The 144,179-nt window shown below is 35.3% G+C and overlaps 3 protein-coding genes across 8 annotated transcripts; 2 read left to right on the top strand and 1 right to left on the bottom strand.

Annotated features, from left to right (window-relative positions):
• Positions 1 to 34,808: 34,808 nt before the first annotated feature.
• Positions 34,809 to 88,913, bottom strand: Parpbp (PARP1 binding protein). Of its 3 annotated transcripts, XM_047549340.1 has the most exons (11): positions 88,832 to 88,913; positions 84,662 to 84,817; positions 73,802 to 74,035; positions 67,685 to 67,789; positions 59,303 to 59,473; positions 56,861 to 57,015; positions 50,854 to 51,037; positions 47,896 to 48,074; positions 44,706 to 44,787; positions 37,322 to 37,457; positions 34,809 to 36,845 (listed from the first exon to the last, which is right to left on the bottom strand). In XM_047549340.1, the coding sequence occupies exons 1-11, from the start codon at positions 88,865 to 88,867 to the stop codon at positions 36,505 to 36,507; spliced, it is 1,779 nt and encodes a 592-aa protein (XP_047405296.1). In that variant the 5' UTR covers positions 88,868 to 88,913; the 3' UTR covers positions 34,809 to 36,504. The 3 variants fall into 3 exon arrangements, with proteins under 3 accessions (XP_047405296.1, XP_047405297.1, XP_047405298.1); XM_047549341.1 differs by lacking the exons at positions 34,809 to 36,845; positions 37,322 to 37,457; positions 44,706 to 44,787; positions 47,896 to 48,074; positions 50,854 to 51,037 and adding an exon at positions 55,714 to 55,952; XM_047549342.1 differs by lacking the exons at positions 34,809 to 36,845; positions 37,322 to 37,457; positions 44,706 to 44,787; positions 47,896 to 48,074; positions 50,854 to 51,037 and having other exon boundaries at positions 56,886 to 57,015; positions 59,303 to 59,372.
• Pmch (pro-melanin concentrating hormone) lies at positions 34,982 to 36,293 on the top strand. Its single transcript, XM_047549343.1, has 3 exons — positions 34,982 to 35,248; positions 35,605 to 35,803; positions 36,090 to 36,293. Exons 1-3 carry the CDS (start codon positions 35,000 to 35,002, stop codon positions 36,137 to 36,139), a joined length of 498 nt encoding a protein of 165 aa, XP_047405299.1. The 5' UTR covers positions 34,982 to 34,999; the 3' UTR covers positions 36,140 to 36,293.
• A 71-nt stretch (positions 88,914 to 88,984) lies between the features above and the next one.
• On the top strand, positions 88,985 to 128,447 carry Nup37 (nucleoporin 37). Of its 4 annotated transcripts, XM_047549852.1 has the most exons (12): positions 88,985 to 89,055; positions 89,244 to 89,474; positions 90,139 to 90,245; positions 90,663 to 90,883; positions 100,786 to 100,910; positions 102,376 to 102,448; positions 104,189 to 104,283; positions 118,855 to 118,945; positions 124,077 to 124,258; positions 124,714 to 124,764; positions 126,670 to 126,763; positions 127,249 to 128,447. In XM_047549852.1, exons 4-12 carry the CDS (start codon positions 90,728 to 90,730, stop codon positions 127,360 to 127,362), a joined length of 981 nt encoding a protein of 326 aa, XP_047405808.1. In that variant the 5' UTR covers positions 88,985 to 89,055; positions 89,244 to 89,474; positions 90,139 to 90,245; positions 90,663 to 90,727; the 3' UTR covers positions 127,363 to 128,447. The 4 variants fall into 4 exon arrangements, with proteins under 4 accessions (XP_047405808.1, XP_047405811.1, XP_047405809.1 ...); XM_047549855.1 differs by lacking the exon at positions 90,139 to 90,245 and having other exon boundaries at positions 127,249 to 128,446; XM_047549853.1 differs by lacking the exon at positions 90,139 to 90,245 and having other exon boundaries at positions 88,995 to 89,055; positions 89,244 to 89,331; positions 127,249 to 128,446.
• Positions 128,448 to 144,179: the final 15,732 nt, after the last annotated feature.

Below are 144,179 nucleotides of genomic sequence, written 5' to 3'. Positions count from 1 at the left end.
GTGATATCATATGGCTGTAATTCCAGCTACTTGGGAGGCTGAAGCAGAAGGGTCACAAGTTCAAGGCCAGCCTGGGCAGTTTAGCTAGACCCTGTCTCCAAACAAAAATTTTAAAAGGATTGGGGGTATAGCTCAGTGACAGAGCCCTTGTATAGCAAGACAGGGAGGGACCTGAGTTTGATGCCCAGTACTGGAAAGGAAAACTAAAACTAAAATAAAATAAACTAAAATAAAATGAAATAGAGATAAAGAAGAAAGAGATGCACTCAGAAAAGAATTGACTAATGTGTAAATAGGAATAAAAGTGAGTGAATTCAGGGATTTGGGGGATTTACAGGGAAGGAGACAGCAACTGTTTTTCAATTCCAGTGGTAAAATGTACGCACAACTGAGCAACAAATGCCGTTAAAACTCAGCCTTGAGGCAAGGATCAAATCAAGGATATGGCCAGCACATTCATTTAAATGTGCTGAATAGATTAAGGCAACCCAGAGAAATGTTGTGATTTACTTAATAAATCTTTTAGGTTTATGAAATAATTTACAGTAAAGAGATTTAGGGTGGGCGTCTACATCAGCTTAACAGTGGAGCAGTATCTACAAAAAAAGCTCCATAATTCACACCCATAATCCAGACTCCAAGGACAGCCATCAGAACCTTCAACAAATGGATAGTTAGGTAAAGTATAGCAACCGGAAAGAGAAGGGGTGGTATTTTATACAGTATAAACTGCAAAGGAAATAATTTTATCAAAGAAATTAAAATGAACTCCTTAAGAGAAACTTTCTCTTGTTTCCAACTGCACCTAATTCAATGCTTAGACTAGTTAATTGGTCAACAAACATTTGCTAATTGCAAGAATAAATGAAAGGGGCCAGGTACAGTGGCACACACCTGTAATCCCACGGCTCAGAAGGCTGAGAAAGGAGGGTCGCAAGTTCAAGGTCAGCCTCAGCAACCTAGTAAGGCCCTAAGCAATAGTGAGACCCTGCCTTAAAATAAAAAAATCCAAAGGGCTGGTGGGCTGAGATTGTGGCTCAGTGGCAGAGCGCTTCCCTAGCATGTGTGAGGCACTGGATTCGATCCCCAGCACCACATAAAAATGAACAAATAAAATAAAAGTATCGTGTCCACCTACGACTAAAAAAATATTTTTTAAAAAGGGCTGGCGATGTGGCTCACTTCCTGGTTCTAAACAAACAAACAAGCAAGCAAACATAAAATGTAAAGCCAGAAACCAGAAGAATATGGGTCCTTTCTCTGCTTGCCTTTCCTGGTCCTATTAGGCTGAGGGAGTGGGGAAAACACTTGCACAGTATCTCAAAGAAAACAGAATTCCACCAATAGTAAGAAGGTAGAAAAGACCTTTATTTTAGAAGTTTATATAGGACCTTGCAGGGGATCTTTGGCCCCAGACACTCACAAGCATTAATTTCTCTTTGCCTCCCCAGTTTATTTCTCCCAGACTAGTCCAGACCTCTCTTGAAACCCACAAATTTCTGTATTCCCAGTCCTTGTTTTTCAGCACATGATGCTAATCCCCTTTATTTACTGAGCAGACTGGAACCATCCAACAAAAGCATTCCAATCAAATCTTCATGTCAGCCCCTACTTTGTGAAGAATATTGGGACCTTCTAGTACCCCCACCACAGATAAGGACGGGACCTCATCTTGAAGGCAGCGTTTCTGGATTCATATTGTTTGGCAAAGAGGCTATGTCTGCTCCTTCCATTCATTTACAATGTCTGTTCTTGGTAGAACTGGAAATTATTGCTTTGGTCCCATTGTCCCCTGCCTTGCCCCTCCCCAACCTCTCCTCCTTCAGACCAAGAGCTCTCCCAAGATCCTGAGGTAAATATTTCCAGATGTAGAAAATTCTCAATTTGCTGGCTCTGCTTGCTAGATGAAAAGCATCCACAGTACATGTGCACTACTATTATGTATTGCATAGGAAAAAAACCAAAGGCATTCAGCCTTAGTTAAAACCATTCTACAAACTGGGGCAAAGCAGGAACTGCATTTCAGGACTCTTGACCCTCATCAACTCAGCAGATATCTCTGGACACATTCACTTTCTGGATGAGCACCTTTATTCTGAGATCTCAAGACGTATCCCAGTTCTTCTGAAACTGTGGGAACATTTAAAAAATAATATTTAGAAAATAACATTTAGAAAATAATATTTCTAAATGATTTAGAAAATAATATTTTCTCTACCATAATGTTTACTCTATATATTAATCCAGGTAACGACTTCTCACATTTATCCTATGTATAGATATTGGTGTGAAATGAATTTAAGCTTTCAATTCAGGTTTGCAGAAATCCAGAGTTCTCCTAAGACTTCTGTTCTAATGATCTCTTCTGCTCAGCTCTACACGGTCAATCCAGAAGTAAAATTCAGTCTCTTCATTAATTTTAATAGAAAAGTCCCTAGTCACACAAAATACACATTTTTCTGAATATATGGGGATCACAGAGCAAACATCATAAGACCCTATAGCAATTATCCTTCTTTCTTCAAAGTCATTTCCTGTCATCCTCCACTGGAGAGTCTTCTGTTTTCCCTCAACCTACACAGCTTCCAACTCCATGTCTTCCCATAAACTCCCTCCTGTTTTTCCTCCCTCCCTTTCCAGAAAACCCAGACCCTCAAGGTTTCATTTTTTACCTCCAAGGTATTTTTCTAGAAAAATACTATTTCATTCACAGCAGGAATTCTGATGTGAGCTATTTATAGTAGATTAAAATCTATGTTAATTACTGAAGAGAGTTTGGTAATTGATTCTAGTCTCTAGTAGTTGATTCTAGTCTTGCCTTCATTTGTTTTTCAAATGAGAAAACAGGCTTAGACATCATAAGCACCTTGCTCACTTGAGCTCTTAGAACAGAAGATTCAGAATCACATGGGAGGTTTGAGGTATAATATAAAATATTTTAAATATATATATATTTTATATATATGTAATTATATATAAATATATATATTAAAATTATATATATAAGTTATATATATAATTATAATATATATATATTAGTTGCAGATTGACACAACACCTTAATTTCATTTAGTTATCCTTATGTGGTGCTGAAGATCGAACCCAGTGCCTCACAAAAGCTAGGCCAATGCTCTATCACTGAGCCACAACCCCAACCCGGTTTGGGCTATTTTTAATGTTGAATTTGGAAGTAGATCAAATGATCTACTAAATAAGCTCCCCAAATAATTTTTAGCTCCATAAAACCACGGTCTTAGATGTATAACTTGGGGCCTAGGGAAAGGCAAAACACAAAAGATGTTACAAATTTAATTTAAACCCAAACTCTAAGAATGACAGCTTGGATTCACACAACTCCTGAAAAGACTTTGGACAACTTTGACCCAGGATAAAGTAAATACTGGTGTCATTTTGGCGGAAAGAACACCAGACTAGGAGTCAAGGCTAATTGTGTGACCTTGAGCAAGTTGCTTAACATTTCTGGACCTCAGGATTCTGGGGGAAAATACGACTTTCCCTTCTTAACTCCAAGGACTATTTGAAGGATAAAATGAGGTCATGTATGTGAAAACACTTGTGGGAGGAGGGGAAAATAAATAGCTCTCTACAACTGCTAGGTATTATTTCAAAGTCCTACTTGGGCCTGGAAAATATCAATCTTCTGCATGTTACCAGTTTGCTAGGAAGGCAGCCTGTGGAGTTTTTCAAGAAGCCTGTAGGATCCAAGTTAAGCAGCTCATTGCTCAGACTGAGTAGCCAGAGAGGGGAATTCTTGATTCAGAGCAGCATCTGCTTGTGATTAAGGTTTCAGAGGCATGTGCCTAAACTGAACAGAATTTGTCATAGCAGCAGTCCCAATTGTAAAACAGATCCCATCCTTTTAAAGTGGATATGAAAGGTAAACATGAAAGCATTGTTCTGTAATTGCATGAAACAGAGCAGCACTTGTTTAACATACTCCACAATGCACACACACACAAGCACACACAAAGAGAAACAACGGGCAGAGCCATCTATAAAAGAAAGAAGTCCCTGCGTAGCAACCACCACCCCACACTCAGAAGAGCTCCCTTGTACTCTGTTCATTGCAAAATATATTTGCAGAGTGGGCCTCTCTGGCATCCACTCCTGCCTGACATGTTCTTCCTTTAAAGTTCAAGTTTGTTCAGTTTGGATTCTTGAGGGGAAAGAGGAAAAAAAAAAAAAGAAAGAAAACAGAACAAAGCAAAAATTCATATCCAAAACTCACTATCACTTCTATCTGTTTCGGAGATCAGACAAGAATTAAATTAAGCATGTTTATTGTAGCCCAAAAGTCATAATAGAACTGGAACAAAAACCAAAGATCTAGTCATTGTGGAGCAGAGTGATCCCAGGACTTCCAGGTGGGCCATATGAATGAGAGGTTCTGAGTGTTCAGTGGGTGGAGGTAAAATGAGATCCAGAGGTTCTTAAGAGGGTGATTTCAGTTCATTTTATATCTACCAAAGGTGGGTACAGGAGGTATTTAGGTTGAAATTAGGGAGGGATCTGTTTAAAATGCAAAGAAAAAGGTCAGACTAGAAGTTTAAGGTAGGTCAGAATTTACTGATGAAACTGTAAAATTTTAGTCAAAGGCATAAATGATAAACATGATGTTCTGCACCAGGAGAAAATTACTGTTCTTTGTGGGAAACATTCAGAAGATGACCAGAGAATCAGCAATTTGAACAGCCTGGTTGTTGTCAATTCCATCCTTCTAGAAGCCTTGAAACAAAAGCAGGGAGAGTTGTGATTATGTATGCATACAGTAGTGACCAAAAAGAGAAAAGAGAAGCCAAAGTGACTGTGTGGTAGGTGAACCTAAGGACACCCTAGCACAAGAAAGTTGCTCCAGAAGATCAGAGCACTGGGCCTGTGGGGCCAGCCACAGAGGCCAAGGGAGAACAGACTGGATGAACCATAGGCAATTCTATTTGGTTAGAAGTTTCCGTGCTTTCCATCATAAAATGAACAGTCACCTTGTAAGTTAGATCACCATAAACCACTCAGATGCATCTGATAGTGACTTCTGCTTTAGGGCAGTCAACAGAATAAGAATATAAAATGGTGAGATGAGCTTAGAAATGTCCCTTAACCTAAACTAGTAGTGCAACATCCTGAGTTCTAGGCCCAGTTTTGTCAATTCTTGGCCAAGGTGGAATTTTAGGGAAAGGACTTTAACTTGTCTATGTATCTTCTGGAAGCCTGCAGTTGGGGGACAGTGAGTGACCCTGAAGAGAGAAGGAAAGATGGTCTCCAAGCTCCTTCCAGCTATAGCAGTCTGTGATTCCAGTTAGTATATAAAATAATTGAAGAAGTCTGGAAGGTTATTCATCAAAACACTACCAGAGGCTACCTCTGGGGCATGGGACTGGGGCAGAGGTAGACAGTTGGAAAGAAAACAATCTGAGGGCAGTTTCAATGAGGAAAAGTACAAAGCAGAAGGGATTTTTAAATGGAACATTAACCATGAAAAGCTCCAGTCAGATATAGAATAATACAGTCTAGAAGGTCAGTTATCAAAACATTACTGGTAGTCCAGAGTCTGAACATGGAGTAAAAGGAGAGAAGAGTGAGTCAACAGCAGTGTGATTTTATCTCCCCTCTTTTTCTCTCACCCTTTGATGGGAAAGCCCATGGTAGAGCCACTGGAGGATACTCCATTCCATCTAACTCCTCTTTGTCCCCTGAGAACCACTCCTCCATGGTCAGTGACAGAGTAAGGAAAGTTGGAAGGAGGCTGTCCCTCAGTTTCCTGTGCAATATACCATCTGATTTTCTAGCATGATATGAGGAAAAGAAGAGCTTATCTTCTGCCCTATGTGGATCAAGCTACTTTCCCTGGAGGGTTCAGAGTCATCATCATGGTTTCTTATATCAACCTGGCTCTCCTCTGTGTCACCATCAGCTGTGGAGTCTACAAGTCTGTTACCAAAAAAAGGTCAAAATAAGACCAGGTCATCAAACTCCATTTTCAAATTTTCTATAATTATGAGAGTGATTCCATCAGCAGGACCCTAAAACCCAACATTTGTCTGTTTCTGATGGAAGACCTGGCTATCCATGTGTTTGATGAACTTGGTTGATACAATTCCAATGGAATGGCTCTTCTGATCTTTGCTGACCCATAAGTTTCCAGCATTCCAAAGAAAAGTACAAAACCCAGATTGATTTACTATACTTCATCACATGGGATCAGACTAAGTCAACTATTGAAGGACCCAAGCAAAACTTTCTAGCATTCAAAAAAAAAAAAGGCAGAATAAAAGCATTTGGAAATTCAAGCATTTGAAATTTTAACACTGTACTTTAAAACATGAAGGAATATATTGTGTCCACTTCCAAACCTTTAAAAGGTGATTTTTTTTTCCTCATCTTGCTTCTCCGTTCTTTCAGTACCAAATTTCATAATGGATAGATTGAACAGGAGTTGAGATTTTAGAAACCAAAAGGAAAAAAAAAAAGAAAGAAAGAAAGAAAGAAATGCAAAAAAAAAAGGAAAAGGAAAACTTCAAATTAATAGGATAAGCAAGAATCTCTAAGTGGGGGATGAATCTTTTGCTTATGGCATGAAAAACCAAAGGGTGAAAAAAAACACCGTTCTTTCTCTAAGGCCTAAGGACTGATCTCAAACCAGATTCCCACCATAGATTTGTCTTCTTATTTAAATTATAAGGAATTATTATTATTTTACTACATAAAAATTATTCAGGAATAGGAGTAGGATAATGGCTACCCAGTTATCATTCTCATAACCCTTCACTATAGATTACTTTTACTCTCCTTTGATCTCAACTCTCTGACATTATGTGAGCAATTATTCTAGTCATCATATCTTCCTCCATCCTACAGATCAAAATAGGCTCTAATCCTGTTAGTAACTCAGGTGACACTGGTAACCCCTGAATCCTAAGGCATCATCTGATAAAAGAGATGGGAAACAGAAAATAGCGTCACGGAGGGTCCACTACTCTTTTCCATGTTTCTCGTTAGAAAATAAAAATCTCCACCATTGGAGAAAGTTTACTTTCGTTTCCTCTGGACATGAGTTCTGGGCTTGAGTGTGAGAAAGGTGCTCCCTGTCCTTTTCCCTGCCCATCTCCCTCTAAGTCCTGCAGACACAGTGAATGTCTATAACTTCTGTAAAATCAATACTAGTGGTTGCCTTGGGTAAATGGGAGAAGTTCACTGAAAGTTATTTTAATGCATATGTTAGTAAATAATTATAGTAAAGTGAGTCATAATTTGGAAAAGATCCTAAATGTGATTAATAGAGGAGAATTTCTGAATTCTATGTCTCTGTAAAGAAAAAAATTGCCTAAAAGACTTCTGTTCTGCTACATTTTAAAACCACTTGAAAATTGGTTTAAATGCTACTATCCCATAAACTACAAAGAAAGAAGTTTTGTATGTGGCCTAACTATTGCCTCTTGTCACCAGAAATCACGGGATGGGGCCAGTGCCTCGTTAGTTTCTACTGTAATTGAGTAATCTCCTCGAAAACACAGGTCTCCAAGTTTTTATGATATAAAAATAAGTAAAAAGATTGAGTACGTTTTCTAAATAAATACCACGTTCACAGACTCTTTGTGCTGTTGATGCTCCTAGGTCTAGTCTGAAACTTCACTGCCTTGGAGGCCAAAAAGTGAGAACAAGAAGCAAAGACAAAGGCAGCTTTCTGCTCTATACCAACACTAAATCTGAGCCCCCAACATATGTTACTGGTTGAAAGAAGCTATAACTTAGGAACATTAGTCCCTTAGTTTATCAAATTCAGAACAAAAATAAATGTTCTGTTAACTGTGAACATATCATGACGCTCACATAGCTGAACATTGTCCTTATCTAACTTTGTTTTCATTTTTACAGAGACACAGAACCCACAGAAGCAGAAACGAATGGGTTTTGTATAACCCTGGCCTTTTCCTAGAGCCTAATTATTTGTTCTCAGAAACTCAAACCACTTCACTATACCCAAGCAGGCCAGAAAGTTTGCAGGTAGAGTGAGCCAAAGAGTCTGGTTTGGTTATAGAAGCCAAAACACGAATCGACCCATTTGAGCTGACTAGACACATAGGCAAAAGAAAAGATCAAATTTATATACATGCATGTACGTGCTGGTCTGCGTAGTGTTGTGCGTATGGTCACTGGGGCTGACAGAGAGAATGACAAGAGTATTTTCACTGGCTTGTCTTTTCCTTGGCTCATTTCTACTCTTGGAGGCAGAGCAGCAGGGCTGGGTCCTGACTGACTTTAATTTGCCTACCTCATTTTTGACAATCAGGAATAGAAATTGTAGTACTCTTTGTTATTTCTGCAGTGAATGCAACCCTTTTGAGGTTCCCTACCCCCACTTAAAGCATCCTTCTTCTAAACTCACAAATGTTTCCAAGATTCTGTGCAGTATTTGCCGTAAAGAGAGAAGATTATTATTAATTTACTCAACAGATGCTTGACCTTCCTAGCATTTACATTGAACTCTACTAGGTACTGTGGGGGCAGGGGGAAACGAATGAAAAGAAGCACAACACATAAAATTTTTAATTCTAATGGCAAGATAAGAAAATGTTTGTTAATAATGTAATGTCCCCTTCAACAAAGTACAGTTCTCTCTTGCTTTGTCTCCATATGTATAGATTTAGATACAGCTATATGTATATGTACAGACATAGTTACATAACTCCTAGCTATACATAAGGATTTTTTTTTCTGTATCCCATATAGAAATGTTTGCACATGCAGATCTGTACCTGGACAAAATGGTGACATGGGGTCTCCACTTTCAGGGCTTCCCTGTGTGCTTATATGTTTTCTTTTCCTTCAAGGTCCATTTTGCTCATGATTACCCTGATATCCAAGGATCCTTCACCCAGAAGTTCATGATGGACCTTCCGCACTCCACTTTCCTAAGTGAGCTGCTCTCTGACAATGGCTATTCAGAAACACCCATTTTGCTGAAGGCTTAAGAAGTGCTGGTCAATTACCAGCAGGCAGCATGGTGTGTTGGCCATAAGCACTGGTCCTGGACTGAGTTGGACAATTGTGTGGAATCCTGGCTCAGACACTTGCCAGTTCTGTGATCTCCAGCAGCTTACTTAACTTCTCCATGTTTTAGTTTCCTCTTAGGTCAGATTAGGTAAAGGGGAATGGTAGCTTAAATCATAACTCATCTAACTTACGAAGCTTTCTTATGGTCAGTCTCACCGTGATTTTACATACCACAATGAAAGAAAAGAATGCTCTAAATCATACGTGTAAGATGCTGTTGATGGTAAAATATATCCCAATTGCAGAGTGTTAATATATGAAAAAATGTGCATTTGAAAAGTGTTTAAATACCAGAGTACCAACTTCATAAGGATTGTATATCACAAAGATTTTCTAAGAATTATATATTATGTCACACGTGTATATATGTATAATATTACAAATATTACAGAAGATAACTAATTTAGAATGCTAAGGAAAATGCCAGGCACAAATTAAGTTCTTAATTATCAGCAAATATTATTAATGTGTTACTCCTTTCCTGTAATAGATTTCATTTTAACAAAAGATTCTTTAAACAATGCATTAACATATAGACTAACACTGTGGTTGAGGGGGTTGGAGGATTATTACCAACAGAAACACACCTTCTGGTGGCTTGGATTTTATGATGACCTCATTCAGGTTATATATCTTGAAAGTAACCTGTAAGATTGTTCCAACTCAAGACCCTAGTGGCATAAATCTGGGATCAAAACCTTTGACATTCTTTAGATACACTTTCCCCTATATAAACAAACTTGTTAATGACTTTACTAATTGGTTGAAGGCACAAAATATAATACCAAATTTATAAACAACACAACACAAATTACTTTCCCTGACTTACCAGCTTTCTTCTGCTCTTTAAACCTGAAAATTTACTTCACTTATGACTATCTCAGGTTTATGTCACCTGTGATTACTTAACGCTCAGAACACAAAGACAAAACAGGAAAGAATACTATTTCACCACCAGAAAACATAGTCATCTTTCAGATGAGTGAATTAAAGAACAAGAATATTTTAGCAAGCACTTTGAATGACATAAGTGCCCTATCTTTAGAAATCTAATTCTGTCACCTTCATATTAAATTCAACACAGAAAATCTAGGGGCATTCATCCAAGAGTTGAATATGATGTACATAACAAATGTAATTCCCATAAATATGCTGTGAAGCCTCATTCCCTTTTTTTTTTTTTGCGGTGCTGGGGATTGAACCCAGGGCCTTAGCGCTTGCGAGGCAGGCACTCTACCAACTGAGCTATCTCCCCAGCCCAGCCTCATTCCTTTATCAGTCCTCAGTTTAGTCTGCAGCTTGAAAACTTGTTTATGCCAGCATGCCTGTCTGTCTGCTAAGTACTATACTAACTCTGTTGAAGACTTGACTACAAGCCCCACAGTTGACAATATGTTGCCACAATTGCATAACTTCACAAAAGCTTTCATCTAGATCTTGCCAAAAAATTTAGACTGTGTCTATTTACAAGCAAGTCAACCATTTTCAGGCAGGAAGTCTTTTGCATCTCTCATATGAATAATATACTGTGATCTAAATTGGTTAAGAAGATTGACTAAAACCTTTTATATACACTTGTCAAAGAAAGGTTGATCAACTCTTTAAGATTCACGGTCTATATTACTCTCACTAATATCCACCTGCTCTGGCAGAATTTAGGGTTAGCACGTGCCAGAAGACAGTTATTCCAGTTTGCAACCCTGATGCTGGAATAATCATACTGACCCTTCCCTTAACACTCCCATCTACTGTCCTACCCTTTCAGGAACTCATTTGGAGTATTCATTAACATCTAGGCTCCCCTAATAAATAATATATTTCCGAGAAGACAGAAACTATGCCTTGTTCATCTTGGCACATTCCTTTACCCATCCTTCTTCCTCTCCACAATACTTTATACATGGTGGAGCTGAAAATTTGTTAAATTAAATATGTCTCCAAATATGTTAGTCAGTTTTCCATTACTATAACAAACATGCAGATAATCAACTATAATCAACTTATAAAGAGAAAAGATTGGGGTGGGGGGAAGGGACAAAATAACAGAATGAATCAAACAACATTACCCTAAGTAAATTGATGATTACACAAATGGTACGCCTTTACTCCATGTACAAACAGAGAAACAACATGTATCCCATTTGTTTACAATTAAAAAAAAAAAAAAAGAAAGAAAAGATTTGTTTTGGTTCACAATTTGGGAGGGTTAAGCCCATGAGCAGATAACCCCATTACTATTGGGCTTGTCGTTAGCCAGCACCTCATAGCAGTAGGATGTGGCAAAGCAACCTCATTAGAAGGAAGCAACAGAGAGGAAGAGGAAGAAGTCAGGGTCCCACTACCCCTTTCAAGGGCACATCCCCATTGACCTAAGGACATCCCACTAGGCCCCACTTCCCATAGGTTCCACTACCTCCCAGGAGTGCTGCAAGCTGGTGACCTAGCCTTTAACAACATGGATCTTTTGGAGACACTTATCCACACTGCAGTTCCTCCTCTGGTCCCCAAAATTTCATTTCCATCTCAAAATGCAAAATGTAGTCCATCCATCCTAGAGAGTCCCAAAGTTTTAACTATTTTCATCATCATTAAAAGTTCAAGTCCAAAGTCTCTCCTGAGATGCCAGGCAAACTCAACTAAAAAAAAAAGTCAAAAAGATAGTTACATACTGTCAAGATACAATGGTGGAATAAAAGAGAGAAACGGGAAAATAGCAAGGAGGGGTAAGACAGAAATCCAGCAAGGCAAACATTAAAATCTGTAGTTCCATGTTTGACACTGGGGTACACTGTGGCAGGATGTGGGCCCCGGAGGGCTTGGACAGCCCTGCCCATATGACTTTGCTGGTTGCAGCCCACATGCATACGCTCTCTAGCTGGCTTTGCATACTGCCTACAGCTTCCCTTGGCAGGTGTTCTGTGTTCCCAGGACTTCTCTCCTTTTGGGTTCTCCGCTGCAGCTTTGACTTCACTCACCCAGTCAAGGTCAACTTTTAGGGACTTCTATCCCATAACACAGTGCCCAGCCCCTCAGGATTTCCTTTGAAATCTTGGTCGCGGCCTCAGTGACCCAGTAACTCTTGTATTCTTCATTCCTGCAAAACCAGCATCACATGGGTGCCACAAGTGCAAACTGTACCTGCACCAGCTTTAACCAAGGCTACAAGAGCCTCTGAGTCTTCTGCAGGCTGCATACAGGAAACTAATCTTCACGGCATCTGGACATGCAGGGTGCCCTGGGGGCTCTTCTATCAAATCAAAGTCTTTGACCCAAATTTGCATTTCTACATCTTTGACCCTATGATAGATAAGATGGCCTTGCAGATTCTTTAAATACTCTGAGGCATCCTTCCTATTGTCAAAGTGCAAAATACTTAGCTTCTTTTTAATGGTATTAATAAGCACATGCTCCTTAGTCACACCTTTACATGGGCTCCTTTTCTTACCGAGCTCCAAATCTTTTGAATCTCCCTGCTCTGCTTCTCTTTGTTCCTGATTCTCATTATAAATTTGACAAAAAGCAACCAGTAGTAATACCTATGCTGCTGCCTGAATGCTTTTCTGTCTTGAAATCTCCTCTGCCAGATAAACTAGTCCATCACCTTTAAGCTCAGCTTCCCCCAAAGTCAGCTTCCCCCAAAGGATATGGATGAATTTTTTTTTCCTTTTTTTTTGTACCAGAGATTGAATCCAGCAACACTTTACCACTGAGCTACTTCCCCAGTCTTATTTCTTCTTTTTCTTTTTCTTTTTGTCAGGGGCCAGGGTGTCACTAAGTTGCTGAGGTTGACCTTTCACTTGCAATCTTCCTGCCTCAGCCTCCCAAGTAGCAAGGGTAAATCAGTGTACACTACCATGAGTGGCTCTGGGGCCAAATCCTTTGACACAGTGCAACACAGATGGCCTCTTGTCTAACTTTCAATAGAATGCTCATTTCCATCTGAAATCTCATCAGCATAGACTTTTTGTCCACATTCCTATCATCATTCTGATCTTCTAAACTCTCACTGAAATTGTCCTTCAAGTTCCATTATAGCATTCAAGGCTTTCTCTAACCCATTTCTCCCAACTTTTTAAAACTCCTCCTGCAAACCAGTTCCAAAGACCCTTCCACATCAAAAGTCACCCCACTTCTCAGTATGAACTTCCTGTTAAGTTCTCTATCACTATAAAAATATGTCATAAAACCAAAGGGTTATTTTGGTTCACAATTTTGGAAATTTCAGTCCATGACTGGTTGGCCCCATTGGTTTTGGGACTATGGCAAGGAGACTTACCATGGAAGTAACAAGTAGAGAGCAAATACCACTCAACTCATACCAGGATGCAAAAGAGAAAGGAAAAAGGGCAAGGGTTCCATGATCCCCTTCAAGGGCAGGTGCTCAGTGACCTAAAGACCTCTCACTAGAGCCACCACTTAACACGTTTTGCCACTTCCCAACAGCTCCATGAGTTAGGGACCTTTGGGGGTCACTTTGTAGCACCCACCTTCTAAAAATCAATTGTACTTGAAGAAAAGCACATACATACATAAATTTAAAGGCCCTGAAATTCATGGTCTAGAAAGACTGAGCAATGATTCTTCTTTTACATTTCTAGTTTTGAAGCCTTGGGTAGAGAAGAGAACATACCAATTAGAACTACAACCAATTTAACACAGATTTCATTAACTGATACTTTTTTTTCTTGATACCCACCTATGAGAGAGAAAAGTCTTCTATAAGTATTGTAAACATAATCTATTTTCTATGATAAAATGGGCCTAGGAACGGTACTCAGAACACTTCCTAGAGGACCAGTTCTCCAAGGAGAGAGTTATATCTCCAAGAAATTATGGAGCAGTGTACTTCCTATGGGTAAAACTCAACTTAATAAGCTAAATTAGAGAAATAATCTAGAAGTTAATACTGGGACCAAGGAACTTGAAGGAACCTAGAGATCATCCAATGATTCTAGTCAACTCCTTCATTTTACAAATAAAAAATTTAAGCCCCAGACTAAAAGTAGGATTTGACCAAATTTACAAAACTCGGAGGCAGAACTGCAGAAAACCCAGGTATCTGAATTCTTTAAAATATTGGTATTTGGCTGAAATTTTAATGTAGATTTTACCAGAATGCCAATTTTTAAATTTGTCTCCAGTGCATTTTACATATGGGGAAACAACCCTTTGAAGAGAATGAGGCCACTTTCCTTTCCTTCTCTCCAGTCCCACAACCTTTGTCAAGACTGAGAAAGAGAGAGGACCTCAAACACATCTTGCTACTGGGTTTTTTTTCTGCTTTTTTCCCCAGAAGTTGTATATACCTGCAGCTTCCCTTTCTTACTAACATTGCCTCCTTATTACTCATATAATTTGACTTTGCTTTTTCTGCTTTATGAAAATTACTCTTAATTGGCTCCAAAGACTCCTACTTGTCAAAATCAATGACTTTTTCCATTTCTCATTCTGCATAGCCTCTCTAAGGCAGGAGACTCTGCCAATCATTACCATTATTAAAATTCTTTACTTGTTTGACTTCTGTAATTCTATCATATTCTGGTTCTCTTCCTTGCCCTTCATTTCCTTTCTTTCCTGTCCCCTTCACCATCTTCTCCCCACCTTTCATCACCTACATATAAGGGTATCCACAGCCCACATATCTTAGATATTTGCTCTTCTATTTTTTTTTTTTTTTTTTGGAGGTATTCGGGATTGAACCCAGGAACTCATGCATGCTAGGCGAGCACTATTCCACTGAGTTACATCCCCAGCCCTTCTAACATTTCTAAGCCCTTTGGTGATATTATCAACCTCCTCAACTTCAATTTGTTACTTATGTATAAATCATTCCTAAGTTTTTATTACTAATTAATGTAATGTAATGAACATGTCTTTGTAACTACAGAAAAAACCCACACTCCTTTACCTGGTCTTGCAAACGGGTTGCACTCCACATTTTATGTTATAATTCCCACTACTCTCCTATATTAACAGTATCTAAGTTCAGCAAACAGGTCTTCTGGTGGACCCCTGTATCTGGCTGCATTTTCCATTCCTCAGTGTATCAGTGCCTCACCCTGAAACACCCTGCTCACTCTTCTCTAAACTTATATAGCCTTCAAAGGCTGACCATCTCACATTTTCCATGAATACTCAGATCATTCCCACCAGGAAATGATGGTTTCCTTGTTTGGAACTCACTGTCCCTGCCACTTAGTAGGCCTTTAACACTCAGGTTTATTTCATATCCTCAACCATTGGCTCATTCCTAAGTATAAGACTCTACAAAGTATTGGTTGTCAATAATAGTTCAGATAAATATTCAGAATTGTTTTATACTTTCAAGTTACTAAAGAATGTTCTACTCCTATAGTTCCACTGCTAATTATAGGAGTTGCATCATTATTGGTTCAGAAAATAGCTCTAAGAAATCTCCAAATTTTGAAAAGTTAACTAGATGTTTATATTCTAAGAAACAGACTTGATTCCCGTAGTTTTAAGGCACAAACATAAAGAAGGAATTAGATATTGATGTCATCAGAGCATAATATTTCAAATAATATTTTATTTTTCAAAAATGCAAAAAAGAAAAATTTCGAGTAACAGCAAATATCATTAACCACATTTTACTGGCATGTGACTCATAGAGTTCATGTGAATTAGCTCAAATTTCATAGTAATGTGATTCCACGTAAGAGCAGAAACAATCACTTTAGAGGACAGTGAACACTTGATATAATTCAACGAACATCACTGGCTAAATCTATTCACAGTTAAAAGAATCAGTTAGTTTGATAAGAATGTAAATGATTTGTGGAAATACTTGTGTTATTTACTAACTGGAAGCTTGTCAACTTAGTCACTTCTATTCTCTGGCATATCGCTCTCTAAATGAATACTTAATTAAATTCTCCATATCTCTGGATGCTCTGAGATCCTGAATCATTCTAAAATCCTTTGAGATTGCTTGCTTCACAGCTTCAGCAGGCCTCTGACTCTTTGCCCCTGAAGGCTGTCTTCCACATCTGCCTAGTGTGAGGCTTGACCTCATTTTGCTCTGCAGTATTTGATCAGTGATCAACTGTAAATGAGGCAAGATGCTCTATTAGGTATGTTTAGAAATGAACGAAAGTATTCTAAATTATTTCCAAATGAATTCTGTTTCTGTTTTTGTTCTAAAATGTTTTCATTGTTGTTTATTGCTGGTCTGTATGATCTCTGACTCTCTCTCTCTCTCTCTCTCTCTCTCTCTCTCTCTCTATATATATATATATATATATACACACACACACACACATACATATATTTTCCTACATTGTATACCTATACCTCTGCCTGGAATATATTCCCCTGTGCCAAATATAATAAAACCCACTCAATAAATAGTCATTAAATTGAATTCTTATCCCTGGAACAAATAAATTTTATCCAAGGAGGATAGGGTCTAAATTATTGGGCTCTCTTTGAAGTGGAAAATATGTTTCAGAAGTCAACTAGGTAAAGAACTAGTTGTTCTCCTGGGATGACTTTTGAAATGAAAGCTGACCACAAGGGAAATCACTATGACAGGCCTTAACTCTGTTGGATTTAATCACCTATGAAAGATCTTCCCTGTTGTGAACATCAGGAGGCTTATAAATTGGATGCAGGCTACTCAATAGCTTACAAAATTCAGCTCTCTCCAGAAGAATTGGAAAGAATGGTTTTATAAGTCCTATAGTAAGAGGGGCTGCCACAGTAAAATAGCAGCAATTGGGGCTGGGCAGTCCCCCTTTCCCATGCAGATTCCCCAGTAAGTGTTTTTGTTTCTTGGTTTTGTTAAAATGAGATCCAACTTATGGTTTCATAATTTCCCCATCAATAGCCCTGAAATGAAGTTACTACAGCCCTTAAACTGGAAAGACTCCACTAGCTGCATATGAATCTTTGTACAAGATTCAAACCAAACTGAATGTTTGAGGGTTTGGGTTGTTTTGAGTTTTCTAAACTTCAAGCTTAAATTTTCATGAACCTTATTGCACTTCCTGATCTCTTCTGGGAGAGAGAGTGGAAAAATTGACCACTTTGGTGCCAGTATTAGAAGCAGCCCTCCAAGTGTTATAACTAACTGCGTGGAGAGAAGATCGATGTAGGTAGGAATATGGTAAGATCATCCAACTCTGGTACTATTATTAAAAATTATCTCTGAAACTTCCTCTTGAATACTACTCTCCTGATACCTGTCATTAATCAAAACACCTACTGGCAAAACCAGAGGGCTGTCATTAGAAAAAGAGAGAAAAAGTCAATCAATGGCAGCTTCAGAGTTTCACACTGATGGTCCTTGTCAAGAGGGCTTTTCAAGGAAGATGGACACACTAAAATCAAGGATGAAAAGGGCAATTTTAGTCAAAGCATCACTAGCATTGTCTCCTGCTTCAAAGAAGCTGTGGATAACTTGCTCACATAGAAATCCACATGGCAGCCAAATATGAAGTCAGATGCATCTGAAATTGTTTAGTATGAACTTTTGCTTAATAAATATAATATTGATGCCACCAGAGCCTCTCTCTTAGGAAATGTAAAGGAATCATTTAAGAGCAAGCCAAATTCTAAATGATGTTCATATAAGCCTTACTGAACATCCTTATCTTGGAAATACTGGGACCTATGCATCTTAAGTTTTTCCAAAATGAATCCTCATAAACATCCTAAAAACTCAAGTGAGCCAGTGCATTGAGATGAACTATACCTTTATTCAATTCTTTGGAAATATTATCTTGAGTAGTGATAACTATCCATAACCACTTTCTAGATGGGATTATGTTTGTTCAAACAAAACTGGCCATAGGTCATTCATCAGGTGTGGGGAGTTCTAGGGTCATGACGAAAGGGAAATTGCTAGACAAAACAGGAATATTGAAAATCAAGGAAATAGCTCAAATTAGGCACTTGTACAGAGGGAAGGAAATATCAATCTGGAGCTGTGGAATCAGCAGGAATCCGTGCAGAATGGCCAGGGAAAAAATAAACTATAAGAGTTATAAATCAATTTTTAAACAACTATTCCTATAACAAAACATATTTCCTATATGAATTCTGATATAATTGAAATAGTAGAGGTACATTATTTTGAGTTCTGCAGCAATGTTTAATACAGAAAATTCAGAATAAAAATAAGAGAAAATATGTATATTTAATTACCTATAATTAATCCTACTACCAGAAATGACACTATTGATATTTTAGTGTATAATTTTTGAGACACCCAAGCACAGATAAATACTTGTTTTAAAAATATATCCTAAGATGGTTTTGTATTTTTATCAAGTATATTTTAAAAATCTTTCCATGAACACTAATATACATCTACATCATCATTTTCAATAACCTCATAGCACCCTCTACCACAATTTATTTAACCAATTCCTTATTTAAGTTCATTTACATAGTACCTTATCAAAAAAGCATTTTTGAACAGACCTTTTGACATTTTCTGATTATCCCCTTTGAAAAGACTTATAGATTCAGATTACTTGGTAAAGTCTATGTATTGGTACAAATTTCCAAATTACCTTCCCAAAAGGTTATGTAAATATATACTTGCACTAACAGTAAGAGTCCTTATTTATGCACATTTTCACTAACCCTAGGTTTTACTCTAAGTCAATGCCAATCTAATAACCACACTATAAGAACTTAGCAGAGTTTTACTTACATTTATCATTTTGATGTCTTATCTTTGTAATTTTATTGTTTTGCAATTAGATTTAAATATTTACAAAGTATATTCTATAATAATACACTTTTGTGATTATGTTTAAATCTTATCTAATTATTTATGTTTTCTTCTAGTCCTTTTATGGTTTGGTTTTCCATAATTTAAATATTTAATTATATTTGGACTGCATTTTCCTATAATGACAAGTGGAATTTTAACTTTATTTTTTCTCTAATGGTAGACAATTATATAAACAAAATTTTGTTTTCTCTAGAGATATTCCCAGTATACAGGCCTCAGGTGTCCCCAAGACTACCCGTAGACTCAATGGTTCACTAGGACTCTGAACTTAAATGTTGTTATACTCTTGATTGTGGTGTATCATAGCAAAGGGTTACAGTACGTATGTCTGTGTGTACACACACACACACACACACACACACACACACACACACAAGCATATATATAAAATCATACGCCACATAATGCAGGGACGCATTCTGAGAAATGTGTCATTAGGCAATTTAATCATTGTGCAAACATAATAGAGCATAATATATACCTAAGTTGTCTGGTGCACCTATTTAAAATTTTTTTTTAACTTTTTTTTTGAAAAGTAAGAACAAACACACATTATCCTAGTCCTACCCAGAGTCAGAATCATCAGTATCGCTGTCTTCATCTCACACCTTATCCCACTGGGGGTCTTCAGGGCAGTGACACACATGGAGCTGTCCTCTCCTATGATAACAGTGCTTTCTTTTGGAGTCCCTCTTGAAGGACTGTTTTGTTTTGTTTTTGTACAAGGAAGGAGTACACAGTAAAGTAATAAAAAAGTAGACACCTAAACCAATCACAGTCATTTATTATCAAATATCACAAACTGCACACAGTTGCATGTGCCATACTTTTACACAACTGGCAGCACGGTTTTGTTTAGACCAATACATAACAAACAGCTCAGCAATGAACTGTGCTATGACATTAAAGTGGCTATGATGTCACTAGGAAATAGCAATTTTTCAGCTTCATTATAATTCTATGGGAACACTGACATATAGCAATTCATCATTGATCAAAAATGTCATTATATGTGTTTTAGTCAGCTTTCTTTGCTGCTGTGATTAAATGATCTGACTAGAACAATTTTAAAAGAGGAAAAGTTTATTTGGGGGCTCACAGTTTTAGAGGTCTTAGTCCATAGAAGGCCGGCTCCACTCCTCTGGGCTAGAGGTGAGGCAGAATGTCATGGTGGAAGAGTGTGGCAGAGAGAAGCAGCTCACATCATCAGGAAGCAGAGAGAGAGAGAGACTCCACTCAACAGATACAAATATATACCCAAAGCCATACCCCAATTCCCACCTCCTCCAGCCACACCCCAATTCCCACCTCTTCCAGCCACACCCCAATTCCCACCTCCTCCAGCCACACCCCAATTCCCACCTCCTCCAGCCATACCCCAATTCCCACCTCCTCCAGCCACACCCCAATTCCCACCTCCTCCAGCCACACCTGCCACTTCAGTTACCACTTGGTTCATCCCTTTCAGAGGAATAAATTGCTGATTGGATTAAGACTCTCACAACCCAATCATTTCTCCTCTGAACCTTCTTGCACTGTCTCACATGTGAGATTTTGGGGGACACCTCACATCCCAACCATAACAATATGGCACATGACTGAATATATACACAGGAGGAAGGGAAGGGAAGAAGTCTTCATAGCAACCTGTATCAAACCCTTAGTCACGCATTTGCTAGAATTTGTCAAGAACGATGATGACTAATGGGATAAAAATAGGCATAAAAGTCTATTTCCTGACAATAGTAGAAATATTTGTGCTAATTATTATATTAGTATTAGTTTCCAACAATATGCTCTTTTTCATGTTATTCCTAATTCAAGAAAATTTTCAAGAACATGTGGAATTTAACCAAACGCTTTTGGTCATCAGTCAAGATAATCAGATCTAAAATATTCAAAAAAATGCAGGCTAATGATTTGGTATCAAGCAAAACCAATCCTCAATGACAAAGAACAATAACAACTTACAACATGCAAAACCTCAGGAAATACTGTTCTCATGAGCTGCTAAGAGTCTACCATAGAATTTTTGTCTTACAACCAAAATGATTAGAAAGACATCAGCAAAAGGCAAAGTGCTATAAGGCAAATACTGTACATTAAATATAATTACTCTTACAGTTAAGACTAAAAGTGCTAAAAGGGAAAAAGTGTGGAGTGATGATACTCTCAGATAAGAGTCAACTTTTGTACAAACACAAAAAGGAGCATGAACAAACAAAAACCATTTTCAATTCTTCTCAGTTACTACCTTGATGGTAGTAGTAGATTAATATTTTTAAATTTTTATATACATAATTTAAATAAAATATATAAGTAATTATGAGATATTCTAATATAGCCTGTAAACTTAAACTATTAGTGAGGATAAAGAAGACAAAGATATAATACAAGAGACATTAAATTAAAAATCCCAGGTGCAGAATTTGAACTAGAAACATCAGTATGAATTCATTAGATATTTAATTCAATGTTGATTTTATTACTTTATCCACTGACAAGATCTAGAAAAAATAACTACCCCAGTATCACTGAGCATCTCTACTATCAAAACTATGCTTATGAAATTCCAATTTTTACTTTTAAGACTTTTGAGGAAATGGCAGTTTCCAGGTCTAGGGCAAGGAAGGTACAAGAATGAACTGGAAATGTCAGGTTATACCTTATACCAGAAAGCAAGAAAGCTATTAAAAGACAGGAGCCCCAATAAGGACGTTCCCAGTGGCCAAAAATGAGATCATTTAAACTCCGGGATGGATCATTTCAACTGATTGAAATACAGCAAGTATGCTTAAATCTATAAGTTTATCTTGCCATCCACAAAAAAGTAATCAATCACCTTTGGAAAATGAGAGAAACCCATTCCTTATTTTGAATACTAAAACGAAGGAAAAGAATTAAGTATTCATCCTACATTTCTGTATGAACTCTACCACCAGGCAACAAAATATCAAATAAGGGGAAGTATTTCTTCGGAAAGTATTCCAAATAATAAATGAAAAAACAAATGAGAAAACTAGAATATCATAATCTTAACTCCTAATTAATTGAGCATCAACAGCTGATAACACAAATAATTATGTGTCTCCAGATGAAGAAAAGTGCTCACTTAAATTCTCATCAAAGGGTTAAAATATAAGGTACCATTATTAATTCTCTGGATAGTACTACCAATTTGTATGAAATAAGAAGGAAAAATAAATAGATTGAACTTCACTATGAGCAAATAATTAGTAAAAGCCTGACTGTGAGAAATTCTACATGTCAAATATTTTTTTTAAACAGCAAATTATAAGAAAGAAAAGGATGGAAGGGGTATATATATATATATATATATATATATGTATTAAAAGAGACAAGGGGAAAATGTCGGGAAGTGATATTGGTCAAATTATACTGATATATTGTGTACATGGATGAATATGTAATGACAAATCCCATCAATATGTACAACTATAAGGCACCAATAAAAAATGTGGGAAAAAAAGAGACTAAATTATGGCATCTAGGCATATACTCTTGAGTAATGAAAGTACTTAGGAATTCAAAGAACTAATTATTATGAAACTAATAATAGTGGTTTCTTTTGAAAGTATAAATGGGATTTGAGATGGAAACTGGGCAACAGGGGCTTTGCATCACTGTAACCAAAATACCCAACAAGAACAACTTAGAGGGCGGAACTCTATAGAGGCATAAGAGGGGTGGGAGGGGAGGAAAAAAAATAACAGAATGAATCAAAAACTATTACCCTAGGTACATGTATGATTACACAAATGGTATGCCTCTACTTCATGTACAAACAGAGAAACAAGATGTATCCCATTTGTTTACAATAAAAATGAATTAAAAAAAAAGAAAAAATGAGCATTTTTCTGTGATAAAAAAAAAGAACAACTTAGAGGAGGGAAAAATTATTTGGCTCACAGTTCAAAGGTTCAATCTATGGTTGACCAAGTGCATTGTTCTGGGCCTAAGGTGAGGCAGCACATCATGGTAGAGAGGGCATGACAGAGAGAAGCTGCTTGGTTCATGAAAGCCAGGAAGCAGAGAGAAGAGAGGAAGAGTGGGGAGGGGAGGAGAGGAGACAGGAAGGGTCTGCAGGGCAGGTGAACCACCTCTTTCAGCCATACCCCACCTGCCTAGGTGGACTGATTAGGTGACAGTTCTCATAATCTATTCATTTCACCTCTGAGAATTCCTGCATGAACACAGGAGTTCTTGAGGAACACTTCATATCCAAACCTTAGCATGGGGTATATGAAAAAGATCTGTTTCTTCTCCTGGGTAGTAGTTATTTTTTTAAAATTCATCAAGACATACATTTTTTCCTATATTTGTGTGTTGTTCTACAATAACACATCAAAATTCTCATTAAATTATTTGCTATTTACATATATTTTATTAGTCAGATATGAATTGCTTTATTAAAATAGGTACTTAGCAAATGTTGCTGTCATGTTTTAGAGTGAGGCAACTGAACTATAAAGAAATAATTCTAGTTTGCATGATGACATTCTTCATCAAATAGCATTAATCATCCAAGACACTATTACATTAATAAGAAAACCACATAGTGGACTTCTACTAAAGATATGTCTGTCTGATTCATTCAAGTAAGTTTTGTTTAGTAGCTACTATGTGCCTGATTTTCCTTTTATGACTGAATGATACCTCAGGTCACAGGGAATATTTGACTAGCTATGATTAAATAATATTTACCAAAAATTCTTCATTAATTTAACCCATAGAAAGTGCATTTCTCTAGCTTTTCATAGAATTACATTTAGCTCACATCCATGAAAGCTGACTCTTCAGTAATTTCCCAACAAGCTCCCTCTTAAAACTGCAGGTATTTTTTCCATCTGCCCACTGTTCACCAGTGGTAATAGCTGCTAGGCAGAGGGGAAGACTGTTAGCTTCCAACACAATTTCTACACCCCCAGTTTTTCTTTCTAATAGAACTCCAATTATTTGGTACCCACTGGCTTCCCTTGCAATAAGGCATAATTGTATGAAAGTAGGCAGAAGCCACATTGTGGGGCTTTCAGAAAAGGATTTTAGAACCTGCTAACTGAATTGACATGTGACTTCTCTCCCCCACCTTCCATCTCCATCCAACCAGGAACCTGGGATGGAGTTGCAGTAACCACCATGTGACTTTGACAAAGGAATCCAGTATATAGGTGTGGCCAGAAAAAGGAAAGAGGGAACCTAGTGCCTAGTAACATTGTGGAGCCACCACACTGGCCCTGTACTGATTATTTCCAGACTCCTATTTGCATAAGAAAACTAAATCCCAATTTTTTAAGTGCCTTTATTGTGAACTTCTGTTACTCAGCTATTAACTGATACAATAATCACTCTGATTATCAGTGTCAGTGTCCAACAATAAAAAGCACACACAGATACAGCATTTGATAAAAGTGTGCATGAAGTTACATATATGAACAAAAAGAAATAATTCTCAGAGATGAAATTATACTTCATAGAACATTTTGTAGTAAAGAGAACTGCTAGGACTTAACAGCTCTTGATGATGTGAAGAGAGAAATGAAATTAAAATGAACAATGGTCAAGGGCCAATCTTTGTGGTTTATCTCTACAATTTTCCATGGAATGCCATTGACAACATCAGCAGCAACAGTACTTTAAATATTTATTAGACGTCTGTATAACTTAAAATTATAGACAGGGAAGTACTGTTTGAATGAATCTGGTAGCATGATCCTGCGTCCTAGGGAACATTCATACATGTATGTGTCACCACATATCTTCAAGACAGAGGCTGCCATCAAGAAGAAAAACATAGTTTTTGGCAACTACAGGACACATCGTTTCTTTCCATCATTGGCAAGACCTTGGCTGGAATTCTTTTGGATCAGTTACTGCTCAATGATGGCAACTGTGTACTCCCAGAATAACTGTGGCTTTAAACCACAGGGCAACTGACATAATCTTTGCTCTATGTCAGAAACAAGAAAAATACAGAAAATAGCCTGAACATTACTAAATTTATTGACTGCACTAAAATTTTGATGGTGTCTGTAGACCTCAACTATAAATTACTCTCTAGCTTTCTGTGCCTATGATTTTTCAGTATCTAAGTGGGTTGGACTGTGTTCATTAATTAGTCAATTAATCAGCATTATTTTAAACAGCTACTATATACCCACCTCTAGAGATTCTTGTTCTTCGTAGATTATCTATTTAATGACTGTTTCTCCCTTTATAATATATCCTCTGTACAGAAATGCTTGAGGATATCTTATCCACCTCTGAATTCCCAGTGCCTCATCTATGTTATTAGATGCACAATAAACATTTGTTGAATGAAAGGTATGAAAGAATTATAAGACACAATTCCTTCTATTTCCCCACTAGGGAGACAAAAGAAAACAATTATACCATATTATCTAGATTAATCTTTATAATTTTCCCTGTTTCCTGCAATTAAGACAATGTTCTGTATCTACTCTGCCCAAAATGGTAGCCTCTAGCCACATGTGGCAACTGAGTATTTGAAATGTGACAAGTACAACTATACCACCCTACTTCATTGCCATCTCATTCTACGCTGCTCTGATTAGTTTTTATTTTTAACATTCACTTAAGAATTTCTTGAGGTTTGAAGTAGAGAATGGGGAGTCCTAATATTTGTTTTGCCATTAGTACTACCCAAAAAATGTATACAACCAAAAGAAATCCAGGAAAGATGATCATTATGTTATTTGCATGGGAATTTCACTTTTCTAAGTCATATTTAAAGAAAGAAGAGAGCTTACCATCTTTAGCTGTGTAGAAAACTAGTCACATTGAAGTATGCAGTATTAAGTTGGAATTACAAAATCAAACATTTAGAATAAAAAATTAATAGAAATACCTTCATAATAATGTTAACAAGGAGACCATCTTCCATCCAAAGTAGCACTATATTGCTAACTGGATAGTTACACTGCAGGATATTCTTTCAATTACTCCATGTATGTTTATTGAAAGCTTACTATGCACCAAACATAATTATAGCATTAGAGACACAGTAATGAATGAAGAGAAAACTTCCTGTCTTCATGGAGCTTATACTTTGGTGAATAGAAACAACCAAAAAAACCAAAACCAAACAAAAACAAAAAACAAACCCCAAAACAAAGATACAAGTAAAATACAATGTCAGGTCCTATGGAGAAAAATTAATTAGGGGAGGGGATAAGGATGCACAGTGACGGAAAAGGCTGGCCAGGGAAGGCCTCACTGAAAAGATGATATCTGAGACAAAACAGAGGTAAGGAGGAAAGTCAGACTTGGAGGTAAAGGAGAAAGTTTCAGGCAAAGAAACAGCAAAATCAAAGAACTGGCATGTCCAAGGAATAGCAAACAGGTCAATGTGCTCGGAACTGAGAAGGAAGTGGAGAAATGGAGAAGAGATCAGAGAAGGACCAGATTGAGAAGAGGCTTGGAGACTACTGTAAGGATCTTAATGTAATCCTAAGGATAATGGGAAACCTTTGGATGGTTTTTAATGGGCAAGCGGGAAGATAGGACTCATGTTTTCAAAGACTCACTCTAATTGCTAAATTTAAAAAGATACTGTTAAGGGTGAATGGCAGTGGGAAGAAGTGGGGAGAGGATCAGGACAAAACAGAAAACACTCTCCTGCCCTCAATTAGCTTTGCATTCTAATTTGACATTCCATAACCAGAGCAGATACTATTCAATCTTACAAAGGACTTTTCTTAATTCAGATATTTACTTATACAACACTATGACTTCTTAAAAGTTGATCTCATCAATATCTGCAACAACCAGAAACAATTGTGGGACATATGTCAAGTATAATCAGCAAAAGCAAAATGAGAGACAGAAAAAGGGATCCTGTTTCTACTTACCTAAATCTCTAAAGAGGGAGCAGATATCCCCACAATCTAGCCTAGTAATTCATGTTTCACAAAAAGGTATTGAGACTAATAATAAACTATTCCATCACCAAAAGGAGGTCAACTTAACACAGGCTGTAAAGATTCAAGATTTCTCTTCTGTGATTCATCTGTCATCCACAAATCCCTAGCTTTCTTGGAAATGTTAATGGCCAAGAGAAATCTCGCGGCAATTATTTTAAAACAGCAGCAAGAGCTTTAAGAAAGGCTACATTTGAGGTGAATAAAAGCACAGACTTCTGGGACAAGAATGTCAGAGTTAAACCTCACCACTACCACATACTAGATGTATGACCTTAAACAAACGATTCAGTCTCTACCTCATAGATCTGTGCTGAAAATGAAGTTGGGTAAGGCATGGGGTGTCCTTAGGATGCAGCCTGGCCCATAGGAAATGCTCACTAGGTGTTGCTTTACCAGTGTAATGATATTTATTGACCACATCTCCTGGGAGCTAACCTGAGTGCTTACACATCAATCCTGACACAGCTTTCTGAAGTAGGTGTTATTGGTGTCTGTGTTTCATAGAAGAGGAAAGAAGCAGAGGGGTGAAGTAGCACAGTCATGTCCACATAAGTGGCAAATCTGAGTTCCAAACTCAGGTACGCTGGCTCCCTAGTGCTTCTCTTAAATGATGCTGTCTTCTGCCTCGCACACGCTAGCCGTTGATCATATCTCCTTATACATATGGTAGGCCCCAAGGTGCCCCTCCCCCAAAGAATTCACCTTGAATCCCTGAAACCTGTCAGAGAATTAGCTTACTTGGAAAAGGGAACTTTGTAAAAGTTAAGGATCTTGAGATAGGGAGATAATGCTGGATTATCCTAGTGGGCCCTCAATGCTATCACATGACCTTATAAGAGAGAAGCAGAGGGAAATTATGGGCAGAAACAGAGAAGACAACCATTAAAGACAGAGTGGAAGAAGATGTAGCCACAAACCAATAAATGCCACAGGTCACCAGAAGCTGGAAGAAACAAGGAAAGACTCTCCCCTAGAGCCTCAACAGGGAGAACAACCCTGTCTACACATTGGTTTTAGTTTTCTGGCTTCCAGAACCTTAATAAAATTTCTGTTGCTTTAAGCTGCCAAGTTTAAGGTAACTTATCACAGACCTAAGAAATTAATAAATACTTCACCATAATCTAGAACCTGTGACATCTGTTCTTTTGGTTAACAAGAAAAAATCACTCATACATTTATAACATATTTATTTAAAGTTTACTGTGTGCCCAACTGTTCTGGGTATGGGGGAGAAGAGGGTAAACAAAATCCCTGCCCCCAGGGACATTGGGGAGATGGACAACACACATGTAAACGAATCAGATAAACTTAGAAGCATGCTGAAGAAAATAAAGAATGAAATGGGATAGGGAGGCCCAGAAAGGGGGTTCCTTCAGCTCGTGGGGTAAAGGAAGCGCTCTGAGGTACCCGTGGGCACCTCACGAAGATGAACAGCAAATGTCAAACAAATGACGGGAGGAAGATGCTCCTGATAGAGGGCACAGCAGGGAAGAGGTCTACAGCCAAAAATGATTGTGGCACATGATATGAACAGAAAAGTCAATATAGTTAGAGAGTGAAGAAAGAGGGGAGAGAGTAGTAAGAAACATACTTAGTAAGGAAGGCCGGGGCAGGCCATGTAAGACTTTTGTGTCAGTTATCCATTGCTACAATAATACTTTCATGAGATGGCTTGCACTATACTTTTTCCTTCCTGTAACAAACACACTGAAAACTTCAGAAGGCATACAAACAAATGCTTATGATTTATGCTTTTGAGGTCAGCTGGGGGCCAGTTACACAGCTCTGCTGACCTCAACTGGACTTGCTCTAGGGTCTCATGATTGACAGGATGCCCGCTTGCTGAGGATGGCCTCAACTATGGCTGCTGGTGTAACGTGGCTCTCCTCCATGTGGCTCTTTCCAGCAGGCTGGCAGGAAAATGTCATGGTGACGACAGAGACTCAAAAGGGAATACCCAAAGTGAAAGACCTTTTCAACTTCTCCTTGTGCGCTATCTGATAATTTCTCACTAGTTTAGTCCAGCTGGGACCAGATTCAAAGAGTGGGCAGGCACTACCCTTACATGGCATGGACACAGGGAACCATGAAGCAAAGTCATCAAGTCAAGAGTCTGCAAGTAGGATTGGGGTTGTGGTTCAGCAGTAGAGCACTCCCCTGGAATGTGTGAGACACTGTGTTCCATCCTCAGTACCACATAAAAATAAATAAATAAAGAGTATTGTGTCCATCTTAAAAAAAAAAAAAAAAACTTTTAGAAGAGTCTGCAAATATGTAGGGTTTTGATAAACTAATTAATATGCAATTATCTTTAAATAGGATGGTAATGTATTACAAATGTAGGAATTTGGAAAAGAGGATTTATTTGGCTACAGTACTCAGAGAAAACTCAGAGAAGAGTCTTGGAGGAGATTTTAGATTTAGACGGAGGGACAGACAAGAGGAGGGAGTTTTAAGAGCAGGAATATCATGAAAAAAGTTATGACGACAGTGAACAGCATGCACCTACGTGGAATGAAAACTGGCATGCATGCTGGTATTGAGATGCTTTAATCTGATCCAATCTCTATCACCAACAGAATATGCAGTCAAATAAATGACTCACACTTCCATCTACATTTCAAACTGTTTTTAGAGTATAGAGTTCTCAATATAATAAGTAGGAATGTCTGAGGCTACAGACACCATGAGAGTACAAATTTAAGATTCCTAACTTGTGCGACATGAAAACTTGATGCAATATTTACCATAAATAATGGTAAAGAAACCTGAAATTGTGAATCAATGTATACATATAACAATCCTTGTTGGTAACCCAATGTTGAAAGCTACCATCAGGTTGTTATTCTGGAAGAATGCTTTCAAATGACTCCAAAATTGCTAAGAATCAAAACAAAATCCAAGAATCATCTTTGCAAGGCAACTAGTAATATAGCCATGAAAATAATCTCAAGAATGTTCATATGACTCTTAGTGTCACTTATATCTTGATTTGGGTCAATAGTTGTTAAAGTAATTCTCAAGATTATTAGCGCCTAAAGCTCTAAAAATTAAGGACATAAAATTCACTAGAACTGTCTCTTCATTTGGCTTCTTAAACCCTTTTATTAATCTGTTTACATGACAATTAATGCAACATAACTTCCAATAATGAGACTCAGGGAACCAGTCAGACCACTAGGACTCTTAGAGATGAATTCAAATCCTTATAAAATTAATTAAAAGAGGAAACCAAATGTAATGTAAATATTTAAATTAATTAATCTATATTTAACAGCTGTAACAGTGGAACAAAGCTGGAGGACATCAATGTTCCTGCCCAACTCGTCTCAGATGCACTGGCTCTTTCCACAAGTCCCACTCTACCATCCTGCAAGTCTGCTGCACTGAGTATCATGAGAAGATACCCTACTCAACCCCACTGAAGGAGCAAAATGCGAGGGCTTTACTACCTCCACCACTCTCAGTGGGGCCCCAAGTCTACAGCCTCTTAACACTTTCACAACCCCGAGTGGTGTGCTGGAAACCTTCAGTCTCTCTGAACCCTCAAAGGAAATACAGACTCAAGCTGATTATTAACAGTCGCCATATTGTACCAGAGAGCTCTTCTTTATGCCTAACTAAAATTTTGAATCCTTTGACCAATCTCTCTCCAATCTTTCTTCCTTGGCAACTGACTTCTTTGGTTATCAGGGAAATACAAGCAAAAACACAATGGGATATCACTATTCATCTATCAAAATGGATAGAATTAAGACTGTCAATATCAAATGTTGTTCTAACATATTCTCAACTGAAATATAAAATGGTACAACCACTTTGGAGAATAATTTGGCAATTCCTTATAAAATCAAACACACATCTAACTTATTACCCAGCAATACCATTCCTAGGTATTTACCTAAGAAAAATTTTAAAAAACCGTACAAGAACGTACATAGCAGGCTTATTCATAATTGTTCAAAACTGGATATAATTCAAGAGTCCATCAAGAGGAAACTGGAGAAGCCAAATGTGGGATATTCATATAATGGTAATAAAAAGGAAGAACTACTGACTCACACAACATCAAAGATGTATGTCAAATACGCTGAGAGGGAACTTGCATAAAAGACTACTCTCTGTGTGATTCCACAAAGATCAAAACCAATTCATGGTAGAAAAAAATCTGAAATGTGATTGCCTGAGAGGAGAGGACTATAGTGAGGGATAGTGGGAAGATCATGATATAGAAAAACCATGAAGAGGCAAGACTTAATTTATTAGGGTGATGGCAATATCCTACATTTTAAAAGAAGTTTAGATTAACAGAATATATATTTCTCAAATATAGATATGATTTATGTATTTCATTTTCTATAAATTTTCTCTCAAAAGAAAAAAAGTATAAGCAAACATTAGATTCCAGTTAATGATACATATGCTGAAGTATTTAATGGAATATGTACTGATACATGAAATATACTTTGAAAGGCATTAAAAGAATAAGATGGTAAATGATAAGAGAAAAAATAAAAGAATGCAAGTAAAATGTTTATGGTAGAATCTAGGTGGAAGTACATGGGTTCACTAAAGAAATCTGAGAAAAAATTTCAACTTTTCTTTCATCTTTTGATAACACAAGTGAACAATCTTGGCTTTTACACTCATAAAATTAGCCACTGAGAAAGTCAGCATTCTCAGTAAACCAATGACCAACTGACATTTGATTTATTGTAAATTTCCTAGCAACACAGAAAGGATATGTTAATTGGAAGAAAGAGAAGTTCAATAAAGTGATTTATAAATACATGGTATTAGTAGTAGCTTTCAGAAAATGAAGATCACATCTGATATAGACCCTGTGCCTTCCCAAGGTTTTCTGAACCACCCCTTTCCATCTGGCAATAGTTTTTCTTCTTCAAAGTTCCCTTCTACCACTTGGGGACATTTCATTTTCAGCATCAATGAAAAAGAAATCTACTATGCTCCACTGCACATCAGAGTAACCAAGGTTAAAAAAAATTATCATTAAAAAAATTGGAAACCATATCCATAATTAAATGGTTATGGGAGAACCTCATAATGTTCAAGAGGCTATGACAGTTTAAGCAAAGTAAAGGAAAACATTAACTAACTTCTCTAAACCATCAAAATGGTTTGGATTCGGTCCCAATTTTGGTTAAGATCAGCCAAACCAATTTGACCAGTGGAAACCTAAAACAAAATACAGAATTGTTAATATTTATACACTTTCAGAACAGCAGCTAAGACAAAACGGTTACCATTAACAAGCATTTCTGTAGATTAAATAGGAACCTCTAGAGCAGGTTTTCAGCCCTGGGAAACAAACCAGGGCCCAACCAGCAACATTAGAAAGATAATGAATGGAACTCTAAGAGCAAAGAAATGGAGGGATGTCAGTCTCTTGTTTATAAATATGCTCAGAAACCATTTGCCTAAAAGATTTAGGTAGCCTCCAAGTGAATCAGCAGCTGTCTACCTCTGATAAAATACACTGAAGTAAAATGGACAAAACTATAGAATAATATATATATTCCTAAAACAAACTAAAAGATACAGAGAATTGAATGTTTCTAGAGTCACTAAAGAAAGTAAATCATTAAAAAACAAACTCCCAGAAAGTAAACACAAAGCCCAAACAGTACAATAGAGAATAAATCTTCATATTCAATTGATTTATGTAGTATAATCTTAATGTCAAATCTAGACAAAGTCAATTTTAAAAGGGTAAATTACAGATCAGTCTCACATATGATAATAAATGCAAAATGTACTAAATCAAATATTGCCAGATTGAATATAATTAAAAGTTTTGTTTCAAAACCACATGGTTAGTTTAACACTGGAGAAATCTACCAGTTTAATTTATTAAAGACTGAAGGAGAAAATGATATGATCGTCTCAACAATATATTCAGAAAAGGCATTTAATAAGATTGAAAACCAATGCATAATTTAAAAAAACTATTTGTATTCCAGAAATAGAACATCCTTCTTCTTATAAAAAGTGTCTGTAAGAAGCCTTTGCAAACATCATGCTCAATGGTGAGACAATAAAATCATGCTGTCAATTCATGAACACTGCAGAGTTATCTCCATTCCCAACACATACTGCAGGTTTTGGTCGTGTATATGAACATGTGCACACATGCAAACACACACACACACACACACACACACACACACACACACACAAAATATAGACAAACTTACAAGGAAGAAATAGAATGCCATTGTTTTATTTATCAATATTGTCTTCAAAGAAAATACTGAAGTATCTAAATATTTATAAACTATGAAGAGTTTAGAAAGTTTTTTTTCTATATCAGATCACTAATATAAAAGCCAACTGCATTTGTCCATACCAGCAATAATGTTAGAAAAAGTAGTTTTAAAAAAGATTAAATAATTCTCAATTCCTCTCCAAAATGAATCTATAAAACCAGTGAAATTACCTTGAAGTCCCAGCAAATTTTCTCACAGAACTTGAAAAGCTGATTTTAGAGGATATATAAGGAAAAGAAATGTCCAAAAGTAGCCAAGGAACTATTGTTGAAGAAAAAAATGGTGGGTGAGTAGAAGGCTGAGAAAACTTACCTTCACAGATATTAAAAATATAAAGTTATATTAGTTAAAATTATAAGCTGATAGTTGAATATGGAGTTCAGAAAGGAACACACACATACAAAGAAACTTGTACTGCATAGGTGCAATGTAGCTCCGCAGGGAAACGATGAATCAATCAGGAAATATGTGAGGATATTGGAAAAGTAAAATTCTACTTCTAAGATCATATACAAAATTCCAGATGAATTAAGAATTTAAGTGTAAAAATCAAAACACTTTAACTTTTAAAAGAAAATATGTGGAAATATGCTAATCATCTCAGAGTTGGGAAAGATTTGTAAAAAAACAACACATTAAAAAACTACTAATCATAAAGAAAAATATTATTAAACATTAAAAATTAATGGTTGGTTCACCAAAAAGTACCATAAAGAGGTTGAGAAGACAAAACCTAAGAGTTGGCTATTTGTACCACAGATAGCCAACAAAGAATTAACAACTGAAATAATAAACAACTCCCATAAATCAATTATAAAAAGACAACCCAATAGAAAATGGACAGAGAGAAAAGGTATTTTACATTAAGTGGAAAGATAAATGGCTCAAAGACATATGGAAAGATACTCCACCACTTTGGTTGTTAGGGAAACAAAGAAGGGCAGGGAGATAACCAAGCATTAGCTAAGACATGGAGGAATGGGAAATCGAAGATCCTGCTGCTGGGGACATAGAACGATTGCTACTAATCTGGAAAACATTTTGGCATTAGTAAAACTGAATCTATGCATAATCCAGTGTCCAAAAATCCCAAACTTTGGAATATACCCTATAAATACATATATACCAGAAAACATATATGCAAATACATTCTTTTACTTACTAGAATCAAAATTAGACATTAATTCTGAAATGTGATTAAAAATCCTATAACATCCAAAATTCCTACTCATGGAGCACACAATATTCTTTTCCAGGACATCTTATTCATTTACTGCTAAATCCACTAATAAATATCAGCATTATCCTTTTGTAAACACAGAGACAAAACAGATCTGACAGGTCAGTTTTAGATGAAGCATGAATGGCTTTTTGTTCACACTGACAAGTTTATGTCCTTTAAACACCAAAGACTATATCAAGTATTTATCAAAGAAAATCCTTTCTGAAGATTATTTCAGTTTAATCAGGATTAAAAGGAAATAAAACTTTTATCCTTATCATTCTTGAGTGAAGTAACTTGAGTTTTAATATCTTAATCAGAAAATACACTGAAGGAAACAATATTTGAAAGAACCTGATGTCCTGTGGTCTTCCTTAATAACTGCCCATTTTCAAGAGACTATAATCTACTCCACAGAAAGCCTTCTACCAAGGATCTTAATCAGATTCTGAGAAAAGTCACACTCAAAATAAACAATATGCCACTAGATCCAAAACAATGTAGGTATTAGCTGCTATACAAAAGTTTAGCCCCCATCTGATGAGTCATTTCTAAACTGATGAAAGTGTAAGTCTTTGAAGTGCTTTCTATTCAACCTGGAAAATATATAAAGGTAGGATATTTAGCAAGCAGGTTGACTGCGAAAATTTTCATTTTATACATCCTTGTTTGACTTTATGCTCACATCAAACTAAGAATGACAAAAATGAGTCTCTCTTCCTATATATTAGTATTAACTTTTTCTCTGTTTTCTCACGGTATTCTACTTTCAGCTTCCAAGTCCATAAGAAATTTAGAAGATGACATGGTGTTTAACACATTTCGGATGGGAAAAGCCTTTCAGAAGGAAGATACTGCAGAAAGATCAGTTGTTGCCCCTTCTCTGGAACAGTATAAAAATGATGACAGCAGCTTCATGAATGAGGAGGAAAGCAAAACTTCAAAGGTGAGTGGCAATGTGACTTGTCTTTTATTGTAAAAGAAATGTAAATTATTTTTAAAAAATCTTCTGAAAAGAAAAATAGGCATTTTTATTTAATAAGCAGAAATATATGCAAATAGTGACAATATGCATTAGGTAGGATAACTAATGACATTTCATATAAAACAAGGTGGCTTTCTCATCCCAGAGAATACCTCTTATCCAGAAGTTTTTCTCCCCACTAAACTTGTATCTGAGGTATTCTTAAGGAATCAAAACCAGTGCAGAACATCTTTAAATTGATTAATAAGGGCATTAAAAAATAGTATCACTGCTCCATTCTGAAGAAGACAGCTAAAACAGAAATTTTCTCTTCACAGAACACAGGCTCCAAACATAATTTTGTGAGTCACGGTATGCCACTGAATCTGGCTATAAAGCCTTATCTTGCATTAAAAGGATCTGTAGCTTTTCCAGCTGAGAATGGAGTTCAGAATACTGAATCAACACAAGAAAAGAGAGAAATTGGGGATGAAGAAAACTCAGCTAAATTTCCAATAGGAAGGAGAGATTTTGACAGTGAGTAGTCTTTTAAAATTCAATTTTTACATCTTAATACCATAAAAAGACCTCTGAGTTTAACTGAATGTGGATCTAATCATAACAAAATCAAATAAGACTGAGGTTCAATTCCAGTTAATATTAAGTGACTATCAAAAATGGGGGAATAAAAAAATGTAGGTATTATAATTTTGGTTTACTCAGAATTAGTTACAGTAGATCCATTCTTATCATTTTTTTTTCCTTAATTTTGTGTGGTGATTGCAGTCCTTTGAGTAATTTAAACTTTTTTTTCTTCCTTCAGTGCTCAGGTGTATGCTGGGGAGAGTCTACCGACCTTGTTGGCAAGTCTGACACCTGTTGGTTCACATCATCTTTTGGGAAGAAAACAAAACCATTTCATTGCCAGTGGAAAGAAAACCCTTAATATTATTATAACCTGTATATTACTTTAAATGTCTGCTTTAAAAGAAAATAATGTTAAGACATACCAATAATCTAAATGATGTGCTTTTTCCGTGTATTAAACTTTGTGAAAATTCTGCATAATTTTGACTCAGTAGTGTTTTTAAACAGTGCTTAACACACGAGCCTTACATACACTTCAAAGAAAAATACAAAAGCATCTTAATTCACACCTGGGTCTTTTATAAACTAAGTATATGACTTTGGTGAACAGCTTTGCATATGCATAAATCGAAAGTTCATAAAAGACACAATCATAGTCTAAAAAATTGAGTTAACTTTGTCTGGCCAGTAATCAATTTGGCCTTGGCAGTACACTTATTGCCTTTTGCTACTCTGGCTAGTTTGCCATCCAATTTATTCTGTGAACCGTTTGATGTTTTAGGTTTCTTAACATTTTTATGTTGAGGAGGTTCATTTCTGTTATCATGGAGAATATTTTCACCATCCAAATCCACCTGTTTCCTTTTTGAACTTTCATTTCCTGTCTGACCACTTGATTTTCTTGATACTTTGTCATTTTTACTTCCATCCAGATGAACATTCCCAGAACTTGTTGCAATTGTTGATCTTCCAACAGATGAATTTGTGCCCTCTGTTATGCAAGATGAAAAGGGGAAAGAAATCATATAATAATTCATATTATTACTTGTGACAATTTTAAAATAAACTTTAAAATGGGTAGAGAATATTCAAAACTCAATGACTTAAAATAAAATAATACTAACCAATTAAACAATTAACATATATAGCTACATTATAACATTAATTTTTATTTTATCATACCACCTCACATCCCTTCCAATAAATATTTATTTGAATATATGACATTTAATATTTAAGCAAATGATATGAATTTTAAAATACATTTAGTTAAATCAAACTGGAACCTACTCCTTTCCATACATTTGTACTTAGATTTTTAAACTCTTAAATAAACTCAGGCCTTAAAAAACATAAGCCTTTGCATTTCACAGCACTTTGCAAAAATAATCTGGGTTTACCTAAATTAAAACCAATAGGCATACTAGAATCAAATTATTATTTATTTGCTCAAATAAGGTCAATTACCAGCAAGGTTGTTTTCCATATGAAGAAAACACAAAGGCTTTGATGCAGAATTCATGTTACTCCATTTATCCTTGCATATCATGTAGTCATCTTTATAAGTACAAGCAAACTGTGATCTAATTAAGGTTTGCTTCATCTAATAATAGAAAAAAGAAGAAAATACGCAATTTATACTTTATTTTACTTTTTATCTAGATAAATACACATTATATAATGGTTGATGTATAAAAAATTTCGCTTAAAATTCTATTATTGATTGGAAAGTTTTGACCTTTTATGTTTCATAGTTTGCAAACTCACTCTTTGCCATGGTTGGCATTTTTGTTCTTTCAGCAATACTAGCTTTATGTATAATTCTGACTTTTTTTGGTAATACTTATTAAAAAAATCAACTTCAGACTCTAGAGTTTTTTGTTACACATTCCTGTGTCTGGGCTGCTTTGGAGGGTGAATTTTATTATAAGTGAAAAGAATACACATATACATAATCATACAAAATGTTGGTTTTACATTCTAAGAAATAGAGCACAACTCTTTTGGAAAAACAGCATATGGCATTCAACAAAGTAAAGAAATTGGGGAAGGGAGAAACGCTAAAATAAAAAAAAAAAGAAGAGGTCAAAAGAAGCAGAACAGAAAAAAAGCAAAAGAAATGGCATTGGAAAGTCATTATTTCTTGTTTAAAATCTGCCTGTTTAGGAAAACAAGAAAGATGATCTAAATGATCTAAAGATGATCATTCTAAGATTTAACCAAGTATTTTAACCATCAAAAATTCAAAATATATTCTTGTATCTATCTTCAGACATAAAATAGAAAGGTCTAACTTTCTTCATAATTAGGAAAAAATCAGAAAGATATGATTAAGAATTAACTTTAAAATTAAGAAATTTTAAGAATTAAAAGTAAAATTTAAGAATTAAAAAGGATATAGCAAAGAAAGTAGTTTCAGAAATGTGTTCTGCAAACATAAAAACACTGAAACGCTTTAGGGATAGGAATTAACTTCAGAACAAAGTAGCCTTATCTATAACACAAATTTTAAAAATTAAGCTTTTCTGTAACCATTTAGTTATAATGGGGAGATTTCTCCAAATAATTAGAAGTCACTTCAAATCCTATAAACACTTCAAAGTATAATATATGCTCAATATTATTTGTTGAAATTACTATAAAGCAGACTTATAATTGAGCAATTTTGCATATTATATTCAGTAATTTATAGAATTTATATAATCAAAGAGATCAGTGTATCAGTCTACTCAGATGTTGCAAAGATAATGGCAGTAAAACCCACTGACTGTGGTGTAAGAAATTAGAACAGTCTTCTGTTCAGTTGCTTCATAAAGGCAAATTTTGTTAGGATGATACATTTTCTATCTTTCTGACTAGTTGGGTTTGGGAGACCCTCTTTTCCCCAGATCACTAAAAATTATGTTTCATGTGCTTTAATGAGGCATCAGACAAATGGAGTTTGTTGCGATCTTCCATTTAACCACAAAAAAATTCACAAAATTGCAAGGAAAAAAAAGTACACAATCAAAAAACTATGTTTTTTTAAAAAAGCAAACTAGAGTTGGCTGTTGATAACAAAGAGGAATATGAATGTGACTCCTGTGATATCATTCCCACCACAAGGTTTCCTATAATACAACAGAAAGTTTTAGATAGCTCTCTCTGGACTTAACCCTATAAATACAGAATTAAAACAATTTATAAAGCTATCTAAAGAAATTTTATTTAAAAAACAAACTCTACATTATATTACATCATATCATGGCTGTAATAACATTACTTGGAACTTTTATTTCTATCTCCAAGACCAGAACTAATCATGGACCTTATCTTTTCACATATTTTTTCCATTTCACCAGTTATTGCTTTATAGAGAATTATAAACTATTGCTTATAAAGAGTTACAAAGAGTATGGGAAGACCATACAGGCAAAGAGATGCTAAGTGACTGTCTTAGATCACTCCTTCAGGACCTACAGAGTGAAGGCACCTACAGGTAGCTTCTTCCCACTACAAAATCTTCATCAGCACCACCCATAAAACACTCTAAATAAAAATACAATAATTATGTTATTTATTACAGACAACTGATACCCTCTCATTATGACTAGCTAGATTTCCTCTCTTCAGGTTTCCTATAAAGCAATGCTAGATCCCTTAGTAACCACAGTTATGAGGCAGTGGATTCTTAAAGTACAAACAGGTTGAAATGAAAAAAAAAAAATTAACCACTTTACTTATGATGACAAATAGCATTTTAAATACAGCAAGATATGAGAAGGAAACACAATAGCTCTATTGTAGTCTTGGAATAATTGTGTCCAAATAAATAACTGAGAGTAGTTATATTAACGGTTTCTTTTTTCATTTCATAAAAAATTATATACAGATTTACTTTTCTCTGTCCTGTACAAAGATCTTGTTTTTTTTTTAAATCAGTTACTGTTTATTAAGTTCCAACTTAGGTGGTAAGAACACAGTATACAAAAGAGATAACTAGAATGGCTCCTATTAAGTTCCAGCTATGTAACAGGCACACAGTATACAAAGGAGGTAAATAGAATGGCTTCTACAATCACAAAGACATTCTATTTATAAAATTTGCTGTTGACACACAGCTGGAAGGAATAACAAACTGGATAACAGACTCAAGATTGAAAAGGTTTCAGAAGGCTAGAACCATAAAGAGAAAATAATAAGATGAAAATGGATGGGGATAAACAAAGTCCTATATTTAGTTTAAAAATATCAATTACAAATGTACAGGACGAGGAGAACCTGACTTGAAAACAACATAGGAGAAAGACCTAGACGTTTTACCTGATCATGAACTTGACTGAAGTCAACAATGTGATGTCTAGCTAATAAAGCAGCAGAGAAAGACAAGATGTGAGAGGGCAGGGACGAGCACCTGATTTGCAGTCAAAAGGCCCACTTTCTAACTTTGGCCCTATTACTTATTAGATAGATAGTCCTGGATAAGCCACTATACCTCTCGCCTTTCCACACATAAAGAAAATAACATTTACCTCACAGAATTGCCAGAATTACATGAAGTAAAAAACATGGGCAGACTATATAACTCTAGAGATATAATGTAGATACTGTATAGTTATTATTGTAGTAACATATATGAAATAGGTATTCCTATAAAATAAGCTTTGTTCAATTACATCTCCCAGGTCCAGGCTAATTCTAAAATGAACCTAAGAATGCAGCTAAAAAAAAAAAGAACTTATAATCAGTTTTTTCATTTTCATTTTTAAAACAATGCAAGCTACAATGGCCTGTATTTACAACTTAAAAGAGATTGCTTTTTCTTTGTTCATAAAAGTTGAATTTTTCTGCACAAGATTAGTGGCTACATAGAATTGAGATTACTTCCTGTTGCAAATCTTCCAAATCTCTCTGTGTATTTGATTTGGAATCACAAATAAGCAAAACAATTCCCTCTTGAAAGTGCTTTTGAAGTACTAAACAACTAAGAATAATGTCTAGATTCATACATGGCTGTTAAAATCATTTTATGTTCAAGTCACATGAGAGAAACGGATTGAAAGTTTTCCTTTGTAGAATGATTTCCCCCTTTGGAAAGATTTCTATCCACAGTAAAATTGCAATGAACTTCAAACTTGCCAAGAATTGGAAAAGTCTTTTTGCCACAAGCTCTTTTTAAATTAAAATTATTAGTAAGTTCCCAGTTTGAGGAAAATAGTACTTCACATAGGAAAGCCTGACTCCAGTTAAATTAAGATGAATAAGTCAAAACACAGAAAAGTCACGGCCATTCTGAGTTAGCTGCAGTATTAAGAAAATGGAAGTTCTAAGCTGCTATGCAACCATACCAACACATATATGCACAAGTTTGAAAATGGAAATTATTCCCAACATGCCTATTAACTAACATAAATATTCAAATTTATCTTTTGATTCTTATATGATCACATTTTCAAAAGCAGAGATTTGGCACCTTTGATGGCATATGAATCTGTACATACTTCAAATAATTCATTCTACATCAGTTAAATTTCGTTTACTTTGATAAATAGCAGAAAGAAATGTTTGACCTCAGAAGTAACATTATCTTTTTATGACCCTTCATTATAATTATGCTGCCTCTATTTACTCTTTGGGGATAGCATAAACCTTGAAGTCTGACACCTGAATATAAATCCCTGCTCTCTTAACTACTAGTACAGAAAACAATGTCTTCTAGAGTTGAGGAAGGATCATCTGGGATTAGCAACACAAAATGTCCCATGACACTCAGTGGATATTCAATAAATCCCAACCTCATTAATTCAGCCAAAACAAATTCAATTTTAGTCTAATACAAACATTCCCTCTTCTTTCTAATAAATGATGCTGCTCAATCCCTTAAAGTCTTCTCTTAATGTCACCTCTTCAAGGAGACCTTTATTTATCATCCTACATAAAATCAGAACACATGCAAAGGGAATACTCTCCTTAGTCCTCTCCCCATGCACTTGTAACCTTCTAACATACCATATAATCTTCTTGTTTGGTTTGATTATTGTCTGCTTTCCTCAGCTAAAATATAAACTCCATAAAGACAAAAACCCTTAGAGTTTGGCAATTGGTGGGCCACTCTGGTTCTCCCCTCTCCACAGAGAGGAGGCCACAAGGCCTCAGACATGCCCACCAGGAGACCAGATCTCCCTCTTAGATCCTGTTCCAGGTTCCTGGAATCCATGGGCACTAGCTGGCATTGGCCTCTTCCTCCAGGTTCAAGGGACGACAGTTATGGCAAGGGTGATGGGGGGCAGGGTATCCTCACAAGCCTCCTGATGGAATGCCCCTCCAAGTAGGAAACAAAGCTGGGTTTGAAGCGAGTGTAGGAGTAGGCCAAGGCTAGGGCCTTCCCTTTACATTCCTACACCTCAGCTGTACACGTGTGGAGAAGCTTTGTCCACTGTAGCAGGGTGTCTGCCTTGTTCACTGATGTGCCATGTCCAGTGCCTAGCATAAAGTCTGGTACACAGGAGGCACTGAGGGCTGGCTGAATGAATTTCATGCACGAAGAAGTAAAATTAAGGTTATAACAAGGGTATGCGAGAAGATGTGAGGGAACAAAAAACACGAGTAAGCCAAAGTTCGGAGGTAGAAAGTGATGCACAGAACAGACTCCATCCTCTTCAACAGAGACAAAAGCAAACACACCTTAACTCACATTCATCCTCTGGACCTGTCCCTCCCCAAGGCTTGTGGGGGGCTTGGCCTCTGGTCTGGGAGTCTGGGGGTTTCAGTCTGTCTTTCAGAGGTCCTCACACCCTTCTCTTTGACCTCCCTCCCCATTTCATTTTCAAATGTCTTAAAAAAGGAGAGCAGCCATGTGTCTGAGGCAGGTCCCACTCCTCAAGCGGAGTCTCCTTTTCCAAGTAAGACACATGATTTTAGTCCCCACCTCCCACAGCTACAAAATTAAGCATATGTGTCCTGGGTAAAAAGCCTTTCAAAACACCTCAAAGTTTGTTGGTTGGTTCCCTTCTCCTTCAGCACTGTTCCTTTATGTGGGCCAAAGTCAATCCTCAGCTCCTATCCAACACCATCAAATAACACCAGGGGAGAAAACAGCCATCAAACTGCTCATCTCACAAAGACTTTATCCTCTCCAGATTTTTAGTGTACTTCTTTGCTTACATAGCCCTGCTATGTCCTTAAAAATGTGTTTATGTGATGATCATACAACAAATACTTACATAACAAAGAACTGACAAAGTAATTATAGAAAAACAACAAAATTCAATGATGTATTCCACAGACATTAAGTACTAACAACTACTAATAACCAACAGAAAGGCAATACTTAGTAATAAATAAATGGGTTTCAGGTACATAGATGAAACAGATTATAATTAAAAGCTTTGTCTGGGCGTGTAATCCCAGAGACTCAGGAGGCTAAAGCAGGAGGATCATAAGTTTGAGGCCAGTCTTGCCAATTTAGCAAGATCCTCAGCAACTTAGTGAGACCCTGTCTCAAAATAAAAGGCTGGGGATATGGCTTAAGGGTAAAGCATTCCTGAATTCAATTCCCAGTACCAAAAAAAAAAAAAGCTTTGCTAATTGGATCATTAAGGGCAAACAAATTACAGTTCTCTTTTGAGTTGTATCAAGATGAATAATTATTTAAGGATAATTATAAATTTTATATAAAACTGTTTAAAAAATTAATGATTATCAGTCTACAATAGTCTAACACATAATAGATACTCAATAAAAATGTGTTGAATAAATGAATGAATTAAAACTAAGTTTCTTTTTAAAAACAAAGACCAAGGGCTGGAGTTGTGGCTCAATGGTAGAGTGCTTGCCTGGCGTGTCTGAGGCCCTGGGTTCAATACTTAACACCACTTATAAGTAAATAAAATAAAATATCCATTGCCAACTAAAAATATACATATATATTTTTAAAAAGGCAAAGAAAATATTAAATGCTTCAAGAAACACATTATTAACTACTTATAGGCACAAATGTTTTGTATGAGAATGGGAAAACTTGGCTCAAAACTAAATAAAAATATAAAAAGTTGCTCTAGTCAAGAACAATGTAAAATATTCTTCCCATGTTGATTTACAATTATTTATATTCTGCCATTATATCTCCACTCAGGTACAATTTTAAATTACATAGTAGTGTAGTTGGACCTGGAGAGTCTTCCAAAGGCCCATGTGTTAAAGTCTTGTTCCTCAGCTTGGCAATACTGGGAGTAGTGAAACTTGAAGAAATGGGGCCTAGTGCACAGTCTTCAGATCACTGGGGACATGCCCTTGAAGGGGACAATAGGACCCAAGCTCCTTCTTCTTCCTTCCTCTCTCTTTCCTCCTCGGCCATGCAGTGAGTGGTTTTGTTCTGCCACAGGCTCCCTGTCATTGCCATCCATCACCACAGGCTACAAGCAACAGGGCCAATCAGTCATGGACTGGATCTCTGAAATTATGAGACAAGTAAGCGTTTTCTCTTTATAAGTTGATTATTGCAGGTATTTGTTATAGTGATGGAAAGCTAGCACACACAGTGTCTTAAGATTCCATTTAAGATATTAGAAATGCAAATGAGAAGCCCATGTCTTATTTATTTTCCCATTCATCCATTCAACATACTTATTCAATATTTGTGATAACAACTGCTTATTTCTTTTCTTCTTGTAGGTCTAGTGAATTAAATAGCCAAAACAGATTAGTCAAGACTGTATAAAAGGAAAATTTCTATAAGTCAACTCTCATTTCTCATTTTCCATTTCATTCTTATTGGGTCATATGCAATGTACATTTAAATATAGCTTTAAATATTTATTTGTTCTAAAAACAACAATATTTATCATTTTCATGACAGTACATTAAATTGTACCTTAACTTTTTTATCTTGCATTGACTTGTGTATTCGTTCTCTTAGGGGTTTCACCAAAGAGTTATTCACTTGTGTGGGAGATCTATGTAAAAAAAAAAAAAAAAAAGGCAAAAACTTATTGCTATGATTTCAATGTTTATGTCCCTCCAAAACTCATGTTGACACTTAATTCCCAATGCAAGAGAGGTGAGAGGTGAGACCTACAGAAGGTGATTAGGTCATGAGGGCTCTGCCTTCACAAAGGGGATTAATGCCCTTATCACAAGGTGTAAACAAGTCCGTATGGCCCCTTTTGCCCTTCCACCTTTACATGAAGATGCAGTAAGAAGGTCCTATCGGCAAGGAATAGGCCCTCACCTGTGAACACCAATGAATGTGCTGGCAACTTGAACTTGGATTTCCAGTCTCCAGAATGATGAGAAATAAATGTTATTTACAAATCATCCAATGTAAGCTATCTTGTTATAGAGTACAAATGAACAAAGACACTTATAAACCAACGTAATTTACAAACTAGTTTTCCCCCACTGCTCTACCTAAAAGTGGCTAAAGGATAGAGAACAGCTGAAGTTATATGTTTATAATACTTTATATAAGTACCCACATCCCTATTTGAGAATCCTAATAATAATTTGCTTAATTAATTCAATAACTAAATATTTCTTGAACTTCTGCATTTATTTCTAAGACACTATACTATGCCTTAAAGGATAGAATGCCACCCTTTCAGGATAAAAGTTGATTCATTCATTGACTCTATGTTCAGGCATTATAAGATCTAACTAAGGGGGGCTGGGGACATAGCTCAGTTGGTAGAGTGCTTGCCTTGCAAGCACAAGGCCCTGGGTTCGATCCCCAGCACCACAAAAAAAAAAAAAAAAAAAAAAAAAAAAAAAAAAAAAAAAAAAAAAAAAAAAAAAAAAAAGATCTAACTAAGGAAAATAAGATATCTACATAAGTAAAATTCAAAAGAGTAAGGAAATGCAAAAAAGAAAAACATGGGAATTAGAAGGTCAGAGAAGGCAAAATGGAGGAGATTCTGGAGTCTGCTCAGGTCAACCTGTATTCCTCAATAAATTAAAACCTTTTTAGCTTAACAGAGTCAGAGACTGAACCTCTTTGACTCAAAAGATGGTTAGAGTAAAAGATAGTTTACCCTAAGAAAGAACAGTAATAACCTTATGCTGACAAATTTATAAACTACATACACTACGTAATTTTATCATTTTGTTGCAGATGATTAAAATTTTGCCTTTCTATGGACTGCCTGCACAATGACAACTAAAAACCTAATGTGGAATTCCCTACATGTAATTCGAATGTGTTTGGCCACAGATTAAAGTACAGGAAAATCTCTTTTTAAAGTGGACTCAGGAATTTGATTTAAACAAATTCTACAAATATAAAATTTTCTCTAAGAAAATATCATTTAATCCAAGAGAATATTAAAATCATCTATACTTCTACATATAAAGCAAATTTGTTAAATAGAAAAAAGTTTAAAAAGAGAGAAAAAAAGAAAGAAAGGAAGGAAGGAAGGCAGGCTCATTGTCTTTATTCTACTTTCTGAGATTCCAGCACAAAGTGTCAATAAAACATTCCTAAGAGAAATTTCCATTATCAGGATAATATGTGGGCATTTTTAAGTAAAATGTGGAAGAATGATATTGTGCTCAGATAGAACTGTCAAGGAAAGATAGTAAGGAAGATGAGATGTAAAGAATTAGATGAAACACTGAATGAAAAACCAGTAAGAAATCACTCTCTAAGGAAAAAAAAGGATGCCGAGGCATGGGAGAGAGCCCCTGGAGCAATCATGAATGGATATGAGCAATTTCAGACCTAAAAACAGATCTCTAAAAAGTAGCTCCAATAGAAAAAAAAGAAAAAAAGAATTATTGTTATCTACAAATGACCCTCAAAACCTCATTGATACCAAAATAACTAATACTTCTTAAGCAAAAATATATTTCAGACTCAATAATTTTAATAGCGGTGATGAAAATCAAATGAAAAAAAAAACATCTACAGTCTTATAACCCCCCAAAAAAAACCAGAAATGATCAAACAGTAGGATGAGTCTGTGAAATTTTTCTACAATGCACTAAGTACAATTTAAAATGGCTGTTCTACAATCATTAAAATTCCTAAAAATCTATGTTCACTTAATTAAGAATTCACCCACCTATTGAGTAACTGACTTAACTGCTGTTAAAACTGGAGTACCTAGTATGGATGGAAACATATTCCCCCCCAGAAACGGATATGTTGAAACCTTAACCCCCAGACACAATGGATTTGAAAATACAGCTTTTAGGAGATAATTATAGTTAAATGAGATCATACAGGTAAGGTATGAACTGACAGGTAAAGTCCTAATCTGTGGCCTCACAAGAAGAGGAAGAGAGCAATCTCTCTGTACAGGCACCAAGGAAAGGTGACGTGAGAACACAGCAAGAAGGCAATCACCTGCAGCCCAAGAAGACAGCCCTCACCAGAACCGGATGGCTATAGCGTCCGATCTCACACTTCCACCCAAAAAGAAGGCAAGTTTCTGATATTTAAGCCACCAGTCTACGGCTGTCTCTGTCAGAGAAGACTAAGATGCCATCAAGGTCTTACATGCTAATTTAGCATATTTTTCTTAAGGTGAGAACAACCAGAAAATGTCAATTCCAATGTGCACATGCCTTCTCCTAATTGCAGGTTGAACAGCAGTCATTGGAGCACAGGCCTCAGGCTTTGGAGAAAGAAACCTTTGCTACTTGTTAACTTAGCTCTCTTGGGCATATTAATCTGTCTCAAGTCTCTCATTCTTCACTTACTAAGTGGAAATACTACTAAAAAGAGTGGTGAGGGCTGAGATAATTTAAACAAAAGCACTTAGCCAAGTTCCTGACACATAGTAAAGCAAACATGTTCTCAAATCAAAAAAACGAGAATAAAAAGCAACATTGAAACCGAAAACACCTGCAGTACTCTCACAAAATAATACCTTTTTAATACATAGCCTCTTTGCATTTAAATGTTCACTCTCCCTTTAACTTTTGTTTTCTTTCTTCATACTTGTTTGTAGTTCCCAACCTTCCTACTGTAAGCATATATTTCTTTTATAATCAATGAGTGATTTTTTTTTTCAAAAATTCTCTAGAATTAATATTTATACATATATAACTTCCACAGTACTTACCTAAAAAGTGTAAGAATAGAAGTTGCATTACAATGAATCGTGCTTCCATCACCATATAAAACTTCTGCTTTGTTTCTGGTAGGAACACAAGCTGCTTCTTCATCCAAAAGAACTAGTAAAGTTTTCACGGTATCTCTGCCACAGTACACAGTGTCGTGGTTTATGGCATGAGTTTTGGGCTAGAACAAAAAGCAATTCTAAGTACATGTGAAAATCACCCCAGCTAGGTGAGTCAGCCACACCTTTCCATTTCACGTACCCTCTTCTTCCTCTGCTGTTGAAGCAACAAAACATAAGCTATAAGAAGTGGCTGTAAGACGTGAATGCTTCTCTTCCAAGCCATGCCATTATCCATTTTATCAATTTGTAAATGCACTAAAAAATATTCTCACCAAAGGAAGACTTTAGGATCTGATCAAAGTAACATTTGAATCAGAAAAATCTAGTTACTCTCTAACTATATAATCTCAGCCCTAGGTGGTGCATCTTCTCTCTCATTCCAAAGGGCGATATAAGGTTCTGGAGATCTGAATACTAACCCTCATAGATGACTGTTAAGATCTAATCAAAAGAAAAGTGAAAAACCAGTTGACATGCATTCATGCAATCATCATTATTTAGTTATAGTATATTCCAAGCATTATGCCTGAAGCTAAAGTTACAAAGGTGAAACTCACTACCTTCAAAGAACCCGCAGTATTGGGCATATTGATGAGGTAAGTAAGTGATCAACACATTGCATTACAGAATGCTAACTGATATTTCTAATAAGTATATGCACAATGGTGTGGAAGCATACAAAACTAAGTGGTCAGTGGGAAGTCAAGGATGGTGTTGAGGGAGAGAAGAGCAGTGGGAACAAGCATTAGCACTCTCAGAGACCAGGGAGAATGACAAGGTTGGGGGATAAGGTACAGGGAGGAAGTAATATAAGATGAGCCTTGAAAAGCTTCGTGTATCATGCAAAGAAGTTATAAATCAGTCTGTTACACAGGTAAAATCTCTTGCTTTATTAAGCAAGCAAGTACAGTAACACTACTTAGATTCTGAAAAACATCAATGCTGGCAATGTGTAAAATATAGTTCAGGATAAGAATATTATCAAATCTGGAGACAGGGTCATAAATTAAAAGGCCAGTTCAGGAATGAAAGGGTCTATAGCACTAGAGATAAAGGAGATTAAAAAGGGAGAGCCAAGCTGGGTGCAGTAGCACATGCCTATAGTTCTAGCTACTCAGGAGGTTAAGGAAAAGGTGTCACTTGAGTCCAAAAGTTCATCCTGTCTCCAAAAAAGGAGACGTGGAGCTGGAAAAACTTAGTGACTAGACAGAGGAAAGAAAGAAAATATATAATAAAATAATTTTGCAGATAGATATATGAAAACACAAACTCGAGGTTTTGATACCAGATTATTAATTGTATATACTGTACAACTCTGGAGAAATTTCTTAACTCTTCTATTCTAAAACCTAAGTTTAAAACCAGATTATTAATAACATACCTAGGTTTGATTATTACCAGATTATTAACTGTACCAGATTATTAACTGTATATGCTGTTCAACTCTGGAGAAATTTCTTAACTCCTCTGTTCTTAAACTCACTGGCAAAACAGAGGCCATGATAGAGCCATACATGTGAGGCTGATGAACACTGTGCCAAGATAGCAAATCTGCCTTTTCTGGGCCATTATCGTAGCTCTGACGGTTTCCTCAGCTTTCATTAACAGAGTCTTGGCCTCTTTACTTGGCAGACTCAGGCCACCAGGTGAACTACAATGTGCAGCTCTACTGAAATTAAAACAAATGACCTACCACCATCTGGTGCTTAATACATAGTTTCCATGAGTACAAGAGAACCATATTGTTTAATATTAGTTTCTTTGACTATTATTGGATTGAATTTTTTCAAAGATTTGTGATTTGGTGGTAAACATAAAATTAAGAACCAGATTGTTTGTATCTTATTTCTTCTGCCAGAATGGGAGAGATTGGTGCACTTCATTACCTGAGATTGTGACAGTTCCTGTCACTTACAGTGATAACCTGGTTGTCATCTGAGTCAAACTAGCCACTAGAAATGTTAACACATATGAAATAAATGGGGCGGCCAGAGTCTCATGTCATGCCTTCAAAGTAAATCTAAAAAGATGCACTGTCATAGAAAAATAACTAAAAGTGGGCATCAAGGTCTGTGAAGGAAAGAGTAAATGATAAAATTAAGCAAGTTTATGCTACACACTGGTTGTAATAATAACAGCTAATGAAAAGTGGCCTTTGTTAACTGGATAAACTACAATAAATGAATTAAAATGCATACTCCAAAATTCTGTTCTGGAGCTAAAAACACAGTAGTCATTTTTTCCTGTGATAGCATAGGTTAGAATCTTTTATATTTGATTACCTACATAAGACAATCAAGAAAGAAGTAAATGTTCTGGGAATATATACTTAAAAAACTGCCAGGTATGGGGAAAACTGGATTAGAGTAGATTGGGAAAGGAGGTAGAAAATGAGAATTATAGAGATCTGTACAAGAAAAGTCAATTGCTCAGTGGAAACCATTTCTAACAGGACTTTTGAGGACTTAGTCTTGAGGGTCAGAAGCCAGGCTCTTAACTTATATCTGAGTAAATGGAAAAATAATTATTTTATAAGACTAGTTACTGAAAAATACCATAAAGCACTTCAATATCCATCAAGAATTAGAAACTTTTAGTGCTACAAGGGGTATTGGAGATTATCCAATGACTTACTTCAGCAATACAATTCTGCCCAAAGATGTTATGATTTACCCAATTTGAACATAATCCTGTTGAGAAAATTAAATTTTCAATATCATCTTAGAACACAGGAAATGCATTCTTCATACTTAAGTATCAATAGTAAACCATTTCTATGATAAATAGAAGAGATAATGTTTTGTTTAGATGTACAATGAAGAATAAAAAGCTCATTACCCGGGCAGGGCTGATGTCAGGGGTGCTGACAGCTACACCCTCTTGTTGAGAATTGATAATGTTTTTAATCCTCAAGTCCAAAGTCTGAGCAGCTCCCTCAACTGCTTTACAAAAAGGACCCCTGCTGTTCTGGCCTTTAGTCAGCTGCATCTTTATCACTGACAGAATCCGACCCCCTGCAATGCTGAAAATAGAAATAAGATCACCTTTATAATAGTATTGCAAACAGCCATGTGCTTATAAACTTGAAAATATAATTTTCAGTGTTAATCAACACCTTTCAAAGAATTTAGCTTTGATTTTATAAATCAAATAGTAAAGCACTTTAGAAAAAGATGAGAACCATTAGAAACAAAATGTTTAAAGTTTTCCTGGAGGCAAATAATTTCAACAAGTTATGTCTTCCTTGATGTGAAAGCTGAAGGGAAAAACTTTAGTTTACATGAAATATGATACAAATCAGACCCAGTTTTATACACGCAATATCCTTAAAGTATATACTTTTAGATATTACTAAAATAACAAAACACCTACCTCTCATTAAATGTCTGGAATGTGGCATTATTTTAATTTTAAAACCAGTTCCAAAAGTTGTTAATGTAACCGCTACATTGCAGATGAGAGAATTGAGTCTCAAAGATTAAATGGCCTGGCTGAGAACACATCGTGTCTCGGCTAGGAGAGGAAGGAGATTGGTCTGAAACATACAATATACCATTCTAATATGTGAAGGGTTATTATATATGAACAAGGAAATTTAACAGGTTAGTACTAATCCAAAGCAAACCAAAGACTGGAAAACTATGACCAACATACAAGTGTTTTTAGAAACTTGAAATGTTTCTTTATGCTAAGCCTGACCCTAAAGGACCTTGGATTGCAGCCCCTGCTCTAGAGGACCCACCTAGGACCAACGTGAGATATATATAGGAGGAAGGATCTAGGTCCATTTGGAGATTGGAATTAGAAGTGTGTCACAATAGAAGAGGGCTCTCATTTGAAGTCAGAAGATCCTCATTCCTAGAGGCATTCCTGGAAAGTTGCACCATGCAGAATGAGAGAGAGGTCTAGGCTGACCATGGAGTCAGGCTACTAGGGACAATGACACTTCTGCTATTTGCTGCCGAGAATATGCTGCTAAACTTCTCTTTTGTAGTGGCATAAGGAAATTTTATGAAATGAAGTTTTCACCCTCATGGCCTTTTTGCCAGGTATTTTGTCTTAGAAAACAGTCAAGCTCCCTAACAAGTATGGGAAAAATGATAGTTCACATTTAAATAACTGGTCCAAGTAGAAAAGTTAAAAGAAAATTAATGATGACAATACATTAGATCAGTGTCTCACAAATGTTCCTGATCTTCAGAATCATATTCAGCTTTGTTTAAACATCAACTCCAGATTCTACCCTACTGAATCAGCATCTCCAGAAGGACACTGTATAGTTACATTATTTAAAAAGCACAACTGGTGATTTTTAAAGTCGAGGTAGAAAACAATTCAGGCAAAAATTAGGTCTTTGAGAAAGAAACCATATTTAATAACATAAGTAAATGAACATTGTTCAATCTCAAGTTTTTAATAGTAAAACTAAATATATGTAATTGACTATTATTTATATTAGTAATGCAATAGTGCTTACAGGGTTTTTGCACTTACACTATAAGTCTAAACACTCTGGGAAAATATCTCACTGAGCATGGTGGGAATAGAGGAAAATCTCCAAATACCCGCAAACTCTCTCTCAGAAAGGAAAAAACAAAGCTGGAGTGGTAGGTCAGAAGCTGTGAGTGTAAGAAAGCAGGATGAATGAGGTTTTCCTAAGGTAAATACCTCCAGAAGCATTGGGACCAGAAGGCAAAGCCCTGGGCTAGCGACAAGTGGAATAGGGCAAAAAAACAGAGAAGTGACTGGCAATATGTGGATGGAATTATTGATTATTCTTCATTTTACTAAATAAAGTGACCAGCTTTGAATTTTCTATTTGCTGAAATGAATTTTATCTTTAAAAAGTAAATTTGATGGAAGGCACTACATAAAATGGTATCAAAAATGCTTCAGAAATATTTAAAACAAGAAAAATTTTAACAGATTAGACTAGAAAATTTTAAGCAGATTTAACACTCCATAAGCATATATCTAGTCCAATATGTAATGTTGGTTTGCATTAAAATTGGGTAATAATCTTGAAAGATAGCATTTAAAACTTCTAAACAACAAGAACTAATTTATATAAAATAAAGCCTAACTAACTCCAGACATTTTTTTCAGATAAAGGTATGGTATGCATTTTGCGGTGGCACCTACTGGCAAAATGTAGAAATGCAGCCAACAAATACACAAATGCAGCTAAGATGGCCTCATGAAAAGCTGGCAAGAGTGATGAATGTGAGAATCGATTTGTTGTTGTTGTTGTTTTCCTTTCTTTCATATCTATTCCCATTCTTCCATGGACTCAAAGGTGACTATAACTCCCCTACTATAAGATTAGTAGTACAAACTTATCCTCAGATACAAGAGTTAAATATATTTTCATTTCTATTATAAGGTTGCGAGACAAAGAAGATTAAGAGACCAAGAGTGAGAGACAGGCAGGAGTTACATATACCCACTATACACTCCTCCATCTATTATTTCAAAAATAGGGAATATATTTCGGTTTTAAATAACTTTACTCTTTTAAATTATAAAATGAATATTTTCTTACTGGAAAAAATCAAAAACGAAAACAAAATCATCATGAGGAAGAAAATCCAGATTGCTCACTCAAAGCCACTCACCATTTAGATACCCACTTCTTCAGGGTCTTCCCTTGGAAAGAGAGTAATTAGTACTAGACAGGATACTCAAAATAAATGGCTGCTAAGTTGAGAAACCTAATCCCTCACCATAGATGCCTCTCAAACAAATGCACTTCCACCCCTGTTGATCACTTTCCCAACCAGAAATTCTTCCAAAATTATAACTTATGTTGGGTTGAATATATGCTTCTATCTCAACTCCCAAAATCTTACTGAAATGACAAAAAAGCAAAAAAAATTTTTTTTAAATCTTTAAAGAAAAAGAGAATAAGCGAGGAGATGATGGCTGACACTGGCAGAGACATTTCATGAAGGTATGAAAAGATGAAAAGTAGATGGACAAGTGGAAAGTGACAGCCCAAAACAGAGAAAGCTAAAACCTAAGTAACTGCACTAAGAGGGACATCAGAAATTAAAGCTGGTACGGAAGGTATGGTAGAGACAGGGGCGAGAACAGGAGAGTGAGTCGTCTACATAAGGAACAATTATACCTCTAAAATCCCTTCTCCCACTTTGAGCGGCCCAGATAACACACCTGTCCTTCTTGACATGGGAAGCAGGATTACTGGGAGGAATCTCATCCAGGAAGACTCCAGACCCAGGGACAGCAGGGACTGGAAACAAAGGGGTTGAGTACAATTCTACCTACTGAACTGAGAGTCAGCATCAGCCTGCCCCACCTCAAATCCCAGAGTACTGCCAGCCAGATTTATAGCCTTCAGAGAGAAAAGGATGCCTCTGTGGAAAGTTTTGAGAAAGCCCCAAAGAAAAGACCTACAGCTACTGGCATTTGGAGAAGTCCCCCCAAAATAGCCAACTGGCCATCCCACTGGCTCTAATTAATCCCATTAGACAAAACTGCTAATCAGCTTTAAAGGGTCTCACTTTAAATAAGAAAGGGCAGGTCAGAATCACCATACATTTTAGGAAAACCTCTAATATGAGAGAGGACAAATAGAGAGCTAACAAACTTAAACACACTCAGCCTCCATCCAGGAAGCAGATAAAAACACACACACCATCCAGGAAGCAGATAAAAACATTCTTTCAATTAAACATAATTAATAATCTTAGAGAAATGAAACATAAGATTATATACAGTCAAATGTAAGAATAATGATATTTGCCTCCCATTTGATTTTTTATCTTTTTAAAATTATTTTTAAATTTTTTTTATTTTTTACAGACTGCATTTGGATTCACTGTACACAAATGGGGTACATCATTTCGTTTCTATGGTTGTACATGATGTAGATTCATACCATTCGTGTAATCATACACATAAATAGGGTATTGATGTCTGTCTCATTCCACTATTTTCCATTTGCTTTTTGTAAGAAAGCTATCAGAACAAAATAAGGGGCTTACCAATATAAAAACCATGAGATCCAGGAAAGGTGACAGAGGCAAAGAAAATCCACACAGTAATGACAGAGCATCACAGTCAGCCATCTAACACAGGCTTGGCAAACAAAGCATGGCTGAACAAAGATGCCGGGGTACTTTCCAGAAGCAAGGTCTTCTTGGGGGGCGGTGAAGTGATAAAAGACAGGTAGATAGTCCAATATTTACAAGATATTTTATAGTTTCATTGACAAGTTCAGTAACAAATTGATAGAAAATACATAGGAGGCAAAGCAAAAGGAAAAAGTAGATAATTATTAACTCCAGGAAAAAAAAAAAAAAAAAACTTTACGAGAAAGGAAGTAAAATCATAATATGTTATATAGATTAGTTGTAGACAATATTTGCAGTCATAATAATTTAAGTTCTAAAATAGGATACAACCAAAAACTGTGGCACACCTACATGAGAAGAATGAAAAAAGACAAGTGGGGAGGGGAAGGCAGAGGAGGGCAGGGAATTGTTGGGAGGCTGAATGGGTTGCAGATCCTCATATTCCATGGTGGGAAGTTAACAGGTAACGTCTAGAACTTGAAATCAAAAGCAGCTGCCTAAAAATTCAGTTTAAATGAAGATAATTTTTAAAAAACACATTTAAAAAAAAAGACATTTAAAGACTATTCCTCTAAAAATCTCTTTTTAATTTTAAGTCTGTGGTACCATTTGACTTCAACAAAATACAAATTTCTTTACAAAAAAATAATTTTAACAATTAATTATCTGTAATCTCGGAAGAAATGACCAGCCAATATAATATCCAGAAGTTCAGAAGGTCATTGATATCATTTAAAAGTCATTTTCAAAACCTCTTCCAAATTCACTTCCTTGTCATAGATATCCATATAAGAAGATAGAATGCAATTCGGAATAAAATCCTAAAGAAAATTCTTCTTGGATCTAAGAATGGAAACAAGTGTCAGAAAAAATAAATAAGTAAGAAGACAGTTATAGAATAAGGAAGAGAATGGGTGTCAGGGTCAGAACTAACCCAGTTCAGGCCCCAGCTCTGCTACTTGGTAACAAGGTAATCTAGGGTAAATTTCTAGGTCCCAGTACTTCAGCTTCTTTATCTCCAAACTGGAAATAGCAACAGTAGCTATCAAGCAAGGTTATAATGCAGAGCAAACGATGATTTACATAAAGAGTTTAGCACAATGACTTACACAATTAATGTTCAATAAATATCAGCTATTTTTATTAGAACCATGCTATGGCATACCAATCAAAATCACAGTAATCCACCATAATTGCATGCATATACATTCCATTTCTACTTTCCAAAATTACTCTAAAATTTACCTATATTATAAATGGAAATCTAATAGATTTTTTCAACTTTTATTTCTAATATCATATATAAGCAAATGACAGATGAACCAAAGATTTACACATTAGCAAATAAAAGATAACCAGTGTGAAATAGAATAGAGAACTCATCATAGCTTTTCCAATTTTCTTACTCATTCTTGGTATTGGTTTCCTTCAATGCTAAATTAAAAGTTTAAAGAAATCGTACCTATTTGGCCATTTCTAGTCTTCAAAAATCTGTTTCTTCCAGACAAAAATAGTAACACTTTTTTATTAATCAAAGTTAGCTTTCATGTATCTTTTAATTTTGGTAAAAATTTAAGAACTATAGCAAGGCATACAATTATAATTTATTCATCTAGATATGTTGCTTTTCTTCTCCATTGTTTGGCCTAATGCTTGATCATTTTGGTATCTCTTTCATTCCTACCTATGATTTTGTGAAGTGTTAAAGATAAACTAATATGACACATTTGTAATTTATGAAAAATTATTACCTTGGACTTGGTATTTCTCCTAGAATCTCATCTAATTTGTCCATGAAGTGAATAAAATTAGACAGTCCCTTTACATGTGTCCTTAAAGGATCAGATGGTGACGGTGCGTAGCCTTTGCCTCCGAGCTCTATGGCTCTAATAAAGGATGTGGCCATCTGTGAGTGGAAACAAATGGTTTACTTATGTTTAATGATTTAGCAAGCAAAAAATTACTGTTGACTTTATGAAGCTCAATCTATGTAGATTTAGGTATACAGTTAAAATGAAGCACAATTTATGGTTCATGCCACACTTAATTAACCACAGAAATAAGTGCCAGGCAGAATTAACATAGCAACAGTGGAGCAGTGATGCCCAGCTCCATTGGAGGCTGAGGTGCTAAGTCAGAGTATAAATTTAAGGACTAAAGAACATCTTCACATTAGTAAGAACAGATCATTGACTATAATTTGTTTACATTCCTAAATCGTTATCAGGCTACTGGAAACATTATGAAGAACAAACTCACTTTCAGTGCCAATGAATCTACTATGAACTGCTCTGGCAATTCAACGTTTCCAAACTTTTACTTTACCTTTCTTATAAAATAAGACTAGAAAGTCACTAAATTCCAACTAGCTCTTGTATCCTAGGACTATTTGGTCATGTGTAGTCAAAAGGCCTTGACTTAACAAAGACAAAAATACATATGTAGTGGATAAACATAAGAATGTCTCCATCAAAAAAAAAATGTTTAATAGGTACATTTTCCAAAGCATTACCCCAAGAAAGACAAACTCTATGAAATACCAATAATTTAGAGAAAAGTTCCATGCTCAAATAACTTAGGAAATAACAGATTAAATAATAAGGTTAATTTCTTAAAAATAAGAAGCAGACTTCTTTATGACAGGATTTCTCAAAGTTCTTGATACGCAAACATGCATTATGAATTACCAACAGCGTATATACTATTTCTAAAATGTATGGCCTTGGAAACATTTATTCAAGAAGAATTTATCAGGGCTAGCACTCTACAGAACATATATAGTTAAACAGTGCTTTAGAGAATTTCTTCCTTGCCAAATTTGAAGAATACAATAATAAATAAAAATACCATGAGTTTTCAAATATTGAGATATAACATGAATTGATCACTTAAAAGTTGTTCCATCATAATCATAAGAACTCTATATCAGATCCCTAAAGTTCAGGAAATAATGCCAAGAGTTAATAAATGGGATGGCATCAAATTAAAAAGCTTCTGCACAGCAAAGGAAACAATTAGGAATGTGAAGAGAGAACCTACAGAATGGGAGAAAAACTTTGCTACTCTTCTGTCAGAGGATCAATATCTAGAACACATTTTTAAAAAATCAAAAAAACTTAATATAAAAAAAAACCTGATCAATAAATGGGGAAATGAACTAAACAGACACTTCTCAAAAGAAGAAATACAAATGGTCAACAAATATATGAAGAAATGTTCAACATTATTAGCAATTAGGGAAATCAAAACTACACTGAGATTTCATCTCACACCAGTCAGAATGGCAGTCAACAACAATACAATAATAAATGCTGGAGAGGATGTGGAGAAAAAGGAACACTTTTACACTGTTGGGGGGATTGTAAATTAGTACAACTACTATGGAAATCAGTATGGAGGTTCCTCAAAAGACTAGGGATGGAACCACCATATGACCCAAAATACCACTCCTCAGTATCTATCCTAAAGAATTAAAGTCAACTTACTATAGTGATACAAGGATACCATGTTTATAGCAGCACAATTCAAACTATGGAACCAACCTGCATGTCCACTAATGGATGAATGGATAAAGAAATTATGATACATACACACACCCAGCAGGGTTTTATTTAGCCAAAAAGAAAAATGAAGTATGGCTGGGGTTGTAGCTTAGTGGTAGAGCGCTTGCCTAGCATGGGTTCGATCCTCAGCACTGCATAAAAATAAATAAATAAAATAAAGGTATTGTGTCCATCTAAAACTTAAAAATATTTAAAAAAAAAAGAAAAATTAAGTTACGTCATTTGGAGGAAAATGAATGGAACTTGAGAATATTATGTTAAAGGAAATAAGCCAAACTCAGAAGGTCAAGGGCTTTATGTTTTCTCTCATATGTGAAAGGTGGAGAGGGAAAAGGAAAAGAAAGGAGGGGGTGAGGATTTCATGAAAAATCAAAGGGAGATCAGTAGAGGAAAGGGTTTGGGGAAGGGAGGAGGGAAGCGAAGTGGAAAGTGCTGGGGAGAGATATTGGCCAAAATATATGGTTATATTGTGTACATGTATGAATATGCAACAACAAATCCCATCACTATGTGCAACTATAATGCGACAGTAAAAAATGTGGAAAGAGGAAAACAAGAACTCTATATCAAGGTATGTGGATCTATTGCTAGGAATCTTAAAGCAATCTTGACAATGTAACATATCCATACCAAAAAGATAGACATCTGTTTCTCTCCAGCAGCATGTTTCAAATCAGTGAAGGCTTCTCTTCCGAGTCCTCTATCAGGAATATTGAGAATATGAGCCAGAGCCAGGTCATTCTTTGAATTCACTAGCAGGCTTATATATGAAAAGATAATTTTCTTTGCTAGTAGCTGTACCTGTACAATAAAATATTTATTTTCTTTATTGCAATTATTCTAAATCCATAATCTCATTTATTATGTATAATAGTACATATATGAATACACCACAGTGAATCTCTATATCATGGAATAATCCATATATGTATAATATGTCAAAATATACACTACTGTCATGTATATTTAAAAAGAAAAAATAACAAGAACACATATGATTCAATCACAATACTTCACACAGTTCTTTAGGAAATAAGAATTGTATATAAACTGAAAATTTAGGTTGAATAGTCAACATATTCTTTCTCATGAAATAGACTCATTGCCAATCAGAAACCAATCAGTAAATAATAACTATTATAATTATTGGGAAATTACTGTTAAAAAAAGATACAAAACATACAGTTCAAATCTGCATTTCTAATCTTCCTGCATACATCTGCCACTAATTAATAGCCAATAATAAAGCTCCAGAAGCTCAGAGTATGAGCCAACTGGATCTATTTGTTCCTATATCTACATTACTTAAATGTCAGATTTAAGGGCTAAAGTTAAATGTTTAATTTTTGAGAATGAGTGTATGTATTGACTAGTATATAGTCAAATAACCAACTAAGCATTAACATGAAGAGATTTAACTAAATGTTAAATAGCAAAATTCAATTGTTGCTGATATTTACTGGTCTCCTGCAGAGCTGCAGACTTTCAAGCACAAAATAAGTAAGATTTGGGAGAACTTGACAGAGGCGTCAGGTCTTTCATATTTTGTATATGAAATATTTTGTACACACACACACACACACACAGATTGCACTTGTCCTTCAATCTCAAATGATAAGCCAGGTAATTTAATAAGCTTTACCATCAAATTAGCTATTCATAGGTATTAAGGACCTGGCAACTTTTAATGCTCACACAACAACTATAAAATATCAGTTAAATTTTAAAAATAACTATAATAACTGTATAAAGATACAAGAAAGCATCCAAAATACACAAAATAGGAAATTGAATGGCAAACGAACTCCAACAAGACGGTTAAGAATTGCAAATTAATTAAAAGAGGGGTGGGAGGGGTGGGGGGGAAGGGAAAAAAATAACAGAATAAATCAAACAACATTACCCTATGTAAATTTATGATTACACAAATGGTATGCCTTTACGCCATGTACAAACAGAGAAACAACATGTATCCCATTTGTTTACAATAAAAAAAAATTGCAAATTGATTATTTGAGGCCCTGCAACTTCATGTAATAGGGGGTATAAAGTTATCACATGAACCTTACCCACAACAATTTTGAAATAGTAAATAAACACTTCAAAGTACAACTTAATGACATTGGGAAGAATTCTAAAGGCAGCAGAAGCTGCATGAAATTTTACTTTTAAGATAACTGCAACAAGAAGGGTATGGTTTACTGACCCAAGAGTATGCCCAATTCCCACAGCTATGGCTGCAGAAAGCAGAGGAGATTAAAGGTGTCAAAGAAGAATTCAGGGCTGGGAAAGTAGTTGAAATTTTACAAGGGGAAATTCTGGTAACAATTCAGAGGATAAATGCCCAAATCTATGGCTGCCAACTAAACTACATGAGCATGGGAGAGACCCTATAGGGTCCATCAAAATGCAAGCAAAAATCAGAAAGAAAACTATTCAAAAAAAAGTAAGTACGAGGAAGCCAAGCTACCAGTTTCAAAGTTTGCCACAACTGTGCCTAGATGAAGTGACAGAACACTGACGCTCAACAGGCTTGAAGTCTGACAGTAAAAGTCTGAACCTGGTAGATCAACTGGAAAATTCCAGAAAATCCATACTAAAAAGGAACCCAGTAAGAGAGTAAGTTCCATCTTGCCCCAAATTCTTGACTGACCACCAAATCTGGCAGGTAGAAGAGTGACCTATAAAAGCCAAGATAACAAAACAGCAAAGGGAAGTCACAAGAACAGATAGCAGCAGCTGCATATCAACAGGGAGACAAAGTATGATATTGGCATCCAAGCAAACTGCCTGCTAGAACAAAAGAAGGATATTTCTCAAAAGAAGACAGACTCCAGGGTCTCTACAAAATATTATCTACAATACTATATCCAAATATTACTAACAGTCAAAGGAAACTATGACTTCAAAACAACATAAAAGGATAGTAGCATGAATCAGACATTATTACCCTGGGTACATGTATAACTTTATGACCAGTGGGATTCTATATCATATATATCCAGAAAATGAGAAATTATACTCCATTATATATGATGTATCAAAGTACATTCTATTGTCATGTATAACTAATTAAAACAAATTAAATAATATAAAATTTAAAAACAATACAAATTGTCACAAATCTCTACTGAAGAAATAGTCACATAGATGTAGGATATAGGTTATCAATAAATTAACAAAGGAAATGTCACAGAAAAATGGTCACTGTGTAGAAAGTATATTTAGGACATGAAAGTACAAGTGAAACTGACTTTGATGAATGGGTTCAACAGCAACATGGAAAGAATGAAAGAAAATATTGATGAACAGGATACATCAGTAGATACTACCAAATCTGAAAAGCTAAGGAGAATACAAAAAGATGAAAGAACCAGAAATCTAGGAATCAATTTAGAGAGGAACAATATATATGTAATTGGAACTCCTGAAGAGACGTGAAAGAAGCAGAAAAAAAAAAGTGTGATGAAATTATGCCCAAAAACATCACCAATTTGGAAAACATTAACGATCCAAAAAGCTATTCAAGTCGGTAAATTATTTTTTAAAAAATCACTCCTACACACATTATAATAAAAGTCTAATAGTCAAGAAGAGATAAAAGTTGGAGGGCAGTCAGAACAAAATATTGCATGACTTATGGAGAGCAAGGATAAAGTTAACAGATCATCAAGAAATGTGTAAACCTGAAGACACTTCAACAACATGATAAATACGCTGGAAAGTGATTTTTGAGAATTACTATACAAATGCAATAATCAAGATAAAGTAATATTTGGGAAAAGATACCCAGTTCAGTGGAAATGGAACAGGGTCCAGAAATACACTGATACAGACATGGTGGTTAGATATTGACAAAGGTGCAAAAGGATTAATGAAGAAAGGACAGTCTTTTCAATATCTGATGTTGGAACAACTGATCATCCATATGTAAAACAAAGAAACCTCAACTAAAATCTCATACCTTTCATAAAAATTAACAAAGTGGATCATATATCTAAAACTATATAAACTATATATAAAACTACAAAACTTTTGGAATAAAATCTTCAAAACCTGGAACTACATAAGAAATATTTAGATATGATACCAAAGGAAAAGAAAAAAACTGATAAATTTTCATTCTGTTTTTACCATTTCATCCTCTGCTCTGGAATCCTGTTTGTTTCTAGTTCTTGGATGTTGCTTCCAGACTGAGATTTTCTTTCTTGCCTACTCCCTCAAATAATGGTTCACAAACTCTAAACTCAATTCGCTCTCAAAACATGAAATTCATAAACCCTTCAATAACTTAGCTAAAGTCCCAGTAACTTATCATCTGCAAACTCTTAAGAAAATATTTTCCTTATTCAAATTAAAATTTCTTTTATTCTGTCTAATCAATTTAAAATTTTTGAAGCACAAAAGGAATTTTAAAAGGTAGCAATAAAAAATTAGAAGTCATTAGGAAGTTATTGTCTCAAGTTCATCTACATCTTAAGATAACATGCTTTTAGATTATTTAGATTTCTATATAATAATTCTTGAAAGTGAGAAGCAGTCATGGTCAGTTAAAAAAAAAAAAAAGAAAAGAAACTTCACTGGACAGGAAAAGGCTACTTTAAATATGGACTTGAGATATAACGTAAGCAAAAATAATGAAAAGGAAATGAAATTTAAAGATTAATCCTAAGAAACATTTCCTTTTCCAGAGAGGTTCCCTGATTTCCTCATCTATAGTAGACATAAACTCTTTTTTCCCTCACCCTGTGATAACTCTTTATCACCCTATTATAATTTTCTGTAATTTCTGACATTTTGCTAATTTTCTTAATCCTTCCACTACTCTATGAGATCCATGTCAGCAAGGACCAGCATTATAGTAGGTAAGTAGTACAGTAGGTAAGCAGTCCACTTTTATTAATAGGTCTCAATGAATTTTTGCTTAATAATGAATGAAAGAAAAATTAATATATATATTTGGTCCTTGTAAAACTTTTAAATTGAAATTCTATTAATTAAAACTTACCTGGGATCAAATAAGTGCTCTTTTTTTAAGACTCCATTGCCTTACAAAAAAAAGCACTCTAGGGTACAACCAAATAAAAATCAGCATTAATGTTTGTTCTAATATTTTATAAAATAAGGAATAATACAGTTTTCTCCTTATATTTCAAATGTTTTTTAATCTCTATTTTCACAGTAAATTGTAATACTGTATGTGATCTATAAAATAAAAAAGCTTCAATTTTAACTTCACAGTGCAATGGTCTAAAACAAGACAGACAAATTATTCCTTTGATATCTGGAAAGAATAACACAATTTGTCAAAGTCAAAACAGAGAAAAGTGATGTTTACATTGTAATTAGGAACTTTTTAACATTTCCTACATTTTATTTACTGTAACCTGTTTCATTGTGCTTCTACTATTCAAAAATAATAAAAAGACTCACTATTATGCATTCTCCTGATCCTTACTGGGTATAAAACCAGGGTTCATGCTTCCACATCTGCAACTTGCTCTTTAAGGCTAAAAAAAATTCTAAGTTTCTGATCTATAATCCTGGGCAAACATCAGGGAAAAACATCTTGGAGTCCTCACAGATGGAGTGTTTCTTTTAACTCATGGCTGAATTGGACATCTATCCCCATCATTATGGTCAAATAACATGGCAGTTATGGTTTCCCTGCTCTTGTATGTGCAAGTGGGTTTTAAAGAGGCTCTCTGTAAAAGCAGTCCACATGAGTACAGTTATAATGTCCAGAAGCAAGGGCTTAAATTGAAAAAATCCACAAGACTAAAGCTCTTCCAAGATACCAAAAATAAGGATACTGTTCTATTTATTTGTTGAATAAACTGATTCTATCCATACCACAAAATATGCGTGATGTTTGTTTAGAAATTGGACAATTTTTTTTAATCTTTCTGACAGTTCCAAGTTGCTTTTCCTATCCCTTAATTCTTACTGAGATGCTGATATTCAATCTCAGTTTGAAGAAAGCTTTTCTAAAGTGAAAAAAATTTGTAATTTGTACAGGTATTTTTTGCCTCCTTAGCTAACACATAAATGCTTGCATTTGCAAAAAATAAAAAGTTGGATTAGAACTAATATACTGATAGAATTTTTTATTCAATTAATGATGGGGTCTGTATTCTTCTTCCCTTCAATACTCGGAATTCTAAAACAATAGTTTAGCACTTTAGGAAAAATTAAATAAGAAAACAAAAATATTGTTTCTTAAATTCATTCCATTCTTCTGTTTGAAGATTTTGGTGTAAGTAAATTTGGTGATCAAAATATTTCTTGGCCACACCATAGCCCAAAAGAAGTTAGCATTTCAATAGAAATATATTGACTTCCAAAAATGCCTTCTGAAAAGAAAAATTAGAAACTGCTCAGCTGTCAGTGTGGTTATAACTTTAAAGGTCCTCAGAAAATTAAATCCATCGGCTACCTAGTAGATAAAATTCTACTAGAAAATACAGTCCAAGGAAGCGAAAGATAAAAAGTACAGGATTAACACAAAGAAACAAATTATGAGTTTTTTGTGAGTTTTCTTTGGTGATATTTATTTTGTTTTGGTGCTGGACCAGGGCCTCGAACCCACGGCTTTGTGCACATTAAGCACTTCCACTAAGTTACACCACCAGTCACTATCAGTGCTTTTTCAATATGTGTACAATGAAGACCCATCAGTTTCTTCGTCATGGAAATCACTTTAAGATAATGTTTTATAACTGTAAGCCAAAATTCTAAGAGATTAGATCTTTTTACATATACAAATCAGTTCATTTCTCCTTTAAAAAAGTATAATAACAATTACTATTAGATTCTCTCCTATAAAGCACCAGAAACAAAATAGATCAAAGAAAGGAGGGCTGTAAGAGATCTCCCCTCTTCATACATGAATGTACTCCTTAAGTGCCACTGAGAATTTTTTAAGCAGTTTGTCAAACTTTGGGGCAGAAGGGTAAAAAAGGGAGCCTATAAGTGAAAAATTAATTTTAAGCAGGAGAAAATAATCATAAATCATAGTGGTTTGGGCAAGAAATATTCAAGTTAGGCTTAGAGAAAAGAAAATGCTCAAAAAATCTAATAGGGCATGTAGAAAAGACAACAAGAGTTAACTTCACAGGACTCCCTCTATCTTAGCATCAAAGATTGATGAGTGTAATCAACTTTAAAATACTACATAAAAAAATCCAGGAGTCCACAGCAATCTACAAACAAAAAGGAGAGAAATAAATAGAAAAAAAAAATCTTATTTGCCTCTTATATTATGTATAAAATGGTAAAGAGAATTAAGCAGTGACCTTGATGTTTTAAAAGAACCACATCTCATCCCATTTGACGGGATAAAGATTTCCTTTACTGAGAAATGGCAGGTGATTAATGTAGACATGACAGAAACAGAAACTCACCTTTCTACAAATGCTAAATATTTGATTCAGGCAAGGATCACCAATGCATATGGAAAACCATTAGGGAAACATTGCTGGGAAACAAGGTTATTTACACAGTGCTAAAGTATCACCCCACAGACATGCTGACAGCAAAGGGAAAATTACATCTTTATGTTGGAGCAATCTTACAACTTAGGGCAGCCTGTTTATGTCTCCTAAAGTGATACATAATGAAATATTCCACTTCTGTTATAAAGTATTTCTTATAAAATGTTAAGCCCAAATCTAAACTTTTAACTTCCAGTTTATTAGAAATACAGCAAGTAGGTGGGCACAGTGGCAGGTGCCTATAATCTCAGTGACTTGGGAGGCTGAGGCAGGAGGATCACAAATTCTAGGCCAGCCTCAGCAACTTAGGAAGACCCTATCTCAAAAAAAAAAAAAAAAAAAAAAGACTGGTGTGTAGCTCACTGGTAAAGTACCCCTGGCTTGAATATCCAGTACCAAAAAGTAAAAAACAAAACAAACAAAAAAACACAAACACAGAAATATAGAAAACATCATTCATCAGACAAATAGAAAGAAGGAAAGAAAATGATTAGGGGAATTCTTATAAATTAACAGTCAAAAGAGATTAAAAACCATTTTGGGACAAATGCTAAAATTAGACTAGAAAGGTTTAAATGATATCAAGGGGTGTTTAAGTTTTCTTCATACGATAAGTGATACTGTGAACATTCCTAATTTGCAGGCAGTGTATGCTAAAGAATTTTAGAGATAAGGTGTCATATGATGTTGATGAAAGACAGAAACAAAACACCTTATTAAATTCAGGATGCAGGCATACAGCATAAAATGTGCAATACAGGCATACAGCATAAAATGTGCAATAAAATGTGTTTTTAAAAGTACAATCTATAAAATATAGGTCTTCTGGAAGAATCTCAGAAACATTTTCTGCAAAATTAAGAAAATTCACCAAATGTGTTGACTTAATGCAGCAGTTGGTTATACAAGTAGGTACATTCTAGACCATTTTTTCCAACACTCTCTAATTCTTATCTTGTCAATGGTGACTTTATTAGTCATAGAAACTTGCACAAATATAATTCCCATGGTTAGTGAGGGTCACTACATATAAGATACCTAACATAACATGTAGCTGAAAGCAAGTTACATTAGACTAAACCTGGCTCTAATGTTCTGTGTTCGTTCGCACAACAAACCCTGTGGTAGGAACTCTTGATCATCAGTAGTACATCATTTGTATTACTGTGAAAGATACAGACCAGACTTTTCATTGAAACATATTCTCCCAAGAATCACACATCTAAAACAGTATATGTGAGATTCAGAAACTGATAACCTTCAACTATTTTTCTGGTTCTTTGAACAATACCTATTTTTGCTTAGTGTAAGTTGCCTTGGCTCAAAACCATGAAGAACCTTAGTATCAGGCTCTCGCTAGACTCCAGTGTTTTCATTTTTGCAAATAGTTTATTTAAACAAACTAAAAACTTATAAAAAATAGAAAAGAACAAAACATTCATAGATCCAATGAACAATCAAATTCACAGTGATTTGAAGGGGTTCATATTCCTGCTTTAATTTACTAATTTATCAGTACCTTTTCATCATCCTGGTTGTGTTTCACTGGTGACGTCGGCATATAAAGATCAGTCTCATCATCTACTGCACGCTCTTTGCCAGACAGAAAATCCCGTAGTTGAATCTGCAGAAAATATTGGGTACTACTAATAAAAATACTTCACAGTTAGTATCCCTGATACTCCAGTGCAGAGTATTACTTGACATTTACTGGCAGTTATTAACTATATATGGAATCCTTCATGAGATATTAGCATGATATTTTCTTTTTGCATATTTCATAAATTCTTCCATTTGATGATTATCTTGATTGGGGATGAGATTTGCAGGTCCTCTTCTTTCAGGACATGGTATTAAATTTTTTGTTAAATAACAAACATTCAAATTATAATTAAAGAATAAAATACAATTAAATAAGAAAACAAGTGAGATTTATCATTATCCTTAAGAGTTCAGGAATTTTACCAGAATGTGATGAGGTACATATCTTTTCTCATCAATAAAGCCTGGAACTGTTACTCATCAACAGCAGACTTGGGTTTTCCAGCTAAGGAAACTATCTATTATGACAAATATGCATATTTGCAAATATGCCCTTGTATACATCTGTTTTCTCTCCTTGGAGTACTATCATATTCATGTTAAGTCCTCTAGATTTAACCTCCAAGTTTCTTTTCCTTCATTTCATAATCTTGTATTTATTCTATGCTTTAAATTTTTATTATGCTTGAATAAAGAAAATGCAGTATATATGCGCCATGGAGTTTTATTCAGTCATAAAGAAGAATGAAATTATGTCATTTGCAGGAAAATGGATGACACTTGAGAACATTAAGGGAAACAAACCAAACTCAAAGTCAAGGGTCATATGTTTTCTCTCATTTGTGGAAGCTAGAGAGGAATAAGGTGGGGGAAAGAAGGTGGGGTGAGTCTCATGCAAATAGAAGAGAAATGGGTAGAGGAAGGAAATCTGGGAGAGGAGGAGAAAAGGGGAGGTACTAACCAAATTATATTGTTTTATTATGTGGATGTATGACTATGTATATAATGAATCTACTATTACACATAATTATAATGCATAAATTAAAAATATACAAATAAAAAGATTTATTTTCCTTGATTTTCAGGATACTAACTTGATTTTGAATTTATCTGTTTTTCTTCTTTTTAAAAATATTTTTATTAGTTGTTGATAAACCTTTATTTGCTTATTTTTTTAGGTGGTGCTGAGGATCAAACTCAGTGCCTCATACATGTTAGGCAAGTGCTCTGCCAGAGTCACAACCCAGCTCTCAACATTTTTAAATTCTCATGAAAATGGTTTATTTTTCATAAAGAATAGAAGGAGTTACTCTGAACTATTTATCTGTACATAGTTACCCAAGAAGTTTGCTTTCTGCTTTCATGCTGTATTTGAAAAATTAACAAACTTTTATCACTTTTATAAGTATGATAACTTCATAAGCCGATAATAGTCAGCTTATAGAGGAACTAGCTCATAAAAGTCACAAATGTGGAAACACCCTACACAAAGAATAAATTACCATACACAGAACATCACTTGATGAAATTTGAACAGCCACATCCAATTCCTCTTTGTGAGGGATTTCATCATTCCCTCTGTTGCAAACCTCCAAAGAAATGCAGGTACTTCCAGGGAGAATGGAATTCTTGAGGCTGAATACTTTCCCTCCCCACCTGCAGCTTTGAAAATAAAACTTTCACCCATCTCTTAAAACAGAATCCTCTAGAATCTATTGTGTGCTATTTTCTCAATCCAGTCTGTGATAACCTTTAGAGATTGTCCTTTTGATTCACTCCAGCAATAAGTTTTTATCTGCATTTGTGAGAAGAGCCAGTTCACCTGCCCACACATCTGAAAGAGGGACCCAGAAGCAGCAGAAGGGATGGGGCTGAAAAGTAAGCTTTCTTTTGTTTGGGGGAGGAGAAAAGCAAATGCTTTGGGGGGGACAAACATTTATAATAACAAAATCTTGCTCTGTGTTCCGTAACCACAAGTGTCCACAAAGACAGGTGTCTCTGAGGCAAAGGGACTTGGGAGGTTTGCAGGTAGTTTTCTGGATTAAACTGAAGCTCCTCTCGGTCCTCTCTCTCTTCGGCTGAATGGTTTTGAGTGGATTCTTCTATGTTCAAAAGCAGGAGGCTTTCCTACTGCCTCGCTTGCTCCATGGCAGCCACCAGCTTCTTGGGGTCTTGTCTTCCCCCATGAGTTGTGTGGGTAACCCCACACAATCCTGAGTTTTGAGGTCAGCTCCTCGCTGGGGGAAACTTACTTCTGCTTCTGCCAAAGATGCTGGGCAAACTGGGCCAACGGGGTAAAATCCTCCCTAGGAGCCAGGAGGTCCGGTGGCCCTAACTGCCCACTGCACCCCTTGGAGGCCCAGATCATGCAAGGGCTCCTCTTTCTGGAGGTGGCTGCAGAGCTGACCCCTGCAGGCATGGGGGACCCACCCTCTGGCTCTGCCTTCATGAAGGTTGGAGGCATCTCCTGGTGGTCTCAGGCTCCCTCTATGAGGGTCACTTCCTTAGGAGTCCTGTGTCTTCTGAGCTTCAAGAAGGGCCTTCCTACTCAGAGTTCAGCCCCGGAAGCTGGGTCTTGGGTCCCATCCCACCTCCCCAGCTGCCCTGGGCAGTTGCAGCTCGAGCCCACCAGTGCTGGAGCAGTCCTTGAGGCCATACCCTGACATACTCCCCCTCCCACACCACCCACACAGAAGCCCCGCAAATGTGGCTTGTTTTGGTTTGCTTGTTTTTGGTTTGGGGTTTGTTATTTGCAAAGTCTAGGAAGTCTTGTGTGTAGCTGCTATCTTTGAGGTTCCTTAAGTACTTAATAATTGTGTATATTCAAGTTGTCATTCCCTTCTAGCAGCTCTGTGCTGTTGGGCAGGTGTGTTGTCAGCTGACCTATCCTTCTCTGGCTGCTGGTAACCTGTAGATGGTTTGTTGGTTTTCCTTACTGGCACTTTGGGGCTCAGCTCTGACATGACAGTTCTGCAAGTAATGGAAGGGGAAATGCTCTTCTATGCCCATGGCACAGCAGTGGGAGAAAAAGAGAGGCTGCTGAAGCCAACCAAGTCCCATGTTCTCCCAAGCCTCACCAACAGGAAGCAAGCCCACCCATCCGCTCCTTCTTGGCTAGAGGGACAAGGAATTCTGGCACACTCACAGAGGACATTTGTTGACCTTGCTCAGAGGGTCCAAAAGTCTCTGTGGCTAAGCTCTTCTGATCCTCACCCTGGCGCTGATGCCAACTTCCAGGTACCCACTTGGTTCATGAGAAAGCAAGCCCTGCACCAATCTCTACTTCCACTCCAGCTAGAACCAAACCCTGCCTGCTTCCAGATGCCTACAGGCCCTGCAACCATGGTCCTCAGGAAAGGAATTATAAACCAGAGAACAAAGGTGAATGGGGGAGGGGGGCTGGGATGTGGTCAGTGGTAGAGCGCTTGCCTAGCATGTGTGAGGCCCTGGGTTCAATCCTCAGCACCACGTAAAAACAAACAAATAAAGGTCCATCAACAACTAAAAAAAACAAAAACAAAACAAAAAAAAAAAAAAAAGGTGAATGGGGAACTCTTCAAGTTAGAAGGTTGCTGTCTTAGCTTTATCCTAATTCTTCATAATTCCTGCTTTATTTAAGCTATAATAAGAAGCCAAGAAATTTTATCAGGGTAATGAAAATTCAGAACCATTTGGAATAGTCTAATATATAACTTTAAAGGCACTTTAAGCATAAATTAGTGTTATATTTAGTACATTTTTGAAAAATACATCTGTCCACTTTTTCCTCACTAGAAATTTCCCTAGAGCAAGCATAAATATCAAAGACCAAATTGTTAGTGTTCCAGAGTTTAAATACCAAAAATTTCTTCATGCATTACCATCTTAGCAGTTTCAATTTCATCTCTGGTGTCCTTCAAGGGAGACATGTTACCATTTGGAGACCACCTCCCTCATAGACAACTCAAATGTGCACACTTATATATCTCATACTACAGGATGATCCACTCAAATGAGGAAGCTTCTTCGAGAACTCACACACAGGGGCGAGGCACAGGATGAAAACGATGCGCCTAAAAACCTCAGGTAGATTATACTACCCCTGATTGATCCAAAGATCTTCTTTCTTGTTTCTACAACTCAATGCTTATGTATGATTAGTCTCTCTAAACTGAGAAAAGTGGTGAAAATTCATCTCCACAAGCAAGAAAACAAAATACAACTAGGGGAGAATTGAAAAATTATCTTCACTTATAAGTACCTTACCACACTGTAGGTGTGCACGTGTTGGCTGCATATGCACGTGTGCATACGTTGTGAGGAAGTTACCAGTAAAGGCCTCCATGGAGCTCAGTGAGGCAAGGATGACAAGCCACCAACTCTCCAACCCCATGGTCTATTCTTTCCTCTGTCCTCACTAATAGTCTTTCATTATATCCTTGCATGTTACTACCCAGAGTAATGACTATCTTCTCCACCCTCCCTCAGCTTGGAGTGCCCATGTGGCTATGCTTTGGGGAATGAGATGGAAGCAAAAGAGCTATGTCTCCCTAAAAGGAGAATGCTGCTTGCTTCCCCTTACTACTTCCTGTAGCAAAGAATGCTGACACAAAGCCTGGAGTTTCAATGGTCATCTTGGACCATGAGATGATCTTGAGGACAGAGAAAAAGAACTAAGATGGAACATAGATGGGAAAGCAGAATGACAGAAAAAGTCTGGATCTCTGATAACCATGAAATAGCATAAGTCCTCGTTGCATATATTACAATATCTTTTATAGTAGAGTGAAATAAGCTTCTCTTTTTTCTAACTCACTTTTATAGTAGAAGTTTTCATTATAAACAGCTAAAACAATATTCCCATGTGGAAATATTTATAAAGCATTCATATATCTTATAAAATATGGTAAACATCTTCTTCTAATTCCAGCTACAATTATTTAGCTATTACTACTATTTAACTACTACTTTATAGGCATTCAGTAAATGTAAAGATAAAGAACACTTTCAGTGCTTTTAAAAAATTAAATACATATGAACATATTCTAAAATAGGATTCATAAATTTTAATGTAAACAAAACCAAACTGTAAGGGATGCTATTGTATTAATTTTTAAATTTATACTGTTAAAAATAACTATGCTTATACAAAAAAATAAGTCTATATCTCAAACATATTGTACCATTCTATTCTCCTGAAATAAATGACACTCCTACCTAGTAAAATAAAATAGTATTAATCCATAGGATAAGAATAATCCTTTATAATAACATATACTGAATAAACAGAAGTACATTCAAGCAAGAAAAAATACATTTTAGAAAAGCAATCCTTCACACAATTCAAAAAGGAAACAGGCATTTAGGACTGATTTGTTATTTTTTTTAAATATATTTTTAGTTGTGAATGGACCTTTATTTTATTTATTTATTTATTTATTGTGGTGCTGAGTATCAAACTCAGTACCTCACACACGCTAGGTAAGTACTCTACTACTGAGCCAAGTTATAATATATTTTGATCTAATAAAAAATTGTTATATCAACCAAATAATAACACAAATTTAACAAAATTTACCAGCAAAATATTTCTTTCAAGTACTAACTAGCTTTCAGGTACCTAAATTTTCCATTCTTAACAAGATCCCGAAAGCAAAAACATCATCAAATTACTACAGCTTCTGTTTTTCTCCCACGTGTTACTAACCAGAATAAAGACTAAATTCTCTGCCCCACTTCAGAACCCTCCTCAAGTTACTATAACTGTGTAACTATAGTTTAATGATGCACGTTTGTAATCCCAGCTACTTCAGGCAGGAGGACTGCAAGTTCAAAGCCAGCCTCAGCAACTTTGTGAGGCTCTAAGCATCTTAGTGGGACGCTGTCTCAAAATAAAAAAATAAAAAGGGCTTCAGATGTAGCTTGGTGGTAAATTGCCCCTGGGTTCAATCCCCAATACCAATAAATACATTACATGCACTTATTATTTATGCATACATGAATAAATAACGTATACATTATTCATGTACACACTACAGGCATACATAAATACATAAAAGTAAACCTAGCTGAATTTTAATTCTATTAAAATAGGACTATTTTGAAAAATACTTACAGGGGATATCATGTCATTATTTTCACAATTAGAAGTCAAAATCCTACATTTTTCATAAACATCGATCAGATCTAACATATTATTATTCTTCAAGAAATCATTGTAAGTCTTCTTAATGTCTTCGTAATGGTCAACCACTTCCATATCTTCAACAGGTAACTTCAATTTCTCATGTAGGAAATATTTCCATGTCATTAAAACATCACTGAAAGAGACTGTAAATTCTTCATAATGCTGAAAGAGATAATGCCAAAAGAAAAAAAGAATAAAGTTGGGTGCCAACATATTTATCAACTTATAATTGAGATGGAAAATACACATAAAACTTTGCTATAGCAAAGTCTAAAGTTTTGATGATTTTATAAAATATGTACAATTAAGGCAAGTTTGCACATGACAAAACTGGCAAAGAAAGTCATTGACTTACTTCCTAAATTTCACTGAATGTCTTCTACTCAAAGGGCAGTAATCAGTACTTAAGTACTACTAACTAGGAAAACATGTGTTTCTGTTAATATTTACTTCCTTTTAATTAAAGGGTTTTTGCTGCTTTGTTTTGTTTTGTTTTGCAGTCCTGGGAATTGAACTCAGGTCGTCCCATGTTAGGCAAGCCCTCTACTACTCAGCAACATCAATCTGCAGCCTTAGCTAATGTATCTCGAATCTCTTCTTTAAAATTGCAAATGTCATGATTCCTACATAAGACACTGTTTCAATGTTGGACTTGAAATATGGTCTTAGAAGTTTTTCAAAATGCTGTTTCATTTCATTAGTGTTAGAGGGTAAGCAAAGTATCAGTGTTAAAACCTAGGGTTTGAAAATAATTTTGATTCTTCCCTGCTTAGAGACACCCTAAACTATATAACAAGCGTTAAAAAGCAAAAGTCAGGTTTCTTTCTATAAGTTCTCAGATGTTTCTAATCAGGCAAAATTATTCTTTTTCTTTCTCTATTTTGACTTTCTAATTTTCCCGAATGAAATAAAACAGATTGTAATCTGGCTTCAGTGACTTATAGTTGCTTAGAGACCCACCAATGTTACCAACATGTTTGTATGTCAGTATTTTATCTGACTAAAAAAATTTCTTTAGTCTCTTCATCAATATCCACATGATAAATTCTCTCAGTGGACATACTGAAGATTTTTGTTTTTTAGGGACTGCATTCTTCTCCCACATTAATACCCTACATACTAATAACAGTGACTTCCAAAGAAATGCCAGCCTTAATTCAGTAAAAATTCTAACTGATCCTTTCCAATGCAGCATGAGTAACAAATATGTTTAAGTATCCATATGTAGTTTTGTGAAATGTAATATGTGCTATCTTCCTTTAATATATTAAGTTCCTTTAATATATTAGTAGTTTCTGCTAATAACAAGTTCTTTCCATTAATCTCATTTCAAAATGGGTGGGTAATTAAGAACTGTATAATTCACTGAAACTAAATTGCTAGCACCATCTTTACACAATGAAGAACAATAGAAAGAAATAAACACGCAAACCACATATCATTTTCTATATATTTGATACATTTAAATCTTTATCTTCATGTCTTTTATGATAATCAGCCACATTTGCTACTTACTATCAAAATTTATAACAAGGTGTCCAAAACTATCTTAAAATAATTAACTCTTCACTCATCCATCTGGAGACAACTAAGAAAATTATTCTAATTGTTCTTAGGATAGGGACCTATTATACCATGAATAGGAAAATTCACTATTGTCTATGAAGCTAGTTCAATGAACAACCAAAACAAATCAGTAATTCTCAAATCCAAACATAAGACAGATTTGTAACTTCCCAGCACTGCATCAAAAACTGGATACTTTACTTCCCAATTCCACAAAGCTTACACTCCAGAAAATTTCCAAGTGGTATTAAATTAAATAAATCCAGATATTTAGAGTTTCAAAACTCACTTACTTTATCCCAAAAAATTCTAAAACTGTTGCTAGTATGATATTCTTCATGTTTAAAATCAATTAAGATTTTTGCCTAATGTAAATGTATAATTTATTCTCACCCTGTTTAATATAACTAGTTAAAATAAAACTATGCAAGCTCTTGATCTTGTGAGAAAAGGTTTTGACTAGATTAACAGTGTTTATACTGGGACTGTAAAAACATTTTAAATCCAAATAAAAATGCATTCCAGATATCAGTTTTCATGATCAGGTGCCCACCATGACAGCATATTCTATTATTCAAACCAGCAACAACTGATTGAGAGAGTCTGCGGTCAAGTCAGAAAATGTTTTGCTAGGAAAACATGCCAGCTGGCTAATATAAGAAGGAAGTTCAAAATGTTCAATTCTTTAATTCTCTGATGGACCTAAGGATTGTATTTCATAAGAATCAAATGAGAAAATCAAGAGTTACACATTTTTTTCAGAGCACTTGTACCTGATTATATATCACTTACCTTATAATAATTTAAAATTGCAAATGAAATTTACATTTTTGAATTACAAGTTTTTGTTGTTAGTACCAAAGATAGCAGGTCTACTAAAGAGCACTAATTGTGTGACCTTGGCTGTTGACCTTGCTTGCTATTAAAGAGCACCGAATGACTTTGTGATTCCTCTTGCATCAGTTTCCTTTGGTCATACAATGAGATTGTACAAATTAAATAACACCTGATAAGGTAGAATATAAAATGTTAATTTCCTTTCTCTTTCCCTTTTTAAAGTTAAAAAATTGTTGGGGGCAGGCTGATGGATAAATGCAATAAATTTTAAAAATCTCTTTCTTCTCACTTCTTAGGTGACTATTAGGTCATTTTCAAATCTGGCAAGTCTACCACAGGTGCTGTGATTGGTTTCCATGAAGTAATAAAACTAATACCTTTGTCTATTTTGCAAAATGAAACATTTGAAACCTTCTTAATAAGAGTATGTAAGGTGAAAAATATCTTATGTCACATAATGCTGCATCTATTTCTTACCACTCCAACACTTGACACGGATTCTGTTGGAGTAGAGGATTCAACACTTGACACGGTTCTGTTGAAAGATTATCCTCCCTCTTGGGGGCCATAGGTGTGGCATGTCTCCATGTGCAGTTGCTTTTAATACTAATAATTAATATATCCTTAGATTCAGATTATAGAGAATACTGGGGAGATTTCATAGTACTGGAACACAAAATAACATATAATAAAGTTTAATATTAATACTTAGATGAAGTAATAAATAAGCAATTATGATTTGCTCAAATTTGTAAGGAGTCTATGATTTCTTTAGTATACAAATTCTCTAAAAGTTATATATAGGTATATGAGAGTATATCCCTCTGAGCTTTGATGTGGTGTTTGGTCTTCATTGCTTTCTTAGTGTTTATGATTTAAGTTTAAGGATATTTTTCCCACTTACTAAAAAATAAATAGGTTAATCATAAGTACAATTTGTATTCTTCCTATGTCTAGTTAGAGTTTTAGTCCACCATTGTGTACATGAAACAGAATAAATATTAACTATAAGCTGATTCCTCTATTCTCTGTCAGTAATAACAAAAACATTCCACTATTAATAACTAACATTAGAGTTCTTGAAAGGGGTAACTTCTATAGAAACTTAATGATGTATTCTTTCAGGGAAATTAAAACTAAACGGAGCATGGTGCCCTTTACCTTACTGGGAACTATTTTTTTTTAAATTATTATTATTATTATTATTATTATTATTATTATTCAAGCTAACATATAGTAAACATGTTTCTTGAATAAGATCATTAATTATACTCTTGAAGATTTTTTTACTTAACATTTCCTTGTATTAACCATGAAATGATGTAATCAATACCAAAGGAAAAAACACACAAAAAGACTCTGTGAACAATAAAGATTCAGATTCAGCCTCAGAACACTTGGTGTCTGTGTGCTGTTTCTCCACTGCGCGGACACCTCCCATCCACCCAGGACCCCCGACTGCTGCTAGGGTTGGACCCCGGTAACATAATTACCAGACAGATTCAAACTATGACATCATTTCCAAAGAAAGACCAAAATAGTATTTGCCACCTACTGTGTGTATTTGCCATATAATAAAGTCAACTCCTCGATGAATCTATAGGTTACCTTTCTAGCAATATAAAGCTTCTAAAGAAGTGTCATATGATTCAAGCCAAGAAAATTCCCCCTCAAAAAGCATGTGAAAAATATAAAACCTAAAGATTATTGTAACATACCTTTTCTTCCATTTAAGCAGTTAATAAAACAAATATGACATGACAGACTAACAATTCTACTAGGTATTCAAAAGTTTAATTGTAATAAAATTCAATTGTAAGGATTAAACTTTAGGACTCATCTCTCAAACTTAAGAGAACTTAAGTAAAAACAGTTCAAAAGATGAAATATACAGGTAAAGGACACATATACAACCAGCTCCACCCTGCTATTACCATACGCTATTTATGAAAGCACCTGTAGAGGTGTGTGTCGCCTCATATTGTTGACCGCTTGGTCTGAGCACAGTTGAGGGTGCCTGAGCTGATGTGTACACAGAGTTGAATAAAATTGAGCTGCAAAACATCATCGCCACTGCATACATGCACACACATTCGTGAACACTGAAGAGCTCAGTTAAGAAGAGCTCACCTCTCCTCTTCCCCACCTCTCCTCTTCCTACTTTCAGAGTGAATTAAGTGAATTGGCAAGTAGCAAATTAGCAAGCAGAAAAAGACACTGAACTACAGCTACCTAAACACACCCTGAATAAAAACTGTCTTGGGTTGAATATTTCAATTTATCAAGATTTTTACTATGACAACTAAACTTCTTCAGTGTATTTTAGTTAGCTTGTTGGTAGAATATGTTCACTCCTTTAAAATGAGATGATTTGAATACGCTCTGATTCCAGAATAACAGCCTTCAATCATATATAACACTGATACTTCATCACCTCAATTTCTCTATTTTCCAGTAAATGGTCACCAAGGTTTAAACCCTGCTATACTGTTCTATTTATATAATATCTTCAGAATCTCTTACTTACCTTGGTGTCATTTCTTCAGATTATTAAAGATGGATACTTTATTTTTAAACCGGGAGTAAAACTGGCAAGACTTGAATATAGGTTATAATGGGGAGCAAAGAAAAGGGACACTGGGATAACCCTCAGGTGTGTCTTTAAGTGAGGAGAGAACAATGGTATGTACTATTTGAGAATAAGAATATGAATGGAAGACAATTGAAGGAAACAAATGAGGTTCACTAGTTTTAGGAATTGATGTGGTGATGGTATGGGGCAGCAAAGGAGCACTTGATCATACCAGACTAAGAACCAATGATCTCAAATATAAATGCTGGTAAAGTGCATTCAATGCAAGTAGATTAAAAGGAGCCCACTGGAAACTCCTGGGGAAATAAAGACATGCCACTACAAATTCTGCTGCTCTGGCGTATTGAAAATTTGGGTTAAAAGCACTTACAAAAGGGCAGCTGCAAGAAGACCACTCTGAACTTCCTAATATTTCTTACAAACAGATTAAATTACCATGCTTAAAAAGTCCTCTCTATCCCAGAAGGAAAGAACATTCTTATCATCAAGTATAGGCAGTTGAAGCCAAGGGAAATCTGAACCAACAAGTCTCCTTAAACTAACCCCACCTTCCTAGCCTCTTCTCCATCCAACTAATTACCTGACTGGATCTCTTTGCCATGTCACATTTTCATTTTATTAGTCTCTGTAAAATTCAGTACATAAACATTCAACTTGAACTCCTTCTTGGATTTTCATTTCCTTATGAAGACCCTTGTGTCACATTAAGACTTGTATTAAAAAAAAATGTGTATGCAGTTACCCTATTGATCTGTCTTCTGCCAATTTAATTCTTAGGCCCAACGGAAAAACTGTAGAAGGGTAGAGGTAAAATTTTGCCTCCATAAAATAGGAACAAAGTGTAAAACAAGGAGAGTATCTAAAATATGTATAGAATCTTTCAAAGAATACAAAGATAAAACCAACTTGATGGTGTAATAAGCAAAAGATATGAATAGGGCATTTAAGAAAAGTACTAGCCTCATAAAATGAGTTTGGAAGTATACCTTCATTGTTTTGGAAGAAGAGAGGGTTGGTATTAGTTCTTTCAATGTTTGCCATTAGGTTTGAGGCTTTTCTTTGATGGGAGACTTTTTATTACAGATTCAGTCTTCATGTTATTGGTCTGTTCAGATTTTCTATTTCACCATGATTCAGTGTGTATCAAGGCAACTGAACGTGTCTCCTAGGTTATCCACTTTGTATATTTTTCATTCCAGTCTTCTGAATGCTTGGAATGATCCTTTATACTTCTGTAGTATCACTTGTAAGGTCTCCCCTTTCATTTGATTTATTTACTTGCATCTTCTTTTATTCTTAGTCTAGTTAACAGTTTGTTGATTTTATCTTTTTAAAAGGTCAAACTCTTAGTTTCACTGATCTTCTTGTTGTTTTTTAGTATTTATCTCAAGTATTTCTGCTCTTGTCTTTAATACTTCCTTTTGCTAACTTTGGATTTAGTTTGTTCTTTATTGTCTAGTTATTTGAGGGACGTTAGGTTGTCTATTTGAGATATCTTCTTTTTTAATGTAAACATTTATTGGTATAAACTTCCCACTTAGAACTGCTTTGACTCCTTCTTAGAAGTTGTTTTGTTGCATTTCCATTTTTGTTTGTCTTGAGATATTTTTAAATTTCCCTTGAAATTTCTTCTTTGACTCTATGGTTGTTCAGGAGTTTGTTTTTTAATTTCAATGAGTTTGTGAATGTTCCAAAGTTCTATTATTGATTTCTAGTTTTATACCATTGTGATCAGAAAAGATACTCGATGTTTCAATCTTAGATTTATTAAGACTATTGTAGCCTAACACACAAACTATCCTGGATCATTTTCCATGGATACTTAAGAACTTTTCCAAAAAATTAAAGAAGAGGAATACTTCCAAATGCACATTAAGAGTCCTGATATCAAAGCCAGAAAGAGATATGATGAGAAAAGAAAATTGCAGGAAATATCTTCCTGATGAACAATAGATGCAAAAATCCTCAACCAAATACTAGGAAATAGAATTCAACAGCACATTAAAAGGATCATTCACCATGGACAAGTGGGATTTATCTGAATGATGTAAGGATGTTTCAACACATGCAAATCTATAAACATGATACACCTCATTAACAGAGTGAAGGACAAAAATAATATGGTCATCTCAAGATGAAAAAAAAAAAATAATTGGACAAAACCCAACATCCTGTCATGATAAAACCTCTGAACAGTGGGCTGGGTTGTGGCTCAGTGGCAGAGTGCTTGCCTAGCATGTGAGGCACTGGGTTCGATTCTTAGCACTGCATAGAAATAAATAAAATAAAATTTAAAAACTCTGAACAAATTAAGTATAGAATAATGTATCTGAACACATTTAAGATCATAAATGACAACTCCCACAGTTAACATCATACTCAATCATGAAAAACTGAAAGCATTCCTTCTCAGATCAACCATAAGATAAGGATGCTCTCTCGCACCACTTCCATTCATCATGGAACTAGAAATCCCAGCCAGAGCAATCTGGCAACAGAGAAATAAAAGTCATTCAAATTACAAAGGAAAAAGTTAAATTGTCCCTGCTTATAGATGACATGATCTCATATACAGAAAACACTGAAGACCCCACAAAAAATTGTCAGAATTAATAAATGAATTCAGTAAGTATGCAGAATATAAAATCAACATAAAAAATCTGCAGTGTTTCTATACAAACAGTGCACTAGTTCGATCCCCAGTGCCTCAAAAGAAAAAAAAAATTATTTCATTTATAATAGCTAAAAAAATAATAAAAATACTTAGGAGTTCATTTATTCAAGGACATTAAAGATCTGTCCACTGAAACTATAAAATATTGATGAAGGAAACTGAAAAGACAAATAAATGGAAAATAATCCCATGTCCATGAATTAGAAGAATATTATTAACCAAATTGACCTACACATTCAATGCAATCCCTATCAAAATTCTAATGGCATTTTTCACAGAAATGGAAAAAATAAATATTAAATTTTATGTGTGTGTGTGTGTGTGTGTGTGTGTGTGTGTAAAGCTGGAGGCATCAAACCATCTAATTTCAAAAGACACTACAAAGCTATAGTGATCAAAACAATATGGTATTGGTTTAAAAACAGACATGAACAATGCAAGAAAACAGAGCACCCAGAAATAAATCCATGCACTTAATAGTCAAGTGTCTTTCAACAAAGATGCCAAGAACACATGACAGGGAAAAAATGAATAAACAGTGCTGGGAAAACTAAAAATCCACATACAGAAGACTGAAAACAGACCTTCATCTCATCATTCTAAAAAATCAACTCAAAATGGATTGAAGATTTACATGTAAGACCTGAACTGTAAAATAACTAGAAGAAAACAGGGAAAAGCTCCATGACCTGGTATGGGCAATGACTTTTTTTTTTTTTTTTTTTTAATATGAGCCTAAAAGTATAGGCAACAAAAGCAAATGGGATTACATCAAACCAAAAAACTTCTGCAGCAACAATGAAAGAAAACAAAACCCTACAGAATGGAAGCAAATGCTTGCAAAACATTAACAATGGGTTACTATCCAAAACACATAAGGAACTCACAATTCAATAGTTACAAAACATATAATCCCATTAAAAATGAGTAAAGGATCTAAATAGGCATTTCTCAGAAGAAGATATACAAATGTCCAAGAAAAACCAAAATATGTTCAGCATGAGTAATTATCAGAGAATTGCAAAATTAAACCCACAATGAGATATCACCTCACACCTATCAGAATGAATACTATCAAAAAGATGAAAAAGTGTTAGAGAAGACATAGACAAAGGAACCCTTGTGCTCTGTTGTGAGTTGTGTAAATTAGTACAGCCATTATGGAAAATAGTATGGAGGTTCCTCAAAATATTAAAATTAGAACTACCAAATGGTCCAGCAATCCCTCCACTGGAGCTGAGTTCAGTTTTTAAAACAGCACTCCCATGTTCCTTTGCAGCATTATTCACAATAGCTAAAGTATGAAATCAACTTATGTGTCCACCAATGGATGAACAGATAAAGAAAATGTGGTATATAGAATACCATCAGTTTTTAAAAACAAGGAAATTCTGTCATTTGTAACAACATGATGAATCCAGAAGACACCATGCTAAGGAAGTAAACCAGGCACAGAAAGACAAATACTGCAAGATTCACTTATATGTGGAATGTAACAAACTTGAACTAACAGAAGGAGAGTAGAATGAGAGTTACTGGGAGCCAGAAGGGAGCTGAATTAGGGAGATGTTGGTCAAAGAATACAAAATTTCAGTTAGACAGAAAGAACAAGTTCAAGAGATCAACTGTATAACATGGTGACTAATTGAGAATGTTTTGTAACCTTGAAAATTAATAAAATAACAGATTTTAGGTGTTATCACCATAAACGTGATAAGCATGTGTGGTAATATATGTTAATTGGCTCTAGTTAATCATTTCATAACATATACATATTTCAAAACAATATATTATTCATGATAAATATATACGATTTTTCTCTATTAAAAATATTTTAATTGAGATATAATTAAGGCCTCTCAAAAGCCTAACATGGACTGTGAACCCAAGCAGACTGACTCTCAAAACCATTATTCTTAACTATAACACCATGCTACCTGTTTTATTAATAATATACCCTGTATATTTTTTCCAACTCAATAAATGTACATCTACCCAAGTTTTTAAAAATTACTTTATTTATTTATTTTTATGCAGTGCTAAGGATAGAACCCAGTGCCTCACACATGTTAGGCAAGTATTCTGCCACTGAACTACAGCTCCAGCCCCTACCCAAGCTTTTTAATGACTGCATAGCATTCCATTAATGGTTTATAAATTTATATAGAAAGAACCTATAAACAATGTACATTTAGATTGTTTCTAGTTTATTTCATTATTAAAACTTATTATGCTATGAAATACATCCATCCTCTAAATCCTTCCCTTCCTTTATCCAAAATCTATCTAAAACCAAGAAGTCTTTCCTTAACTGCTCTAGCCAATATTTATCCTTTTCACATATGAATACCTCTGACCCCTTTCTTTAGCCCAAGCTACCTATGAAAGAATCATTTTGGGGAGATTTTAAAAGGCAGTTTTCTAGCACTTCTATGCAGATTAGGATAATCTGAATTTCTAGGATTACAGCACAGAGGCCAGTATTGTTTCAAAGTTTTCACAAATTATTTTGATACACAATTTTGTTTTGGAATAATTAATCCATACTACAGAGTTTGAAACTAGATATATATAATACTATATATATTATTATTATGTGTGTCATCTAGAACTTCTTTTAGGGAACAAAGGAATACTTATTAAACAGGAATATATTTAACAATAATTATCATAATTGTTGCATGTTTATCTTAAGACATTCCATGAAATATTAAATGTGCATGTCCTATGTTCAATTGTACATATGAAGGTCTTAGTTTTGAAACAAATCATTTCAAAAGCAATTGAAGTATTCTGACACAGATATGCAGTTGCATTTTTAACATATAATACTATCACAGAAGGTACAGATGTTGCAAAGAAATTCAAGTACATAAGCTTAAGTTTACTCAGACAGGCAGCAACTGGGCTGGGGCTGGGGCTCAGTGGTAGAGCGCTTGACTAGCACATGTGAGGCACTGGGTTCGAGCCTCAGCACCACCTAAAAGTGAATAAATAAAATAAAGGTATCATGTCTACAACTAAAAATATATACATATTTTAAAGGGGCAGCAGCTAAAAGACCTTTTTTTATTTAGAAAAAAAAATAAAAGAGTTTACCTAAATATAGTTTACTAACCTGTTTATTGTTCTCTGCCATGGAAAGTTGCAAGGCCAAGAGCATGGAGTCTGCACCACACAGAGTAGTTCTTTCAGAATCACAAAGAACACGCCAGTTCCTTCTAAATTCTTTAATCATATCCAAGACAGACTTCTGATTAAGTACAGCCATTCTCTTAAAGTAGGACAGAATACAATGTTAAAGTGCCTTATTTTAATTGGAAATTAACATTTAACATGTGTAAGCAAGCACAGTGAGAGGGGGAAAAAAGCAGTAAACGAGAGATTATTTTGTATTTACCAAGATTGTTGTTAATTAAATTCAGGAAAACAGAATAATACAATTTCTGCTCAATCATATTTTCCTCTACTTTAGTTTTCTTAAGCCAAATCTTTTGAAATAACAATATTCAAGCTTCAATTCTGAAAATTCATAAAAAACCAGACATATGAATTCTGCAAACTTATAATTAAAGACACAGACATAACTAATTAAAGCTGTGTTTGTAAAATATTTATTTTGAGATATATGGTATTTTAAGGAAAAAAAAAAAAAAAAAGCCAATTTCCTCCCATCTCAACATTGTTCCAAAAATGGTGGTCTATTTTTCCAACCTTTTGAATCTGGGCCAGTCTTGTGACTTGATTTGACCAATAGCATGTCATGAGAATGACACAATGGGAATTCTAAGACAAGGCCTTAAGACATCCAGAAGAGTTAATGCACCAAGAATGACAATCTTTCCAGCTAGATTCTGGGAACTTGGATTTCAGGAGGGTTTCCAATAAAAGTAGCTCACTGTGCTAAACTATTTGTACAAATAATATAGTTTATACTGAACATTTGGTCTCCTTCTGAGTCTGGAATTTTGGTACATGCCAGACAGAGCACACCTATGTGTTCTTCCCCCAATAAAAACCCTGGCACTAGGTCTCTAATAAGTTTCCCTGTAAATGCATTTCATGTGTGTTGTCCCAACCTGTTTCCGACCTTTAGAAACTTGTACCTTGCTCCTTGGTCTTTGCCCCATATTCCTTTTTCTTTGCACTGTTGTTCTGAATCCTTTTGCTGTAATAAACTATACCCATGACTACGAATATATGCTGAGTACTTTGAATCCTCCTAACAAATCATCCATTCTGGGTCTTGGGTTCCTCCCAACACAAGGCCTTGAAGCTTCAACTCTCACTCTTTGGCTGCCCTGAGACTGCTGTATTAAAAAGTTCATGCTAGCCTCCGGAGAGGACACATGCAGGCGAACAACAGCACTCCACATGACAACTAATACCAACTCATAGGTGAATGAGGGAGGCTTCCTTCACTACCTAGCCCCAGACACACTGACAGAGGAACTTCAGCAGCATGGGTGATCCCAGGTAAGACCAGCAGGAGAATCACCTGAGTCCCTACAGAACTATAAGCAAAAAAAAAAAAAAAAAATTTTTTACAGTCACTAAATTTTGAGGTGGTTTGTTGCAACATCAATAGACAACCAATAAAAGAGATAACATTTTGGAATTTCATGGTATCAGATATTTTTCAAAAGCTTAATATTATTACCTCACTTAATTCCTAAAAATGTCATATCGAGGTAAGCCTATTACTATCCTCAGGCTATACCTGAAGAAAATGCACATGTCACTCAGCTAGTAAATGGCCAAAAGACATAAATATAGATTTCTAAGTCCACAGGCTGGACTCTTAAATCACTATATTTCATAACTTCTTCTAATGCAGACCAAAGCCCTTCAAAATAATCTGATGTCATGTCAATGTTTTATTTACACAAGGAGACCAATTCCTTTCTCTGAGTTTATAAATATGCCTGCTAAGTTTTTTCCCATTTTTTTCCCATTTTCTTTTAACTACCCAAGTCTCCAACATATTCATAGCATGTGGTATTTTCCACACACATCCCATTTACTGACCCCTTCTGTTATCCTTTTGTTTTTATGAAGCATAAACAGAATACCAGACATTCACTAGGTACCTCAGGTTTGTACAATGAAGAAAAAGGGCATATGCCACTTGCAACATAATAATTTAAATTACAGACATAATCTATGATACAATTTAAAGACACAGGTAGCAGATCACAAGTAGCTAAGCTATATTTCTCTTCAAAATATCACCCTCATCTCTTAAACAGAAGAACATAAAGAAGTAAATAAAGCATCAGCTCTAGTGATATGATCAGTTTGCTTAAATAAATTTTCAGCAGTAGGTTCCTTACTGTTTTTTTTTTTTTAAGGTACTATGAATTGAGATTGTTGTTAAGCAAATACTCTTCTAGAACTGGATCATTCTGAATCCTGGCTCCACACTTACTAGTTATGGGATCTTGGTCAAGTTATATCACTTGTCCTGCCTCAAAGTGAAAATAGTTCTATGTTTAGGGTATGTGAAGACTAAATGACAAATACAAATAGAGCTTTTGGAACAGTATCTGGCACATAATAAAGCACATAAGCTATTATCACACATTATGAGGTTCTAAGTTTTTTGTTTTTTTGTTTTGTTTTGTTTTTGCTTGTTTTTGTTTTTGGCACTGGGGATTGAACTCAGGAGCACTTTACCACTGAGTTCCATTTCTAATACTTGAGCTTGCAATTCTCCTGCATCAGTCTCTGGAGTTCCTGGGATTACAGGCATATGCCACCCTGCCTGGCTCTAGGTTGTTTTGAGTTAAAATTGAAACAACATTACACCAGGCACAATGGCACACACTTGTAATCCTAGAAACTTTGGAGGCTAAGGCAGAAGGATTACAAATTCAAGGCCAGCCTCAGTAAATTTAGCAAGACCCTATCTCAAAAATAAGGATAAGAAGGACTGGGGAGCAGCCTTAGGTTAAATTCTCAGTACCAAAACACGGAAAAAGAGAAGGATAAGAAGAAGGGGAAAGAAAAAAAAACACTAACAGTGACAGAAAACCCCAAGAGTCTCTCTCATCTAGGGGTCAGCAAACTTTTTGGAGAGAACAAATAGTAAACATTTGAGATATGCAGGCCATACTCTCTGTGTTATAACTACTCAATTTGACCTTGTAGTGTGAAAATAGTCATGGACAAAATATAAACAAATGAGCATAGCTGTGCTCCAATAAAACTTTATGGATACTGAAATTTGTGTTTTCATATAATTTGCACATGTCACAAAATATTCTTCATTTTTTCTCACAACTACTTAAACATGTAAAATCCATTCTTAGCTCAGAAGTCAGCTGTACAAGAACAGGAAATGCAAATGATTTGCCAACCTCTGATCTAGTTCCTGTTCTTCCAGTAGCTCTTGCTGTGGCTGTGTGAGCCTAGGTGATAAGCTTTACACCTGGCTGCCCAGCAGAGGTATCAGAACACTGAAAATCTAATTTTTCAACTTACCTTGTGAGGAGTCAATGAGACACTGAATAGACAAGCACTCTTTGTTTTTTGTTTTTTGTTTTTGAGTGCTGGGGATCGAACCCAGGGCCTTGTGCTTGCAAGGTCTACAGACTGAGCTATCTCCCCAGCCCTAGACAAGCACTCTTAATGGCAGTCTGCACTATACAACAGCCTTAGAAGGCCTCAGTAACAAAAACTTATTTTTAAAAACTGTACTCCAAGCTGCACTGTGACAAAAGATACGAAACAGAAAATTGTTGCTGGGAGGCAAAGTGAGATGGTTGATAGGGCTACACTTTGGATTCAGATAGAGCAAAATTCACACCCAGTCCCCTTATTTATTAGTTCTACGCCTTTGGATATTTAAAATCTCTGATGAGCATCTGCAGAAAGGGTTTGATAATTTCCACCTAATAAAATTATTAGACATTAAAAAACAATGATACAATACACTTAATGCTAAGCACTTAGTAGGTACTAAATAAAAATGGCAATTGTGGAATTGTGGAATTGGGGTCCTCCTACATAGTAGAACTAGAATCCTGATTTCTTGCCTTTCTTATGGACTTTAAGTAAGCCTCCATGAACCTCAATCTTCCAATCTGCAGGATCCCTCGGGATCTTCCAGCTCTAGCACAAAATACTGTGAATTCTGTCCAACGCCACCAATAGGCTCCAGAGAAAGCCACTGCACACAACCCCAGATGGTCACTTAGCACTGTACTGTCACCGAAACGCCCTGACAAGCTCATCCTGAATCATCAGGCGAAGAGGGACAGGCGGGCAGGGAGGAGGCGAGACTCACCCAGCTCGGAGAAGACCCAGGAGCTGCAGATTTCATGAAGGAAAGGACCCTGAGCGCTGCTGATTGACTGCTGCTCAAGTAGCCGCGGATTACTTTCAAATATCGCGGGAAGGCCCGGGAACCAATCGCTGCGCCCGCCCTTCGACCCGGAAGCAGAAGCGCGCGCGTCGCGGCAGCCGGCAGCCGAGACCAGCACTGTTCAGGTCGCTTCCCCGCCTTCTCCGGTGCGTACCGCGCGGGCAGTGTGGGGGGCCGCGCCGGTTTGCTGCGGGGACCCACGGGCCCCAACCCTGCCACCCAGGAGCCCTTCCCTTTGATCTTGGGCTCAGGGAGGCGGGTTGTCACGGGACGCACCTGGCTCTGGGAGAGGCTTGGGGACTTACCTGGTTCCTTCCCTCTTCTGCCCTTACAGTCTGACTTAGGTGGGGAAGACCCAGCTCTCCGGGTGCAGAGAAGCGCTCCCTTTGAGTGTTTTGGCACCAGGCTTTCAAGAGCAGTAGGTGAGGCACCGAGTTTCGACCTCCAAACTCTGGCACGTCCATCTTTCTCGCATTGGAGGACTTCTCACCTGCTGGTTACCCTTAACACGTGTCCAGTCCCGGATGCGCATCCCTTAAAGTTATTAGCTTATAAGCTCCCTGAGGTGAGACTTATCTCATTCTCAGCACAGGCTCATCAGATACTTGCTTTTATTACCGTGTCCAGCTGTTTTCAGGACAGCTCTTATGTGTCTTTTTTTTTTTTTTTTTTTTAAGTTGTAGGGGACACAATACCTTTGTTTTATTTATTTATTTTTTATGCGGTGCTGAGGATCAAATCCAGTATCTCACACGTGCTAGGCAAGCGCTTTCCCACAGAGCTACAAACCCAATCCTTGTATCTTAGTACTTTTGCCTTTTTTAAAAAAAATTTTTTTTTAGATGTTGATGGACATTATTTTATATGTGGTGCTGAGAATTGAACCCAGTACCTCACATATGCTAGGCAAGTGCTCTGCCACTGAGCCACAACTCCAGTCTGTGTCTTATTTTTTTTAATATTTTTTGACTCTTTAAAATTCATAATTCTCATGTGGGAATGTTATTTCCAGAGCGCACTCTAAGCCCTGACAGGTTAGTTGAGGTTTTGTGCCCAGTTTTGTAAATATGATTTTTTTTTTTTTTAATATCTCATTGTTGGCACTCCAGATCCTCCAGGATCTATACTTTGTATCTGTTTATGTTATGGCAGTTTTTACACCTAGTCATAACTATCCCTGTTTGTGATTTCCTTCAAGGCTGTGTGTTTGTTTGTTTTGTTCCCCCTAGCACCAGTGCCCAACACAATAAAGTCTATGCAGTTCTTTTAGTTTATGAGCTTAACAAATTAACCACCTAAAACCTCCATTTCTTCATCAATAAAATGGGAACAACAGGTAATACCTGCTTTTAGGTTTGTGCAAATATTAAGTGTATGTCAGTAAAGTGCTAAACATGGTACCTACAAATAGTGTTTATTTAAATATTAGCTATTATTAATTTCTTATTAATATACTTTCTTTTAAGCTAATTCCATCTTTAAGTACTCAGTGTATCTTTTACTTAATCTTGACAGAATTTTATAGTGTACCTATGTGGGTATTCTGAATGTGATATAGAGGAAAGCTATGGAACAAGTGCTTAACTATAAATAATTAGTGGGGTTTTTTTCCTGTAGCTTCTATCCCTTGATAAGTAATTTTAATGCTTCTTTGGAGCTGCGTATGACAGTGTAGTACCAAACGTTATTTTTAATCATCTGTTAAATTACTAACACTGACCACTTCTAATGATGTCTATGCTATAATCCACAGTTTCGTGACATTGTGCAGTAGGAATCTATTCTCTTTCTACAACTGCTCAAGTTTTGACATACAAGATGAAGCAAGATCCCACAAGAAATGCTGCCTACACTGTGGATTGCGACGATTATGTGCATGTTGTAGAATTTAATCCCTTTGAGAGTGGGGATTCAGGAAATCTAATTGCATATGGTGGCAATAATTATGTGGTTATTGGCACATGCACATTTCAGGTTAGTGTACAAACTGCAGTGAACGTCAGTGAAAATATTTCACTGATAAGAAAATTTATACAAAACAAAGTTAAAATTTGGAAGTATATTGAATTTGAGTGCTAAAAAAATATGAAGACCCACACAGAATATTCCCAGTAATACGTGCTTGAGATTTGTGCAAACATATAAATGGTGAAAAAGTAGAGTACAAAGTTCCTTTTTTGCCTGTGATTAGAAATGAAATATTGTGGTAATTAAACGCTCTGAGGTGGCGCGCTCCTGTAAATCTCAGCGGCTCTGGAGGCTGAGACAGGAGGATCCCGAGTTCAAAGCCAGCCTCTGCAGAAGTGAGGCACTAAGCAACTCAGTGAAGACTGTGTCTCTAAATAAAATACAAAAAAGGGCTGGGGATATGGCTCAGTGGTTGAGTGTCCCTGAGTTCAATCCCCAGTACCCCCCAAAAAAAAAGATATGAGTAAATGAATATTGATATCTACCAGGAAAACTCAGTTAAATGTAACCCAATTAATTAAAATATTTCTATGTTCTGCTTTTACATAGGAAACAAGGTCATATTGAAAGCCTTAGAAAGTCTGCCAAGAGAATTTACAACTTTCATGATACCCACTTTTCCTGTTTGCTCTCACTTTTTGCATTTAAAGTATACAAAGTATGGAATCATATTAAGTAAGCAGACAGTTCAGCATAGCCCTTAAGAACATGAATTCTAGAGCCAAAATACCTAGATATTTTACTCCTGCTTGGCTGAATAATTACACCATCTTGAGCAGGTACTTAGCCTCTCTTCTATAAGCATTAGAAACATAATGCTCAAAAGGGTTTTGTGAGTATGTGACGAGTTAGTATGTGTAAAATTCCTAGAAACCATCTGGCACATTGCAATCTTTACATGTTTTAGTTATCATTGATAGGTGTTGTCCTGATTGTTGTAGCCCTATATTTAACACCAAAGTGTGATTGCTTTGTGGTGATCACACACAGTGTTTTCTTACAGGAAAGCTAGTACGTGTAAGAATCTAAATAATGAAGCTTTAACCCTCTGGAATTTATGGTTAATCATTTGTTGATCAGGATATTATTCATAGAACTATTTCTCAAATTAGAATTAATCAGTGAAGTAGCTTGGCAGTCACCAATTTTCAAAGGTTAAAAATATCTTATTAAAATGTTATAAACATTAGTTCCTCTTTTACTTAGGCAGTTTCATATCTTGAACAGTTTTGACAACAAAATACAATTTAGCATTTGACAGTACAATAAATGTGTAAAGTTACACAAAATTAGGATGCATTCATATCCTAAAGGGAAGTATGTATTAAAGGTTTCAGTTTGTTATTTGAGTAGAACATGAGAACTCTTAGGCTATCCCACATTGTCTTTCTAAGTAGGTGTAAGAGTTTCTAACTTTCAGGCTACCTGTGTCCCTTGACCTGACTTAAGCTGGAATGCTGGATTAGGATCATAGAAAGTCATAATTTTTTTTTTTTTTCCCCTGTGGTGCTGTGGATTGAACCCAGGGCCTCGTGTTTGCAAGGCAAGCACTCTACCAACTGAGCTAAATCCGCAGCCCAGAAAGTCATAATTAATGCAATGTAACATACTTTTGAAAAAGACCAAGGAGAAACCACTTCTGTAATGTAGGCCACTAACACAAAAAAGAATAAAACAGCCCCCTACAGGTGAAGCTAACTTCCTGCTTCATTATTTTAACATTAGTAAATGTAAATGGATAATTATGTTCAAAACATTGAAAAATGTTTATCTCTAGTTTATGATCAGTTAAAACATGTTGGAAGAGAAAGTCAAGAACAAATTAGGAAAAAGGAAAGACAGATAATGGGTAGAAGGGAGAGAGAAAGAAAATGACTTAATGAGAAAAACAGTTCTGAAGGAGATTTGAGTTCCAGTAGTTTGCCCTTGAGGATTCAGAAGAAGTTAATCTCTTTGAAGTTATTTTTTAGCTAGTTAAACCTACTAAACATTCCTACTCTTTCATCATAGATCCTTCAAGTTCAATAGCACTCAATTTCTTTTTTTTATTTATTTTTTTATTGTAAACAAATGGGGTACAACTTGTTTCTCTGTACAAGAAGTAGAGGTACACCATTTGTGTAATCATACATTTACATAGGGTAATGGTGTTTGATTCATTCTGTTATTTTTTTTTCCTTCCTCCCCACCCATCCCACCCCTCTTTTCCCTTCTTCCTCCATTCTTGCCTCCCTCCCACCCCCCATTATGTATCATCATCCGCTTATCAGCAAGATCATTCGTCTTTGGTTTTTTGAGATTGGCTTATCTCAGCATGATATTCTCCAATTTCATCCATTTGCCTGCAAATGCCATAATTTTGTTATTCTTTATGGCTGAGTAATATTCCATTTTATATATATATATATATACATATATATATATATATATATATATATATACACACACCACAGTTTCTTTATCTATTCATCAATTGAGGAAATAGCATTCAATTTTATGCCTCTTAAGAGAAAACTATGTAAAGTAAATTGCATTGAGAGATTTTCACATTCCTATCAGAAAGGCAGTTCTCATTGTAGAACTATTAGGAAAATGCTGATTTTGAATTTCAACAGAACATTTTTCAGAATCTCACGCTGTCATTTTGAGTATGATAGAAGTATGAGCTAAATGAGATAGTACTATTGACTGGTGTCATGCATTTGTCAAGTATTCATTAAGTACATACTAGTTGCCAGGAAAATAGAAAAGCAAAAACCCTGCCCTCAAGTACATATGTAAGTGTAAAGCAGTGCAGTAGAAGACCTATGTATAAAGGACAAAGGAAACATGAAAGTTCCTAAGTCTATTCTAAGGGTGTTCATTAATGAATTAAGATCTCTAGTTGGACTTGAATGAGAACATTGATTTAGGCAAGCACATTGTTTTTATGTGGAACATGAAACTGAGGATACCCTAATGCTTTGGATAATAGACTTCATTTATTGAGCACCTGTTATATGTCAGGTTGTGTTTAGATCCAAACATTATTTAATAGATTGGATTAATGGGCCAAGTTGAGCAAGCTAAAGTCTTAAAATGATAGACTGTTAGGGCCACAAGGGAGAATTGTGACTTAGTCATCTGTATGTTCACCATGAATCAGTGCAATGACTAAATTGCCATAGGGAGCTAATTCAGTGCTGTCAATAGAAATATAATATGAGCCACAAATATCAATTTAAATATTGCAGTCACATGAAAACTTCAAAAACAGGTGAAATCAATTTTGACATTTTTTTACCCAATATATCTAGAATATTGCACATGTAAACAGTAGAAAAATTAATGGCTGGAAATAGTGGCACATACCTATAATCACAGAAACTGGGGAGGTTGAGGTCACCCTGGGCAATATAGGAAGACCTGTTAGGGAGTTTTTTAGTGATGTATTTTATATTATTTTCATAATCTTTGAAATCATCTATTGTATTTTACGCATACATGTGTACATGTATCAAACTGAACTAGCCACATTTCAAGTGGTTTAGGTCCCATGTGGCTAGTGGCTACTATATTAGATAGCACAGTTCTCTTATCTTCCTCTGTAAGTTGATAGTAATATTTATAATCATAATCTTCAGTTCTCAGCAGTATATTATGATTCAAAGAAGATAATATATTTGAAGACAAATCAATCAGACTAGATAAACTTCACAGTCTTGTCTAACTGAAATTCTGTGCTTGGCATTAAATAGGTGCGGTGGGTGGGCCAACCCATTTCAAACCCTTAGAATAGCCCTTTCATCAAACTGACTGTGTCCCAACCTCACATTTTTGGAAACTTGTATAATCATTTCTCATAGCAGGTTTTCCAGAGTTTCTTAATTTCCTGCCTATACCATACTGCCTACACCTCAGACTGAACCCAAAATAGCATTCCTCTCTGCCTATACCACACACGCACTCTGTCCTTTTTGTTGGCTCAGTGGCAGACAGTGCTGCCAGGAAAAAAAAGGTTTCACTGGTAATTCATAATGCTAAAGCTATATGTGATCTCTGACATTTTGTGCCCATGACCACCTAATGATTCCATGTATAATTTTCAACAAATAGAGGACCTGATTTTAACCACTGTTGTTACAGGAGCAAAATAATGTGCATTTTTACTTGAAAACTTCATTTTGAGAAGATTGATTTGTCAGGTGTGGAAAAATAGATGTAACCCAAGCTATGAAGTCAGCTATGATTAGTCTCCTGAACTTATTTTAAAATTGGTTAGTGGTTGCTGCCTTGGCATATCTGGCTGTTAGCTGTACAGCTAGTACACACACACACATCATGAAGCAATAAAATTTGGCAGTATTTTTCTTTCTTGATAAGTATATTTCTATTTTCTCCTTTCATTTACAGAAAAGTTTTTGCTATTAACTCTAAATTTTAAATTTAAAGTTATTTTCAAAGCATATCTGAATTATGTAGAGAAAATATGTAGTATGTCTGTGAAATGACTTTGCTAAGATCCCAAAGGCTGCCCTGGGAAAATCAGTACATCTACTTGGATGCAATTAGAGTACACTTACGAAACGTTACATTTAGTTCAGTTTGAAGGAAATTCTTAGAACAGGCTCAGGTAATCCTGTTTATACAGGCATATATATCAAGTTTCACTTGCTCTGGATTTTTCCCCCAATATTTTATAATCCCATAGTTCTATAAAATATGACTGAATATTCCTTTGGCAAATTTGTGAAACTTTTTCCTTATTCTTTAGAAAGTTTAGTTTAAGTAATGGTTTAAATAGGAGAACAATGATTTATTTTTGAAACTTAGTATTTTATGCTCATGAAAATAGGTATTTAAAAATAGTTATTCTCTAGATAAGTTATAAAGAAAAACAATAAAATGGATCCTTGTATACCTTCCCACTACCTAGCTTAAGAAAGGGAATTAGCAATTTCTTTGAAGACCTTTGAATATCCCTCTATTCCATTCTGTCTCACTCCAAGAGGTACCCATGTCTGAAGTTTTGTGTTGGTGATTCCTTGTTTTTCTTTATAGCATTTTTATGTATGTATACTGCAAACCAAGTATGTTTTCATGTTTTAATGATACTATTCTGTTAAGTTCTTTTTTACTTTGTTGCTCTTGCTTCACATTATATTAGATTCCTCCAAGTTGAAGTTCCTTTATTTTCAGCCTTGTGTGATATAATACCACAATTTATTATCTGTTCCTATACTATTGAGTATTTATGTTACTTTTCATTTTCTAGTGTTGAAAACATTGTCAATGTGCATGTTCTTATGTTTTCAGTTTGCATTTTGCACGTATACATGTATACATATACCTTTTCAGTTTTTTCCTCCTTAGTTGTTTAGAAGTTTTATATGGTACTTCTCTGTTTTTATAAGGATTACCAAAGACATTTGAACATCCATGTTTAATTAGAGTCAAAATTATATCTTTACCTTCTTCATGAAGAAGACAAGTCCTTTCACTTTTGAACTGTCATCACCATTCCGGATTTTTGTCCAGTATTTTAGTTCTCTTTTCATTTTTCTTCTTGTTTTAACCCGCAAGTGAGATATTGCTATCTTACATGGCTAATATTTGTTTGTACTTACCCACCTGTTAGCCTTTGATTTTTTTTTTTTTTTTCTCATTGTTCCTTTCATTCAAGCTTTCTGAGATCACTTTTCTTCTCCCAAAAGCACATTCTGTGCTTCAGGAGTTGGCAAATGTTTTCTTTAAAGGGGCTGATAGTAAATATTTTATGCTTTGCCAAGCTCTCAGGACTCTGTTGCACGTTACTCTTTCTTTTTTCATTTGCTTTTCACAACATCTTAAAAATGTAAAAATGACTTTCAGCTCACAAACCATATAAAACAGGCCATGGGCCAGATTTGACCCTTGAACCATAATTTGCCAGTCCTTACTTTAGCAGCTTCTTTAATTGATGTTAACTCTGGGTTTTTGTTTTTCTGAAAATTTATTTAACACAACCTCATTCTTGAAATCAGATATGTTGTATCTGAAATTTTATTTACTTTCAGCATTTTTAAGATATTAATTCCACTGTCTTCCTGCTGTTCTGCTGAGAAGTTGGTTGTTGGTCTAATACTGTTTTAGGAAATCTCTTATAGAAGACTTTTTTTCTTTCTAGCTTCAGTTGCTAAGATTGATCTCTCTCGATCTCTCTCTCTTTCTCTGCATGTAGGTGTGGATTTTCTGAAGTTTCACTTCATAATTTCTGGCAATGGATTTGTTCTAACCTGCCTGGGATTTATTGTCCTTTCTAAACGTGGGTACTGATGGGTGTCATCTAGTATGGAGAATCCTTCGCCATTATCTCTTTAAATACTGCCTCCCCCTCTGTATCCTCTATTCTTTTCTTCTACAACCCAGATTAGATAAATAGTGGAACTTCCTAAATGCTGTCTCTAAACCTTTTTGTCTTCTCTTGAATTTCTGAGCAATTTTTGTAAATCTATCTACCAGCTGCATCTAAACCATTGAATTTTAAAATTTCAAGCATATCTTCATCTCTAAAAGTTCTGTAAATTTTTTTTCATTGAAACAATTTTATATTTATGGGGTGCAATATGTTTTGATAGACATGTATAATATGGAATGGTTGAATCAAGATAACGTGTTTAGTTTATCACCCCATTTTTTATAATGAGATATTTGAAATTTTTTTATTAACCATTTTGAAAATACATTTTATTATGAGCTATGGTCATCATCCCCTATAGTAGATCTCAAAAACATTTCTCACACTGAATTTTTGTGTGCTTTGACCAACATCACCCCCTTCCTCCCTGTTTCTGGAAACCACTATTCTACTTCCTATTTCTATTTGACTTTTTCAATTCTGAATGTAAGTTAGGTTGTATGCGATTTGTCATTCTGTTTGACTTACTACATTCAGCATAATATCCAGGTCCATCCATTTCGTCACAGATGATTTTTCCTTCTTTCTTAAGGCTAAATAGTGTTCCATTGTGAGTAAATAATTTTATCCATTCCATTCTTTATCCATTTATCCACCAATGGACACATAGGCTTATTCCATATCTTGACTAATAATGGTAATGCTGTAGTGAACACAGAAGTGCACATATCAATTCTATTTACTAATTTCAATTCCTTTGGCTATATTCCCAGAAACTGGATTGTTGTATCATATGGTAGTTCAATTCTAATATTTTTTAAATTTTTAATATTTTGAGGAACCTCCATATTGTTTTTCATAATGGTTGGACTAATTTTCATCTCTACCAACAATATACAAGGGTTATCTTTCTCTACATCCTTTTCAACTCTTGTTTTCTTTTTGATAATGGCCATTCTGTCAGGTATGAGGTGCTATCTCATTGTGATTTTAGTTTGCATTTCCTTATTGATCATAGATACTGGGCATTTTTTATATACCTTTTGGCCATTTGTGTGTCGTTTTTTTAAAAAAGATGTGTTTGGATCCTTTATCCATGTTTTGATTAGGGGTTTTTTTGTTTGTTTGTTTGTTTTGCTTTTGAGTTTCCTGTATATTTTGGATATTGATCTCATCATATGTACAGTTTATGAATATTTTCTCCCATTTCTTAGGTTCTCTTCAATGTTGTTTGCTTTGTAAAAGCTCTTTAGATATAGAGAGCTATTGTATAGTCCTGTTTTTGCATTTGTTGCCATACATTTGGGTTCATATCCAAAATGTTGCCCAGACTAGTATTGTGAAGCTTTTCCTTCATGTTTTCTTCTAGTAGTTTTATATTTTCAGGTGTTACATTTAACTCTTTGATTTTGAGTTGATGTTTGTAAAAGGTATGAAATCACAAATTGATTTCATTCTTCTGCATGTATATTCAGTTTTCCCATTTATTTAAGACTGTCCTTTACCCTTTGTGTTTTTTTCAGACCTTTATAAAAAAATCAATTGTCTGTAAATGCATGAATGCATTTATCTGTAAATGCATTAATTTGTTATTTCAGGATTTTTGAATCCTGTTCCATTGGTCAATGTGCTTGTTTTTATGCTACCATCATGCCGATTTAATTATAGGTCTATTTAGTTTATTTTGAAACAGAGTGTCACCAAGTTGCCTGGACTAGCCTTGAACTTGCCATCTCCCTTGCCAAGTAGCTGTAATTGCAAGCATGTCCCACTGTGGTTATTCTTTATTTATTTGAAGTACTGGGCATTGAATCCAGGGGCACTCTATCACTGAGCCCTTTTATTTTATTGGGCAGGACCTTACCAAACTGCAGAGGCCTAGAACTTGTGATCCTCCTGTCACTGGAATTACAGACGTATGCCACCACATTCTGCTCCAATAATTTTTTATTATGATGTATTTGTAGGTTTGAGTCTACTGTTTTCTTGTTTTTGTTTGTAGTACTTTTTTTGCATATGTGGAGTGCACGTATACAAGCACATGTTTGATTGGACTACATCTTTGGGAATTTTTTGAGGCCTAGGAAGAGGTAGTTCATCCAGAGAAATTGCCTTTGTTTCTTTCAGGTGCTTGAGGTCACTACCAACATATGACCATTTTAAAATAAGTTCTTTGTCAGTTTCTGGACTCCATAGTGTGAATTCAAGCCCCAGACTTATGCTGGGTCTAGCAGTTGATCAATATTGCTCTAGAGTTGTTTTTTCTTTTTCCTGGCTTTAACCCATGGTGGATATTTTCTATATCAAAGTTTTCTTTTTTTGTTTATTTTTCTTCCTTCCCCCTTAAGGGCCTTCAGTCTTTGTAGAGATCTTTAATATAATGTCCTTCCTTGTGTAGTACTGAGCTTTGTCTCCTATCCCTTGCAAACAGCTTCTTTAAGTCATTGGATGTGGGCAGATGACCTTATTACAGCTTCATGCTTTGCTATTTAGTTGCTTCTCTGGATTGTATTTTTTCATTATTTCTGTAGTAGAAGAGCTTCTTAAGTTGTACACATTTTCAGAGATAGCTGGCTTGACAATTAAAATTCAATTTTTTTTCTCACCTTTTCAACTGAAGTCATTTTAGTAGGACAAAGCTAGGTAAATAAGCTGACTTTATTGAGCATATACACCCTGAATCAAATATCTAAGACTGCCAGACACAGTGGCACACTCCTATAATCACAGTGACTCGGGCAGCTGAGGCTCTCAAGTCCTTGACCATTCTCAGGAACTTAGCAAGACCCTGTCTCAAAATAAAAAAAATGAGGACTGGGGATATAGCTCAGTTGGTAGAGTGCTTGCCTCACAAGCACAAAGCCCTGGGTTTAATCCCCAGCACCACAAAAAAATTTTTAAATTAAAAATAAAAAATGAAAAGGGGCTGGAGATGTGGCTCAGTGGTTAAGTGCCTCTTGGGTTCAATCCCCAGTACCAAAAAAAATTACTTTAAAAAAATCTTAAGAGTAAATTAATTTATTATTTGCATAGTATTATTCATGAACTATAATCACACATCGTAAACCTATATAAAGCCATGTACAATGTCATATGAAAATCATTGACACTCATTTTAACACCTTTGAAGCATTTTAAGGCCCCAAAATATCTAATCAAAACTTTATATACCATTTAATTTTTAAAAAATTGTCAAGTTGATAGACCATGTATAATCATTCATTTAGAATGTTATGATTTTAAGATCATCAATTTTGTTCTTGAACTTGTTATAAAATGTGTTTACTATTAAAAGTAAAGTGTTTCTCAGTATAAATCTTAACACATTTTCTGTTTGGTTTTAGTTGTCTTAGGGATTTATTTTGTGAGGCCTAAACAAATTTGCTTTTGTTGTTTATTCTATAAACTAGTTTAATCTCAGTATCCAAAAGCATTTACATGACCTCCTGATAAATTCATTATTATAATGAAAATCAGAGTACTATATTATTTGTCTTTGTAACATGTTAAAACATTTATTATATATGCTTAGGAGGAGGAAACAGACATTGAAGGAATTCAATATAAAACCCTTCGAACATTTCACCATGGAATCAGAGTTGATGGCATAGCTTGGAGCCCAGAGACTAGACTTGATTCATTGCCTATAGTAATCAAGTAAGTTTAAAGTTTAAAATGCAGTATTTAACAATGTTCTTTAATTATGTTAAATGATCACAAGTCTGATTGTAGAGACTTTTTTCTCCATGCCCGTTTTCCATGACTCCAGATGATTCCATATTTTGATATTGCTATTAATAAATTAGGATTTTCATCTTTATTTGTGATTTAAATATGCAGCCATGGCAGTGATGACTTCACCATGAGTTTGATCCAAACTACAAAGATCTTTACCTGAAATTCATATGAATGAATCATTTGAAGTCTTCACAGATTCTTTTCTTACTTCACCATAATTACTGAAAATCCAACTCTTAAAAACTAAGTTTAGTTGAGACAACAATGCCTGCTGAAGCCTTTTTTACAAGGGCTGTTACAGTGGTCATTCCCCTCATTGCTTGGTGCTTGTTTGCTTTTTAATGAATTTGCTTCCATTCATCATTTGGGGGTTTTTTGTTTATTTCTGGTAAGCTACTCAGATCCTTTTTGGAACTGTACAAATGTAAGTAATACAGAAAATATTAACCATCAATTAATTTTAAAGACAATATTTTGGGACTGGAGGTGTAGCACAGTTGTAAAACACATGTGCAGCATGCAAGGCCCTGGATTCAATCCCCAGTACTGCCAAAAAGTTAAAGACTATTTTCACAGCAACCTAATGACATAACTTTGTCCTTTTTAAATAAATTATATACTTCTGTTGTAAAACAACACATTGTCAATGTATAAATTTAGAAAATACAGTAATATGAAAAGGAAGAATCCATTTATACCTCTAGTTCACTGTTTTATACATAATTGTGTACAGTTGTGGTTAAACTTTATATATCCCTCTTTGCTTTATATTTTTTTCATAGTGTTCCAAAATAAGTAGTGTTTCCTTCATAACTTCATAGTGGTCTAGCAAGTAAGGTGTAACCATCATTAACTTTTATCTTACATTTAAAAAGAAGTTCTTCTTGATGGTTTGTCTTTATAATGTTATTACCTTGGAGTTTTTCTTCTTTTTCTTTCTCTTTCTTCCTTCCTACATTTCCATCCCTGCTTGCTTTCCTTTCATAATGGCTAGAGAATAAATTGTTCACCTTACTTTACTTCTCTGAGGTTTCTGATTTAGTTAAGAAATGACTTGAATACCCTTAAAGTAGAAGAGATTCAAAGAAAATTGGAGCAGCACCAGGTATTCATGTACTGATTTATAATTAAAGAGACAAATTCGGAATGAGGTAACATTTTATGTGTTTTCAAAATAAAATATTTAATTTGCCTCCTATGTGCTTTAATGGGCATATAATATTTCCTACAACTGAGCTATAATGTTCTCCTCCCCGTCCTCCAGTAAAAGCATGATTGTGAATTATAAACGTTCTGGTGACTTGGAGAGAAGGACAATAGGAAGAGAAGATTTTTTTACTCTCAAAAGCTAAAAATGGATTTGTTTTGGTTTTTTTGCTTCCAGATTTTGTACTTCGGCTATTGATATGAAAATTAGATTATTTACTTCAGATCTTCAAGATAAAAACGAATATAAGGTATGTTGACAAGTATAATTCATAAATCTTCAGAGTTTACTTTAAACATGTTGTTGTTTTTGCTTTTACATTATCCTAATTTGAAATGAGTTTTTATGGTCATCTTTAAAGTTTGTAATTGAAGGTCTCATTTACTCTGTTATATACTGTAGTAACTAGGTTCTTAGTAATGACTGAAGATTCTAAATATGATATCATTTAATGGTAACATAATACATAGAAACAGCAAATAAGAAAATGCCAAATTCATAGTTAGGAATAGTAAATAAAATGGTTGCCAACATACTTGGAGTAAGAGTTGAATGTCAGGGGAACAAATGAGAAGTGCAGCATAGCACAGACAGGCTTACAAAGTGGTGAAGAGCACAGACAGGGGAGCCAAAATCCCTGCCTTTAAAGCCCTGCTCTATAGTTTAGTAATGGTGTGACTTTAGTCAAGTAACCTAATCTCTGTAAACTCTTACCCTAATCCCTAGGAAAAGGGTAATAATAGCATCTACCTCAGAATGATGAACATTGTTTGAGCTATTTCATGTAAAACAGAACAGAATCTCATACATAATAATCCCATATATGTGTTTTCTAGTAATGTAATAACCCTCGGATTGGGTTGAAATTGTTATCACATTTTCCTAATTAGAATTGTATTGCCTTCTTGACTTTCTAGTAAATTAAAAATATGTTGTAAAGCAAAGGTAAACCTTTCTAATCATTTAGAAAGCAGTAAAAATTATGCTATAAGCTATATGCAGTAGGGTTACTGTATTGTACATATTGGTTAATCTAAAGCTATACAATGAATAACCAAATGTATAATAGCACATAAAAATTTTACCTATTAAAAGTTAATATGCTCATTACAATAGATATTAAACATTTTATATTAATTTGTCTTATAGAACATGGCAGAAGCTTTGGAGACTTATTTGGAGGACTGGGTTTGTTAATATTACACAGAAATCCTTTTTTTTTAAATTTTCATGATGCATTTCTATAATAGTGAACAGTACCATATTAAAAAAAACGCTTGATTAACTTTAGGACTAAGATCAAATTCAAGTTTTTGGATGGAAAAGAGAGAGGAAGGAAGAAAATCCATTCAGATATTTAAATATCTGGCAGACCTTTTTGGGACTTCAACTATAAAGATTTTGACAAATGGAATCTTGCCTGTTCACGTTTTCCTCCAGCTTGCAACTTCCCATTTGTTTCTTCTGTGGCCAGAAGGGGATTACTGTATTGATTGTGACTGTGGGCCTGTAATACCGTCTCCAGTGCTGGCAGTCACATTGAGCAAGTAAATGAAAACATTTGAAGGTGAAGATCATATTATGTATAGAAGTAGTAAGTGTGTGAAAGCAGTAGATAACAAGGTAAAATGCCCAGAGGGATTCTATCCCAGTACCCCTAAAAAGTTTTTTAGCATGTGGTAAACGAGAAAGGAGGTTATACAAGGACAGGTGTAGTAAAAAAAGTATGAGTGTTTTTGTGAGAAATACATACTAGAAAAGTAAGACTAAGCTAATAGCAGTGTGTTGAATGATCAGCTTCTTTCCAAGATGAACCTTCCAAAAAAGTGGGTGTGTAAATCATGCTTTAAAAAATAGCAGCTTGCCCAAGAAATATTTATAGAAAAAGGAAGCATGCAGGGAAAGTTCTTGAGCAGAGATGTAAATATATTAGATAGAAATATTATAGATTATTTTCCTGTTTTCTTATTCAATTTTTCCCTTTGGTCAGGTTTTAGAGGGTCATTCAGATTTCATAAATGGTTTGGCATTTGATCCCAAAGAAGGTCGGGAAATCGCAAGTGTGAGCGATGATCATACCTGCAGGTATGTTTGTTGCTTATGTTATAAGCATATTTTGAAATTTTCATTTTATTTTAATGAGAATTTATATTTTAAAGATTAGATCAAGTACAGTGTTTATATAAACTGCACAAATTGTTGTAAAATAACAACATTAACTTCATGAGTATCTTTCTGCCTCTTATTTTAGATGTACACATTTATAAAACTTAAATATACGTTAGATCAGACTCCAACATTGGGCAAGATCAATAGGGTAATAAAAGGCCATTATCATATTATGACGTTATGTCACAGATTCTATATGAGTGTATAATAATGAATTGCAAATCTCAACTTGCTACATAATACTCATGGAAAATTTGGTATTTCGACCAATTCAAAGGTCTTTGTATAAGGTTTTCTGCAGGTACATTTCAGTATAATGTTCTTCCACCCTGCCCCCTAGTTTAAAATGGATGAGGTAGCTATAACATTTTAATAGTGCCTGAAGCTGGAGAATATCACAAGAACAAGATGAAAAGCAAGAGTAGGAGGTGGAAATAAACTGAGGAGTCAGGAGTGAGATGAGACAGTCAGTCATTAGAGGAGTGTCAATTGCTTCATTGGCTTTATTAATACTGTGAGCAAAGACTGCTGTTTTGCATAGTTTTAATGTTTGATAAAGCTGTCATAATCATTAGTATTTATTAATTCTTGTATACATATATATAATACTATTAAATATGTATCATTTCACATTGGAAGTAAAACTGCTGGCTACTTTTTAAATTTTTGGTCTTAATATAGCTCACCCTTTTAAAGTTTCAGAATTGTAGACCATTTATTCTTTATGTTTGCACTGCCTATTAAAATTTTTATGTCAGGGACATGAAAAATTTATATGACATTAAAAATTTAGGGCCCCAAGTATTTACAAAACCAAGTTTGTATAGAGATCTGAAGAGTAAATGACTTATTTTCAAGGTAGAAATAAATATTGGCATTTTAGTTCTCTAAAACGATATTTCTAATCACAAGCATTCAGAGTAATAAAACCTGAAAAGAGAGGAAATGGGTGTATTTGCAAGCCAAGGAATAACCTGAGAATGGTGAACAACAGCCAGGGAGACAAAGGAGTACTCAAATGATTATTTTTTCCTTGTTGTAGACATTTAAAGTTTTTTATAGACTAGTAAAGTTCTCCAAAACCCTTGGTGATTGACATAGGGTTGCCAGCTTTTTATTTTATCAAGAAATAAGAATTTTAAGTCTTATCACCTTTTATTATCATTTCATAAAAGAAAGGACATGGTTCCTTTATAAAATAAAGGCTTAACTTCAGAGTAAGTCCTTTAAATAAATTTATCTTTTTGAAAGACTCTTTACATTGCACCTGTTTCATTTTGCTAGACTGTGGTTGATGGTGTTACTGTTCAGCAGGTATTCGTTCTCCTTACTCCCTCCCTCTCATGGAGGGAGAATTCCCTACCATTGGGCTCAACTTTGTGACTCATTTAGGCCAGTGTGATGCTAGCAAGTGTGACACCAGCAGAAGCTAGAAACGTTTTTTTTTTTTTTTTTACCTGGTTTGACTTGACCTCTTATGCTCTATCATCTGCTGTAAGGTGAGCATGTCCTAGATAGCTAATGGCCCCAGAATGAGAAATACTGGAGCAGGTCTGGAACCATCTGGCATTATGAAACAGCTTCCTGTAGACCCATGAGGAAAAAAATTGTGCTTATTTTTGTAAGCCTCTGATATTTTGAAGCAGGTGCACAACATCATTATAGCAGTAACTGTGTAACTAAATTTAGAATTTGTCAGTTCACTAACCAGAAGTAAACAACAACTCTGATTGGCTAATAAAGCTAAGCAGTATAGATAAGGTTAAAAAACAAACAAAATACAACCACCAGAAGATACAAGTATGCAAAACAAGAAGTTAAAAAAATAGTGAGTGTCATGCACACTGTCACAGTTGTAAAGGAGAGAAGAAATTCTAAAGGGATACACAATAATAGAAATACATTTCAGTATGACCATCTTCATTAATTCAAAGGATAGACTTTCCAAGCTGCAAATAAAGTCACTAGCACTTGGGAAGTGTATAATTTGAATAGAGGGAAGAGCCATTTACATCATGAGTATAACTTTTGTCACTATAGCAAAGTAATGCCAGTCATACTTTGGGCCTTCAGTTGGCAGTAAAGGTACATTATTTAAGTCCTTGCCTGATTTTAGTCAAACCTCTATCACCGTGGGAGCAGTTTTATGTGCAGATGCTATCAGACAAAAATAAATTTAAAAAATTTTTTAAAACCCCTGTGCTAAATCTGTATAGAAGATCAATAAAAAAGAGAACTTCAGTAACATAAAACTAGATGTAACAGACATACAGTAAACACTCAAAACACTTGCAGATTAGCATAATACACATTCTTCTCAAGTGCACATGAAATTTTTTCCAGAAAAAAAAACGTTAGGCCTTAAGACAATTATCAGTAAATTGAGAAAAATTTAAATCATACAAAGATTTTTCTTAGACTGCAATGGAATAAATCTAGAAATTAAGGAATACTGGGAAAATCTATAAATTGATGTGGCACTCATATATCTAGTAGGTCAAAGAAGGAATCACAATGGAGAACAGAAAATATTTCAAGATGAATAACAACAAAGTACAGTGTATAAAACTTATGAGATGTAACTAAAGCAGTGCTGCAAAGGAAATTTGTATGTTTGAACCTACATTAGAAACAAAGGTCTCAAATCAGTAACCTAACTTTATACCTTAGAAACTTAAAAAAAAAAAAGGACAAACTAGAACTAGAGTTAACAAGAAGGAAGAAAGCAAAGATCAGAGTAGAGAGAACCAAAAAGTTGTTTCTCTGAAAAGAGCAACAAAATTGACAAGCTATTAGCTAAACAGAAGAATAGAGAGAAAACATACTCCCAACTACTCCAACAAGTATAATCAGAAAAAATGGAATGTTGCTTCTGTTCTTGAAAAATATGAACAATTATATACCAGCAAATTAGATAATCTGAATGAAATGGTCAAATTCCCAGAAACACAAAACTGCCACAACTGACTCAAGAAGAAAGAAAATCTGATTAGACCTATAACAAACAGAGTTTGAATCTAAAAAACCAAAACACTCCCAACAGAGAAAAACCTAGGATAAAGTGCTTCACTTGTAATTTCCACCAAACACTTGAAAAATTAACACCAATCTTTCTTAAACACTTTAAAATAACAGCAGGGTACACATACTAACTCATTGTGTGAGGCCAGCATTACTCAGATACCAAAGCTTTAAGAAAGAAAAGAAAACTACAGACCAGTATCCATTATAAATATATATGCAAAAATCCATAACAATATCTAACTAAAGCCAGTAAACTTTTGTAGAAGAAAACATAAAGATGAATCTTAAAGACCCTGAATTTGATAATGGTTTCTTAAATATAACACCAAAAGCACATAAAACAAAAGAAAAAGTGCATAAATTCAACTTCATCAAAATTAAAAACCTTTCGACATCAACAGGCTGTAAAAAGAGTGAAGAGACAACTTACAGGGTGGGAGAAAATATTTAAGTCATAAATCTAATAGGAGTGTTATATTCAGATACATGAAGAACTCTTATAACTCAACTGAAAAGACAACCCAGATTAAACATGGAGAACAGACTTGAATAAACAATTCTATAAAGAAGATATATAAATGGCTACTCAACACATGAAAAAATGCTAAATGTCATTGATTATCAGGGAAGTGCAAATCAAAACTACAAACATTCACTAAAATATCTATAATTTAAAAATGGGAAAATAAGTGTTTAGGAAAATGTGAAGGAAGAAATTGGAATCCTAATACTTCACTGGAATCAAGCCTAAATATGTTATTAGTGGATAAATGGGTAAACAATATATGGTATATCCATATATTGAACTATTCTTCAACCATAAAAGGAATGAAGTACTGATACATGCTACAACATGTATCAACAAAAATATTATATTAATTGAAATGAGCCAGACCAAAAAGGCCACATTTTCTGTGATTCTTTTAGGATAATGAAAATGTTCTAGAACTAGTTAGTGGACAGCACTTTGAATGTACCAAGCACCCTTGAATTATGTCCTTCTAAAAATGTGAATTTTGTAGTATATCACATTTTTTTAATGCTAAGCTTAGTATCTAAAATACTATATAGCCTCTGCGAAAGAATATTGTTGCATATATATAACAAAAGAGACTATATCATAGTACATTCCTACAGTATGGAGTCTTAACATCCTGTACTATAAAGGGCAGAAAGTAAATGTCTCTGTCCCAGTGTCTCTCTTAAAAAGTATTTTTTGAAATTACTTCACTAATTTGATCTAGCGTTTTTTCTAATGCTTGATTTTGTCATTCCTAAGAGAGGTATAATACTATGATCCATTAGTATATTGGTGGCCTTAGGAACACAATTTTAAAACAGCCTATTTCCTGAGTAGATTTATGAAGTATATGTATTTTGTTTGAAAATTGACAAGTTTGAATCACACAGAATAAAGATTCACACTGTGAACTAAGGTGCTACTGATAATATGAAATATTATTATGGTGGATGATTGGTTAAATTTTTATCTAAGATTTCATCTAGTTTTATTTTGTGATCTGTGCAAATATGAAAATTGAGTTCTCAATTTAGCCTATCAGAATTTATAATTATAAAAAACACTAAAGTATCTTAATTGTATTATTTTTTATAACATAAAAACAAATTTTTATAGAATAACTGCTAAAACTACATATGAATACATATTGAAATAGTTTTTGTTCCTTTTTTTAATGGATAAAAGGATTGGACATCAAAAAACAACAGGAAAATTTAAGGCAGAGGCTAGACTACCAAGTGCACAGTTCCAGGGATATTGCTGGCATAGAGTACAATGTAAATAGTGCCATCTGGAGTTCTACAGCATCATAGCCCTGAGCAAACTACAGTGTTAGAATAAAGGCTTGTGTTAGCAATAATAGAACAGGTTAAATAGGCTAAGAGAAAGAGGGAATAGCATAACAAGACAGTCTATAGGATATTAAGTTGTAAAGCACAGAAGGATGATGTTCTTGCAAATCATCCAGTTTGTATATGTATAGTTTCAAATAACTCAATGTTTTGCCAAGCAATAAATTCTTGAAAAACTTTGCAGAAAACTATCTTCTCTCTTGAAATGTTCCCACCTTTTCATGAGTTTCTAAAGTTTACTCTGTCATTCAAAAGTTATGTAGTTATTAGTATTGTTTACTCTTAGCAACTGACTAGCTGTGGCACCCCAATCATCAGGATAACCAAAAATGCCACTTAGGTATTGAGAATCACCAGTTTTTATGGCACTCTTTTGAGCATTTATATGAATGCTGTAAAGTCATAAATCAGTGAATCTGGATAAAGGAATGAATACAACTACATATATGTCACAGCAGCTTCTTAAGAATGCTGTTACCCAAAAAAAAAAAAAAAAAAAAAAAAAAAAAAAGCATCTGACATATGTGTTTAGCAAAGGATATGCCCAGGTAAATTGCGGAAGTGCTAGCCATTCAGGCTCTTGTACAAACATATATATATACACCAATATGTATGTGTACATACATTGGATGATGTAAATACTGCTTTGATCTGTGTGTATTATGTGTGCTCTTCTATGTTAATGCACAGGAAGATATAAATACTGATATTCATAGTTATGACCCAGCATCATCAAAAGGAAGTTAAAATTATTACAATATTTTAGAGGCAAAAAAGTACATATTAATTTAGAAAGATTTATTGTCTCCTACATCCAAAAGAAGGTAAAAGTAATGTTTAAGAATTTTAATGGGTTAAACTTATTATTTAAAAAACTCACAGAGCATCTCATTCCCAGCCAGTGCCAAAGAGCAGATGTTCTTGTGTATTAGAAACAGTTTCATTCTGTAGAACAAGATCAACACATTTAGTATAGTCAACATTTAGTACTTTGGGGGATACAAAAAAAGAGAAGACCCAGTACTCACTGTAACTATGAGGGATGTCAGAAATAAATCCCTTTTCTGCTTCTCCTTACCCTTCAGTAATCTTTTAAGGTATTAGATAAAAATTTATGACAAAGGAAAATTGCCTTATAGAAATTAGGGATGTTTTAGTCTAAGACTAGTGAATTAGAGACATATAATGTGCCATTCACTTTGTCTATAAAACATGAAATATTTGTAAATGTCATGTTCTAGCTAGGATCATTTTTTAAAAGAAGGGGAGAAGGGATAGGATATAAGAAAGAATAACTTTGTTTTGTTTTGTTTTTAAGAATGTAGTCACACCAGTGGATAAGGGAATACTAAATTACCTAAGCTAGTCACTAAGCCAATAGTATAGGGTTACAAGAGGAAAAATTTTTGAAGAGGAAAAATAATGTTTATCAAATGTCTTTTGTGTACTACATGCTGAGTTCTTGTAGTATCACCTCTGTCTTGATACATTTGAGAGTCTCTTAAGTTCCCTAGAGTAGTGTGTTTCTCCCCCACCTCAGTTGAATTCACAAAATATGTGATATATTTAAAAACAGTCCTTGTGGAAAGCAGAAAAAGGGAGACTAAGAGCCTTCTGAAGGTAGGCCAATGACCTATTCTTGGGAGTTAATCCACATTTAGGAGCACATAAACCATGCCTAAATAATTCCAGACACAAAGTGAAATCAGAATAATTCCTATTATTCATTATAAAGTTATGGTTAAATCGGGAAATGAAGTTCCCTGCTTATCTTCTAAAATTCCCTCTAATTTTTAGAATATGTTCAATCAAGAGTAATTATTGTGTAAGTTTAGCAGAGCTTTGAGAATGGAATAAAATTGATAGTTTGTGTTATTTGATAATACTTTACCTCCAATAAATAGAAGTTAAGGATTCTGTGTATGAAAATATTCTCCAAAACTACTAAAACCTTTTGGTCACATTTGCAGACCATTTTTATTCAATGAATGAAATAATAAGTTAATGAAAGATTAGAATACATTAAAAATCAGTAAAGTGATTAAAGAATTTTCTAAAATTTTGCATGATGATATACTGCTAACATCACTCTGTGGAATTCAGTACTTTGTTCTTTCTCATGTTCCCTTCTAAATAAAATACAAAACCAGTATTTAATAAAGTCTATTACCAAACCAGTGATTACCATAATTTCAGCTTGCTTTATGTGGTCCTCATGTGGTTACATTAAGTGAATTATATAAATGAGGGTCATGCACAAATACTTTTCAGGTTTACTTTGAAAGTCCATTGATGTGCATAATGAGGACTACTTTGCTTTATTTATAGTTTTAGTATTCAGCATGTAGTCAAAAATTTTAAATTGTAAAGTTTATCAAAAATTTCTTGGACATCATGAAATTCTCATATTTCCTAAATAGTATAAGGGTGTTTGTGTTAAGGCTTGTGTCAGTTAAAGGAAATGCCCTACTCTGAATTCCTTAAAAATGAAATTATATATGATTTATTTGAAAACTACCATATGGTATTTCTTTGCAGTTGAGTTTAATTCTAAGGTTTATTTTTAAATGTGACAAAATTTCTCACAATTCTCATTCTTAAAAAATCTGCCTATTTAAGTTAAATGAGATGTTAATAATTCTGCTGTGGGGTGTTCTCAGTTTCTCACCTCTGGAATATTAAACTTGTAGTTTCTGCTTAATTTGTTTATAATTTCAAGAAGTCAAAATAAAGCAACAGTGTGTAAGTTCTCATGATCTTTTCTTACCCCTCTAAAACTTCATGAAGATAGGTAATTGTAGAGTTTTTTGGTTTGATATAGTTGGTTCATTAGTATTATGCTTGAAACAAGACACTTCTTCACTTTTCCCAAAATACTCAACAGCATTTGATTATATTCTCTAATTTTGACTCACTACTTTTAATTATTGAAAGGTAAAATAATAAACATATGCAATTAGTTCTTTCTTACCCTTTAGTTCTTATTCAAAAGTCAGTAAAATAATCCATTAATACTGCTAGCACATTGAAACTTACTACTACTTGCTCAGTAGATTTGAGTATTTAAAAAGAATAGAAATTGAGCTTATTTTCTAAATTCATTTGAAGTATCTTTTATAAAATTCCTACTTCAAACTGTCATGCCATTTTGGTTTTGCTCACTTTTAAAGCTTTTTTGCCTCTCAAGATTCTCCATAGTCTGAGCCATAAACTAACAGTCTATTCACCTCTCTAACCTACCAAACTCACTGTCAAGATTTGTCAGTCTAATCCGTGGATTGGGGCTTTCAGTTAGAAGATTCCCTATCTGTGAACTTCCATTATGCTTAAACTGAGGTTTTGTTTGTTCGTTTGTTTTTGTGGTGCTGGGGATTGAACCCAGGGTCTTATGCATGTGAGGCAAGCACTCTACCAACTTATCTATATCCCCAGCCCAAACTCAAGTATTTCAGCAGTAAATTATTTTATTATGTTTCACTTTCCTTTCTAATTGTGTGTTCACTTACTAAAGAAATTGCCATGGCTTAACTTTTTTTTAGTCCATCTATATCATAAGTATCTTAGTTACTGATTACTTGGAAATGAGAGGGAAAATCCTCATTTTGCTATCACAGACTCAGTAAAAAATGTGTTTCTTGTTTAGGAATCATTGGAGGTCCCATCATGCACCCAGGGACATTGTAAAGTGACTCCCAATCCTTATAACTACATCTCTGCAGAATTACTTTTGTTCTTGTTTTCTTATTTAATTATTCAGTACACTGATTCATGTGATCTAGTCATTTCTTTTAGAAAGATTGTGGTTTGTATTCTTTGCTTTACCCTTTACAGAGGGCCAAATGGATACAGATGTGTCATTTAATGTCATCCATTCCTCCTTTTGTCTGTGCTGTCAAAAACATTTGGTAGCAGAAATTTCTGTCTACAATGAACTCCCTAGGAGACAATGAGCTGCCAATTAAAAATGGAAAACAAGAAGAACAGAGTATTGCTCAGGAAATTTCCGTTTGAATTCTCAAACAGAATATCTACCTCTGCTAGTTGTCAATTTAAAAGTCTCTTGAGATATCTAAGATATACCCATATGCCAATGCCAAATTTATGGCACCATTTTCTTAATTAAATGGGACAATTGCATTTGAGTACTATATGGTAGAGATACTTAATGTTCTGCCTAAAAGCACTGGGTCTGAAATGAGACAATAATTTTAGCAATAAACTACTCATAGTAAAGTAAGTATAATTCATAATCTTAGACCCAGTTAACTCTTCATTCATCCTTTTTACGGCAAACAAGAGCAGTTCTGTTTAGGACTACAGTGATGGTGTGGGAAGATGTTTATTATAATTACAATTCAAATTGGATCAAAACTTATTTCGCTTGAGGATAATACTGTACTTAGTGCCCTTTGATTCATTGGTCTGACTTCTTAATGTATCAGCAGATAACGTTCACCTTAGAAGCTTTTCCTTTAAAATTTCCTTTGCAAACATTTAAATATGTATACATGTATATTTCATACAGCTTCTAATTTTTTGGCCCACGTAATTTAACCTGGTAACATTTATTCCATACTTCTGCAAATGGTCTATTGTCTTTTCATGTATTCATTTATTAAGAAGACTATGAACTCTTAAAACTAATTAATTTTTAGGTAATTTTATTATTATGAACAAATTTGCTGAATAAATTTACCAATATTAAACCCTGAATTTCTAAATATTAAATTTGTTTTCCTGTTTCAGTAGAAGCCCTGTTTTTTTTTGTTTGTTTGTTTGTTTTGTTTTATTTTTTTGTTTTTTTTGAATGATCTAGACCAGTAGTTTCTTAGAAAACCAAAAGTCTACTCAGGAAATCATTTTGAAAGTATGCCTACCTATCTTATTTTAATATATAGCATATATATGAAAAAACATTTGCCGATCTTTTTATAATTGGACCCAAGCTTTTTTCCTTAGGTTATGAGTCATTGATTGGCATTAGACCTCTCGTATTGCATGAGCAATAACAATAATACAATGTCTACCATGAATACAGCACTTACAAAAGTAGTCTTAATTCAGAATACATCTGAATTTTGATTATTTTTGTTCTTTAAGCTTTTGTAGCTGTCTCACATACCTAACTTACCAGAGTTTTTTGTTGTTTTTGTTTTTTGTAGTGCTAAGGATTGAACCCAGGGCCTTTTGCTTACAAGACAAACAAAACACTCTACCAACTGAGCTGTATCCCCAGCCTGAGGGTTTTGTTTTTTTTTTTTTTGTTTTTTTTGGTTTTTCCTTTTAGAAACAGCCTTAATTGCCATCAACTTCATTAAAAGAGCACTTTGATTTTCGTGATTTGTCCATTCACATAATAATAATTATATAATTACAACAATAAGCAAGATTTTACATCACATATAGAAACATGGTTTGCTAAGAAAAAAACCCGTATTCCCTCTTGGTAAGCATACAACAAATATACAAGTGGGAACATTAAGAAATGGCTTTCTCTTTCTCTTCAGTCCTACAGAGGGAGAAAGGAAGAATCTGTCACAAGGAAATCCATTTACAGAGCTTCTGTGTATTGTATTCACTACATTTTAAAACTTATGTAAACATGTCCATACATACATATATGAGAATAACAATATAAAACGTAAGAATTACAAAATAAGACCACTGAAAAGCTATGCCTTTTGCCATTCTGACAGTATTTAATCAGAAATAAGAGAAAGTTTTAGCTTTTTTTCCTTTGGTAATTTAAAAGAACTGGGCTGGGACTGTGGCTCAGCAGTGGAGCGCTTGCCTTGCATGTGTGAGGCACTGGGTTCAGTCTTCAGCAGCACATAAATATGAGTAAAATAGCCTGTAATCCCAGCGGCTCCGGAGGCTGTGGCAGGAGGATCACGGAGTTCAAAGCCAGCCTCAGCAAAAGTGATAATGAGATAAAAAATAGGGCTGGGGATGTGGCTCGGTGGTCAAGTGCCCCTGAGTTCAATCCCTAGTACAAAAACAAAAGAATAAAATAGAAGTGTTGTGTCCATCTACAACTAAAAATATCTTTAAAAAAAAAACAAAGAGAGAAAAAAAGAAATATGAGGTGCAGCCAATTTGGAAAACTGTTCAGTGATACCTGTAGAACATATTTGTAAATTATGGTCCAGCAATTCAAAGCCTAGGTATATACCTAGCAGATATGTGTATGTAAGGGGGGTGGTATATGGATATCTGTACTCAATAAAATTAGACCATGCACAAAAGGGTTTATAGTGGCATTTTTGGTAATGACCAAAAGTTGAAAACAACCTAAATATCTGTCAGCGGAATTAATAAATATGTTGTGGTATACTTAATTAATGAATACTGTGTAATTGAGTTGTTAAATCTTATTTCCCTTTTTGATAGATGAAAATGAAGAGATTACAACATGCAACAATGTTTGTAAATCTCAGAAAACCTAATGACCAAAAAAATATGAAACATGATTTCATTGTTATGATATTAAAAGGCGGACAAAAGTAAGTTATGGTGTTAGAAGTCAGGATAACCATGTTAGTAGTCAGCTCTTTTGTGAAAGAGCAAGGAAATGGGATGGAGGGCTTTTGGAGTTCTGGAAATACTCTGTGGATTTGGATTCTGTTCTCTCTGAATACATTCAGTTTAATTTTATGCCTAAGATTTGTATACTTTTATTTTGCATGATGTACTTCAAAAAAAAGCGAAAGAAATGTGATTTTTATCTGATGAAACTAATGTGAACTATATGAACCATGTAGTAAAGACACAGAAAAATAAGTTAAGTTCCATTAAAGGATTTGAGAGGGGTTTTATTATAAAATCTATCAAAAAGGGAAAGAGGCCTTAACAATTTAAATTATACCATCTGTAGCTAATTTAGTTAGGATAACGTATTTCAGCTCAATTTGTTGTATTTTGCATATTTAGTACTTAAGTTATGCAACCACTGAGAATTATTGAATAAGCATGTAATTATGAATCATAAGTCATTTTATCCTAGTCCCCTGAAAAGTAATCTGGATCACCTTCTTTAAATCTTTCTAGTGTTTAAGTCAGTTTTTTTTTAATCAAGTTCTGTTCAGGATAAAATACTATTTTAAAATAGGCTCATTGGAATATACTTAATTAGTTGACAATTTTTTATAATATCTCAACCTATATTTTCTGTCCCTTTTGTTTCCTTCATTTGAAAATGTTGAAAAAATCATGAAAATGTCTGGTATGTATTTCCTCAATTCATGTAATAGCCAACAAAAAATCAAATACATATTAGAATAAGATCAAAAGAATGGAGGTTTAAACCATCCTCTCATGGGATTCACTGAATTTGGAAGACAAATTTATGCTATTTCAGTAGTGGTAAAATATATTCTGGCCCAGTACTTTATTATGCAAATGAAAATGGAGAAGAAAGAAATATTCAGTTGCCATAATTAATAATCTCATTCACTGTGGAAAGTGAAACTCTATTGTATAAACCCTTAGTAAATGTGATTCCCCTCTTCAATTAAATTGTAATTGTCTCCCTTGTATAATAAATTCAATGAAAAGTGTTGATTTGGCAAAAGAAAAGAGTGTGCTTCAAATATTTAATCAAGTAGATAATCATAAAAATGTTTATGATGCTGTAATTCCTATAAGGAAGAAAAAAGTTTGAAATAATGTCATTTGACACAGAATAGCATTGTTTAATAAATATATCTACTTTCTTTGAAATAAGATTTAACCTATATGCATAGGATATATTCCTGAAATTTATTGAAATTATTTTCATTTCAATTTATCAAAACAATTATAAGTATTTTATAGATGAACTATAAAAACCTAGAAGAAAACGAACTCAGGGTCTTAGACTTGCCAAGCACAGGATCCACTGGGCTATGCCCCAGTCCCTAAAGATGTTCAATTCTCAAGAACCATAATTCTGTGGGCACTTTGCCAGTCACCTACTAATTTCTGTCTTTACCTTGCTAATCTCTGTCAGTACCAAATAATAGTGACTAAGTTGATGTAAGAAGTCTGGGTGGGGAATAGCAATTCTCAGAACAAAGTACCATACCTGAGATTTCAGAGTCTTAATTCCACACTGTGGGTGGGAAAGTCATTGAGATGGAAAGCCATGACAATGAGTAACCCTTGTCCTTGTTACTATGGATTTGTAACTAATGAGGACAAAAAGTAGGAGGAACCAACTGTGTGGTCTTCAATCCTTCTTTAATCTGGTAGCTATCAAGCCCAGCCACCTTTGGGAGAAAACATTGGAGAAGTGAGCCAGATCACAAACTATATAACATAGGAAATAACCTCTAGTTTGGAAACCCAAAGGTATTTATTGCTTATTCCATCTGTGGAAAATGGTTATGCCTCTAAATTCACATCACCACTTCATATTAGCTTCTTTATATGTTATTTTGAAAATGGAAGTGGTGGGTGGGGGTGGTTTAAGCCTTCCTGATAGGAATGATTGTTAATTGAAGTGACTACCAGATGAGAATGTAACCTGATAATTGACCTAGAAGCTTCAAGATTTTCCACCAAGAGCATATAAATAATTGAATACCAAATAACTGTGTTACTATATTATATTAATTAGAATATGTTTGCCTCTTTTACGATTATGGTTAAACCAAATCCTTCATACTATTTTCCACGTTTTCAAACAACAGCATTAATTGTCTTTAAAAATGCACACTAAAAAGTGTTCAACATCTCTAGTAATTAGAGAAATGCAAATTAAAACCACCCTAAGATTTCATCTCACTCCAGTTAGAATGGCTATTATTAAGAACACAAGCAATAATAAGTGTTGGTGTGGATGTGGGGGAAAAGGCACACTCGTGTGTTGCTGGTAAAGTTGCAAATTGGAGCAGCCACTCTGGAAAGCAGTATGGAGATTCCTCAGAAAACTTGGAATGGTCCCACCATTTGACCCATTTATCCCACTCCTCAGTTTATACCCAAAGGACTTAAAATCAGCATACTACAGTAACAAAGCCACATCAATGTTTATAGCAGCTCGATTCACAATAACTAGATTGTGGAACCAATCTAGATGTCCTTCAATAAATGAATAGATAAAGAAAACGTGATATATATAAACGATGGAATATTATTTAGCCATAAAGAAGAATAAAATTTTGACAGTTGTAGGTAAATGGACGTTGGAGTATATCATGCTAAGTGAAATAAGCCAATCCCAAAAAACTAAAGACCGAATATTTTCTCAGATAAGTGGATGATGATACGTAACAGGGGCGTTGGGTGGAGGATAAGAGAAGAATGGAGAACTTTGGAATGTGTAGAGGGAAATGAGAGGGGGAGGGGCAGGAGAAAGAAAGATAGTGGAGAGTCAGACATCATTACCCTATGTACATGTATGATTACATGAATGGTATGAATCTACATCATGTACAGGCATAGAAACGAGAATGCAATGAATCAAAATAAATAAAAATTTTTAAATGCACATTAATTACAAATGTTTATCATGTAATCTGTAGTAATGGCTTTGAATAAATTTGTAGAAATTTCAATTTTAGTAGTAATTTATCAAGAATATTTAATGTTGTACTCCTGTTCTTTTATTAGGATTTGGAACTTGGAAGGAGCACAAACAGCTCATTTTGTTCTTCATTCCCCTGGAATGAGTGTGTGCTGGCATCCTGAGGAAAATTTTAAGGTTATTTTTTTTTAGATGTTGATAGACCTTTATTTTATTCATTTATTTTTATGTGGTGCTGACGATCAAACCCAGTGCCTCACACTTGCTAGGGAAGTGCTGTACCACTGAGCCACAACCCCAGCCCCAAGGTTGTTATTTATAACTTAACGTTCTTTTATCAAACTGAAAAAGACATACACATACAATATATACCCCCACAGAAGAGAAAAATCAGTGGCTTCTCATCTGAGAGACCCTAATTGGCATGAGTACGTTTGGATTAGTAAGTTTATCTAAAATTGTTAATGTTTTAATTTGACAGCAATCACCCAAAAATGGCATTAATTCAGAGTACACTTTTCCTGACCTTTAGCAGATTTAGTCTAAAACTTGATATGCAGATGATCTAGTAGCAGTGTAAAGTTTATAAAGAACAAAGGCCAGGAGCAGTGGCCTGCCCATAACCTCAGCAACTTAGTAAGGCCCACAGCAACTTAGAGAGGCCCTTTCTCAAATTAAAAAAAAAAAAGGGCTGGGTGTATCTCTCAGAAGTAAAGTGATCCTTGTTCAATCACCAGTTTCAAAAATAAAAAGAGAAGCAGGCACATCCAGACTTATGAGCCATAATAAACAGAAAGCATCAGTGACCTCAGGCAGATTTGCCCTGTCCCAGGGGTTCGAAAAGTAGAGCTTCCTAAAATACTAAAGGTACACTAAGAGATCTGATTATCCATTGGCCTTAACTCTCATTTCACTGGGAAAACAGGAGCCATTCAATAAGAGTTATGCTATTAATGGCTCACACCTGTAATCCCAGCAGCTCAGGAGGTTGAGACAGGAGAATAGCTAGTGGAAAGCCAGCCTCAGCAACTTAGCAAGGCCCTAAGTAACACAGCACCTGTCTTAAATAAGATATAAAAAGGCTAGGGATGTGGCTCAGTGGTTAAGCACCCCTGGGTTCAAGCGTTGGTATCAAAAAAAAGTTGTTATTGACCAATATTTTCTATTAAACATCACTACATTTATTGTATCTCAGTAGAATCTGAGAAGTTTCTGCTTTCTTAAAGTTAATACTTCAGGTGTTCTCTGGGACCCATGTCTGTTCCTTAGGCATCCTGCTTTCACAGTCCTCTAATGTCTTTATACACTTTCTCCATCCCCTCTCTTCTGTCCTTAAGTTTGCACAAAAAGGTGAATTTGACCATAGCAGACAAATAGTGCTCTAGTATGCTGGGCCCATAGTGGGCATTTCATTTACTTTTCATGGTACCCTTCTGAGGCCTCTGATGATCCCCATTTCATAGATAAGGAAACCAATGTTCAGAGAAGTTAAATAAACTTGCCCAGAGTCACATCAGTGCTAAGTGGAAGAATTGGCATTTGAACCCGAGCAGCCCAACAGAATAGTTATTGCTGTTAATGACTGCATTCTTCCATGTTCCCTTTAAATTTTAAACTTTCATGCCTTTTATTTTTAAATGTTTGAATATATCACCCATAACTTTTAACTTGGATTCTGTTTTCTTTGTCCCATGGTCTAACTGCAGTCTCATTCATTTGCCACTTCTTTCAGAAATTATCACTGATTTTTTTCAAAACATACATTGTCCTTTTCCTTAATTCATGATCCCAAGGCAGTTTTTCACACCGTGGACCACCTCTCTCTTGAAGGCCCAAGCTGCACTACCCTAGCCCTCTTGAGCAACGTTGCATGTATCTTTTTACACTGCCAGCTTTTTTTTTTTTTAAACTATATATTCATGAGTTGTCCCAAGGGTTAGTTTACATTGATACCGTACCCTTTTGTAATAGGGGGTAATAAAAAGAATAAAGTTCCCCCTTTAAATTACACACTGATTTGTAAGGAAGAAAAACATGTAAATATAACCTCACAGATAATAAGTACTAGAATTTTAAAAATCTATTTAATAGGCTACTGACATAAAGCACAATTAATCCAATCTTCTTGCAGCTTTCACAGAAGAGGTAAGCCCCAGGCTATGTCAGTGTGTTCTTTGACCCTGAGATTCCTTGGAAATTTGTCTCAGGCCTATTAGGTCTTTATATGAAAATTATTCTCTGGATATATGTATGAGCAAAATGTTCTAATTTATTCATGTTAGGTGCTCTAGTAATGTTTCTGAATCCCGGTTCTAAATTTTTATGCCTAGATTTCTGTCCTAGCACATGAGTCTACTTGAAACAAACATTCTACCAAAATGTTAATACTGCCATGTTTAACTACAATAAACTACTTTTAAAAAACTGACCTAGATGAGAAGAAAATGCATTATAACATCTACTTCCAAACACACTTCTTAATGCTAAATTTGTTCGTTATTATTTCAGATTTCTTTCTTCCATATACTTTAATTTTTATTTTCCTTCTAAAGATCACTAAAATTCCACCCTACCCCATCTTCTTTTTTATTTAATGTTTTTATGATTTCCTAATGTTTGGAAGTTCCTGCTCCAAATCACATTAACTCACAAACCTCAAGTCATATTTAATTTTTTCCTTCCCTAAATAAACATAAACATTCCCATGCCTTAAAATTTTTCCTTCATTGTCACCAACTCTACTTGTTCCCATCTTCATTAAGATGCATCTTCCTTTTCCTGTTCTCTTAGTTAGCTTTCATCAGGCCTTGTTTTGTTTCTGAGGTCTCTGACTTTCCACTCTTTGATCCTTCTTGCCTTATTGATTAATATCCTTAAAATACCAGATTCACATATCACTCCTAAACTCAGAAGCTTAGAATACAGAAAAGTGTCACAGAGAATTGGTTTAGAGTATGAACTCTTGTGTTAACTGCCTGAAGTCAAGTTCAAGTCTGCCACTCAGTAGTTGCTTAAACTCTGTCATTTGCTGCCTTCACTTCCTCCTCTTGTAAAATGGTTACTTTTATTATTTCAATACTAAATAAATTAACATTTGTAAAATCCCTTTAAAAGTACATAGTAAGCAATCAGACGTTGAGGGTGTTTTTACAGCTATAACAATCTAGTGCTTTTCAGTGGCCTACCATGTTAGTTCAAACACAAAATTTTTATTCTCTTCTGCTTGATCTTGATGAAAATTAAACAACCAAAAGAGAAGAGCGTTGGGTTTCTGATTACCTATCTCATAGAAAGCTTAGAAAAATCACATGAGATAAACTACACGAAAGAGCCATATAATCTGGAAAACACAAAATAAATACATATGGTAAAATGGAAATTTTCTTGAGGTTGAGGCTCATGTGTTTTATCTTTGACTTCTGTTGCAAATAACAGTGTTTACATGTATATTTGTATACAGTGAATCCTCATTATTCACAGATTTTTGTATTTGTAAATTCACCTACTTATTAAAATGCATTTGTAACCCCCCCAAATCAGTATTCCTAGCACTTTTGTAATCACAGATGTGTGCAGAGCAGCAAAAATATTGAAACATCTAATGTGCACATTCCCAGTTAAGGTCAGACAAGGAAACGCTCTGCCTTCTTGTCTGAGTCCTCATACTATAAATACATGTCTTTTCCATGGTCTGCCAGTGGCACATATTTTACATTGTTGTGCTTTTTTTTGTTAATTTTGTTGTATAAAATGGCCCCCAAGCATAGTACTGAAATGCTGTCTAGTGTTCCTAAGTGCAAGGCTATGCTATGCCTTATGGAGAAAATACCTGTGTAGATAAACTGTGTTCAGGAATAAGTTTATAGTGCTTTTGATCATGAGGGTCTATGTTAATGAATCAAGATAAATCAAGATACATTACATAAGGTGTCTTTAAGCAGAAACACAACAGTATGTATGCATTGACCAGTTGTGAAAAATGATCTTGGGAGCTCTAGAAGCAATTGTTTAATATTTGCTAATTCAGTGTTTGCCACAACTTCATAGCACCTAACTATTATAATTAGTGAGAGTCCACTGTCTATATAAATGTAGTAGATGCTCAATGAAGGACTGTTAGAAGAATAATGGAATGACTGTCAGAAACCCTGAGCCACAGAGGACCTCTTGTTAGTAGTAACATTTTATGCTGTTTTGTGTTACAAGAGTCCTTTCCTAAAGAACAATCACATTTTAGCCATATCGTAACGTTTTGAGTCTGATATAATTGTCCCTCATTTTACCAATAAGAAAAAAGTAAATTTCAGGTCATTCAACAGATTGTGGCAGAGACCAGGAATTTTGATGGCAGTTTCCACATTCTTATCTTAATATAATCAAAATTAAAAGAGCATTCTTATTCTTACTCTGATCTTTTTTTTTTTTTTTTTTTTTTTTTTTGGTGGTGCTAAGGATTGAACCAAGGGCCTTGTGCTTGCAAGGCACACACTGTGCCAACTGTGCTATATCCCCAGCCCCTAAAACAGCATTCTTAAAAAGAAAGAACTTTACAGAAGATGTAAAGAATTTTATATAGCACCCTCTTTGGGGGTCAACAACTCATATACTTAGATAAACACAGCAATTATTTGTGCTTTTGATAAAATCACAGATTTTAAAAAACTGATTATTGAATATCTTAAATCAGTGTCATCTTAGAAAAAAAGGAAATAGTGCAAAGCTACTGTGGGTCAAGCACTGACTACGTGTTTTACATACATTACTCATTTAATCATTACAGAAACCCATTAGCTATCCTTACCCTCCAGTCTCCAGTTTAGAAATGAGGGAGCTGCCTATCATATGGCAGCGTTGTTCAGTTTTTAAGTGGAGGAAGCAGCCTTGCTACCCAGAACTGCCTGAGCTCTTCAACTATACCATGCTGGAAACAGACTTAAATTGCATACGAATGTATAACAAAGATATATCTACATCAAGAGATACATATTTAGCTATCCTTTCTAGATAACAAAGCTAACATAAAAGGTTAACTTTTCCCAGAATGAATATTTAGGTTGATCTCTTCTGCCTAATGACCATACATCATCATTTAAAGTTCTTTTTTTCTTGAATCTTTATCTGAGGTGTTTTCTTTTTTCTCATATTTGGTAGAAATTTTTACATATCTTTCTTATTTCTTTTGCATTTTATCTCTTTAAATATGTGCATATGTTTACTTTTTGTAGTATAACATTGAATCTCTGCTTGCTTCTCAGATTTAGCTAGTGAGATCAGTAGTTAAGTGTTCTTTTCTTTTTCTGTCTTACAGCTGATGGTTGCAGAGAAGAATGGAACTATCCGATTTTATGATCTTTTGGCCCAACAGGCTATTTTGTCTCTTGAATCAGAACAGATACCATTAATGTCAGCACACTGGTGCTTAAAAAACACCTTCAAAGTTGGAGCTGTTGCAGGAAATGATTGGATAATTTGGGACATCACTCGGTCCAGGTACTTCCTTAGTATGTTTGTATCTTGTTGACAAAAAAACCAGTAACAATCACTGCATAATAATATAATAATATAATCTGGCCCTCCAAGTAGAATGAAAATAAGACTGTCCTGTAGAAAGGCTGGAGCTCTGGGGTTTCACATAACATAACATGCTTTGCAGGTTTACTTTGGGAGTAACTCAGACAGGACAATGCAGAGGAGGAAATCTTTGATCTGAGTATGTTTACTTATGTTAGAAAAGAAGAATAACTCTGACCCTGTTGAAAGATGTGCCCTGTAATGAATGGTTCTAAGTTGTGTCATATTTTATCTATTTTAACTGGGTGCTTACTTGGAATTTTGTTATTGTTTAAGTATATTGTGCTTTTAAAGAGCAAACACCATTAAAACCTTTCATTTCATCTACTTAAGTTTAACACATTAAAGTCACAGAATGCAAAATCCTTTTCTAGTTATCCTCAAGAGACAAGACCTGTGCACATGGATCGAGCCTACCTGTTCAGGTAATGCACCATTTTTGTTGGAGTTGTCACTTTTGATTTTGTGCTGTAACACCACTGAAATTCTTCCCTAGCCCTCACCATTAGACTGGATTTTTTTCCCCCGATTGTTTTGTTGTTATTTTGCTTTCTCAACTCAGTCTTTACTTTTGCCTTTTGGTCTAGGCTACAAGTGGGGGTTTTTCCCCCACTTGATATTTTGTTTGAAAAATGTTATAACTCACAAAAATACATGTTGTCACTCTATCAGTATCACTCAACAGTTTGAAATATATTTTGCTACCTTATTGTTCTGTGCTGATAAAAGATGTAAATGTACTTGGACCTATGTTTATATATAAACTTCATTGTTGCGTTTTGAATGAGAACATGCCAGACAGTATATATCTTCATCTTCAGCATGCTGGGTTTGTTTCTACTTAAACTGCCTTGATCTTTTTCATTCATTTTTCTTACTATTCATTTGTAAAGTGTAATCAGTGAGCTGCTTTCAGCTTTAAACAACAGGAAACCCAAATATCAGATACTACAATCAGTAGTAATATGCTATTTTTCATCAAATCTAAAATATCCCCCCAAAAATATACGACTTGGGACACCATTATTAAAAATAACATATATTCAATTACTGTAAGAATGCCATAGATATAAGCTGCATCCTGGTTTCAGAGATGGCAGCAAACAAATATTTTTAGATCAATGAACTATGGTACTTAAGAAGTCTGAAGGAAACGGTTTGGGTGTTGGTTTAGTAACTCTTCAGTGTTATCAAGAGCTCAGACATTTTTCACCTTTTCCTCTGCCATCCTCAGTGGCAAGGCTCTGGGCTTGTTGATACACAGCTCTAAGATGGCTACCAGAGTTCCAGGCATCTTGGCCTCATTCCAGACTGTCTAAGATCAGAGGAGAACCAGGAGCATTCTCCTTTTCATTGGGTATTGCTGTGACTACTTTAAGCTAGTTATATCTCACTGGACTGGGCACACTGTGCCAGAAAAAGTTGGGGTTCAGTTAGCATGAAAGAAAAGCACAATAGCTGCTGGACAGGCAACTAAGACTGTCCAAGACTAGCCATTTTCTTAAATCATGGAATCCTTTCTTCTTCTTCTTTTTTTTTTTTTTTTTTGGTGCTGGGGATCGAACCCAGGGCCTTGTGCTTACAAGGCAAGCACTCTACCAGCTGAACTATCTCCCCAGCCCCTCCTTTTTTCTTATATCTTCCATACTCCATTTATTATGCTAGCTAGGCATGTTTTCAAAGCTCCAGTAACAGGATTGGGGGTGTGGCTCAGTGGTAGAGTGCTTGCCTAGCATGTGTGAGGCACAGGGTTTGATTCTTAGCACCTCATATAAATAAATGAAAAAAATAAAGCTCTATCAACATCTTTAAAAATATTAAAAACAAAAAAGCTCCAATAACATTGATTTGGTTAACTTCAATGTCCAGAATGCCTTGAAACTTAAATGTTTAAATATTCTAGGCATTTATATCGTGCCAGAAATTTAAACACATGAATATATTGCTTATTTTATAAGAAATGTCAATAAACCTTAAATGTATTTATAAATGTATTGTACTATGAGGTTTTATATCTATCTGCTGCCTTATTGGTGTCTTGGGCCTCCCACTACACTGTTTGCCCTTTGGGTATAAGAAAGGGACTGTATTAACTTCATGTAACCTTGGAGCTTAATGCAATGACACAATAAACATTTAATAAATATTTACGAAATGAGAACATATTTATAGCTAACTGTAGATATTCCCAGTCTAAAGGTAAAGCCACATTACCAATTTAAGATGAGAAAAGTTTTGCTTTTTGGGGGTGGTGGAAATAACCTGTTTCAGAAAAGCTTGTAGTTATCTGTAGAATATCGTGCTTATTCTTATGCTTTCTCATTTCTTAGATGGTCCACAATTAGTGAAAACTTGTTTGCAACCACTGGTTATCCTGGCAAAATGACAAGCCAGTTGCAAATTCATCATTTAGGACACACTCAGGTAATAGCAAAATGTTTTGTGGCGTATTTGTTTTTTTAATTTACAATTCCAACTTTTCCACAAATTTGTAACTTGTAACTAAAGACATGTATGTCTTTTATCTGCTTAAATTGAATGCGTTTTTGTTATTTAAGTCACCAGTGACAACAGATTTTTTCCCCCCAAATTCATGTAAGAAGCATATTTCTTCTATTTGTTCTGTATTTTCCCTTTCATTTAAATATATTAATAGAATTTTGCTTCTTTGGTTGGTGCTGACTGCAAAAATTCTTGAGTCAGGGCTATATCAGTTATTCATAAATGGATTGTAGCCTTCATTCAAACCATCTGCAAATAGATCATTTGCATTTCATGTCTGAGGAAGCATATTTTTAATATTTCTACTTTTAACAAAGATAATTTATCATTGTGTTTCTTATTTTTAGTTTTCATTTATGAGCTTTGGGAATTTATTTTGCTTCTTTAATTCTTCTCATATTTTATAGCCTGTCCTCACTGGTTCTGTAGCTGTTGGATCTGGCCTTTCCTGGCACAGGACTCTCCCACTGTGTGCAATTGGAGGAGACCACAAGCTGTTGTTTTGGGTGACCGAAATATAAGATAAATTTTGTCTTTAGATTCTTAAACTTTGTATTTTTAGTATATATTTTGGAAAACTTCTTATTTTTATATCAAATAGCCTGTAAACTCTAGAATGTCTCAGTTGTTGCTTTTGTTAAATAAAATGTTGATGGTTTGAAAAATAATTTTCCTACTCTCTATATTTTTTTAAATCATCATGTAAGACTGTATAATTGTCTTAGCAAGCAACTCAACTCCAGAGAAGAGATGAATGGAAAAAAAATTTTTTGATTTTACTAAAGGATTATTTCAAGTATGTTCTATCTTTTATATTTAGTATATGCTCTTTTCTTAATTCTCAGGATCAAACATTTACAAAAGGAGAATTAAGATCTTATTTTTAGTTTTCATTTATGAACTTTGGGAATTTATTTTGCTTCTTTAATTCTTCTGAAAGCAGGGGAATGTATATGTGTGTATGTGTATGCATTTTTGTTAGCAATCTGTGTATAGGGTGTTAAACTTTCTCATTAATTTTAAAGGATTATTAGTCAATTTAATATAAAAAAGATTTTCAATTTCCTTAAACTATGACTTGATTATGTTACCCTACCCTGTATACCATATGTAGATTGCTTTGGTCTGGACTTCTCAGCGCTCTTAGAATATCTGGTGTAAGAGATAAAACTCACCTGAAAAAAATGACTTGTGATTTATACCTTTAAAACCTCCCTCTTTTATGGATCTTCATCATTTTTACTAAGAAACATTAACATTTTAGGAATGGTACCTCATGGCGAACTGTGTTCCCCCGCTGTTAAAATCAGCATTTAAGATAGGCATGTCGTTTTTATGACACATCATGATGTAGCTAAAAGTGTATAAGATGATGCTCTGCTTGTCAGTTTGGTAGAGTTAAATAAATTTCTATAAATTAAGCATTCCTGCAAGTTACCACACTCACTGTCTGGAGTTTCATTTCCTCTTGTAAAATGGGAGATTGAAATCATTGTCTTATGGAGTTGCTGTGAGGATTAAAGGTGAATGGAAATACCTAGCATGTGTCCGCCACACCATTCAGAGATTTGCAGATATTACTGATTTATTTCAAAGATGTATAATTTTGTTTTTGAGGCGTATTTTATTTTAAAGACGTATTTTAATTCATAAAGTATTTTTTATTTTTTATTCAGGTTTTCTATTCATAAGGTATCTTATAATAAGTATCCTATGGAATCAAGAAAATTGTGAGAGGAAAATATTGTAGGTAATTTTAAAAATACAGTGAAGTTTTCTAATCAGATAAGTGTTTGTAAATCTCAAGCTTTGAAGTATAGGTGAAAATATTATATAGCAATTTTTTCTAAGTCATTTATATAATACAGTAAGTATAAATTACCAAATAAGATAGTTTACCTCTTCATAAGCAAATTCTGAACTCCTGAAAGAGAAAGCAAAGTACAGGGAATTTTTATTGTAATCCCTTTTAACAGTCTCTCTAATGAATGAAGATCTCTAAAAGTGTTAGAATAAGTCAAAAGGATACAATATCAATAGTGACTTGTAAGAATCTGCCACTTCAGGATATATCCAAAATATAAGGTCATTTGGTAAAGCCAGGGTCTTTTAAAGTTGAGACTTTGAAAAATTGATGTAGAAAAATAGGGTGAGTTGTGTTGTGGGATGGAGATGGGGAAATGAGTGTGTTGGGCTTGGGTATCTAGGAACAGATTCTCTAAAGCGTAAGGCCTTATCTAGAACGTGAAAGTATTCTGATTAAATTTCCCAGTAGATCTGCCATCTTTTATTTGGGGAAACCTCCTTGGGAAAAGAGAACCCGTGGTGAATGTGTAAATATAGTTATGTCAGACAGAGCAGGAAAGGTTAGCCTCAAAGGGAAGAAAATGGCAGTTCCATTTGTGAATTATGTGACAATTGTATGATAGGTCATTTTGAAGATTTGAGAGATGCCTTTAGCTCTTAGTTGCAGGGGTGGAATGTACTTTATCCTGAATAAACACGAAACACTCGAACCTCTCCTTTCTTTTAAGTTTTACTGTAGGCTTCAGGTCCACTTTCTAACATCTACATTGTTAAACTGTATTGTACTCAATTACTTTGAAATGGTGTAATGATACTCTTTTATCTTAGTAAACTTTGTTTTTTTGTAATGTTTTCATTAGACTAAGACATGAGGAAATGTTTATGAGGAATTAGTTATTGGTCATCACTTCTAATTCCTGATAAGTAACAAATGAGTTCCAATACTGTTTCCCAGTTTTAGTTTTCCATGTTTGTTTATGAATATGTCCGAGAGGGTTTTTTCTTCTGTTGAGATTAAGTTTTCCTCAGGATTGCTTCACTTGCAAACACTGTTGAAAGAAAAGAAAAGAAAAAAAAAGAAAAAAAAAAAAACAGCTCTAAAACTTAGTATTATTTAAGACTGTTGAAGCAAAAGTCAGGATATCACAAATCTGCAAGATGTCAGAGCTAAATCCTACTCTTTCAAAATGATGGGCTCATAAGTCTCATTTTATTTTTTATGATTTGGCCTGTATGTTATGAATATTTCAACATGTCTCCCATGCCAGAACACAAAATCACACACCCATGAACTCTAATTTGTTTCTTACTTTGGTAATTTGTGACTACATATTGACACTGACCTAGAAATGTTCCTGTGGCTGTTTTAAATCTCATGTCAGTGGAGAAGAAATTGAAATCTGGTTTGCACATTTGTGTCTGGTTTTTCGTTATTGTTCAAAATTTGATATTATTCCAGAAATGCTGATTGGGGAGTTATGAGATAGTATTATGCCCCAGACTAATTTTAAGAGTTGTGAAGAGAGTTGTTCCAGACTATTTCCATGGTTCTCTGTTGCTCAAAAAATTAGCTCAATTTAACCCACCTTTATACCATACCAGTAGCCTTTACTCTGAGTCTCCAGAAAATTTGCAGAGTGCACATGACCATTTTGGAGGTTCATTTCCACACATTCCTCATAGGAGCTTGGTCAAGTCCTCAGACACAGCACTCTGTTCCAGTATATCTTTATCAAGCTGTCTGTGTGCTCAGTAATAAGGACAGGAGAGAACACTCTGTGCTTTAATCTTAACACCTTGTTGTTTCAAAAACATTTATTTTAACAAGCATTTGAAAAGAATTTCAAAACAGCATGCATTTCTAATCATACATTTAAAGAAATAATATCTTTAAAAATTAAGTAGATGTTTTCTTTTGCTATTAACATGATTTCAGTTTATAATGCATTTCTAATCATACATTTAAAGAAATAATATCTTTAAAAATTAAGTCGATGTTTTCTTTTGCTATTAACATGATTTCAGTTTATAATAACTGTTTGTTACCTAAGCACAGTAACAATCAAATAATTAGGATATCAACTTTGAAGATCTCATTTCACAAAAGGAAAAAAATACATCCATTTATATGGTGCATCCATACTTCAACATAAGCAGTTTCTTTTGCATGGACATACACATACTTCATGGAGAAGCAAAAGCATTTAATCTATTTTCTGACCTTTAAAGCTGTTCTTTGAACTACCCTAGGAAAAACAACTGTTGCCCTTATGTAGGATTAAGTGACATTGGTCTGGAAATTTCTTTGGATGAGTTTATTTTTGACTAACTTATGTCTCTTTTATAAAGTTATTTGCCTTCTCAACTAATTTTTAACAGGGTACTCCACCTTGGGACTTGTAACACTTATGTAAGCTTATAAAATCCATATGAGAGAAGAAGAGGAGTTTTCTCAGCCTTTGCAAACAATTGGAGGAACTCAATAGGTTTTAAAGAATTATGAAATGCTTACTTTTATCAACTGCATTTATAATGTGTATTGAGTTGAGCGTCTATTTCTTTGTAGTAAAAGACAATAATGCTGCTGGTCTCTGTTCTAATGGTGGTTAATACAAAACTTTGATCTTTCTATAAACACAGCTGTTGTCCTATTATTGAGCCAAATTCAGACAAGATTAGACTCTGGCCAAAATTAAGGTTAATCTTTGTAACCATCTCAAGTAAGAACTTTCTAATACTGTTTTAGGAAATCTCTATTTTTGAGACAGTGTACAAAGGAAATAAGTGCTAGGCTGCTAACCTCTAAAGCAAGCCAGAAGCAACTAATGATAAATTATATCTTAGTGATAAAGAAGATGGAAACTCTAACCAAATAAGTTCATTTGTGTTCATTTTTACTTAGACTATAATCATAAGAAATTACTTTCTTTGTTCACATTAAATTTAAATCAGACCATTAGAAGTTGCTTTTTAATGAACTTCTGCCATCTTTTTTTCCACAAAATCTAATGAAAACTAGATGTTTATTAAGATAGAATAATGTATTTTATTATATAATAATAATAATGTATTATAATAGATCATTTTGGTGTCTAGCTAGCTTACCATTACCTCCCCCCAAAAATCTTTTTCTTTAAGATTTAGACTCCAGAGTTTTTAATACTTTGCCAAAAGTTCCTTAGGGCTGATTCTTCTGAGTATTGGACACTAGTGCTCCCAGTTGTGTTGTGAAGAACTAATCACACATTTCCCTCCTACTTGCATGTTTCAGGAGAACAGCCATGTGAGTGTCCCTCACCTGTAACCTATAGATCTCTAATATTAGACTTACTTAATATTTCCCTAGTACTTAATTTTGAGCAAGTAGAGGACATGGTCATATATATTTATAGTTGTCTCAGAGGTCTCACACCATCCTGAATTTACACCACTGACACATTAAACCCCAAGCTTGTAGAGCAATTCTGGAATTCTGCGTTTTTGACATATTACTTGCCTCATGATTCCATGCAGTTCACATAATAACTGCATTCACATGTTATGTATATAATCTTTACAAAACCCAACCTACTAAGGGCAAATACCTGGGAGAATATGAGATTATTGAAAGAGTTTCTCAAAATTATTCATACTACCACTGTCAGAGTCCTTTTTCCATAAAAAACATGATTTCCTGCAGTCCTAAGATAATACATCCCAAGATCAAACTTGCTTACATATTTCTAACAGACATTGACTTCGGCTGTCCTGACAGCTGCCACTTCGTTTTTAAACACCTTAACAGTTAGGAGGGGAAATGAGCCTGCCAAGGGACCCTTCACTGCCGTTCAGACAGAGACTTTGGAGATCTTAGTCAGAAATTGAGGGAGTCAAGAAGTTCCCAATATATTAAGATGGATCTGTCATCTTGATATGTATTATGTGAGTCCAGGTTTGGCTATGGAATTCAGATGAAAGCCAGAATACTTGAACCATTCCTGCCTGTGAGACATATAAGGTAAGACTTTCTAAGGCAGGATGTACTAGGGAAATTAATGGAATCTAGCCTGGAAAATAAAAGGGAAAGTAATACTATCTTTGAATGAAAATAGATGATTTTTTAAAGACAAATTTCCCAATATAGCTCACCAATTTCTAATACTCTTAGTTTAATTCTCCCTCAACAACATATATATATTTGCTCAATAAATACTAGATGTCCAGCCACAATTGCCCTGGGTTCTAACACACACAAAGGATTCTTGAACTGGGCATGGTGGCACACACCTGTAATCCTCAGCTGACTGGAGGCTAAAGCAGGAGGTTTGTAAGTTCGAGACCAACCTCAGCAACCTAGCCAAACTGAATCAAAATAAAAAATAAAATACTTACTTTTTTTTTTTTGCGGTGCTGGGGATCGAACCCAGGGCCTTGTGCTTGCAAGACAAGCATCTACCGACTGAGCTATCTCCCCAGCCCCATAAAAAATAAAATACATTTTTAAAAAGGGGCTTCTTGTACTGAGGATGGAATTCAGTGGTAGAGCTCTTGCCTGGCATGCGATGCCCTGGGTTGGATCCCTAGCATTGCAAAATAAATAAAGGACTTATGCTGCAAAATATTGTGAACTGCTTTCCTAGACTGATGTTCAAAACTTCTATGCTCCTTTTTCAAAAGGTATTATCAAATACTTAAACCATTTTAGATTCCAGAAACAAGACTGTAGGAAGAAAGGTTGATGTTGAACATCTAGAGTGCTTTTAAATGATTTTATGTGGTTGTGATTCAAAACAACCTGACCGCTTTAAGAAGGCCAGGTGCTGAGTCATTTATTAAAACAGCCAGGAGGGGTTAATTAGAAGCAGCTGATAGTGGCATCATTCACTGCCTTTTTAAAAATAGGGTTATTCTTTGAAAAGGACTATGCTATAGGTGTGCAAAGCTAAGCGAAGACTCATGACCGAAACCCACCTCATTTCTAGCCCCACTAACAAAAAAAAAAAAAAAAAAAAAAAACTGATTTAGTGAACTCAAGGTAATCAAAGCTCTATAAAAAATGGTAAAATCAGTATTAAGACGAGTGATGTGGATGACATTTCCCCCTCCAATGCACTGAATTTACTTCTTAGTTTTCCATGATAAATACATCACTTTTTTTTTTTTTTTTTTTTCAGTATGGGGGATTGAACCCAGCCAGGGCCTCACACGTGTTAGACAAGTGCTCTTATCACTGAGCTGCATCCCCAGCCCAGCACCACTTTTATAATAATTGCTTAACTTAAAACTAAGCAGGTATTAACTGACTCCATCATGGTTGTAAAAGAATATAAACAAATAGATACTGATGTTTTCTTTTATGTAGACACTAGAAAGAAAAAAGGGGAGTATCATGAAAATCAGGGAGATCAGTAGAGTAGAAGAAATGGATGGGGGGGAGGGAGGAGGGGAAAGTGGAAATACTGGGGAGCAATATTGTCCAAATTTTATCATATTGTGTTCCTGTATAATAGGTAACAGTGATACCTCAAAGACGTTACAAAGAGGTTGGCAACACCCCATGGTCATGAAAAGATGAAGACAGAATGTGCCAGGTAGTGTGGGTAATGCATGCAGGGAAGGATAAAAGGATTAAAAAGCAAAGTAGCTTCGTGGTTTTCACCTTCTAAAGCAGGGAAATTCAGACACTTGAGTTTCTAGAGCACACCCTTGCTGAGGAATTTGGGGCATCAGTTCTCTGAAGAGAGCAGTATTTCAGGGTTGCTGAAACAGAGTCTGGATCAGGATGCTTAGACTCCACTCCACAAATACCCTCCCCCTGGCTTGCAAAACCAGACAGCTACTCCTTCCCTTCTGATCATTTCTTGAGAAATCAAATCAATGAGACCCCGAACTCAGGAGTGGGGTGCCTTGCCAATAAATTAAGTTCATATACTGAAATATTAGGGTTCCACGTTTCCTTAGATTCTGTTTTATCTATTTGGCATCCATTCATTGCAGGGCCAGTTATATTAACTATATTCTCTTCTCTGTATTCTTCGAACCCTAGCACTTGTGGCTTTACAGAACCAAGACAGACTGCCTGTCCCAAAACTGGATAATTCCTAAAGATGGAAACCTGCTTACTTGATAGCATGTCTTGGGTGTGCAGACCAATCAATCCTGAGTCCAGATCCCAAAACCACCCTTTATGTTACACACCAAGCCAATATTTCTCCTGCACTAAATCAACCTAGGGCCAGGTACTAGACAACTAGAGACAGCTATATTCCACAGCCTATCAGAATTATTCAAACTAGTCAATCCTAGGCTGTTGGCCTGCGCAGCCTTGCCTTTTCAATAAAGGCATAAGGGCCTAGACATTCCTTTGCTCTGTGTTCTGACTTCCACCCACAATCTGTGTTTGTCTCTCTGCATGGCATGATGCCCTCTTCTCTTGCGAAATGTAAATCACAAAGTTTTTCACTACATTACCTTTTCTGTGTTATCACTTGTCATTTCCATAAGTAAAAGTCCCGTGAGTACAAATGAGACAATCCTTTTTCCAACCCTCTCAAAGAAAGCAGGATAATCATTAGGCTTTCTGTCATTTTACTGGGGACTCCCTGACTGTGCGTGTTTTCAGGATTCTTCTTTTGAGGCATTTAGCTTTCCAGAGAAGAATGTAGTCTCCTATCTACAGAACATAAGCTTAGAACCCAATTTTGTGAGTGAAGTTAGGAAAGTCAGGACACTTAAAAGGAATAGCCTGAAACAGTGAATTCTTTTTTTTTCCCATATTTTTACTTGTGCATTATAGTTGTACATAATGGTGGGATTTGTTGTTACATACTCGTACATACATTCAATATTACAATATAACTTAACCAATATCATTCCCCAGTGTTTATCCTTTCCTTCTCCGGTCTCTACTCTTCTGATCTTTTGATTGAAACAGTGAATTCTTTTTTTTTTTTATTGTAAACAAATGGGATACATGTTGTTTCTCTGTTTGTACATGGCGTAAAGGCATACCATTTGTGTAATCATAAATTTACATAGGGTAATGTTGTTTGATTCATTCTGTTATTTTTTCCCTTCCCCCCACCCCTCCCACCCCTCTTTTCCCTCTATACAATCCTTCCTTCCTCCATTCTTGCCCCCCTTCCTAACCCTAACTCTAACCCTAACACTAACCCCTCCCACCCCCCATTATGTGTCATCATCCACTTATTAGCGATATCATTCATCCTTTGGTTTTTTGAGATTGGCTTATCTCACTTAGCATGATATTCTCCAATTTCATCCATTTGCCTGCAAATACCATAATTTTATCATTCTTTATGACTGAGTAATATTCCATTGTATATATATATACCACAGTTTCTTTATCCATTCATCAATTGAAGGACATCTAGGTTGGTTCCACAATCTGGCTATTGTGAACTGAGCAGCTATGAACATTGATGTGGCTGTATCTCTGTAATATGCTGATTTTAAGTCCTTTGGGTATAGGCCAAGGAGTGGAATAACTGGGTCAAATGGTGGTTCCATTCCAAGTTTTCTAAGGAATCTCCACACTGCTTTCCAGAGTGGCTGCACTAATTTGCAGCCCCACCAGCAATGTATGAGTGTACCTTTCTCCCCACATCCTTGCCAACACCTGTTGTTGCTTGTATTCTTGATAATCGCCATTCTAATTGGGGTGAGATGGAATCTTAGGGTGGTTTTGATTTGCATTTCTCTTATTACTAGAGATGTTGAACATTTTTCCATATGTTTGTTGATTGCTTGTAGATCTTCTGTGAAGTGTCTATTCATTTCCTTAGCCCATTTGTCGATTGGATTACTTGCATTCTTGGTGTAGAGTTTTTTGAGTTCTTTATAGATTCTGGAGATTAGTGCTCTATCTGAAGTATGATTGGTAAGGATTTTCTCCCACTCTGTAGGCTCTTTCTTTGCATTGCTGATATTTTCCTTTGCTGAGAGAAAGCTTTTCAGTTTGAATCTATCCCAGTTATTGATTCTTGCTTTTATTTCTTGTGCTATGGGAGTCCTGTTGAGGAAGTCTGGTCCTAAGCCGACATGTTGAAGCTCTGGACCTATTTTTCTTCTATAAGATGCAAGGTCTCTGGTCTGATTCCAAGGCCCTTAATCCATTTTGAGTTGAGTTTTGTGCATGGTGAGAGATATGGGTTTAGTTTCATTCTGTTGCATATGGATTTCCAATTCTCCCAGCACCATTTGTTGAAGAGGCTATCTTTTCTCCATTGCATATTTTTGGTCCCTTTGTCTAGTATGAGAAAATTGTATTAATTTGGGTTTGTGTCCGTGTCCTCTATTCTGTACCATTGATCCATCTTTCTATTTTGGTACCAATATCATGCCGTTTTTGTTACTATTGCGTTGTAGTAGAGTTGAAGATCTGGTATTGCGATACCCCCTACTTCACTCTTTCTGCCAAGTATTGCTTTAGCTATTCTGGGTTTTTATTCTTCCAGATGAATTTCATAATTGCTTGCTCTATTTCTGTAAGGCACATCATTGGGATTTTAATTGGAATTGCATTGAATCTGTATATCACTTTTGGTAGTATGGCCATTTTGACAATATTAATTCTTCCTATCCAAGAACATGGGAGATCTTTCCATCTTCTAAGGTTTTCTTTAATTTCTTTCTTTAGTGTTCTGTAGTTCTCATTGTAGAGGTCTTTCACCTCTTTTGTGAGATTGATTCCCAAGTATTTTATTTTTTTCGATGCTATTGTGAATGGGGTAGTTTTCCTAATTTCTCTTTCTGAAGATTCATCACTTATGTATAAAAATGCCTTAGATTTATGTGCATTGATCTTATATCCCGCTACTTTACTGAATTCACTTATGAGATCTAAAAGCTTTCTGGTGGAATTTCCTGATTCCTCTAAGTATATAATCATATCATCAGCAAATAGGGATAGTTTGAGTTCTTCTTTTCCTATTCGTATCCCTTTAATTTCTTTGGTCTGTCTAATTGCTCTGGCTAGAGTTTCAAGGACGATATTGAAAAGAAGTGGTGAAAGAGGGCATCCCTGCCTTGTTCCAGTTTTTAGGGGGAATGCTTTCAGTTTTTCACCATTTAGAATGATATTAGCCATGGGCTTAGCATAGATGGCCTTTACAATGTTAAGGAATGTTTCCACTATCCCTATTTTTTCTAGTGTTTTGAGCATGAAGGGGTGCTGTATTTTATCAAATGCTTTTTCTGCATCTATTGAAATAATCATGTGATTCTTGACTTTAAGTCTGTTGATATGGTGAATTACATTTATTGATTTCCTGATGTTGAACCAACCTTGCATCCCTGGGATGAAACCCACTTGATCATGGTGCACTATCTTTTTAATATGTTTTTATATGCGATTTGCTAAAATTTTGTTGAGAATTTTTGCGTCGATGTTCTTTAAGGATATTGGTCTGAAATTTTCTTTCCTCAATGTGTCTCTGTCTGGTTTAGGTATCAGGGTGATATTGGCTTCATAGAATGAGTTTGGGAGGGTTCCCTCCTCTTCTATTTTATGGAATACTTTGAGAAGTATTGGAATGAGCTCTTCTTTAAAGGTTTTGTAGAACTCGGCTGAGAACCCATCTGGTCCTGCACTTTTCTTTGTTGGTAGGCTTTTGATGACTTCTTCTATTTCATTACTTGAAATTGGTCTATTTAAATTGTGTATGTCCTCCTCGTTCAGTTTAGGCAATTCATATGTCTCTAGAAACCTGTTGATGTCTTCGAAATTTTCTATTTTGAAACAGTGAATTCTTAACACATTGAACTAGATTGGCTAGAATTCCTTCACTTAACCAAGTCTCAATAGACAATTTACATCACTCCTAAGAGTTGGGAAGTGGATGAGGAATATTTAATTGTACTTCCCCACAATTATGAACCAACACCCTGCCCCTCTAGGGGGATTCCATCCTGAAGCAGAGTAGGGAGAAACACAAAAGAAATAATAGAGAGTCATTTCTCATCCTTTCCCCCATGTAAGAATTTACCCATGATAAAATTAAATAACAGCAATTTCTAGTAATCTGCCATGAAAATAATGTAACAACTGAAGATAATGGGAAAAAAATTTTAGAAATTTTTATGAATGTATGTAGGGGCATATATAATCTCTGTCCTTTGAAATTACTATCCATTATCTACTAGTTTTGCCTCCAGTATTCACAACAGTAAGTGAAATCTGGCAATCCAGTGATACATTTTGTTTTTTACCAGTGAGAGAAAGTCTAAAGGAAAGAGTACATATTGCCAGAGGAATTCTGGCAGATGGCCAGTGCCTCCAGTTATAGATTATTTTTGATAGTCCTCGAAATTCAGTTATTAAAATGTGGCACTGTTGTCTGGAGATATGGATGATTGATGAACAATAATCATTGAGGCTCCTAGGTTGCAGAGAGAAATTGCCACTCTTCACATCTTATATTAGATTTCTTTTTTTAAGATGCCAAACCACTTTTTAAAAAAAAATTGTCCTTTGACCAACTGAGAAGTTAATGTTTCTATAGTCCTATGCCACACACACACACGCGCACACACACGCACACGCACACACTTAACATAACTAGGAGCTCCCCCTGCCCCATCTCTCTAGCTGGGAGCCTCTTTGGGCACTGGAGAGGAAGGTTAGGCTGACCAGTTGAGGATTCTTCTCAGGAAAGCTGATTGAGTAACCAGAGTTTTAAGTACTGCCTAAATCAAGGCTCTTTATGCATATACTCAGGAGAACAGGTAAACTATTCTGGGTGGATCAGGAAAATCTCTAGAATAGGGCGTCACTTCTGCTATTGGTTAGGATGTAGAAAGATGTGAGCCTTTCAAGTCAGTGATAATAAACAGATGAAACAAAAATTATACTTTTCCATGGACCTGTTGAAAGCACTGGATGTGCTAAGACTTTAATGAAATAAATGCTACAGAAATGTCTACGTCTGGAGGGCATACATACGTGAGCAGACTGAGGCAATGCCATACACTGACAGAAGAGCCTAGTCTGGGTGCAAGTAGGTGGAAAAGCAAGCCTCAGGCACTAGGAGACCTGGCCAATAGTATTAACTGGTGGGACAGAGCTGGGTCCACAGGGACCCCAATCACAAAAATAAATCACTTAGGCCTATATTCTACCCCCAGGATTGCTAAGAAAGTAAAAGTGGAAGAGATGTTTTTGGTAAGGAGTGAGAATTCTCATAGTGCTTAAAGTGCTCAAAACGTCAGTGGCTCCCATTATGTCTCACTCCAAATCTTCCCTGGCATTCCATCTCACACAGAGTGACAGTCAAAATCCTTACAACAGCCTACAAAGTTCTGTGAGAACAAGTTCCTACAGAACTGAAATATCAGAGTTCCACCTTGATCATTCTGCTTCAGCTACACTAGCTTCTAAATAAGATATCTGGACTAGATACATAAATATGGGAAACTAGATGTTGGGGAAATGAGGAGGAACCAGCAAATGAAACTAAGAAGTGGCCAGCATGGAAAAAATTAAATAATGAAAGATTTGCTTTCCCGAAAGATGAATTTTATAAGTCCAAACAGGGGAAGGTGATCAACTTTATTAAGTGTTACTTAAAGGTCAAGCTGGATAAGTAAGAACTGGTAAATGGATTTAGCATCATGGAGGTCAGTGGTGGCCTTGAAATGACCAATTTTTATATATAGTTGTGGAGATTGGTGACTTGGATCATGGTTTCTGACTGTGGCTTACTTGCACTGGGAACTTTCTACGCAAAGGTTTAAAACAAGATTGCCCAGTTGCTATGGTGAAGCCCTGCCTAAGGAAGCTGTATGCAAAGGCAGAACTGTATCAGTCTTGACCTTGAGCTCAGACACCAGCTACCAGGGATAGAGAACACCGAACATATTAAAATAACCACAATGTCTCGCAAGTGTTGTCACCTTCAAGACTGTCTGCTTTGCAGAAACTTTCCCACAAATAACCTTTTGATGATAAAACCTATATAATAATTGTGTTGTACTAGCTCTGGGCCATTCTTCCTTCATCAGAAGAAAGTGAGGGTGTACAATCTTGAAGAATTTTGAGGGAAGGGAGTGTAGTCAAGAGATTTATGAAAATGAAAATAGGTGAAATACAGTTTGTATTTTGCTGGGAATTATTCAACAAAGAGGAAATGTTGATGCAGGGGAGAGTGGGAACAATCACCAAAGTGGTATCTAGAGCACAGGTAGAGGAACTGGGCTTAGCTAGGAGTAAGGACAGTGTATGCATAATAATTGAAGGAAGACAAGGTTTAAGGACTCTGATGTGGGTAAGAAAAAGACATGTTAGTGGAAGCATGTGCAAGGTCTAACCTTAAGAGAACATGAATTTAAAATGAAAGGGGGTCTGGTTAAGGCCAGTCAACACTAGTCGTATACTACTGATAGCCATTACGGACAAAGCAGAACATTTACTAGGCTTTGCCATGAATGACAAAGGGAGGCAGAGCCGTGTTTATGGAGAGATTATAATGAAGCACAAGATCTTAACTGGATAAGAAGGGAAGTAAAGGCTTGAGGGAATTGAGGAACAGTGAAAAGGTAGGTTTCGATGACTCAAAGAACTATGGAAGCTAGGGTAACAAAGAGAGTGAGTTAGAAAGATGGGAGGAAATGGCCATAATATGGATGCTTCAAATTTTAAATATGGAAGGGTGAAAATGTTAACAGTGACAAGTTCTAGAGATTGAAGATGAAAAGGACAGGGCCATCAGCTTCCCTGCAGCATGATTCCCTGCCAATGGCCACCTTCCCCTGGTGGTCTGTTTGTATTGAGTCTAAGTTGGAGATGGCAGAGGACCTTACAGATGAGTGGTGGGAGGAGCAGCCAACAGGAGCAACCCAGCTGCCACCCACCCTCTCCACACACCTCAGGGAGGAGCCTGAAGATAGGGAAAGGGATTCCTTCTGACCAAAGCAACTGTCTCAAAGTGAATCAAACCTACAGTGGCTCAAGGGGAGAATCTCCATCTATACCAGCTCAGTGAAAGTGAGTGCTCATCTACATTGACTCAAGACGAGTGAGTCTCTATCTACAACTGAACAGAGAGGGAGGCACGGTGGTCCAAGCCTTGAAGAGGACAGCGCTGGACTCCTGTCCTTGCCCTAAAGCCTCCTTCTTATTTTTTTAATTAGCCTATTTTTTAAAACCTTTGGGACATCAATTTTATTATACAATTTGTGAGAAACAAATTTATTACGAACCCTCTCCATTATTCCTGAAGCATGGGAGAAAGGACAGAGATGAGTAGGGCAAGGGGATGTGTCCCAAGGAGAACAGTCTCTGATGTCCCTTCCAGATGGAAGCAGAAGAGACTCCTGGTGAATCCAGATGTGCTCCTGTCTGGAATCCATGTGGAGTAGCCCAAGCCAGTTTGTGCACCTCACTCCTGTATCTGAGTCCACACGTGACCAAAGCCCAAGCCATGACATCAGGATCCACAGAGCTCAGCATCTTCTGGCTGTCCATTGGTTTTGTTTGTCTCGGCGCTCCATTTTCATTGGAGACACTGTTTCTGAATCTAGCACGGTTCTGCCCTCCTTTCATTGTTGCCACCTTTCTTCTGAATGCCGGCCTGCAGAAGCATGGCATGCAACAACACAGATGTTGAATACAGGTGGTGATCCTCCTAGTCTCCACCTTCCAGCTCTTGCTATTGTCATGGGATTGCTCTGTGTAGGTACCTCAGAAGGAATTGCTGCTGTGTCCTACGACCCACCTACTGAGGATCCTCAAGAGGCTGAACATGTGGGGCACAAGGTCATGCTGGGAGGCCATGAGGGGAGTAAGGGTCCTCGCATGCAGAAAGTGGAGATGAATGGCAGGCACGCTTGCTCTTCCACTGCCCTTCCACCCTGACTGCTTGGCCTCCTTAGGCAGCTGCTGCTCACAGGGCAAGGGGAGGGTTGGAAGAGCAGGCTCACTGACACTCCTCTATGCGGGGACATTGGAAGGATTCATGAGACCTGGGCAAGACCCAAGCCCCTGACACACAGACTTCACCTGGAATGTGCAGCCCACTCCCAGGTTCTTTGGTGCTGGAGTGTTTGTATGTAGCCCTCATCTCATAGTATTTTCAATTTGCCATGGACACTCTGGTATCATATGGGTCATAACCCATGTCAAATATGATTGTCAAAATTGTGGGGTCCAGGGGTTTGGGGAGTGACTCAGTAGAATGACTAGGTAAATATTCCTCACCCTGGCTCAGCCATGGTGCCTCATGATTTGCTCTACTATGGGCCTCTGTGTGGGGTCCACTGTCAGCATTTGATTGATGAGGATCCATGCTCCCTCAGAAACATGCAAGGGAATGTTGTACCTGGCATGCACTATTGACTCCTTCAGCTGCTTATTGGTCCCTATAAAGGGCTTCTCCTTGTCACCATCAAATACAGAATGACACCCAGCTTCCAGATGTCTACCCTGATGTTTTTTCCTCTGGACAACTTCAAGGGGAAAGTATTGGGAGAGTGCCCCAGAAATTGTTCAGTGAACCTGGTGCTCAGGCCAAAAATCCATGAGTTTGATATTACCTCTGGCATCCACCAGGATGTTCTCACTTTCAGGCAGGTCTAGATGCTGATGCTCCTCTCCTGGCAGTAGCCCACATTACTCACTATCTACCTGAAGAGTTTCTGGGTCTCCTCCTCCAACATGCCACCAGGGATGCCATAGCTGTCTCCCACCTGCATGGTCCATGATGACTTAGACCACCAAACACCAACCACCAAATGTGCTAACTATCTGGGAGTCCCATGGGTCACCACCAAGAACTTCCCGTACTTATGGACAAAAACCCAGCCACAGCCATCCTGTTACATATCCCGGGTTTGAAATTCCCTAACAATGGTTCCTCATAAGATCAAAGGAAGAAATGGCCCCGTTACACCTGGGCATACCCTTTGTAACCTCCAGGATCTTTTTGATTTTCATAATAAGAAAGGAGCTGAGTGTGGTGGCACTGGACTATAATCTCAGTGACTCAGGAGGCTGAGGCAGGAGGATTGTAAATTCAAGCCAGTCTCAGACATTTAGCAAGGCCCTAAGCAACTTAGCAAGACCCTGTCTCAAAATAAAAATAAATAAATAAATAAATAAATAAATAAAAGGGCTAAAGGGACTAGAAATATGGCTCAGTGGTTGAACACCCCTGGATGCAATCTCCTGTACCCACGCCAGAGAAAACCTTATGGCGACTGATACTTACTTGTTCAGAAATTAAACTTTGTAGGATTAAAAAGAGCCTGTAGCTTTCTGAGGCATCAGTAGTGATTGATATTGATGTACTCAGGCAAAAACACCATTATAAGGTGAAAGAAAGAGGAAACGTTAAAAAGATGTAAAGGACAGTATGACTGAAGTAGGAAGGTGGGGGACAATAACACTGGAGGAGAGTTAAGAAATTAAGAGACCAGAATACCAGAAGAATGAGCTCTGTAGATATTCAAAAAGGAAGGCATAGAAGCAAACAGGGATGACACTACAAGGATAGCATCTATATTTCATAGCATGAACTCAGAACTGTGGGACATTTTT

Source organism: Sciurus carolinensis, chromosome 4, assembly GCF_902686445.1.
Source record: "Sciurus carolinensis chromosome 4, mSciCar1.2, whole genome shotgun sequence".
NCBI lineage: Eukaryota > Metazoa > Chordata > Mammalia > Rodentia > Sciuridae > Sciurus > Sciurus carolinensis.
Note: the sequence above shows the minus strand (reverse complement) of the source record. Positions and strands in the feature narration are given on the sequence as shown.

Coding starts and splice junctions, on each gene's coding strand:
- Pmch (XM_047549343.1), top strand. CDS start 35,000: ATGACAAAAATGAGTCTCTCTTCCTATATATTAGTATTAACTTTTTCT. Junction 35,249..35,604: donor AGGAAAGCAAAACTTCAAAG/GTGAGTGGCAAT, acceptor TTCTCTTCACAG/AACACAGGCTCCAAACATAA. Junction 35,804..36,089: donor AGGAAGGAGAGATTTTGACA/GTGAGTAGTCTT, acceptor TTCTTCCTTCAG/TGCTCAGGTGTATGCTGGGG.
- Parpbp (XM_047549340.1), bottom strand. CDS start 88,867: ATGAAATCTGCAGCTCCTGGGTCTTCTCCGAGCTGG. Junction 74,036..84,661: donor TGGCAGAGAACAATAAACAG/GTTAGTAAACTA, acceptor TATCTCTTTCAG/CATTATGAAGAATTTACAGT. Junction 44,788..47,895: donor TCTATTCTTACACTTTTTAG/GTAAGTACTGTG, acceptor TTTTTTACATAG/ATCTCCCACACAAGTGAATA.
- Nup37 (XM_047549852.1), top strand. CDS start 90,728: ATGAAGCAAGATCCCACAAGAAATGCTGCCTACACTGTGGATTGCGAC. Junction 124,259..124,713: donor TGGGACATCACTCGGTCCAG/GTACTTCCTTAG, acceptor ATCCTTTTCTAG/TTATCCTCAAGAGACAAGAC. Junction 126,764..127,248: donor ATCATTTAGGACACACTCAG/GTAATAGCAAAA, acceptor CATATTTTATAG/CCTGTCCTCACTGGTTCTGT.